General features: G+C 41.1%; 2 protein-coding genes across 7 annotated transcripts in view; both read right to left on the bottom strand.

Moving 5' to 3' along the window:
- LBR (lamin B receptor) overlaps window positions 1-7,971 on the bottom strand; it is an 18,692-nt gene extending 10,721 nt beyond the window's left edge. Inside the window, exons 1-3 of the mRNA XM_030945279.1 lie at window positions 7,848-7,971; window positions 3,437-3,617; window positions 1,133-1,327 (exon numbers count right to left, since the gene is read on the bottom strand). Coding sequence (XP_030801139.1) covers window positions 1,133-1,327; window positions 3,437-3,601 — 360 coding nt within the window. The 5' untranslated portion in view covers window positions 3,602-3,617; window positions 7,848-7,971. The remainder of the gene's footprint in view (window positions 1-1,132; window positions 1,328-3,436; window positions 3,618-7,847) is intronic.
- Window positions 7,972-36,197: 28,226 nt separating this feature from the next.
- On the bottom strand, window positions 36,198-127,552 carry ENAH (ENAH actin regulator). 6 transcript variants are annotated; one of them, XM_030946013.1, is made up of 15 exons: window positions 127,411-127,552; window positions 83,372-83,537; window positions 81,800-81,977; window positions 69,974-70,058; window positions 55,750-56,069; window positions 53,763-54,569; window positions 51,551-51,858; window positions 50,476-50,615; window positions 50,047-50,101; window positions 49,701-49,749; window positions 47,538-47,604; window positions 45,107-45,169; window positions 41,682-41,760; window positions 40,393-40,450; window positions 36,198-39,249 (listed from the first exon to the last, which is right to left on the bottom strand). In XM_030946013.1, exons 1-15 carry the CDS (start codon window positions 127,413-127,415, stop codon window positions 39,212-39,214), a joined length of 2,418 nt encoding a protein of 805 aa, XP_030801873.1. In that variant the 5' UTR covers window positions 127,416-127,552; the 3' UTR covers window positions 36,198-39,211. The 6 variants fall into 6 exon arrangements, with proteins under 6 accessions (XP_030801873.1, XP_030801876.1, XP_030801874.1 ...); XM_030946016.1 differs by having other exon boundaries at window positions 53,763-53,873; XM_030946014.1 differs by lacking the exon at window positions 45,107-45,169.
- Between the last annotated feature and the right edge of the window lie 16,627 nt (window positions 127,553-144,179).

The following is a 144,179-nucleotide window of genomic DNA, read 5'->3' as shown; positions in this document are numbered from 1 at the left end:
TTGAAGAGAACCTGGTCTTTTCAGTCTTACAAGAGCCAACAGATAAATCCTACTCCTCAGACAGAAGCCAGGACAAAACCACCAAAGACTTTTTGACTCTTTTATCCCAAAAGTTTAAAAGTACTAAAAGTAAACAGTAGCTGCTGGCTAAAAAACTACTTAAAACCACAGGCACAGGATCACACAGTTCAAAGGAGCTCACTGCAAAACAAACCCCACAACTATTTCAGTGCCTAAGAGTACTAATTTACTAAACCTATCTAGCTAGTTTATATTAATCTGGTTTAGTCCAGCTGAAACCTAACTAAAACCTGTTCATTTTCAATAGATCAGCAGAATGCATTTCCAGTTCCAGGGACTGTATCTCAGACAAGTGAGAAACCATCTCAAGGGCACAAGAGGCAGAAGAAATGCTGTTTTTCTCTTCACAGAGAAACACCATCTCTACTCCTCTTCACTTAAAGATCACCAGAACCATTTGTAGCACTCAATCTTCACAAAAATGCTAAGAAAAAACCTAATAAATTTCAACTAGACACCAGATATACTGGTAAACTTAGAAATCCTTACAGGTTAGTTTTTATAATGAAACCAGTTTTGCAATATTATCCATCACAAGGTCATATTTAAATATTCCACACTACCTGTTTTCCACTAGTGTTGCAAAAAATTGTATATGGTACAGAACTCATTTTATTTCAAATCCTAATATCTACCTGCTATGAACCAATTAACACACCTAAAAGTAAGCTAACTTCCATTGCCCCATTTCACAAGTGGAAGCACATGGCTAACAATTACTTCAATATTAAATATTTAAAAAATTTTGTTTGTTTGGATTCTGAGTTCTCAGTATCACCAAATTCAAGTGGAACTTTATAACCTTGGTTTACCTCTCAAGAATTTCCTCAAAATTTGCAAGCTAGAAACCCAATTTCTAAAGAAAAAAAAAAAGCAGTTCTGAGATGTACTTTTGCAGGTAATTATACTGTCTGGGGAACATGAACAGCAGCTGCCTTTTACAATGATAAACCCAGTCTGCAAAAAACCAATCTCTCACAAATAGCAAAAGTTTCTTTAAATAAAAATCCAGCAAACCAACACACAGAAAACCAACAAACAGAACTAATACCGGCAGAGCTATGCTGGTCTCCTGGATGGTTTTCTTTTTGTCCTCCTTGTGCTCCCTGCTTTGGGAAGCAGAACGACGCCTGCCCTTGGCCGGCCGGCCAGGAGACCGAGAGCGGGAGCGAGATCTACTGCTGCTTCTCCTGGAGGGAGAACTCGAAGAAGACTGGCTCTTCCTGTGCTTGAATGATGACTGGGACTAAAACAAAGATGCAAACCAAGAAAAATCTTAGCTATGTCCCAAAGAACAATTTTAGAAACGGGGGGTTTCGTGATGAGGACTCTGGCATGTAGTTATGTAGATCTGTCTCATATTTCCTCTACTGATGCTCTACAAAGGCTGTTAAGAAAGAGCAACTGCAGAATACTCATTTTGCTGGCAATTCCCAAAGAAGTCTGTTCCAAGTCCAACTGTTGAAGCTACAGAAATCAGGCTATGCATGTAAGCTACCAAAGTGAGCACCAAGCTGTTTAGCACACCACTCTCTCAATCCTGTGCACAGGGATAGGAATTCAGAGCTGTCTCTAAGGCCCTCAGTGGCTGCTCTCACTTCCACCACTCAGCTTTATTAAAGCATTTGACATAGCAAGGGTCATCATCTGTGTGAGGCAACACAGCCTCAACACTAAAAACCCAAGTCAGTCTAATAATTTAATTATATCTGGTAAGTAATTTCATAAACAAAAGCACTTTACTCCAAAAGCACTGTTTGATTTCTCTGGGAAGTCTACAATGCTGATTTCCCCATGTAAAATTTCCACAATGGAACTTTTATAATGTATAAATGCTTCATGACAAAGAAAGGTATTTTCCCAGCTTGAGTCTGCTAACCTGCATGCAGAAGTAACAAATCAGAAAGTCTTGAAACAGTGAAAACAGTTGCCTACCTCAAGGCAGAAACATTTTGGTCCCAAAAGGCCAGTGACTGGGCATGGAGACTGCCCCCCAGAAGTGACACTACAGCTCACATAAAGGCACACAAACTGGCTTTGAACCTATGCAGGTTTCAGAACAGGCCATAGAAATGAACTACAGTGAACACTCAAACACGGTTTTTTCCTCCTGCATGAATCATTTTAAGCTGGTTATGAAGTTTAAAGGCCTTTACTAGTAACAAAAAATAAAATAATGAGGAGTAAAGAGGAAGGAATATGTTTATATGACATGAACCTTTCTCAAGAGATTCCAATTGTCACAAACACAGCAAAATACCTCATGAAGCCTTTGAGGACCTGAACTAGTAGAAGGTATTTGCAGATGTTTTAAGTACGAGCTTGAAGGGCATCCACTGTTTATATTTAGTGACATTTAACTGCATCTTCACATTTGTTACCAAATTTTCTTATTGAGAGATGGAAAACCATCAAATTAATATCAACCCATTGATTACTACCTTTGTAAGGTACTCAAACTAGTTTTTTATGAAAAATCATGCTATAGAGTTCCTGAAGGATCAGACTTGGTTTTCCTCAAAAAGATGATACTTTTTTGACATAAATAAAACAACCACAATACTTTAAAGATGGGGTCATTCTGAACTTCTACTTGAGGTGTCACATAGGGAGAAACTTTTACTTAGCACCAATTCCTTGAAGACACAGTTAACAAAAACTTGCAAAATAACTACCCAGTCCTAAGTTGAAGTACTGAAAATTAAATACATGTGTACTCACTGTGAAAAATACCAATCACTCACTTGTTTTTAAGATTTTGAAAGTTTAATAGTAATAAAACGGTAATAAAATAGTAATATAATTAGAGGAATAAAAATTTGGACATTTAGGATTTAGGACAATATGAGACAATAGAAACAAAGAGTTAAGGACAGTCCAGGTACCTCCTTCTGGGCAAAATCAGCCCGAAAAAGGACCCACGTTAACAGAGGATTAACCCTTAAAAGCAACAGCCTGTTGCATATTCATACACCTCATACATGATACATAAATTCCATTCAAACAAAGGATTCTGTCTGGTCAGTGTCAGCTTCTTCCTCTGAATCCTGACTGCATCCTCAGAGCTGAGCAAGGTGGGAAGAAATTTGTTTCTTCTGATAATGGAGCAATAAATTCTTTCTCTGAAAGATTTAGATTCCTGTGGATGCTCTCTCAGTGAGAGTACCTAATTCCTCTCTTTAAAAAAATATCCCACATACTAGTTTCTATTTTAACATTATGTGATAACCTAAAACTATATTTAACACACTACTTAAAAAAATTAACGCAGCATAACTTTCTAACACAACACATACAATATTCATTTTAATATTTGCAAAAAGCCAACCATAAAATACCCATTTTTCACACTCACCCTTATATCACTTTCCTTCAGTGCAAGCTCAGTTCCATCTTTGTACTTGACAGTGTAAAGATGAGCCACATCATCGTAGCTGGTCACCTGCACCTCGTAGTACAGGACGCTGCCCGGCCAGCGGCCCATCACCACCTCGCCATCAGCAAACTTCCGGCTGGGCATTTTCCAAACACAGTCCCTGCAAAATAAATCACTCAGTGCACATGGCAGCCACACAGCAGGCTTCATTCTCCCCTTCTCTCTGTCTGTATCATGTAACTGAAAAGGGGACACTTCCACTTTAAATAGGGAAAAGGGTGTGTCATAAGAAGGCAGCATGGAACTCTTAAAATAGAGAGAAGATTGAAGGTGCACATTCTGGAAAAACATTCAGATGTATTAAACTAGTACTGAACTACAATATACCATCTCCATCATCAGGCAAAGCACATCTTTGACCAAAATTACGTAATGAAGTTCATCTTATCTAGAGAGAAATGCAAATTACATGGTACTGAAGTGTCCTCTAACCCTTGTTTCCTGTGGCTCTACAGAAATGACAGAAGCAATGATTTTTAAACATTAAACATCCCCAATCATTCAACACTTACAGCCACATAAAGTCTTTCTTCAATTTATTATGCCAAACACTCCAAAGTTAGGAAACTTCAGAATTTAAGCTCCTGTCTGGGTTGAATCTTTTTTTATTTTCCACCTCTTTAACAAAAGGGCATAATGCCTTTTCCAGGACTCCGTGGGAAAACAAAGCTCAGCATCAGAGCAATCCCACAGCAACCTGAAAAATGAAATTCTATCCTCCATTGCATCATCAGGTTTTTATTTGCTATTAACAAAACCTGGTGTGACTACTACCCTTGGGTCACCCCACCAGGTGCTGGGAAAAACCACAACTACAACTCAGACGAAGTTGTTTTTAAGCATAAAACACTGTAGAACTGCTTGTATAGTGCTTTGTGTTATGTCACTGCCTTCTGAAAACAGATATCCGAAGCAGAATATACTTTTGATCTCAATGTATCAAGTGAGACTACTTTAAAAGTCTAAGGTAAAATATACACTAAATAACTAAGGTAAAACAAATATACACTAACATAACTGAGGTGAAATATACACTAAATAACTAAGGTAAAATATACACTAACATAACTAAGGTAAAATAAATATACACTAACTAACCAAGGTGAAATACACACTAACATTTCTACTGGCACCCTGTGTACAAGCAACACAGGAATTCGGAGGGGCTGGCAGGGACAGGGAACAGACACAAACCACAAAATGTTGGGGTCAAAGCATTTAATTTTAACTTGTTTGCTTTATCAATTTGATAAGAAAATGAAACCACACAAACTAAGGTAAATACAAGTCTTTAACTAGTTAATCATTACATATTAACTAACCTGCAGTGAAAAGTTAAGATTCTTGGGGAAAAAAATACTGTTAATATTCAATCACAGACCTTCATCACACATTGGGGGATGGGGCTCAGTGAGGTTTTACAATCAACATTCATTCTGGCATTTTCTGACATTGCTGCTGCTGGTAAATTTTACATCTGTGTAGCTCTCCAAGTCAAAAACCAAAAAAATTCAGCAGAATTCCCTCATATGGATTTTATTACTAATACTCCAAACTGCTTCAGACCAGAAACATCTGGCCATCTCTCTCCTGTATAATATTTGAAGGAGAGAAAAAAAAGTTTTATAATTTGGTTTCACTGACACTTGCCAGTCACAAAAATGAGTTCTAGTCTGTGCTTGTTGGGCATGTGCTATTCCAGCTCTTCTGCCTTCTAACTTGTGTTTGCTGTCCCAGTTTCTTGCTTCTGTCTTATTCTTTCAGAATTCTCACTCCTCCAATTTTCTTTTATCCCAGTCAGCTGAACCCCTTCAAACTTGTATCTCTGCTTCTTACGACTTCCATATTTTCATTTCAAGTTCTCCCTTCTCTCCTTAGCCCCCATCTTGAGCCTTTGTGGATTTTCTGCCTTTTCTGCCCTTGCTCACCAAACCAGTTCTGGTTCCTCTTTGCCACCTCTGTCTAAATCTGATCTCCCTGTCCAGTTTCCTCACCCACAGGCAGTTCTTCAGGAGACCCAGGGCTACCACTGCTCTCTGGGAGCCTCCTGCAGCCACAGCTTCTTCTTCCTGCTCTTCCATAAACAGCCTGAACCCAGGAGCTCCTGAGTGCACTCAGAGCTGTCCCCAGATGTCACCATGACTTCATTTCCCCTCTGCTTGCTGCACTTCCTACACCCCAGCCAACTTTTCTTCTCCTGACCTGCAGCACCTCAGGCACAGCTGCAAACGTGGAGCCTGAGCAGGACAAAGCCGGCTGATCCCCACAGAGTTGTACAAAACAGATCTTTTTTCAAAAAGGGTAACATTTTTTCATGAAGTTGTTACTGAGGACATGTAACACTGTTTTTTTCCAATTTACAGTAACCACTTCAGAATTTAGATACAATTTCTGAATTTGAATTCATGAGGATAATAAAATGCAATTCTCTGCCAGATTTCAAAACCCAGCACTTCTGTATGCAAACAAGAAGTCCAAAGAAAAAGTAACTTAATTATTGTGAAAGGCAGAAAGACCTTCCCTTCCTCCAACCTTGTTCTCAAAAGGAGCTGGTTAGTTTTAAAAAATTGAGAAATGTGGTTGAAAGACCTGTAGCTAAATCTGTGTCATGTAATTCAGCCTGAGGTAGATACTGCCAATATGAGATTCCAAAATAATAAATAAGCAAGTGGAAGCAATGAACAATCTTATTAATGGGAAAAATTACGTATTTTTCAATTCTTTTCTTTAAATATTACAGCTTAATAATAAGCTCAAACATTAAAATAAGTAAATTTAACTTTTTACCCTATTCCTCATTCCTTACATCCCACTTCAAAAAGCTGCAGCTTTCATCTGTTCAGATGAACACACACAATTACTGGCATCCAGAAGAGAAAAGACAGGAAGTCTTCCCAAAAAAATTTGGTTTAGAGATTACATTTTTCATGTACTGCTCTTTCAAGCTCTACACACCCCTGATGATTTTCATGGTATCACCTGGCATCAGCCTAATATTCCCAGCAGCTCTGCACAAACTTTTGAATTCCCAGGGCTTTAAAACATAAATCCAAAGAAAATCATCTCATACAATGAACCCTGCACTGTACAGACACCTGACTGCAAGTTTAGCCACTTACTCAGGAGATGAAATTTCTGTTTTCTCAACCATTACGATTTTCCTTTAGGAATCTAGAGTCTAAGAGAAAGGCTCAAAAGGACTTTGTATCCTATACCAAGCCAAGCCAATTAATGCAAATCTCCCTGGAGCTTGAAAGTGGGTAAAGAACAAAAGTTTCTGCTGACTCAAACAAGAATGAAATAATTAAAAAGAAACTTGGCTGAGAAACATTATTGCCCCATGCATGCATTTCTGGTCTTCTTAATGACTCTCTCACAAGAGATGTGGGCAGATATTTCAGTGTGGAGAAAGTGATGACTGTTACCTTGTAGCCACAGGGAGATCACACCCCATCAGCAGAAGTTGGGCACACAGTTTTAATAATAAATAAACACTAAACAATTTTTCCCTCTTGGAAGAAAAAAGTTCACACACATTCAGTAATTCCATTTACTAATTCTAACATTTCACCGCTCTCAGGTAACGTTCTGGATGTCAGAGGAGGGAGCCAGCAGGAAAATAAAGAAAACGCTGACAGTCAAGGTTAACAACACACGGAAAGTTACAAATGAATTCACCACAGAGAGCTGTGCAGGACCTTTTCAGCAAAACCATTATTCTCTCCACATTCAGAACAGTAGAGGCACCTATCCCTGTCCAAACCAACTTCACTTCACCACTAAAAACAAGCACCGGTACGCCTCGAGGCAAAAACAACAACCCATCAACCCTCGGGCCGGGAACCGCGGATCTTCCCTTCAAAGAGCCTTTCTGCCGGAAACCCCGCTAGCGGAGGGGACGCGGCAGGACCCGGAGCTCGGCAGGGCGGGCCCGGGAGCGGCGGGGCGCTGTTGACAGGAAGGGCCCACGTGCCGGCCGAGGCCCGGCCCCTCAGCCCCGCCCCGCCCGCGGCCCGGGCCTGGCGCGGGGCCTCCGCCGCGGGGGAAGGGAGGGGCCGGGCCGCACCGCCCCTCGGCGGCCTACTCCCGCTCGGAGCCCGGCGCGGCGGAGCCGAACAAAGCGGGGCCGCTCAGCCCCGCCACCTCTAGTGCTCCGAGCGAGGGGCCCGCGCCGCTCGTCTGCCCGCCGGGAGCGAGGCCCGAGCGCGGGCCGCGGCGATCGGCCGGAGCGCTTTCCGCCGGGAAAGCCGCCAAGGAAAAGCTGCGGGGGAGGGAGGGGGGGGGTGGGAGGTGGGGGTATCCGGCCCGCCCGCGGCGCCGTTCCCGTTACCTGGAGCCCGCCCGCGCCGGGCCGGGCCGGAGGCGGTTCCGCGGAGCGGCGGGAGCGGGGCCCGAGCGCGCGCCGCTCTCCGCTGAGGGGAACAACCGCCCCGCCGAGCGACGGTTACGGCCTCGCGCACGGCCCCGCCCCCTCGCCCGCCCCGCCAAGCGCGCCCATTGGCCGGGACGCGCCGTTTGAATCGCGGGGTGGCCGCGCGCCATTGGCTGCGCCGGCGATGGCGCGGTCCGCCCTCCCGCCCCGCGGCGCGCGCCCGGCCCCGCCCCCGGCCCCGGCGTGAGGGGGGAGGGGGGAGGGGCGCGTTCGCTCTCCCCCCGCCGCCCCTCACGGCGGGTGATGGCGGGAGGGGAGGGAGAGCGGGGCGGAAAGGTCGCTGTCGTGGCGAAGGGGGCAGGCTCAGACCGCCTGCGCCACCCAGGCCCCGCCGCACGGGTAAACAAAACGGAGGGTTTTGTTTACGGAGCACTCGCGGTCTCGCCGCCTCCGCCGCCGCGAGTGCTCCTACACTGTCCGAACAACAGCCTCTGTTCCTTCCAGCCCTGCACCTCCAGCACTCAACAATGACAAAATGTGGTAAAAATGCAAAAAAACAGCATCTCTTCTCGCTCAAAAAGAAAAATTAGAAAGGGCTTAAAAGCGGAGGTGGCGAGGCAGCGAGTGCTGCTACACTGACCGAACAACAGGCTGTGCTCCCTCCGGCACTAAACAGAGCCAAAACGTGGTAAAAGTGCGGTGAAAACGCACTGAAACACCCATTTCTCTCCTAAAGAAAACTAAAAATAAAAGCAGAAGAGGCTTTTGAAGACGTGAGATGACAAGTGCGCCTGCACTGAGAGAACAACAGGCTGTGCTCCTTCCAGCCCTGCACCTCAAGCACTCGACAAAGCCAAAACGTGGTAAAAATACGGTAATAAAAGTGCAGTAAAAGCATACCCACACTCTCCAAAGGGAAAATAAAAAAGGGGCTACAAAATTGCAGCGTGCAGTGTGGTTACCCCTGTGCTTTTGGGGCAACTTTTCCAGAAAGGCCAGAGTTCCTGGCCAGATTTTGAAATCAGGAAGTCTAAGCAATACTTGAGCAGGCAGAAACAAAATGTGTTGTGAAAAAGTTAACAAATCGTCCTTAACATTGAGGTTTAGCATTCAAATGAGTTGTTTCCAGTGTTGAGATGTTAAAAGTGGTGTTAAGAAGTGTTAAGAGTGAAATACAGAGTGTTTTGTCCACACAATTTTTATGGACCTCCCAAATTTTCTAAATTTAGGTAACAAGTGATGCTCTGTGCTAATAAAGCTTCCTAAATGAAGGGAAATTCCCTAAAGACAAGACCACCATTGTCCTGTACAGAAAACTGCCCGTGTCGTGCAGACACAGCAAAAATCTCAGATGAAAAAAGAACCCTGAAACAACAGCAACATCATAAAATAAAAAATTGAAAAAAACCTCATACCAAAAACCCACAGCCAAAATGAACTGACATAAACAGGCCCCATGGTAGTCATGAGCTTAACTTGTCTGAGACATAATTGTTGTATTTGGGGGGTTGTTTTTGCTGTTGCTGGTTTGTTTGTTTGTTAATTTCTATCGGGGTTTAAGTTTCTAGCTATAATTTTTGAATTAAGAGTATGGCAAGCTTGTTTCTTCTAAGTGATTGCAGGAAATGGGACGTCCTGAGCGAATTATAAAAAATGGATATATTTTGTTATTTATTCTGCTTATCTTGTCCTTGAATTTTTAATTTTCACAAGCAATTCTTTTTAAATTGCGTTTGTGTGTCCCCTTATTTTTGTACCACGTAGACCCAGTTTAATTTGTCAAGGATTCATTGTATTTTTCACCATGTGATACAGTAAAAGATGTCTAAAGAAAGTTAAAAGTTACTCAGTCAAACCAGAGTCACGTGTAAGCATAGATTTTAATAAATGCAGTCAGAATAAATTTGGTTATTAATTGTGTTAAGGCAATCAGCTTTATCTGAGAGACATTTGATAATTTACTACACAAAAGATGCAAGTGAAGCTTGATTTCTGGCTTCAGATAATGAATATTTTGGTTCCAGCTAAGATTTCTGCTTTGCTTACTGTTGCAAAGTTTAGAACTGTACTGTTAAGAACTGTTTTCAGCAGTTCAGTCTAAATTACAGCAGGTATTGCTTGGAATGAGCCTGCTTTGTTTTGTGGGCAGCAGAGGCCTACAATTAATATGTTTAAATAATGAAGGGTTTCAGTTGAAATCTTGTTTAGAAAATAAATTTGCCTTCAGAGAAATGGTTTGGGTTTGGGATTGTTTACTCACCTTGGATTAGAAAGCTCTTGGGCCACTAAGAACTGTTTATTTCAATTCTGCCAGCGATAATTGAGATACATTTGAGAGATTATTTCAGAAATATTTATGGGACAACCAAAGAACGGGACAAATGTGAAATCCAATCAGCATCACCACCACCAAAACGATCTGCTGCAAGTTAGGTCTGAAATTTGCCAAGATCTAATAAAGCATCCCAATCCCACACTATAAAACTAAGAAAATAATTCCATTTTAATGAGAATCCCAGAATCATCAAGGTTGGAAGAGATCTTCAATGTCCCTTCGTCCAGCCACCACCCCAGCACCACCATAATCACCCATAACCCAAAAAAAGTTGCAAAAACCTAAAGCTGCCAACACAAGAAGGTTGAGAAACATTCTGATAAATGGCTTTAGCAGAGTCTGCTGAGGTGGGTGGGGTAATAAGCTTCTGTTTCCTCTCCTGATTAGGCCTTTGCTAAGAAAACACCCATAAGACTCAGTGGTGTGGTGGTTTTACAGTCTCTTAAACAACCCATGTATTCATATATATTCATACATATTTATATATGTGTGTGTACATTCTATGTGTACATATATAAAAATGTGTGTACATTTATAAATACATATATGTATATATGCTGTCTCTTTCTCCTTCTGTCATATTGGATCAAAGCATCCCAGCCTGTCTGTTGAAAATGTATCTGCTTTTTAGAGGGAAATTCTTGGCTGGCAGCTGTGCTCCTGACATGAAGCCAAGCTCTTACCTGCTGTGGCCAAGCTGGTGATGAAGAACACATGCACTGTGTCACATCACAGAACAACTGGAAGGAAAGGCAGGCTGAATTCTGCATGTGGACAAAACCCATCTCCTCTCTGCTTCTCAAATGTTGAAAAGCCAATGATCCACTTCTTAAAGGTGTTTGAGTGTGCTCAGGCATTTTGGGGATTTCCATTATTATATATAATTTGCTTCCTAGTTTTTTCAGTGGTTGAATTCTTCGTATTTAATGAGCGGGAGATTTGGGATTAACCTCTGAATGTTACCTAACTAAATCAATAAAGGTTTTGTTTGCACAGACCTCAATGAGGCAGGGATTCCACCCCTGACCATGGAAAAAGTTTCTCATTATATATTCATTTATGATGTAGAGAATTGGAGCTTCAGCCCGCCTATAAAGGAGCAGCCTGCTAACAAACACTGCTGCTCTGGGCAAATTAGGTTGAACACTTGCACTCTGGGAAGTTTTGCAAAATGTTTATCTTTGGAAACAGCTTTAAAAAAATACTCAAGGCTACCAACCATGTTGGGCTCAGCAATAAGAAGAGGGACACAGACACATGCAAACTGACTCCAGCTCTCTAAACAGGAGAAGGAGACAAAAAAAGCACATTGAAACTTTGATCTCCACAACAGTGCAACTAATTTCCTTTCTGTATTGTATGTGAATTTATGAGTAAGACTCATTATTGACTGAGGGAAGTTGATGCAATTCTCCAAGAAATGGCTCCTGAGATAAGAGTTTTGGCTGCTGTATCTTCTGCTAGGCTGCTTACCTTGCCATTTCTGCAGCATGGCTGGTAAATTACTCCAGCAGAAACCCTGGGGACAGTTGCGTTTCTGAGGCTTTATGGAAAACACAGACTACAGGATTTCCAAGCATTGGTAATCCAGACCCATTTCTATGTAGCCAAGTTATGTCCTTGAAAGAGTTGTAAATGTTTAAACAGAAAGTGGCTTTCATTCTAGAGAAAGAGAGAAAATTTCAAAGTTTAAACGGCTTATTCTGAATACAAAGAAAAGCCACACTCATCCCTTGGGTACTCCTGACTCACAAGCAGTTTTCCAGAAGTCTTCTGGCTTTTAAACCTGTGTTTTAGTCTTCAGAAAGAGGTTACAGAGCAGAGTGACTTCTGCAGGGATCTCCACAGGAAGGGGGGACAGAACCTACCTTTTCCTGGTTCCTGTGTGACAGCCTGCCCTGCATGAAGGGAGACACCGGGCCTCGATCCCCACTTTTGGCACATTAACAATGTTCCATCCCTAAACATGAAAGCAATCTGGTACCTAAGGAAAAAGAAACAAATGAAACACGTGGCAAATGCAAAACAGACAGAGCCCAAAGGCTTTGAAGTGTCAGCACAAACAAGTACACATGTCTATATGTGCATGTGTATGTGCATATAATACACATAAATATTTATGTATATAGATAAAGAATGAAAACAACATTCACTTTCCAGCCTTATTGTTGCAACCAGTGCATGATTTTTATGCCCATGGCTGGCACTGTATGCAACTCCCTGCAGTAAGACAAAAAACTAACATTTTTATTATTTATTTATTTATTTGCAAAACAGGCTGAAGAGGCTGCTGGTCTGGAATGAGCAGGCATTGGAGCATCCATGGGACACAGCCAGGAGGGATCAGCAGGGATCAGAGGCTGCTGACTGGGCCAATGGCAAACGAGGCCCTGCATCAAGGCACAGTGTTGCACCCACCTCCAGTTTTCTAAATTGTGTTTAAAATTCACTGCACTATGGGGGAATATTTAAGGAAAATAACCAGGGTAAATTTGGACACATTTGTAACAAATATTTATAACACTGGGATATGTGGAATAGATGATAATTCTTACCAGGGTAAAGACACCAAAGATATTATTTTATTTAACATGGCATTCATATTCTGTCTCTTGTATTTGGTGCTACTGCTATCCTCCCACCTCTCATCTTATTCTAGAAAAAAAATAAAATCTAATTACTCCAAACATGCAGGCCTAAACCAGAAGTGATAAATGAAGTAATCAGCTTGATGCATCTAGCAAAAGATGAGCTCACATGTTTTGACTTTAGAAGCTGGTATCACTGCATACCTACTCTTAATAAAATTTACTTCTTCTCTGATTAAACCTGCTCAACTAGTCCTGTTTATAATTTTTTAAAGCACAGTAATTTAAATATTAATTAACTCTTTGAACTTAAACATCTATATTTCTAATAACATGTTAAGATATATATTCATATATGTATCTTAGATATTAATGTATCTACTGTGGTTTATGAAAATGCAGGGTTTAAACTGATTCAGATGTGGTGTTTACTTTTTAGAAGAGATTTCTAAAAACCAAACCAGCATACATGCATCAAGTTCAGCATTTCCAGAAGTATTGGTAAGAAGTGTTAGAGAAGGGCTTCAATATATGTATGATCCTTGTTCATTGTTTAACATTTAAAATCCTTGTTTTAAAAAATGTTCACATGGATTTAGTTCTGTTAGAAGCAATTTCAGTAAATTAATCAAGATGCTTCAGGGCTGGATTTGCTTGTACAAGCCTACACCTCCCTCATCTCCACACATCTCTCTTACCTTCCTTCCCTACATTTTACAGTCTGTTTGCTCTGGCCATGGCTTTATATGTGGACCATTTATGGCAAAAATGCACAATGACAAATCTGTGTCCAGATTCTCGGTGAAGCTCTGAGCATCCAACAGCTGGATCAGGAACTGCTGAAAGACACTGTCAGTGTGAAAACTTCCCATGAGCCAGCACCTGGAGACAGATAAGCAGCAAAGGTTGATACTTCAGAGTCTTCTCTTTTTCTCTCTCCCCTGTTTCTCTCCAGTGTTCCCATTTACCAGGCAGCACAAGTTCATCCCAAAACATGAGTTATGGCATGCAGAGCTTAATGGCAAACCTCTCATTTAATTAAAGGAGAAATGAGAGTTAGGATGATTCCTTACCTAAACTATACTAAACACCGAATTCATAATGAATTCTGGTACTAGGCACACTGCCAGTTTTCAGACATTTCTATGCTTAATTTTAACTGCAGAACCATCCCTGATGTTATTGCAATAGTTGTCTGTTCCCACCATGGATACCTCTGTAGGTTTTGAGTTTCACAAACCAGTCACAGGCATTCCCAAGAGTCAGTGTTCTGGAAAAAAAAAAAAAAAGTGACTTGGATATTTAAAAAAAAATAAATTTCTGTTAGGACCAATTCCCACACAATGTTTGTTTGTTCAGCACACAAAAGGAAACTGCACTTTGTTCTCCAAGAAAGCTGGCTGTGCTGCAGACATCATTACACTGGCTGAGAGTCCCAGTAGGGCAATTCAGATGGCTCACAGGATATTTTTCCCAACCTGTGCAGAGCTGACCAGACCACCAGTCCCAGAGAGCTTTGATGAGGTTTTTGAGTCCAAAATGAGACTGCTGTGCACACACCACATCTGGCATTTTCATGAGCAGTAAGCAGCAGGATGCTGGTTTAAGAGTCAATGTTGTTAAATGCAGTGTTAAAAACAAAAAGCAAAATCTTGGGTACGTGATACTGAACTGCATGAAACTGTTTCCCCCTGCCAGGTAGGATGGTCATGATGCTGGAGCAAGCCCTTATTTTGCTAGGCAGAAATGCACCTCAGTGCTAACCTGCCCTGAGCACACTCCCCTGCACAAAAACAAAGACACTTCCTGCTCCTACGTGCTTTGCATTTATGCCAACACGCAACGTGACTCACTCCCTTCACTTTTAAATTTTGTTTTTCCCTTCAAAATGGCTCTGGCTGACCTGGTGTGGATGGATCCCTCCTGCTACAACAGGTGGTGCCCAAGTCCACCTGCTGGAATCCCCGTGGATCTTAACTGTGCATAACATGGTGCTGCACTGGAATTACTTATCCTTTTACTCACTTGTTTCATGAAGAAAAACCCACTGTGGTGTGGCTCAGGGGTGATTGCTGTAAAGCACTGCTGTTCCTTGCCTCACACAGTCCTGGTGGAGGCACATGGCAGGAGGGCCTCGTGGTGCAAAGGGGTTGGGCAAGCAGGGCTGAAAACCGCACTGCAATTGAAAAGCTTGGTTACTTCTCTGTTCCCTTCCTCCCTGCTATATATAATGGCATTTCTCAGAGCACGTTTCCCCCAGTTACAACCATTGCACCAGCCTTGGGTGAAGCTGTGGTGGCTGCAAAACCACTTCCTGGACTGGCTGAGTGCAGGCTCTGCAGAGGTGCTGCAGCCACCCCATCTTCACCTGCCACTTCAGCACTGCTTTGAGCTTTCACATGACAGAGGGAGAAAAAGATAAAATCCAGGCAGAATTACAGAGCAGCTTCTGATGGCCAAAAAGAGCCAGGGCTGCTTTTGCAGGCTGCAGCAGGCAAGGCTAAACAGAAATCAGGAGATCAACACTGAAGCTTTGTTCAAAGCGGGGTTTTACAGCATTTTTGAGTTTGAAGGAGAGGGTTTGGTTTTTTTTTTGGGGGAGGCAGTTCTGTGCATAAATCAATATCACTTGGCTTGAAAATATGTTTTTCAGAAACACTATAATATTCAGACCACTAAAGCCAGTTTGTAGACAGCTACTGATCCAGCATCTCTTGCAGTTCCCCCTTTCTCCTGCAGCTCTCACTTCAAAAAGGTCTATTTCATAAGTGCACAAAATCAGGGGAGGCTTCTCCAATTCCTTCAAAGGAAAACCTCAGGGAAAGGCCTTTCTGTATATTCTTTCTTGTCTACATATTTACATTTCAGTGAAGGAACTGTGCAGCTCACCCAAACTGCAAACTTTGCCAGTGACACTGCTGCTCTGCTGTTCACTTGAAACCTAGTTTTGCTTTCAAGTTCAAAATGAAATGCTTTTCTCTTCCTGCTCACAGCAGCCAAATGCTCCTTGAGCCTTCCGAGGCACAGCACGTTTCCTTCTCTGGGAGAGGGGAATTTCCTCTTTTCAAAGCATCAAATCCCTCTCCACACCACAGTCTATATCTGGTTACTGTATACAGCCTCTCAGAAAACTGAAAAAGACAGGAAATATAAATTGTTTGGCCACTTTGTACGTGTTCAGTAGCTTTGCTTGTTAGTCTAAACTTTCCTTTCCATGCAGATGTGGGGATAAGGACTTAAAATCATCACTTTTAAGACCAAAGGGAGCCCAGTTTCTGCTTTTGCTTCATGCTCCCCAGGTGTCCATAAGTCAGCACCAAAGATTTCCACTGACTTCCCTCTGCAAAATGAGAGCCCTGCTAGTCTTTAGTGACTTATTCCTACTCATTCTCTCTCTTCTGCCTTATTTTTATTAGCATGGTAGAGCTGTTATGGCTTTGCCATAGTTTTTCATGTGCAGGCAAACAAAGTGTCACAGCTCCCAAGGGGCATGGGAGGATTGGAGTCATACACTGGAGAGAAGTTTTCTATAAGTCAATAGTTAAAACAAATCAGAGCTTACAGGCTTATAAACACGCAAGAAACTTTTTATAAATACATAAGAAATCTGTAACTGCAAATTTATCTCATTACATAGGTTATATATTGCAGATACTCCACCATACATTCTGCTATAGAATTCATTACTATAGAGTTATGCAGAATGACATGATTTATAATATAAAACCCCCATGTGTTATATATATATATATATATATATATATGTGTGTGTGTGTGTGTGCAATATAAACACTTTTAAATTTTATAATACAAAACTTACATGGTAAAGACAGCTATGAGCCTTCTCTGAAATTTCTGAAAGTACTTTCTACTTGAAATCTGCTCAGCCCTCTTAACATCTAGTTTACAGTTTCAGCACATTCAGTGTGTAAGAAGTTTGCCTGTAAGTGTTTCCAGAAGCCATGCGTTTGAGCCTTGTTGTTTTGTTTCTCAGACAGGAAAAGTATTGTATCCCTGGCATCCTGAGCAGCTGCTCCAGGGAGGGCAATTCCAAGATACAGTCTTGAGCCATGCTGCCTGTCACAGCAATTTCTCCTAAGCTCCTGCAAATGACCCCGTTTGAGAACACAGTGCAAGTGTGAAACAAAACTCGAAAAGAAAGGGGGTAAAAAAAGAAAGCAAAAAAATAAGAAAGGCAAAAAGAAAGAAAAACGTGAGAAAAGAGAAAGAAAGAAAAAAAGAAAAAAGCACTTCAAGCTTCTGATTTTAATCTGTTTGGTTTCTTTCATTACTTGTTTGCATGTTTCTTCCCACCTCTCATTATCCCTTTACAAAGCAGCCAAACTTGCTGAACATCTACGCTGGTGGTACAGGAGCAGATCTGAGCTTTGATGTTCTGCTCTGGATATGTATAACTTCATGTGAGGAGCAAAACAAACCCTCAGCCATTCCTGCTCCCTAAATTTCATGCTCAGGGTGTGAGTTCTGGGCTGCATGGCACAGGGAGGGAAGAAGCAGCTCTGTGCCCTTCCCAGAGCAGCATTACTGCAGTGACACCAAAACCATACAGGGCAATTGCCACCCTGAGGCATTGAGGGGCTTAGATTTGGGACCATTCCCACAAATTAGAGATCATTTCTAATTTTTTTTTTAATGCAGGCTGTTACATCTCAGTAGAAATAGCTTTTAGAGGCATTATCAAAGAAACCACAGATACCAAGATCATGATGAGCTGCCTCTGGGTTTCACCTTGTGGTCTCGGGAGGTGGCTTCCTGCAGGACCATAGAGATGGGGAAAAATTGGACAAGGCAGAGAGGAGAAACTCTATAATGAATTTGTCATCTTTTGCACAAAACACAGCTACTTTAGTCACAGCTGTGGTACCCTTGCAGTCTAGTCTATGCAGTCCAATCTAGGCTGTATTTGCTCTCTGGTATACAGAACAAAATAATTTTAAAATAGCAGGGGTAAAATTAACAAATGCACAGGTCAATTAGGAAGAATCTGATTTTGGTATTGAGAATAAAACCTCCACCTGAACTGGTGAAAGCTGGAGAGCTATGCTGGTAGGAAACATGGGAGCATTATCCATATGCAGCAGGACATGGAGGCTGTGGGCTACCCCATGTCTCACTGGAATTGCTATAATTCCATAGTCCTTTGGAATACCTATTTCCACTGCTGCAGTTTGTGTGCGATTGTCACTGGGCAGATGCCAACAGCCCCCTCACCTGCCCACTTTATGTCCCTACCCCGAGGGCCTGCCTTGGTGACCTGGTGGCATTGGCTGCTGCAGGCTGGCAGCTTGTTTTGGGGATGAGCAACCCACACAATGCTCGCAGCATGGAAGGAAAAGGCACACACAATTATCCTGGTTCTTCCCTCTCCTTCATTCAACGTCTCACCTCTCGGCTGTCCCCTGCAGGACCAGGCTGTTGCAGGGGGTGTGGATCTGAGCTGGCACTCGCTGGGTTTAGGGGAGGATCCATCTTCCTGCCGCCACAGCCAGCTCTTCCTCTCCTGTGCTTTCTGAGGCTCCTTGGAAAAGCTTTCACAGAGACAGAAGAAAGAAGAGCAACTCTTACACCATAGTTTACTTGTCTTGATATCTGGACAACCCCAGGAATTGCTGAGACCTGGAAAAAAAAAAGGCTTTGTTTCACTAGCTTGATAATTTTTTTATTTTTTTTTACCGGAAACAAAGTTTCCTCTACATTTTATCTATTGAAATTGTAGCAGCAAATTCCATCTGTAACAGCTTCGGTGGCTGTTGCAGCTCTCCCTTCTAAGAGCTTTCATTACTAAAGCTTGCAGGGGATATTTATCACTGGATAAAACCACAAAATTCAGTGACTGCAGAACCAGAATTGGGTGACTTCGTGCCGTGATTTCTGAACGTGTGCCTACTGCCCTCTCAATCTATGTACTTCTTTTATCTCTTCTTTGAGGAAGATATCTGAAAGCCCCCTCAACTGCAACTTGAGGCAGAGGCAAACCTATTTTTCCACATTCTATCTGAAAAATAGGATTTACTGGTTGTGTACATCTAACAAGCTGACAATACAGCACTGGTACGAGCTGAGAAATGTTGCCCTGTGCTGGTGCTATTAATACGTTATTAACTGAAGAATACCTCTCAGTATTAAAATGGCCCCTTTTGAAAGGCCCACCTGGGGATCAGAGATATTCCCCGAGTGCTTTTGTGTCCAACACCAACACTCTGTAACAGCCCTCAGGTCTCACAAAGCAGCAGGTTGGCCAAGACTGTGCAAGTATGTTCCCTTCGCTCTTAGATTTACTGCCCTCATTAAAAATGCATCTGAATCAGCAGCTCACAGGTGTGTGCACGAAGCCAGCCTATAAAGACCAGGGCTGTGGGCAGGGTTTGCATCATCAGCAGCCCCCTCCTGATGGAGGATCACACGGTACTGAGAGAACTCAAAGTAAATTACACTTCTCTCAGCAAAGCCCACATCCACAGCGACCTCACTCACAAAACCAGAGAGGATAACACTCTCAGAGCACCAGAGACCATTCACCAGACCCTGCCTTGCACGCTGGAGCACGAACCATGAGCATGCAATTAGAGCAGTCTGTCAAGCCAAGCAATCAGCGCCTGCTGTGACCTCTCACGCTAGGTGTGTGTTAAACACATCGCAATTATCGTGCTAATTATCTGTGAGAAAAGCTGCTGCAAGGCTCCAGCCCTGCCTTCTCCTGGGAAGGCGAGAAAGTACTTGCTAGATACAGAATCACAGAATTCAACTTTTTTCCTATTTTCAGTGGGAGTCACTGCTTTGAAGAGGTAGAACTGGACAAAAGGCTTGAGTTTCTTCATTTTCCTGTGCTTTCCTCAGTCACTAGCAGATCATCGAGGGCTCTGCTGAGAATGGCAGCACTTCCTTGCAAAGCAGTTTGACCTGGCTGCCACCAAGGCATGGCCTGGGGTACCCTCCCTGCAGTGGTCCACGATGCACCCCTGGGCTCGATTCCAGAGCCAGGAGCCTGTGGGAGAATGTGTGTCCGTGTGTGGTGGGTTTGGGAGCCAGGGTTTGTGCTGCTTTCCCCAGCACACAGCTGTGACCTCGTCCTGCCCTACTTTAGATGTTGTTCTTGGGTTTATGCCCCGCTTAGCCAAGTAAAGCCAAGTCTGATTTATGAGGTGTTGGTCTTTAACAGGCTGTGCAAACAAAAAATACCAAGGCTGAGACACTTCTCATCCCTGCTCTTTCTCCCTTCCCACCTGTGTTTGTGGGAAATAACTTCCAGTATAAAATCTTGCCCTGATGCTTCTTCCATGGTCTGTTCCTTCCACACCTGTACTTGAGGCCTCCAAGAGCAAATCCTGCATTTGCTGTGCCACAGCATTGCTGTGTTATTTACTTTACCAGTATTATACTGTACTACACTGGCATAGTATTATACTACACAATATTGGTACTTTACTGTACTGGTATAGTAAATATCCAGTTTTTACTGGTGTGTTATTTACCATATTGTACTTCTGCAACATTGTTTTAATGACCCAAAATGCAGAAATCTTTCTCTACCACTTTACAAGAGCAATTTCAGTCTGTGCTGATAAAAGGTACCAGTTTTCAGCTGGGATTTCAGCATTGTGAGGTTCACAGTTTGCACGTAGGCTAATGCACACGTGAAGATGCAGGATTGGTCTTGTGCTGCCTGGATCCACCCTCAGCTTCCACACAGTGCAGAAAGCAGGGAAGGCTGCTTTGGCTGCCAAACTGGACAAATTTCTTGGGCACATTCTGATCAGTATTGCAATGCTGCGATGGCCCTGATGAGGGGAGAGAATGATGCATCTGACTCCATGGATATCAGAAGGCCAATTAATTACTTTATTATACTATATTCTGTACATCTAAAACTGAACCTGCCAAGCACTCAACTCTGCACACAACTGCTCACACTCTACACTGAATCTCGTGACTGTCACCCCACAGTCCTGACACACACACACACACACACACACACACACTCACTCTTGGCCCTGACAGGCCAAGGAAACAAAACCCCATCACTGTGGGTAAACAATCTCAATACTGCATTCTCCTTTTGCACACAGGCGCAGCAAATGATAAGAATTGTGTTTTCTTTCTCTGAGGTTCAGAGAATGCAAAACCCAGAAATATTCTTGGGAAGATGTGCCTTACATTTCTCTGTGAAGAGAAATGTGGGAACAGCATCAGATCAGGAAACAGCATCCAGCTCAGAACAGCATGCTTTGAACAAGCAGGTGGATTTTTATCTGGAGAGAGTGCATGAAAACACCAACCTTGAGGACCCGGAGGGAGCAGATCTCAGTAGAAGCTGCGGGTGCCGCACACGTCAAAAAGTACAACATAAACACACAAGAACCTGCTCCTTTTGAAAGCCCAGGAGACTCCAAGGGAATCAGTGGTTGTGAACCCGATGCAAACCCCCCCTGGCCCCATCGCTGCCCCCACAGGGAGATCCCGGCCCCGCTGTGACCTACATTGCTGTTCCCAGCGCGTTCTGCAGGGTGAGCACGCTGCCCTCGCCTCCCGCAGCACCCGCAGCCAGCGCAGCATCATTAGCGGCCCTGGCAGCCCACGGAGAGATAATTGCAGGCATTGTGAGGCAGCCACAGCCCTGACAGGCTCAGAGGGCAGCGCCCCAATCGAGGGAACCTATAGATAAGAACAATAATAGCATCCGGGAACTCGGAGGGAGAAAACAAGAGGGTTATTGAAATGTGCTTCGAGGAGGAGGAAGATCAACTCAGATAGGAGGGAATCAACCTGGCATTTCTTTTAATTCGAGTTTGATCTCAGCTGTAATATGTACATTCAGGGGTAGCTCCAACTCAGACCACCAACAAACACATACACATCCCACTGCTTCACGCATGGGATTGAGCTAGATCACTTCAGGCCTCAGCTGTCACAGACACATTTTATGAAAAATCCTTTCCTTAGGATTTTTTCTCCTGAGAAGCTGAGAGGCCTCAGGAACAAAATGTAAACAATGGTTATCTGCTGCTGCGGAATGCAACAGGTGGATCTGGGATTGGTCTCATGTGGTTGTTTCTAATTAATGGCCAATCACAGCCCAGCTGGCTCGGACTCTCTGTCCAAGGCACATCATTCTTTCTTTTTCTATTCTTAGCTGGCCTTCTGATGAAATCCTATTCTTTTAGTATAGTTTTAATATAATATATATAATAAAATAATAAATCAAGCCTTCTGAAACACGGAGTCAGGTCCTCATCTCTTCCCTCATCCTCGTACCCCTGTGAACACCGTCACACTCAGCTGCACTAGAAATATTTTTAAATGTGGAATTTATATAAAGTTCTGCAAATATTCGGGATTAGATTTTTGTCTAGAAGGTTTTATGTGTTGCTAGGCAAAAATGCAGGAATTATTCTGATTAAACCTTAGACTCAGGGGACAGAATGATGATTTAAATTTTGATTATTGAAATACATCTTTTGTAAGAGATTTTTAAAGCATTGACAATGTTCAGAAAATCTGAAGTTTTAACATACGGGAAGCTACACATGAAAAAGCAGTACCATCCCTTTAACATTACACCTGTGGCCTGATCAGCTGCACTTGGTAGCAACTTGTGCATGTTTTGATTTAGGGGTAAGATACAGCATTTTATGCCAAGCCTCAGAGCCTGCCAGGTTTTATTGTACCCCATTTACAGTGGGATACTTCTAGACAAGCATGCAGCAGAGCAGCATCAGTTCTAGAAGAACCTGCCTTAGAAAAAAGGAGCAGAGGCTAGTTCCTGGCATTTTTTGCTTGCAGATACACCTCCAGTATGGTCATTTAGTGCTTGCTTTCCTCCCCCCAAAATAAACAGCACACACTTCAATGTCACATATTTAAATTCCTAGAATTCAAATAACCAGGGCAGGGCCTTCCCAGAAACAGGACCCAAAGCGCAGCTAAGCTGAGGTGCTGGCACCAGCTGCACCTCCAGGGCTCCCCATCCATTTCCCCCCTGGGCTGTGGGAATTCAGAGCCCCTTCCCCAGGGTGAAAAATGCCAATCACTTGTTTTTAAAATTTTAAAAGTTTAATAGTAATAAAGTAGCTATAAAAATAGTAATATAATTAGAGTAATAAAAATTTGGACAATTGGGATTTAGGACAATATGAGACAATAGAAACAAAGAGTTATGGACAGTCCAGGTGCCTCTTTCTGGGCAAAATAAGCCAGAAAAAGGACACACGTATACAGAGGATTAACCCTTAAAAGCAACAGCCTGTTGCATATTCATACACCTCACACACAAGATGCATAAATTCCATTCAAACACAGGATTCTGTCTGGTCAGTGTCAGCTTCTTCCTCTGAATCCTGACTGCATCCTTAGGGCTGAGCAAGGTGGGAAGAAGTTCATTTCTTCTGATAATGGAGAAATAAATTCTTTCTGTCTGAAAGATTTAGTTGTCCTGTGCCTGCTATCTAGGTGCCAGTCCTCTCGTTAAAAAAAGTATCTTACATAGCCCAGTTTCTATTTTAACATTACGTTACAACCCAAAACTCTATTTAACACACTACTTAAGAAAATCAACACAGCATAACTCTCTAACACAACACATACGACATTCATTTCAACATTTGCGAAAAGCCGATCATAAAGTACGCATTTTCCACACGTAGCTCTGGGATTAGCGAGGAACCCTTTACTCCTGCGGAGCCCGAAGAGCGCGGAAGCTGCGGCGGAGGTTCAGAGGGAGTTCAGGGCTGCGCTTTGCAGCCGGGGCCGGGCCCGGAGCGCTCGGCAGGAAATGAACTCCGGGTTTGGCCGGGGCTGCTGCGCCCAGCGCCGCCCACGCCCGGCCAAGCTTCCCGCTCCATTCGGCATTTTCTGGCCCCAGGATAAGCTGGTGGCACCTGGGAGGCGTGGGGCAAGCGGCCGGAGGTGTTGCCGGGGTTTTTATTGGAGTTTTTTGGTGCTGTGGCCGATGGCAGCGCCGGTCCCCGCGCCGCCGATGGTTTCCCGTGCGCCGCTGTCGCTCCGGGGCTCGCCCTGCAGCGAGGGGCTTTCCGAACGAAAGCACGTTCTGTAATCTGTCGGGATCCAGCCCCCCAGATGGCAGGGCAAGAGTTTTTACAAAGGAATATATTGGGTTATTTAGGTCAGCGTTAAGCTGCTTTATGCCTTTTGTTATTCTGTTCCCGCACAGATCCCGTTGTAGTGTCCCCAAAGTGTGACACGCTGTATCAGAGCGTCGGTCCTGTTGTCTTAATGAAAACCTCTGACACTGCTCAGAAAAAAAATTGCTCCCTATTAAAATAATCTGAGTTGTGCTGGGTTTGTGTTGTTGCAGCTCTGAAACAACACCAAAACTTTCTTTTTTCCAGATCACAGTAGACTTCATAAAGGTCCAGCAGTGCTTGGCCGTGTCATTTCTCTCATTTCCTGCTGCAGAGGATAAGTTACATATAGAAATGGCTCTTGAAGCTCTGCAGGAAAAAGGTAAATGGTATTGTTATGCAGTACAGCAGTAGGCCCATCTAGCTAATTGTGAAAAATGCATGTATTTTATGATTGGCTTTTTGCAAATATTAAAATGAATATTATATGTGTTGTGTTAGAAAGTTATGCTGTATTAATTCTCTTAAGTAGTGTGTTAAATATAGTTTTAGGTTACAATATGTTAAAATAAAAACTATGCTATGTAAGATACTTTTTTTCTAAAGAAAGGACTCACACCAAGATAGCAGCCACAGGACACCTAAATCTTGCAGAGAAAGAGAATTTATTGCTCCACTATCAGAAGAAATGAACTTCTTCCCACCTTGCTCCGGCAGGATGACGCCGTTAGGATTATGAGGAAGAAGCTGACACTGACCACACAGATTGAATAGAATTTATGCATCATGTATGAGGTGTATGAATATGCAACAGGCTGTTGCTTTTAAGGGTTAATCCTCTGTTAACGTGGGTCCTTTTTCTGGCTTATTTTGCCCAGAAAGTGGTACCCAGACTGTCCTTAACTTTTGTTTCTAATGTCTCATATTGTCCTAATTGAACTTGTCCAAATTATTATTACTGTAATTGTATTACTATTTTCATAACCATTTTATTACTATTAAATTTAAAAATTTTAAAAACAAGTGATTGGCGTTTTTCCCACTAATTTTGTGTTTCACTATATAATTATAGAACATAGGTAGATCTCTTCTACAGAGATCTGAAACACTGAACCCAAAGAGCATCTGTGCAGGTCTACTATGCCAAGTTAAAATTTTCCCAGGGGAAAACCATGTATTTCAGATGATTGCTTTTCCCCCCTCTTTTTGTAATTAAGTATTTACTACTATAATAATTACTTATTATTTAAAATACATTTAATGCCATTTTAGATAAAATATGCAGCTTGAAACCAAACATATAATTTGGGTCTTCAAAGAGAGCAGTACCAGACTGCTGCTATGAATTATACAATGAAATGAGCTACAAGGATTTAAAGCTTCTATTACAATTGTTTCTCATTTACCAGCGATTTTACATATGAGGAAGTGTGTTAACTGAACTGTGTGCATTTTTTATATCATCTGGAGATCACTGAGTCCCTTCTGCTTTAAAAGCAGACTCTGTGTTCATTCACACGATGTGTGAGATTCAGTTGACTCCGTGTCTTTTCTGGTCGGGAGCCTTGAGGGTGAATAAAGCAGAGTTCTTCTTGTTTAGTTCAAATCACTGAATATTTGTCTCCAGAGTGACTTCTTGCAGCATTTAAAACAAGGTCTGCCCCTGGTGGTGAAGGACAATTCCCTGAGCTTGCCCGGTGTTTGATGGGTTTTCACAGCAATCTTAATTCGAGGGTGATTTGTGTGACATCTGCTCTCTCTTCCACACTCAACTCAGGGTGACCTCAGAGTGGCTGCACACATCTGGATGAGTGCCAGGGAAACTCTCACACAGCTGGAGAAATGATCAGGACCCTTCAGTCCCTCCTCCTCCTTGCATTGCTCCTGTCCTGGGACATATTCCTTCCTTGGACAGAATCCCAGTGAAGAACATTGAAATTACCCAGCCTGACTAGGGAAACACATCTGCCATTTTTGATTAGTGACAGACATCAAAGAAAAGTGACTTCAGCTGGGCTGAGATGTTCTAGGACTGACATTGACTCAAGGAAAGCAAATCCTTAAAGGAAATAAGAATCAGTGGGTTTTGTTCCGTGATACTTAAAGCAAAGAATCAAATTCATAAAGTGGATTACAGGGAAATTCCAGCTGGAACAAACCCGGGCCTCATCTAACCTTCATCTCAAAACAAGGTCAGCTGTAAGGCCAGGCCTGCTCACTCAGAGCTTTCACTGTCCTTGATATGGCATTTTAAATAGGTCAGCAGAACGTTCCCTAGTGCCTGTACTGACACCCAGCAGTCCCACCCTGCATCACATCACTGCAAACTCTGCAGCTGGCAACCTTGCCAGCAGATGCCACTGCAGGAAATTTGTCATGAAATACATAAAACAGTCAAGATTAGGACATTTTGTTACTTGGTACATCATGGTGCCTGCCCAGCAGCTTTCCAGAATTGCTTAAATCAAAAGATGATGATTGGGAAAAAACTCCTAAGTCCTGCATCACTGTCCCCCCTCTCAGGGGACTGAGTTCTCTTGGGGTTGGTGCAGAAACCTCAGCATGGCAAAGAGAGGCTGGGCAGCACAGATGCTGCTCACTGCCTTTAACCCCCTCTGGAAGCTGCCAGATGGACAATGAGGGACACAACACAAACCTCAAGGAACAGCCACACTGCCCACAGTTTGTGCTGCCCAAATCCTCAGAGACCTGCTGGTGCTCAGCAGCGTGAAACATCACAGAACCATGGATATAAGGTGAGTTGGAAGGGATCCATCAGGATCACTGAGTCCAGCTCCTGGTCCTGCACAGGACATCCCAATAATCCTACCCTGTCTCTCAGCTCCTTCCATAAGGAGTGGGCTAGGAAAAGGTTTGGGGTTTTATTAGCTTCTTTCTGAAGTTTCAATGTGAACTGTTGGTTCTTGATACAAGGAACCTGGCCAGGCACACGCATGGAAATCCAGCAATCAGCAGGCACCAGCAGCCACCTCAGGGGAAGCTGAGGCTCCAACTCTGCTGGAGCATTTTCCTGCTGAGGCTCTCATTCCCTGTGCATCCTGACACTGCTCAGAGCAGGAAAGAGCAGCACTGTTGCCAGTGAACTCTCCAGACAATGCATGTCTGTCCCTGGAGAGGTTGTGGGAGAACCATCTGCTTTTCTTGGCCAGCATTCTCTGGAGACAGACACTGACAGGAGCAGCCCAGCTGCTGGAGCACTCCTGCCTGCTGCCAGCTCAGCAGCCTGAGAAGCCTTGATAAGGCTCAAAATGCTGTATGGGGCTTGGCAGTGCTGGCCTGTGACTTATCCAGGCAGCAGCACTCCAGCAGCCAGGCAGGAATCACCACACCCCAGCGTCCCCCCGCTCCTTGGCTTTGTTTTCAAATGAAACTCTTGGGTGCAGGGGCTGTGGTGGGAGATCAGGTGTGGTGGGTCCTGTGCTCTGATAAAGGCTGGGGGATGTGGAGGTGGACCTGCAAATTGCAGAGCAATAATCAAGGGGTGACTGCTTCTGAGGGGAGTGGTGGTGAGAACGGGAAGGTGAGAAAACTTAGAAAAAAACTTAGAAAAAACCTTAGAAAACCCTCTTAGAAAAAACCTTAGAAAACCCACTTAGAAAACCCCTTAGAAAGGGGAATAGGAGCAAGATGGATCCTTAAACAACAAGGTGTCTGCACAGTTCCTGGACATCCTCTGAACTGAGGGAACCTACCAGTTTCTGGAGGAGGTGGAGAGAGACACAGGAGAGATACACTCACCTCCCAGCAGAAGATTCTACCCCAGGCTCCTGGATTTTTCAGAAGAGAATTTCTCTGCAGGTGCATCCACAGGAGTCCACTCCTTGTGCAATGAGCCTCTTTTCCTTCTTAATCTCCCGGATCTCAAGTTAAAGGATGAAAACTTCCTTACGAGAGCACCCAGAGCACCCACCAGCAGCACAGCAGTCAGGGAACTGGAACAAACCCCTTGGCACGAAGAGCCCAAAGGCTCTTCTTGAGCAAATGAGGTCCCCTATTGTCAAGCCACAGTCTGAGGGGGATGGATGAAGCCTCCATCCTGTGGAGATGCTGGTTCTCTCCAGAGCTTTGTCTAGGCTGGGCAGTTTGGAGCTGGAGACCTAAGCAAGATGGGGAAGCTGAGGTGGCGCCAGTCCCTCCTGGAGCTGTAGGTTCCCTTTAGAGCTCCCAGCATGAGCCTTGGCACCCATAGCTCAGGGCTTTTTCCTGTTCCCAAGATGCTTTCTGCCAGCCACAGGAAAAGAGGATGTCCCCTCTCCCTCAGCCCCACTCCTGGGTTACTGCTCCACCTCTCCATGGTCAGAGCAGACTGTGAGGCAGGTGAAGGTCTTTGGCATGTGTCCTGCAGCAGGGTGTAACCCCCAGCACACCCCACTGGGTACCAGCACCAACATTCACCTAACAAATAATATTTCCTGTCAGCAACAACAATTCTCACTTTACCAACTCTCCAGAGCATTTTTGGCCTTCCAGCCTCAAACCCCACTGGCCATGGGATGGTACCACCCACACATCTCTAGTCTGGATACAGGGGCAGGGGCAGGAGCTCCCAGGACAATTTTCTGCTAACTTTTTTGATTAACTGTGTGCTTGTGGCACACAAAGCTGTTGCCTCATGGAAGGAAATAACTCAAACCACAGAAACATTTCCTTTCCTTTCTTTTTCTCATGAAATTTTAGCAGCATGTTTTGGGGTCAGCCCCTCAGAAATGTAGAAACGTCACTCAGGTTTGTGCTAGAAGGTAAAATGAATTTTTTTTTTTTACTGGGTGATTATTTGAAAGATTGTTATTTTTGCCCTTCAGAAAATTCTACCTGAATGTAACATCAACAGCTGAGCTCAAGGGCCACTCAGTCACTGGAGAAAAACAAAAGAAATAGAGGAAATATTTAATAAAATCCCTTAGAAGAATGAATGCACTTGAGCAAAACCATCACCAACGAGCACCAACTGCATACTTGGCAGAACTGAAGCAGCAGATGCAAATTTTTCTTTTTCCTCCAGCAACTATTGCTGTTCAGTGGTGCCCTGCCATCTCCACTTTCTGTTTTAACAGATCTTTTGGAACATGACACAGTATCTGTGCATGCTCAGTATAAATTTTGGTCCACAGGCGAAGCAGACTAAACACACAGAGTCCATCTGGCTGTCCACAGACAGAGTTCTCTCATCTGCAACTTTTTTGCACCTCAAAAAAGCGGAAATTGTTAATCATGGGCTTAAGCAGGAGTTCAGATTTATGGATGAAAAGCCTATCAAGAATTAAATTGCTTTGCTAAACTAAGAAAATAACAGATGCTGATGCAAGGACTGGAAATATCACATGTTTCCTGTGATATCCCCTATGTAGTTTGCTAGGAATATTTAACCTGAGTATGGAAATTTCCTTTTGAATTGTAGTCCTCAAACAAGCAAAGCTTTAGTTTTGAATGAGACCAAAAGAATCAGATCCTCTAATCAAAATCTCTCTATTGCCACATTCTACTTTGATGGTGTGCTTTTCATAGGAAATAGTGGAAATGAAAGGAGTTTCCCTGCATGACCCATCCACAGCCACATTTCTGTTACATTTTTCCCAAGAAAAACCATCCATCTACTTTGTGTTCTTGCATGGATTTTCTCTGGAAAAATGTAACAGAAATGTGGGCTATGGATGGGTCATGCGGGGAAACTCCTCTCATTTCCACTATTTCCTGTAAAAAGCACACCATAAGACAGAGAGGCTGGGAAGTTACAATGATATTAATAATTTCTTGTAAGAAAAAAAAAAAAGAAATTTTCCTTATTCCTGTCTTGGTCCAACACTGTCAGTGATCCTTTTGTCTCTGTGTCCCACACAGACTGCCATCTCGTCAACCCCATTTTATCCTGAGACCTTGGAAAGATCTTTGATCATTTTTTCATTTTAAACAGCATCTCACGTGTTTGGGAACAGAGATCATGAACAGAACAATTTCTCCTAATGGACCCACTGTGTTTTTCCTGAGGCTGGTAGGGTGTAACCACACACACATTACAATTTATTCCTTGGTTCCCACAGACCTTATTTTCCTTCTTCCTCAGCTCCAGCTACTTTACACCTTTAGCATGACACAGCACAATTCTGGGCATTGTATCTGGAGGGGAACCACCCTGCCATTTGCAGAGGGATTTCCCAGCAATAATTTACTTCTCAATACACAGTCATCTGCACAACCCTCCAGCCTGAGCATTCCTGAAGGGTATTCCATAGGATTTTAATTTTAAGTTGTATCCTGGGTGCCGAAGTACTTGGGAGTTTGTACTGCTGTGCCCTGAGGCTTGCCAGGTATTTTTCCTGCTTATCCAATGGCAAAGAGCATGGTGCCAAGCAGCACAGTCCACATCACCTGCCCCCTCCCCTCCATAGCTCCAGACAGACTATTTTGCCATTTATTACCATTTATTTATTTATTGCCATTTATTTATTTTGCCGTCGCTGTTTTTGGATAACAGCTAAGGAAGATCCTGTTGTGGTGGGAAGAGAATGAGCACACCACCAACACAGGATTGCTTGTAAAGCCCCACTAAACTCCCAGGGAGAAACAGATCTCCTGGAGCCTAAACCTAATTACTGACAGCCAATAACCCAAATCACCTGGGCCAAGTGTCATGGTTTAACCTCAGCAGCCAACCAAGCACCACACAGCTGCTTGCTCATTCCTCCCCCAGTGGAATCAGGGAAAAAAATTTAAAAAACCCCTGAACTCATGGGCTGAGATAAGAGCAGGTTAATAATTGATAGCACTACTACTACTAATGGAGAGAGAAATAAACCCCAAGGAAAACAAGGGAGGCATAAGACAGCTCAGGCTCTGCCATGAGCTGACAAAAACCTCAACAGGCAAGTGAGAGGATGCTAAGGGAGAAGATTTAGGAAGCCTGGAGGAAAAACATGGATCCATATCCATGTGCCTACCTTTCAAGATGAATTTAAGGTTTAAAAGACCATGAACAGTCTGAACAGTCACCCCCTGCCTCTTCTGAAGCTGTTTTAGGACTAAAATCACCTTGGAAATTGTTCTCCAGATGGGGAAGGAAGCAGTTCCATCAACAGCTCAGTGATGCTTTCAGCTGCTCCAAAGGGTATCTTCAAGAGGAAGAACTGGAATTAACTGGAACATGAAATCTCTATGAAGTTCACAGAATACAAAAGGACTGTTTCTAAGTCAGTTTGCAATACAGAATTTCACTCTGCGATTCATCGGTGCAGCCCTTCAGTGAAGTTTTCCTCTGGCAGCATTAGCCTGGGAAATGATATTAAAAATCCCCTCTGAGAGAACTTTGTAATGGAAACATCTTTATTTTCATTCCCTTTAAATCAGACCTGTAGCCATTTCTGAGATTCTAATGAGGAACCTCTCCCTAAATGGAGTTTCCTTTACCTGTTGAAAATTTAGTTCTACTGAAACTCAGTAGCAGAGCTCCAAATTCCAAGGCTTGCAGTGGCTGCATCCCCCTGCAATGCCAGCTCCAAAATGCATGAGCTGGAGATGCCCTGCAGCTCCTTGCTCAAAAAGGAGCCCTGACTTGTCAGTAATTGCTGTTTATTTATCCAATATCTCTACCTCAGCTATTCCAGCTATTCAGCAGGAAAAAAAAACAAAGGTGCCATTTCCTGCAATTCACATTTACTTTATTGCTTAAAATATTTTTCACAGATGCATAAAAAACGCTGGGCAATTACTAGATTTACTAGTTGCTACAATTACTGGATTGCAGTAACTACAAGACAATTACATCTGATGGCTGGGAGGAACATTTCAGACTAAAAAAAACCCCAAACTAGTATTGACTTCAGAGAGAATACTCAGGGCTTGAACATGTGCAATGTTTTTTGCCCTGATAGGTGAGAGTTATACAGGGAAACCGTCATGATTTGGGTCCAGTAAACAAATCACAAACCCTTTTGCCTTTAGAGTAACATGGAAGGTAAACTTGGTCTTTTTATTGATTTATTTGCTTTAAAGGTTGCAGGCTGACACTGGGGAAGAGCAATGACTTCATGGCCATGAAGCTGTCCTTCAGCAGATACATAAAATGCAATTATTGCACAATGACAAAGATTTCCTGGTGGTGCTCAGGGCTTCAGGGCCAGGCTGTGCTGGACCCTGCAGGGCTCACCCACTCCTGAACTCATCTCCCTTGTGCTAATCAGATATGCAAAAGGCATTATTTTGGTTATGTAGTTCACCTCTAATGAAAAAATAAAGGCATAAAAGTGAAAAGGAATGCAGCAAGAAATTGCAGTAATTTTAAAGTGCTCATTCCCCTTTTCTTATTCTCCTCTGGCTTTCCTCACACACAAAACCCAGATGCTCCAAACAACATTAATTGTTTTGACCATGCTAAGTCTGCCACCATCTTGGAAGCCTTTTGCAAGTCTACTCCTTCATTTTCAAGGAAGGAATTTGCATTTTTGGCTGCCAAAACCCCTCTCTTCTGGAGTCCTCTCATTGCCCACCACTGTTGAGGACTTGTGACTTCTCCACCTATTTACCCCGAGGCTCCAGTACCCCAATTCCAGCCCTAAGCCAACCAATAAATTGCACAACCGCCACGTTTTCAGCTTGCAAGTCATTTTGTAGAAGCCCTCAAAGAGTGCTTTTGTTTGTCTTTTTATAAAGAAATGAATTTAAAGAGTACTTGAAAGCTGCCACTGGTATGCAGTGTGTTCCCCTCTCCTTGCACTCTGAGATCTGTGTGGGCATGTGACCTTGTGAAGATTCAGGGCAGGTTTGCCACCACAGCTCCACAAAAGTACCTGAGAAGAGCATTTAAATCTTTTAAATCTGTTCCCTCATGGAACAGAACAACCAAGGCAAATTTTAAGGCCTCACTCAGCACTGCTGCCTCCAAAAATGTCTCGTGCACCCCCTGAGCTGCCAGGGTTAGGGAGATCCCACAATCTCCAGCTTTGCTGAGTATCACTGACTCATCTCTTTAAGGTGAGAACAAAGGAAAAAAGGTGACAAACAGTGGATTCCCTTTCTCTGCTGGACCATCAGACAAAGCCTGAAGCTGCATCCATGGCTGACTGCACTCCTCTCCCTCTGGGGACACAGAATTCATCAGGCACCGCCCCTCCCATGTCCCTGAACTTCCAGTGCCCAACAGGACTGAGCTCCCCACTGCTCCTGGGCGTTGTGGTCATCTCCTCCTCCTCACTCCATGAAGCACAGAACAACAATTGTGAGTTTTCTGAGTGCCCAGCTCCTGCTTCAAGTCACTGTGGGGAGGTGGAACACATGAACTGGCTCTGTGACTGAGACACTCACTCCCATAACAAGAAGGAAGGTAAGAATGGGCTATAAAAAGGTTCTCACCTCAGAGAATCCAAACCCTGGCTGCATTTCTGTCTTCACTCACTCTGAACACAAGGAATTTTCACTTACCCCATAAACTCCTTGATGAACCAGCTCCATCAGCACTGGACTCCTGGGACCCCTCTCAGCTTCCAACACTGCAGAGTGCCCCTGTGGGACTGAGAGCCAGGCAGGGCTTTTCTCATCACTGGAGCAAACATCACTGGGCTCCTTCTTGATGCTCACCTTTGAGGCAGAATTGGCCTGGCACTGGCAGAAAGAAAGATTTCAGCCTAAAAGCCATGGAAAATTCTGTTTCTCTACTTCTCCAGCCACAAGGCTTCCAGGCAGTGACAGGTAGCCCTAGATCCAGTCAGGAGGGAGTTATGAGTGTGTCTGCACCCCCTTTTCCTCAGGAGGGCTTCTGGGGCTGGTTCTGCAGCATCACAGGGCTCACTGAGCTATGTGGGGTCTAAGGGGTTTCACAAGAACAGGACTGGGGAAAAAAATGCCAAGTAGCAGAAAATTTACCTTCAACACAGAGGTAATTTTTTTTTTTAACTTCCTAGCCCTAGAGTGATGGACAAGCAGCCTTCAGACTGCCCAGAAAGCCTGACTATCTCAATTTAGGGATTCCATCAGCATCCAGAGTAGGTTTAAAAGCTGTTTGTGTTTTCCAGCCTCCTGCAGCCTCATTCATTCCAGCAGCAGCCTTCCCTGCAGGTAGCCTGAACGCTTCCAGACTGCCCTACACTTTCTCCTCCTGTACCCACTTCCTCACCTCTATTTTTGTTTCCTCTGCCTGTGTCAGCAGGACAGTTCCCAGAGACTCTGCAAGGAAAAGCAGTTCAGCACACTGACAGCACTTTATTGCTGAGCTGATGTTGTTCAGGGAACAGCTGGGGACTTGGTGATAAAAAGTTACATTAAAGATGGTAAACATCAGATGATGATGGGAGATCCCTCCCAACTCTACTGTGCTTGAGCAGCTGAGGCAGAGAGAGAGACCTGCAGTCACAAAGAGAAGTGAACTTGTCACACAGGTGACAGCTCTAAAACAGGCTGAGAAGGGAAGAGAAAGTGGTGCCCAGCACTGAGTAACAATGATGGCAAAATGAAGCATCTCAGAGAAGATGTCAGCTTGCAGCTGCCACACCCAGCTGCAGCAGCTGCTCCGCATCTCCTCCACCGAGCATTTATCAGCAGGACATGAGAGTAACACTCACTGAGATCCAGGACACCGAGTTCTACAATGTAAATGTTAGAAAACAGTTACATAATGACAGAGTTCAACTGGGATCCAGTTATAAAAGGGAGGCAGTTTCCAAAGCTCCTTGACTTTCAGCATCACTGTGACAACCAACTATCCAAGGAATGCCCTGTGCAATGAGGATGCTGATCACCAGGTGTCCTGCAGATTGTTGGGTTTGCCTGAGCTTTTCCAACATCCAGAACCACCCCTCCTCTGCCATAACTTGGAAAATTACATCCGTTTCTACTGTACACGGTTTTTAATGAAGATTATAAACCTAGACTGACTTGAATGTATCTCCTGATGTATCAATTTCAACAGTCTCAGGTGACCATTTCCACAGTGTTCAAATAAATATTAAGTCCTGGTAGGCCCTCAAAGAGGCTGACTTCAAAACAAGCTCCTCTGACCGTGCCAATGCATGCTGTGACAGCACTGATTTCATACACAACTCCTCTCTACCTTAAGGCTCCCAGGCAGCAAGCAAAAGAAGCCTCATTTCCCAAAACCATCCCTTTTTAACAGTTTAAGTGATCTTTAGCCTATTCTTCAAGAACTTTGAAGTGGCCCCAGTTTCTCCAAAATCACTGGCTTTTCCCTTTGCACCTTCTCTCCATCACCTCCTGCCCAGCAACAGCCTACAGAATCAAGACAATTTTACAGCTTCAAGAGGAATTGTTAAGTCTTTGGTAAAAAAACAGTTTGGGAAAAAATTTTCTTGCTTCCCATCTTGTTCACCTACTGAAAACTGAGGGAATCTTCTTGATTTTGCATTTTCTTCTCATGACTAGATGTAAAAGACATTGGCAAGTAATATTCAGCACTGGAACTGAGCCAAACTGAACATTTTGAGAAGAGCCCAGGGCAATTCCCCCTTTGATCAACCACAGACCATCTCCCTACCTTTTAATACACAACTTTAAAAAGCAGCTACCATCCATCTCTTGACACCAATGGACTGAGCTGGTAACACTCTTAGGACACTTAAATCAGAAATGTTTACACATGGTGTCTACACTGCCCCAAGAACAGCAGACCATTTCAGAATCTAGTGATAATTTTATTTTAAAAACCCCAAACCTTTATAACTCACTAAGGTTGGTGCCAAACTCGGCACTGGGACCAAGGTTTGCCAAACAACAGCAGCAGTGAAGTACAGCCTCAGGATGTCAAGTTAAGGACATTTGAACAGCTCTGCTCAGGATTCTGCTGTAAGATAAATTGAGGAAACTGTCCTTAGTGCACAGAAACCTCTAATGATCTGCCAGGGTAGATCACTGCTTTATTGCCAGTACTGAAAATAAGTCCTGAACATAAAAGCAGCAAGAGAAAAAGTCAGACTGGCTGCAATTATTTCCCTCCCAGTCTTTCCTTCTCCCTCCATGTTCTCCATGGATACAGAGACCAAAGTGTGTATATGCCATGTGAGAATGTAAATCACATCATACATTGGAAATTAATTTTAATGTATGCACAGCAGTCACCGTTCATGAATGTACACAGTCCCTGCAGTTACATTCTTTATAAGGTTAAAGTCTTCACTGTTCTCTACTGGATCTTCTGATGGAGAAACAGAAAGGAGAGGTGGAATCAAGGAGTAAGGAATGATCACAGTCATTAAAAATGTGGGGACTTTGAGTAGTAAATGTCAGAGAGTCTTCTATGAGGTTCCAGAAATAAAAGGTGGCACCGTGTATATATTGCAATTTTATTTCATTCGCTCAAACAAAACGTTAGCATGTAAGAAATTTAAAATGACACAATATGATAAAAATAGCAGAGAATGAACTGAGAAACTAAAAAGAAGGTAAACCTAAATGCATGAAAAGTCAACATTCATTAGTGAACAGCTTCAGTCTTTGATTGACACTTGGTAACTTTAAAACAAGGAACTGGAAATCATTGTGACTGTCTGAAGAGATTTCAGCACCAGCACTAAGGGTTTTACATTCAGTTGGTTTGCGGTTGACTCGGGAGCCACTCGTCTCTAGTGCAGGTTTATCACAGGTCAGATCACAGTGTTGAGGAAAGCAACGCCCTCCTGGCATTAGGAAGGATCCCTTAAACTGCCCTCAGCTTAAGACATCCATTGTACAAAAGCACAGAACCACCACAATATGGTTTTTAAAGGACTTAAGTCACCGGTAAGCAAAGTAATCGTAGCTTCTGCAGTTCATTTTCAATACTGAAATCTCTGGAAACGGTGCAACTGTCAGTAGGTCAGGAAATGTCTACAGTAATCTTTAATTCAATCCAATTTCCTGGAAAGAACCAGTTCTGCAAGTTGGGATTACAGAAAGTATGTAGAAGCAGCACAAAAAGACAACATCTGTTCCTTTTTCTTTTAAACAGAAATCATGTTAATTGTAGACCAAGGCACAAAACGTTTAGTGCATAAGCCAGTTCCTTGCACAATCTAGAAGTTCAGCCTTTAATTTTGGACCACTTATAGCCATCCATGCTATTCCACTGTGTAACTCCTGAACCCTCCTACAAACGAATCAAACGTGATTTCTGACAAGGGTAAACATCCTTACTGCTCAAAAAGTCTGTGTAAAACAAAAAGCTACATCAACAAAGATGAAAATGCCTCCTCTTGTTTCGAGAAAAACTGTACTTGACAAGCTTACTATGGATTTTTTCTTTTTAATGCCTTCAATAAATGCATGCAGAAAAGTGATGTTGTTTCTCCTCTTTATTAAAAAAATAAAAAAATTAATAAATGGAGTTAGGCAATATTTCCACTGTCATCTTCCCTTAGAATCTGAACCTAAAGGATCAGACAATGTTTAAATGGGAAAAAGATTTCCTAGTGAAGCCTTTCTGAAGCTGTTGAGTGCTGTTTTGCTTTGGTGTTCAGCACTCTAGATGCTCTGTTATTGAAAGCACCTGTGCCACGAATGGAGCTGCCTGTACTTTGCAAGCAAATCTCTCCACAAGTTGTAAGTAAACTTTTCTTCTGGATCAGCACAGATTCCAAAGCAAACAGGGCTTGGAAAAATGGACAGTGCAACGAAAAGGGAAGATTTTGATCCATATTTTTTGTTCAAAGCACTACAAAGCCAATTTGCAGAATTTCTATTCCACTGAACTTTACCACATTAAAAAAGAAAAAAAAAAACCAAAAAAAAATTTACACTTGTAAGATTGAAAACTCTGGGAAAGAGAGAGGTATCACCTCACCTCCCTTAAAAATGACTCTCAAATTGTTGAGCAAAACCAATAGCATTTCATTGCTATTTTTCAGGGTTTGTCTTGTGTGGAGCTGTGGGGGTTTATTGTTGGCTTTGAGTTTTTTTGGAAAGGAGTGTGGCAGATAAATTAGGAGGAGAAGGGGCCATTTACTGTGACCTGATGGTTCTCAGGTAACTCCTGCTGCTCTGTTTCATTGAACAACCAAAAAAAAAAGGAGTCTCAGAAAAGAGTGAAGCAGAGGGTCATGGTGAAAAGGTGAAGGACAATGCACTTACACAGGGGCATCCTCAGCAAGTCAGATGCCTACAACGTTTTTTCTCTCACCGAGAAACGAGTTTGGTTCACCTGGGAGTTTCAGAACCATTACTGGAAGTTATTACTGAATTTCAAATAGAAAACTGAAAAAAGATACAAAAGGATCAAGTACCTGGTTCCATTAACATGGTTACTGATAAAAGTCATGTTTTCCTCATTATTACACATGCATGTAAGATGAAGAAAAAGTGTAGAAAGTAATAAAAATGTGTCACCTTCCCCCTCCCTCTTCCCACATCTTCCTGGGCATAAATTAAGCCTTACAAATGAAAAGGCTACTCTGTGACATGCAATTTTTCTTTTAATTAAAAAGCTGGCTGTGTTGTGTTACATTACAAAATGTCCACATGCATAAATCTAAAAAAAGCCCCAAAATCTACTGTAAATCTACAACATACTAATGATTTACATTTGACTGCTGATTCGCTTTATGTCGAAGTCCTAGATTTGGTAAAGCATCGTAACAATGTAGGAAGGCATCTACATCTTTAAACTCTGGACTGTGTTTGCTTTTTTTCTTTTTTTAAATTTTCCTACAAAATTGCATGAAGGCTAACTAGAGAGGCTTCCTATCATAAAATTCCAAAATCTTGATATGTCATCACCGTCTAGGTCACCCTCACTTGCAAATATTGCCCTTTCAAAGCACGTGTCTCCAATTGCTCCTTGTCTCGTGAACTGAATTTCTACACATCTGATCTTTTAAATTACTCCTGGAAATATCAGATATGATAGGAAGACAAACCTGAGATACATTTGAAGTACAACAGTATAACTTGCTAACTCCTTCATTAATAAAGAAAACCTCTCTGAAAAGCCTTCCCAAGCTTTTCCCTGTTGTTTGTTTTTTTTTTTTTTGTCTCAACAACAAATTCTGAAACGTGTGCAATTTTATCTTGACATGAGTAGACTTCAAAGCACTGTGATCTTGTCTGATAGATGTAGGAATTTCTGCATAATCATTACAGTAACTTTAAGAGTCTTTTCCACCCTGCTGTAAAGGTCAGAAAAAAGCTGCAAACTAGGAGGGGAATAGCATTATCACCAGAGTGATGTGTCTGAAGCTTTTCAGAATACGTTGTTTCTCCCTCCTTCCAAGTGTCCGTCTGTCTGTCTCCGTTTTCTTCTAACAGCTCACAAAACGTAGTCAGTTTTATATCAAGGTAAAGAGTCACATCGGCTTAGTACGAGTCTTTCTATGCAGTATTGGACTTGCTGAGTTCCTGCCTGATAGCTGCAGAGAGACAGAGACAGGGTTAGCAAACCAAATAAAATATTCTTTATTTAAGGGCAGCAAGCTGGACACACAACTGACCCCTCCCAAAGCAGGCTCACCCTGCTCTCACAATGTGAAGAACCAACACCTAAAGCAGCCCCATGTGGCTTCAGACAAGTGGCATTATCAACCAGGCACTGCCTTTTTTTCTTCCTGTAAAATTTATGCTGAAATCTTAATTTTTAGTTCCCACCTCCAGCAAGCCTGTGGGAAACACCACCATTGGGATTTTCAATGAGTGTTAAGTATGGACTCATTTATTTTATTTATTTAAGAGCAGCCTCAGGGCCCTGTTTGCACTCTACTGGTCTAAAAGGCCGTGGTACAACACAGCACAAACAAAATATGGGGAAAAGCACTACATTCTCCTTAGTCCCAAACCAGCCAGTTCTTTCTACATCAGTTGATGACATTCAATATTTTATCAGCAGTGGTATTAGATTAATACGACTTTTTTTCCTCCCCACACTTCGTTTTGGTACATTCCACAAAGCCAAAAAGAACGGAAAGGCCCACCAAGGTAGTAAATCATATACAGAGTTTTGCTTAATTCCTGACAGGTGAACCTTTAGGATTATGTTTTCTCAATGATTTCCCTTAAGTACAGAAGACTACATAGGAAAATAGCTTCTGTTAAAATAGAAATGAAAACCGTGAGACTTCTTTTCTGTGAATCATATGTTACAGACCAAAGAGGTAACTGAAAGCTGGAAGCTTTCATTAAAATTCTTTCAAATTCTCTTCTAAATATTTCTAGTTTTGAAATACATACCTCAGCAGCTCTGGATTATTTAAAAATAACCCACCTACCACCACATGATATTAAGGATAACTTCAAATCACTCAAATACAGCATCACTTCAACCACTCTTGAAAGACACATTGGTGTCAATATTCTACTAAAACAAAACCCCCAGGAGGGAAATCCCTGAAACACATCAACTGGAACAGGTCTGGCAGCACTGCTTTGCCACCAGACAAAGAACAAAGCCACTTTTACCAATAAATCACACTCAGGCTACCAATACATTGCATTTACATTTTAAAGCACCTGCAGCTACTCTAAAACTGAGCAGCAGCAGTGAACAGAGCAACACTTACCATCAATGAGTTCTTCCTTTAATTTCGTTAACTCCTTCCTCATTTCATCTAAAATATCCTAAAATGTGTCAGAGCATAAATAACAGATTAGCAAACAGATTAGTTTTAGCAAACTGTAAATTTCTGTGGGGAGAAATCCAGAATTATCCCACTACAATTCTTCCCATTAATCCTTAACCCTTCTGAGAAGCATAGCCCACCCCTCAGCTTCCAAGTTAATCCTCAAAACCTAAGGCATCCCTAGAACATTATTAGTGCAGGTACAACGCAGAAAAAACAGTCCCTAGAAGTGCCACAAATTGATTCCTGTAGAATTTATGAGAGGAGAAGGGATAAGAATGAGAAAGCTTTGCTACAGGTGAAATGTGATGTGGAATGCAAAGAAAGGAGCTCACTGAACACCACAAGCCAAGGAAGTATTCCAAGGGGGGGAAAAAAAAAGGTAACCAAGGTATCAAGATCCCAGTCCCAGTGGAATGTGATGGAATGAAGAGAACAGAGTGAAGTGCTGTCCCTGCTTGCTGGTTTTTCCATCCTTTCCTCCAAGCTCCTCCAGAACCACTCCCCAGGCCAGAAGCCACTCTAGAACTGCTGAACCAGGACCCAATCCAGAACCAACCAAAACTGATCCATAAACCAACCTAAAGCCAACTACCACTATGTGGGGACATGGTCTAGAAGCAACTAGAAGTTGCTACCAAAGTAAAAGTGGATCTAGAATTACCCACTGAGCTGCAGCCTGCACCAGAATCTCTCTCCCCACTTGGGGATGATTGATCCAAACATGACCTGGAGATCCTTCACCTCCAACTCCACAACTCCCACAGGATTCCTCTGCTCTTGAACTGGAGAGCTGCACAAAATGCAGCATCCCTGGGTGCTCTTCCACCCCCAAACTTGCGACCACAGGTGCTGACATCTGATATTGAAACATGGTGGTACTGCTAGAGCTGCCCCAAGAGCTTGGTGTTTGTTTGGAAACAGAGAAGGAAAGGTTTTCCAGGCAAACTGATTTCCCAGTTCCATTTATAATGTCAACACCATCCTGTGAGTGCTGCCTAATGCAAAAGCAGGAACTTTGGGAGAAACTAACAGGGCTGTCTAAGCCTCCATCCTACAGCTCCAGCTCCTAAGAACACTGACACATGCCTGGGCAAAAATAAAGACTAGTAATTACTAAATCATTAAAACTTTGCAAATAACAAAACATCTAAAAGTTGGTATTAGGCAGCTGCAAGTTCTTATATCCAACTTCCACAGCAACCTTTTATAAAGCATTATCCACATACCTGCTTCAATCTGTCATAATCTAGACCTTCTGACTGTACTCCGTTGGCACTGGGCTGTCCTGTTGGTGTAGATTTTGGTCTGCAGCACAAAAACACATCCAGGAGTTACTGGTTGCTTATTATTACAGGATACATAAGAGATTCCCCCATCAAAATTGCTGATATTTGTCTAACAAAAACATAGTAAAAAATCAGAACGGAAAACAAAAACTGTTGGGAGTGGGAGGATGGGAAAAACTCAAGCAGACCCAAAATACCACACAGAATAGAAAGCAACACCCAAGAATGTTTTCCACACGCTGGAAATATTAATTACCATAAGAGTTATTAGTTCAACACAAGAACTTTCAAAGCAGCAGACAGATTTCACTGTCAGTGGTTCCTGATTTCTTCACAATGGGCATGAAAAGCTGAATGCCTTCAAATGTCAAGCACTTTCCTCTTGTAACTGCCTGCTCGTTCAAAAGAGGGCCTGTCTCCCAAGGAAGCACTCCCACTAACTAATGACTGCATGCTGATGATGAATGCTGAGCAATCACCCTGGGGCATTTTCAACCCTTGACAGACCCAAGCAATGTTATCCAACTCCTCTGCAACCTCAATTATTCCATCAGTTGCTTTCTAAAGCTACTGAAAGCAAACACTGTAACAGCACCAAGATTTCTCTTTATTTATGATACTTGAGAGGAAGTTCTAATGTTTTGGACTATGTCATATTTCATGTTTGCTTATGAAATACTCTTCTTTTAGACATCAAAATCTTGCTTACCCAGATCACCTTGCATTTTAAACACAGATTCCAAAAGAAGGGGGTTTTCCTGCCTTTGCACTTCTCTTTCCTGATCCCCTCTTTCATTCAAGGGGTAATTCAGGCTCGTGGACTTACAGAGCTGTGAGCAGAGAAGAGCCTGGATGTTCACAGCAGGAGTACCAAAAGAGTTCTCCCAAGAGGGAGGAATGTTCTGCTGTTCTTAAATACATTTTACACCTTAGCTAACATCCTCCCTCCCTTACCTATAAAACTTCAAGCCAAAAAGAAGCTGTGGATAAAATTCTTGAGAATTCATCTCAAGGGGTTTGGAATTACCACAGTCTGCTAATTTTAAAGGAAGGGCAGAGTGTAAAGTAGACTAAGCTGGGCCCTATTTCATTGCCCTTGTATGTGGCATCTCTGGCCTACACTCAGTGTGTCCCTTCAAAATTCCTACATAGAAGAAATTCATCCAGCACTGCATTTTTCTGCATTTGTTACATGAGGCTGCAGACAGATTTACTGCCACAAAGGTGGATAAGAATGAAAAAAAGACTTTATTTCTTCGTTTGTTTTACAAAATCACTACCTTGAGCTTTCATGCATCTTCCCTTACAAGACAGGAGTTTATCCATAAGGGAATTATCCTATTCTGCTGGTTTTGTTCAGTAAGAGCTGAATGAACCTCACACTGGGTTGTCTGGTTGGCTTTTACAACCTGACAGGAATATGTTCTGACTTGCTAACTAAAGAACACTCCAAGTGTGACTCCAACAGAAAAGGGTGCACACATCAAAATGTTGGTTTGATACTTGTTCTTCCCTGGGGATCACAGACCTCAACTGCCACAGCTGTAAAGACTTAAGTCCACACAATTTAAATGTAAGTTCCCAGAGAGAAATTGCTAATTACTATTCTTGAAACACACCAAAATGAAACACACAATCCACTGAGTAAGACAGAAGATTAAATATTGAGTAACTTGATAGTGAAAGCAGCTGGAAAATAGAATTCACCTTGCAACCACCAGAGAAAACTACAGTGTGCACTAATGCTATGAAGGCAAACCACAGTTTAGGATCTTTTACAGAACGTTTTACATGTTACAGTGCTTAGTTCACTATGGAAGAATTCCTTGCTCAAACACATTCATTGGCCATTGCTGTTTCAGCAGGTACCTGGTATTTAAAGAGTTACTTGCAGTTTACACCTGAAATTGTGAGCCCTGACCTGCTCCAGGCAGAACACTGATTTTTTCAGATAGTTCATAGATGGTTTCTGATCATTTCCATTGACTGTAGCTCTGTTCCCATACACTGTGGCATGACAGCATTTATCCAACATGACTGAAAAAAATCCTCTTAAATTCAGCTCCTGGCAATTGGTAACAGTCACCTAGTGCTGCCTTAATGGAAAAACCCAATCAATAGTATACTTTAATATTTTTTTGAAAATTACTTATGAGTTCAATGTATTAATAAGATGACTTCAAAGAAAAGCTCTACACAAACTGACTGCTTCCTTTTCTTCACATCTTTAGAACAAAAGGTCAGTTTTACCCACCATAACTATCTACTGCTTCTATCTGTTAAAAATCTCCCCAGGAAAGCTTCTTTATGAACACTGCCCCTCAATCTTGACAATGTGCTCACTTTTTGCTTTCCAAAATGCAAGACATTCTTAATTCAAACCCTGAAATACCATAATTAGCAAAACAGATAATTTCTAATCTCAGGAAAATCTAGCTGTGTTCCTCCCCAAGTTATGCTAATTTTTTTTTCCCCTTTTTCAGCCTGAATGCAGCTGTCATTTAGGCAAACATTAACTATTGAAATGGAGTGAATAAAAACATCCCAATGTGGCTGAAGAGCTCTCCCGTGTGGTTTTTCATAGCATTGCCTGACAGGACAGGGAGGCAAACCTGACAGTCCCTAACACACCTTCAACCAAGCATGCAAAGGAAAGTTCTTATCCATGCCAACATGCAGAATACACCAGCCAAGATAAGTAGCTAGAAGGGGAACTTTTCATACAAAAAGATTAAGTAATCACCACAACGAGTGCCTTCATGAGAAACAAAGCTGGAATTTGACTCAGTAATTCTGAGACGGCTCTGGAACACATTTACCTCTGGAAAGCTCTCAAAGCCTGAAGGGTTTCAATGTCAGTACTTTATGACCACTAGAGAGTGAAACTTAAGATCTCCAGCAAAAAATACACATGATGTTAACCAACTTGTGAATATGTTCCAAGTAGAAATATTAATTAATGTTTTTAAAGTCTTTAATCAAAAAGCAGATGTAAAAACACACCTAGAAAATTAATTCCTGTTCCTCTGTATCTAAACTTACAGTTTTGAAAACCTGCTTCTTAAAACACTGCAAATGGTCCACTAAATCCTGGCATATTCAACAGGAATTTTGTACCTTTGCAGGTTGAGACTGCCAGAAAACCTGGATTTTATATGAATTCATACCTGGTTCTTAAGGCATCTCAATTTGCCTTTGACATTATCTGCTTTTAACCAGTCCAAAAATGGGCTCAACTGGACCAACAAAATGTGGGGGAGGAACCTGGTGGTGCATGTGGTGATTACCAACCCATGTAGAAAAAGTCCAACCCTGAACTGGTCAAAGGGGTTGTTAGGAAGTCTCAAATCCCAACAGGATGATACCTGTTTAATGAATCATAGAACCTGTTTTCAGAAGCAAGCAGATTTTTCCATGGAGATTCCCGTCTATTAGGGGGAGAAACACTACCTTTAAAAGCTATTATAGGTCTTCATTTTGTTCACTTTTAGCACCTTAACCACCATGGGGTTTCAGAAGATTCAAGAGTTCTACTTGCATGTTTCAGGAAATATTAAAAACCCACAGCTTAAGTCTTTTCTGTTTGCTCCAAAAAGCAAAGGCCTGATTTTAGACAGGACACTAACTTGTTTTAAAATACTTCTGACATTCTCTCTGGGTAACAACAACTTCATCCTCTACCTCTGGGGAAGCTCTGAAGAGAAAATTTTGCTGACTTGCCATTTTCTTAAGTGTGCTTTGCTTAATCCTTGCGTGTGACTCACATCCTCCCTGCAGAGGTCAGGTGAAAGAAATCCTCACATCCTACCAGGTGAAAAAAAAAAATCCCCTCCTGGCAAACACAGTGTTAGTGTTTCAAACTGCAGCTCCCCTTGACTAAACAAAGCTAGTTTAACCAGCTGCTTGCTGAGAGAGACTTGGCAAATGTAGAGAATTTAGAGAAATACAAGGATATTCAAGAGAGACTTCTTCTAACAGCTTCTCCTTGTATGAAATTTTCCTCATCCTGGCAGAGCAAGCTGTCAACACTGACTAGAAAATTGTATCAGCAGGCCTGAAGTATGTGCTATGGCACCTTCCAGCAGGTTATGACAGCACTGGGAAAAAAAATTGACATTAAATAAACACAGAATTCTTATTTTGGATTAGAGTATACACCCAGGGAAGTTCACGTCAAGTTAAATTCTATCTGCATTTTCCACTGGATGAATGAAGACAAAAGCTCGATGGAGAGAGTGCCCCAATAAATCTAAGAGAGATCTTAAAAATCCTCTGTACTCCTCTAGGTCAGAAAATATTTTTCAACAGACCTCAGCAACCTCTGAATTTCACCAGCTGGAAAAAGATCAGAGGAACTGGAAGCATGAAACAGTTTACAAAAACCTACTGTAGAATCAAGACTTCAGAACATCCCAGACTCCCCAAAAGAGTCAGATATTGAGAGTTGACCTACTTATTAATCCCTTTACCCTATGGATAAGCAATTTGAGCAAAGTATCTACAGCCAAAGGGCTAGGTCAGCACCTGTCTCACACAACATGAACACTAAAATGTTCTTTAGGACTCCTTACCCCAATTATTTCTGTGACAAGCTCCCCCTCAATGCCACCTTTTGAAGCAGATTAAAATATCAGCACAAGGGACCTTGGTCAAAGCAGGTCAGAGCTACTGGGGAGGAGGGGGAGAGGGCAGGGAAAGCCAAGGCCAAAGGTGATGCAGGATTCTGTTACGCTGACAGGGTGGCAGAGGGAACACCACCACCAATGGCACCTGCTTCTGGACAAAAAACACAGCAAGCAACCAGAACCAAGGCTGCAGACACCTCAAACTCCTGGATTTATTCTAAAATAGAGATACTTTCTTCACAAGTGTTGCATTTTAGAACTGAAGACCCCAAGGGCATCCTCAACTACAAGTGAGGTCACTCACAGAACAATTGTTTTTAATACTCTGATCATCAAATCTTTTATAGCTGTGTCCAACAGCCAGATTTTAATGGGAATTCAAGTAATTTCAAACACAGCATTCCCAAGTTGAACATGTTTCTCTTGCTTTCTCTCAGGAAATTCAGGTAACTTCCTCAGATTATCAGGGGTCAGAACACTTTAATCTCTGTGTACACAATACACAGGAATTCTAAATGAACAAGCCTTCTGCCTAAAGTAAATTACAATCAAAATATATATCCAAAAACTCACTAAAGTAGCCATTTCACTTGCTGAAAATGCCTTTCAAAATAATCCCTACCAGAGTTCCAGCTGACAAGTTATCAAAGATTGGTTGATGCATTGAAGGATGTAAAACATTTCTATACTTCTTCAGGATGGACTTTCTTAGATTGGTATGAGAGCTACTGAAAATTGTCACAGAATCAAAATCTTACCAAGATAACTGAAATATCCACAGAGGCATTCTGTGAGTGGCAGAGAAATAGAAAGAACACCTATTCTCTAGATTTACTACTGAACATGTGAACTGCAGCACTGATTCAGACTTCAAATAAAAAATTAAACATTGCTGTAGGCAAATATAGACCTGATTAATTCAGGTTATACACCAGCAATTGTTAAAAGAAACTTTTTTGGGTAAAACTTTTGATTTTACTGTCAAAAATTTCTCTGATCAGCATTCTCCAAAAGTAACTTTTCATTCCTACTTAAAACTACTAAAAGCAGTTTCACAACAGCAATTTTAGACTCATAAAGATGATCTTTACTATTCTAGTCCAGTATCTTTAGCAGCATGTGCAACAATAACAAATGTAAGGAAAACCAGCTGGTACAAAAAGGGGAGTACCTGGAAATAACAGGTGACTTGCTTCCATTCACTGTATTTGTCCTTTCCCAAGGCTTCCTTGTTAGTTCTGAAAAACAGAGTGAAGAGATGAAAAACTGTTTTTTTCTATCCACTGTGTAATTTATAGGAGGAAACTTCAAGCATCTGGTAACTCAAGAGCTGCTTGGTGTTTTGCTCTTTTTATTGCATTGCTTTAGCTCCTTCACATTCAGCTACCTCTTGTTGTAGTCATCTGTGAATTCAAGTGAGAGCATCTTGGAAGTATCACTGGTCTCCCAGACACTGTAAATGCCATTTGATTCTCAATCTAGCTGGGAGAAGGTCTGCCTATATTTTACAGGCATTGGATTTATTTATAGGTATTGGATGGCTTCAGTTGTGAAACATGGAATTATGTAACCAGTCAGCTGCAAACACTTGAGGAATAGGTTTCTAAGCTAAAGGAGTTTTCTTAAACTCTTAATGATAGAAAATTAATTCAGAGCCAGTTTCAGTGAAATGCCAGCAGATACAACCTGACACAACTAGAGTATCTTTCAGCAACAAGAAAGAAGGAGGTTCATTCCTTACAACCTGCACAAGTTAAAACAGCCTTTCTGTAGTGTGGATTGTTATTAATTGCTATCATTACTTACTCAGGACTTCAGTGTGCCAGTGATCTTATTAATCTTCACTTCAGATTTGGGGTTTGTTTGGTGTGCTCCCTTTCTTTCATATTGCTTAGCTCTGCTAAGCTGGGCAAGCAGAGAGGCAGAAAGGCCCTTGCAGAGTTTCTTATTGACCAGAAAATTCCCTGGGATGCAGCTGGATACTGAGAACATTTAAATTGCAGAAGTCTGCCAGCACAGTCTGTAACCCAGCCAAGTGCAGGCTACTTATGCTAGTAATAAGCCTTAAACTTAATTTTATACACCAGTTTTCAGGACTTGTCCTGCCATAGGAGTTATTTTAGTAGGATTTTAGCTATATCTCCAAAACTGAGAAACTTATGCTGTGGCTGCAGTTTGCTCAAGGATGCCAAGCATTCCTCTTAAAACACTTTAAAGACCTGTTCCAGTGATGAGGCTCAGCATTACCAGAGCATCTCACAGCAAGAAACAAAGAAAACTTTCTCAACTGGAAGGGAATGGTCAAATTCTGAATGCATTTGACATTTTTAACAGGTTTGGTGAGGCTTCTTATCATCACCAATTAAAGAAACCAGTTCCAGAGGTTTTAATTTCCCTCTTTTTGGGCCTATATTACTAGAAGTGTTCCAAAAGCAGTAATTTTCCTAAGGCTAATGTCCTTTCTGTTTAACAGAATGTGTTTAACAAAATGAAGCAGACTCTTGTAAAAGAAGAGGAAAAAAAAGGGGGGTGTGTGAAAACCTTGATTTGTGTGATGTCATTTATTTCCTTGCAGTCTGAGTTCTCTAGATGAGTGCCTGTATCTCAGTACTAAGTTTGCCAGTTATTTCCATCTGGACACACAACTCCTAGCACTCCTTTTTATTCCCCAGCCAGGTTTTGTTCACACTACAGCAGTGGTTTTCAATATTAAGGTCTGCACATCATCAAGTGGTTGAATCATCTGGAGGAGAAGTGCACACATGGGCAAGCAATCAGCAGAGGAAGCTGGAACAGACTGAAAGTTGGTGTATTCATTATCCAGTTATTTCCTTTCTGCTTCCAGTGCCTTTTGGGGTGACAGACTGCAGGGTTAGATGGCACAGCCCCCCCCTTTTTGCAGGTATGTACTGAGAGGTGCCCAGGGAAACTGAGGGTACAACAAGGGACGACTAAAGGACAGGAAAAGAAAGTCTTGAGGGTCTCTTGAGAGACAATAATTTACAATATTTTACATCTGCATGCTGACAATACCTCTTGGCCAACTGCAGAATGCTTAAGTTTTCCTCACTGACTGTGTTGGCTACACAGCTCCAAACACTGCCTCTTCAGCAGAGGGATCATGGGCAAAGAATTTCAACACTCTGCATTTATACTCTATTCACTTATGTTCTTTTCATCTATAATCTTCTGAACCAGGATGCATTCTACAGCAAAATCCTAGCTGTAATCATGGGAGAAGAGGCAGGTTCCAAAATTCAGCAGAGCTAACCAGGATTTGTCACTAGATTTTAGCATTACAGAGTCCCAGAGTTCACAAACCTGAGCTACTTACCAGGTGTGCTTGTTGAAGAAACCTTAGAAGATGAAGACTCTGATTCTTCCTGATTAAAATGGAGAAGAGAGGGAATAGGGAGAGAGGAGGGAAGGAGAAAAATAATCTTTTTAATCTGTTAGATTCACAAGAACCAATCTCAACTGTTTCAATATTTCAGTTTTTATATATATATTTAAAATGGCTCTGCACAACTGTATATAGAAAATGAGCAAGCACTTCACAGAGGAGTGGTTATATGTATATTTTATACAGTGAAGTATAAATAATCCCTTGTACACCACTGGAATCTCTCTGCTAATCCTTGTATTGAGTAATGTGAATCAGATAAAATTTCTCAACTCACAGCTTTATCTTCTTTCTGCTCTGGTTCTGTTGATCCCTTTTCAGCAATTCTTCTCCTGTAAGCAGAGACAAAATTCAGCAAGCTCATTGTGGCTTTAAGATGGAAGAATGCTGTTTACTGCAATTAAAGACTTATACAGCCTCATGAAAATTAGTGTTTTAAGAAGTACTTTCAAAACACCTTCAAAGGCAAAGCCCTCCTGCCAAAGCAACTGGGCAATTTGAAGTCTGCATGCCCCCCTTGCTGCTGCACAAAGGCTTACACAGAAGTACTGGATTACACTCACATAAAAATGGCTATTCATGAAACATGATCAGCTTGCCAAAGCAACCCCGAGCTGCTCTCCATCTGATCCTCAGCCAGCTGCAAGCCCAAATCCCACCTGTGTGATGACTAAGCAGCTGGAGCAGAGCAGAAACAGCTCCTCACCTCCTGGCCAGCAGGGCACTCATTTCTTCCATCAACCCACTGCCTCCCAAGGGAAGGGGTCCATTTCCACGGCCACCGTCTGTTTTGGATGAAGCAGAGCCTCCTCCTCCTCCTCCACTCGAACTGGAGGAGTCTTCACCCTTCAGAGCACACAAAAAGACAGCAGATGTGCCAACAGAATGAGAGCTGACTTCATGGAACCAGCAAAGTTCACGTGCAAGAAAGGCATTTGCTGGGAATGTCCCGACAAAGGCAGGAATAATGAATCTGACTCCATGTTCTCAGAAGGTTAATTTATTACTATATTATATTATATTATATTATATTATATTATATTATATTATATTATATTATATTATATTATATTATATTATATTATATTATATTATATTATATTATATTATATTATATTATATTAAAGAATACTATACTATACTAAAGAGTACAGAAATGATATTAACTCAATGCTAAAAAGATGATAATGAAACTCATGACTCTTTCTAGAGTCCTGACACAGCTTGGCCTCAATTGGCCAAAGAGTCAAAACAACTCACACCAGAATCTAATGACTCCAAACACATTCTACATGTGATCACAACACAGGAGAAGTAAACGAGATAAAATTGTTTTCCTTTTATCTGAGGCTCCTCAGCTTTCCAGGAGAAAAATCCTGGGTGAAGGGATTTTTTCAGAGAATGTGAATGAAACAAAGGTCTTACTTCCATTGAAATGGTGGCTCTTTTGCTCAGTGTATGAGACATCAAACTGGTAAGATACTGGGCAAGAAAACACTGAATTTCAGCAGGAGAGAAGCATTCTTATCCATTCTTATCCTTTTCTCTGAGGCTTCTCAGCTTCCCAGGAGAAAAATCCTGGGTGAAGGGATTTTTTCAGTGAATGTGAATGCTACAGGCACAAGTGCATAAAGGATGGCACGGGCTGGCAGCACATCCTGTAATGCTTTTTTCTTCATGATTTAAGCCTACCCCAAATGCCTTGATACTGCTGTTGACCTTGACCAAAGCTTAGAAGCGGGGGGACAGGAAGGTGAAAAAGAAACCAGGGTTCTATTTACCCGTGAGACTTTCCTAAGTTTGGCTCCGGCGAGTGCAGCTGCTAGTCCAGTTAGAGGGCGATTATCCTCGGCCACGAATCCCGCAGAAAAGCCCGAGGCTGGCAGGGGGGGAGCCGGAGGGGGCAGGGGAACGGGAGGGGCTTGGCTGGGCAGCGGAGGAGGTGGCGGTGGCGGCGGGGGTGGCCCCGAAGGTGGCAGGGGAGGAGGTGGTGGAGGGCCAGGAGGAGCTGGGGCTGCTACTGAAGACTGAGCTGGGCCAGGGGGCAGGGGAGGTGGAGGAGGAGGTGCAGGTGGTCCTTGGACAACACCTAGTGTCAGAGAGAAAACAAACGGAAGACATTAAGGATTTAGAAAACAAAAGGTCTTGCTTCCATTGAAATGGTGGCTCTTTTGCTCAGTGTACAAGACATTAAAACCGGTAAGATAATGGGCAAGGAAACGCTGAATTTCAGCAGGAGAGAAACATTCTTATATAATGTACTAAAAAAATTACACAGTATCCTGTGAGAGATCAGACAGTTCCAGAGACATTTACATGAAACCCTTCCAGTCAGGTTCTGGGCTGCAACCAAGAACAGCTTTACACCAGGAAACAGGCAGAGAGTAAAGTCAGGCATGAGCATCGTAGCAGGAGAACAACAGGGTGTGCTCACGTGGTGCTGAACAGTACCTCACTGCATTAACAAGCACTGATACACCACCCAAACATCTGAACCCCTGGACTGTTCCACTGCCAATGCTGATTTCTAAGCTGTATGTAAATCTTTCCTTTAAAATAATTTCAGCAATCAGCTTTTACAATTTAATACAAACAGTAATTAGTGAGTTAGAAGACTGACATGTATCAAGCTAATGGGAAAAAGCTCTTCTATTTTTTATCTCTCATTCTTCTACTTATTTAAATTCACATTGTTATCCAAATACAAAGTGTACTTTGAAAAAAGAATATTCTGATGATCACTGCAGTACTATTATTATTATTTTTATTATTATTGGAAGAGTTTAAGAAATCTTGACATAGACAACAGCTCCACACCTCCAGAGATCCTACCTCTGTCTCACCAAAAGCACCAAAAGGCAGGAAAAATACTGCACAACTACCTCAATCTCTAAAGGCAGGAATTTCACATGTGAGTCTTCCTGGTTTCCTACTCTGCTACCCACTGCAGAAATTCCAAAGCCTGTTAAACCCTCTTGGCATCACTCACTGTCCAAGTGCACACTTTTATTCCACAGTAGAAGTGAGGCCATTTATTCTATTTCCACTCCATCCCAAAGCAGCTCAGACCTTCATTTCAGACAGGAGGATACAAACATGGTCCATTCTGCATGGCTTGTACCAGGCTGCTTATCCCCCAGGAACCCCTCTGCCCACACCTTTGGAGCTACTGCAGAGTTCTGTACAAAGACCTGCATCTACTAAATCCACCTAAATCTGTTAAATCAGTGTAAAAGCAGGTTAACAAAGACATGTATTACCATGTAAAATGCATTTCTAGCATATTGGTGGAGTGTTCATTGAGGCTGTCACCTGCTTAATCAAACTTTTTGTCCAAAGTCTTCTTAGCTACACTGGCAAAATACTGCAGAAAGACCTGTCTCTCTGTATCTAAATACACATGTATATATGTATGTGCACACAGCAATGTATCAAAATACAACCACTGCCCAGAAAGAAATGCTGTAGGCGTCACACATGCCTTTCTAAATTTGAATTGTTCCTCACTGAAGGCCATTTACATGTCCACAGCCCACACATGTGCTCCTGTATGTTGGCTGCCATTAGAAAATGGATGATCTATGAACTAATGAAGTGGTAACACCACTTCCCAAATAAACCATGGTCTTACTGAAGGTCATTTACAGGTCCAAAGCCACACATGTGCTCCTGTATGTTGGCTGCCATTAGGAAATGGATGATCTATGAACTATGAAGTGGTGACACCACTTCCCAAATAAACCAACAGTGCAGGGTTTACCAAGCAAGAACGTGACCAACTGTGTTCTCAAAAGGCGAATTCTTAAGAAATTCGGATTTCACTCATGACAGGCCACAGAACATCAGCTCCTAGGCACAGAGCTCTTCCATTTCCCTTACCCCAGCAGTGTTTGGCATTAGGATCAGTGCAGCCTGGGGAGCACCGTGCTCATGCCTGGGGGCAGTCAGGGCTCTGCCCCTTAGCGCATTAGTAGCAATAACAGAAAGCCTTACCCTGCTGGCTCGGAGCTTCAACCGGCTGAGAGGCTGCCTGCAAGACTGGCTCAGAAGCAGAGGAGTCTCCCAGCACAGAGTTTAGAGAGTTCTCAACAGAGGCAGGGGTAGCTGCAGAGGGAGAAGGGAGAACACTAGGCTTGGATGAGGGAGTCGAGGCATTCGGGGAGTTGGGAGAAGGAGAAGCTTGAGGCCCAGAGAGTGACAGAGGCGGAAAGGAAGGCAGCGGGGGGGGAGGAGGTGGCGGAGGCGGCGTTGGACCTGAGGTAGAAGGTGAAGGAACCGGATAAGCCAGGTTTTCGGGAAGCCCGTTGGGAGCCGTGGGAGAAGACGTGGACGCTTGGGCCGCCGCGCTGGAAGCCGCCACGGGCAGGACGGGTCTGGGGCCGGCGGCTTTGCCCGGCGGGCTGCTGATCATGACCGGAGGAGACGGGGGCAGGGGCGCGAAGCTGGGCGCGGCCCAGGCCGCAGGCCTGCTGCTGCTGGGAGGCAACGTGGCCGCGGCGCCCACGGGAGAAGGGGGCCGGGAGCTTTTGTTCACGGGCCGAGGAACCGTGGCGTAATGGGGGAGAACGGGGTGGAAAGCCGAGCCTAGGGATGTAGCAAAACGCGATGCAGAGTGCCTTAGAGGCGGTGTAGGGGGAGTGGAGGTCGGTGGTGCAGAAGTCACTACAGCGTACTCCGGTGTGGCCTCGGCCATTGGCGCTGAGACTGCTTTTGCATATGATGGAGGAGGTGCTGAAGGAGGCTGGCAACTGGAGTATTCAGGAAGTGGAGTGCTATACGGGGAGTTGTCGAAAGATGGAGCTGGACAGAAGATGGAAAGCAGCAGCAAAGGCAGGATAAAAAAAGGAGAAAGAGAAAAAGGGAGCTAATGAAGCAACAAAACCAGCATTCGAACAAAATGTAAAAATGTAGACTACAGTTAGTACCAGAGGATTAGGCACAAGTGAAAATACTGTTAGGAAAGTTTTACATATTATCAACAGCTGCTCTTAAATTTTACCAACTCTTTTTGTGCCAACATTTGAATTTACAAGTACGTTCTAGAGAAAGTTTTCTCAAATCCCATCTGTGAGATGGGTTAGATATGGGGTTGAGCAATCAGTCTTTTACCCACTTTTATCTTCTTGTTTGGTTGCAAACTGCAAGCAAATGTAGTGATCTTAACATTTGTTTCAACTCCACTAATAAAACACTTACCATAGGCAGCAAGTGTCATCTCTCTATTCCCCAGAAAAAGCTGCATAGCAAATATTGAAAGTACTGGGAATAAAACTACCAATAAAATCCTCTGCTCTAAAATGACTTACATAGTATTCCTTGACTTTCACCATGAGCTGACTTATGTAAATTGAGTTTGAGATTGAAGAACAACCAAGCACTTGACTAATGTTCCATTATATTACCAAAATGAGAAAGCTTTCAGTTATCACTGGATACATTTCCACAGGCAGTGCATTATCTTATCTACAAATACAACACATTTCACTGAAATGTTACTTCAATGATAGATTAAGCAAGGCTTCAGACTGAAAAGCATTTCTCACACTATTAGTTTGCCTTATATAGCAACATACCTTCTAGGGGTTTTTTCTCAACTTAAGTAATGACAACACATTTGTTGAATAGAGCACACAATGATAAGGTATTTAGAAAGTTTAACTCATCACACTTCAACCAACGTTGGAGGTGCCCAAAATGATTCAAGTTCTTCCACGCAATCAGAGAGTGTGGCAGTGGAGTGAGCAAAGAACGCAAAAAAATTTATTTCAGAATTAATGGAAAATTATGACAGGAAAGCCAAATATCTTAGACTTCTTGCCATAAAAATAGGGAAGGAATTCCAGCAAAATGAAGCCTGAAATACTGACTGTTGCTACACAGCTGTACACCCTTGCCATTTGTTGATTCTCTCCCGCTCCATCACTCAAACACATCAAGAGCGGTCTGGTGGTAGAACACGCTCGGATTTTGAAATTCTTACCAGCATTTGAAATTCTTCTCTCTCTTTCCCATTCCAACTGTTCCCTTTCCAACTGTTCTTGCCGTTCTCTCTCTTGCCTCTCCCGTTCGAGTCGTTCCAGTCTCTCGCGGTCCTGCCTCTCCTTCTCCTGTCTCTCCCTCTCCAGGCGCTCCTGCCGTTCCCTCTCCTGCCGTTCCCTCTCCAGCTGCTCCTGCTCCAGGCGCTCTCTTTCCAGCCTTTCCCTTTCCAGCCTCTCTCTCTCCAGCCTCTCCCGTTCCATCCGTTCGCGATCCAGCCTCTCCCGTTCCAGCTCCTTCTGCCTCTGCTGCTCTTGCAACTGTCTGCAGTGGTGAGAGAAGGAAAGAGACTAAGCTGCAAAGTGAAAACCAAAAACATCAGGCAGCTCTTCAAAGGACAAGGAGATAAACTAATCGACAGTCCTGGAAGCAGCCAGAACAAAAACACAGCATCTGTACCTACCTGGAAGTCTTAATCCTAACATGCCACTTTTCTGAGCTGGATAATAGTTTTATTATGTTTACAGTAAAAAGAATCAGATATCTGATTTCCTCTTAACTAACTGAACATTCTGAGAGACAGACTTCAAGAGGTAATTTACTGCTAATTTACTAACTGATACAATCTTCCCAGTTTGGGATATGGAGTTACATTTGTTCTTTGCACGGTATTTTATACTCACAGCAGTGAACAGAAGTGCAGTGAAATAGCACTAACACAAATACTCATTAAAAAAAAGAAACACCTCAAATAAATTATGGTTTTTGGATTAACTAGTCAGATCGAATTCATCCATATTTTATTTTATTCCATATCCATCAAAATGCACATGTGTCCATCCTCACTTGCATCTTAACAGACACACACACAGATGAACTGGCAACAACATGAGAACACCCTGAAGGCACAGGAAAAATGGACATGGTCAAAAAAAATCCAGGGTGCAGCAGCCAAGGAAACATTGCAGGGAGCTGGCAGGGCTTCCAGCTCATGGGAGGCTTTGCAAAGCAAAGCAGAGAGGGGGAAGATGTGAAGAGGAGGAGAACAAGTAAAAGCCAGGCAGTGGAAATACCCTAAGGGTAAGAAAAACCTTGCAGAATCCTCTGCCAAAGCACTGGGTTGGCTGAAAGGACTTTCCTGAAAAAAGAAATGCAGTGGGGAAAGCTATATACCACCTGTCTGATCCTTTCTTCTCAACTTGTTCTGTATTTTCTTTAGGATTTTTTTAGGGCTTTTTAAAAGATATATCTTCCTAGTTGGTTAAAATACAGCCTCTTGATTTTCAAAGCTTTTTCATCTCTTGGGGATAACTCAGTGATGAAACAAAATTAGGCTGATCCTCCTCCCAGCTGTGGCCAGTATGTTCCTGTCAGTACATAACACTGAAAATGCTGCTAGTTGTTGTTCTCTATTTACTTCTTGTTTCCAAAAAAAAAAATAAATCCTAGCAATTAGAAAGAAAATCTGATCTACAAAGCACAGAGCCATTTTTTCTGCCATGTTTCAGAAGCAAACTGATGACAGCTTCTCAACAAACAAAAAGCACATCCAGGTCTTAACTATAAAGCAGAGAGGAGATCTGAATTTTGACACCTCAAGTTAACAGATGTGTGTTTTCTGTACTATGCCACTGGGCAATTTAATTTGGACAGTCACTGGCAATACTATGCTGTATATGTAGAGTCATAAGGACAGAATTCTGAAAAGGAAGGGAATTTCAGCTGTTTCACTCCTTTTCATGCCCAGAATTACCAGCAAAACTGCAAACTCCAGCCCATGAACTATTGTTATTGAAATCCATTCCATTTTCAGACCATTGTTTCTCCTTTACAAACAAAACAAAATTACAAATTTTGAAATTTTATTATTTCTATAACCAAGTAAGTTCCTGTTATGCACAACAAAAGGACTTTTTCACTACTTAATTAATTATCCATCAGAAGCAAAAATCCAGTTCTGCTCCTTGACCATTTCCTCCCTCAGCCACAAACCAAAGCTGTAAAAGCAGTCACTGTGAAACCAGAGCTGCAACCCAGCTTTTGTTAAACGACTGATTTTTACTATCTGAAGTCCACTAAAAAGTCTGGTGATTGACCCATACATATTTGGAGCCAGTAGAGGAGTCCTAGAAATGTTAATATAATACAATATAATATAATGAATATAATACGAACCACAGAAATATTAATTTAGTATCTCCAAGAGGTATTAAAAATATTTTTGATGTTACACTTATGCTTGTTCTGTACAAAACTAATTTGACTATGTGCTCTTTCCTCTCCTCAGATAAAACCTATTATTAGAGGAAAACAGGGTTTTCATCAAGGCTAACTTCAGCTTGGTCATGTTGAAATTCTTTTTTTTTCCCCATAAAGGAGAGGTGGATGCACATGTTTGTATCTAAAAGACTGTTCAGAGCAGAAGACAACACTGACAGACTCCAAAGCAGCTTTGTTTATTTCCATCATTCTTTTGCATCCATTTGCCAGAAATGAGCATATTCTACCTAGAAATGTACACTCTGTTCATCCTAAACCTAAAATGTAGATATGACATTTGAGATGATAAACATTTCACGTTATATTTAGTTTATAATACTGGAAGGTATCAATTCCCTGGGTTTAACAACAACACATCAAGCAACTGCCAGAAAATTTCTTTTGCTTAAGTTCTTAATTTCTTTACATGAATAGAAGCTCAATATAGGTCACTCCTCACACAAGGGCAGCTGTTTTGCAATAAGCCATACCAAGGGCTCTGCCACAATTTCCTATTTCCATAAACAACCTGGAAAAGGAACAGTGAAGTGCTTGTCATAAAGCTCCTTAATAATATTTACTTATTTAGGACAGCAAGGATGATGGCTGATTATAAAGAATTACTGATGGATCTTCTAATTCCAACTAACCTGGGAATAAAACTGGCAAATAAAACTCAACTGAAGTGAAGCAGGGCAGAGAGAGAGAAATATCTGCTAAATGAATTTACAAAGTGCTGGACTTTGGGTTGCCTATGGACCCAGGAGTGAGATATAAGGGTTACAACAACATCCATTCATTAATGTGTCCTGTTCAAAAACCTCAAGCAGATGCTATTCATGAAGAAAGGATTATGGACAGTACAGAAATAGCACCACCCTGCCTCACAATCCCTGCATCCCTGCTCCCACCTCAAAACAGGGAGAAAATCAGAACTGAAAAGATTTTAAGAGCAGCAGAAAACTGTTATCAAAAGTACCCAACACCTTCCATCTAAAAATAATTTAGAAAGCTGTAATTCTGTATTCTGGGGACAACTGGAGCTCTGAGTGACGGGGACACCCCTTCACAACAGCTGGGAGAAAAGAGCCAATGAAAATAATGAGAGCAAAGCTCAAAAGAAAAGAGCAGCTCTGCACATCAGGCAGATGAGCTATGGAACTCCTTGCCAGAGTGATTCAAAGGAAGAGCAGGAAAAAGCCTACAGGGGAAAAAAACAAACCAAACCAAAACAAAACAACCATGGGAAATCATTTAGAAAAGAGAAACTCCATCTTGCAGAAGCTGTTGAACCAAGGGATGCCCAGAGGATGGAGAGCAGCAGAGGGAAGCATTCCAGGTGTTTGGCCTGGCACAGAAGGTTTTGTGTCATAACAAAATGCATCTAAGTGTTTAAATTTATTCTGAACCAAAAAATATTTCAACTGGCAATGAACACTATCAAATGATATTGGCCAAATAAGATAAAAGACAGTGAAATAATCACTTTTATCCACACAGCACCTGAATAACAAGTACTCATGAGTAAGGCAGTATTTAACATTTCTTTTCTTTTCTTTTTTTTTTTGGGTAAAAGAATCCCCATTTCCCATTTCTTCAGGAAATAAAAGGAATAAACCCAGAACTTTTTGCCAGGAACAAAGTTAAGCACTTTGCTTACAATACAAATGCTCTACCAAGAGAGGGCAGCAAAATACCTTGCAAGCATATCTTATAAATATGAGATTAAATACACCATTGTTGAGAATAATTCCTCATTATATGTCACTGAAGCATTCCTTTGTCAACAAAGAAAAAAAAGAAGCCAAAACAACAAGCAAACAAAAAAAAAAAACTCCAACCAAAAAACCACACCTCATAACTCACTACACTTCTGCTGTCATTTTAACAATTTTAATAAACCTTTTGAATAGCAAACCAAAAGGTGCACAGGTCAGATGCCAGTAATGAAATCAAGTTGCTTTAACACAACTTAATAAGCAAGGAAAAATTCCATAAGCTACACACTAGATCTTAGCAAGTGTTACAGTTGTAGCTAAAAAAGATTAAAAGCACATTTGATTATTCAAAAAAAAAGGCATTAAATCCCTCTGGCTTTGTTTAGTCAGCATTAGATAGTATAATGATATTGTTAAATTTTGTCAGAGATCAAAATTATATTAGACAAAAGCATTAGCAGATTAAGGGGAATCATCACACCTCAATTAAAGTACATCTGAATGTCAAGACTGGTAGTTCAAGAACCCTGTGAAAGCAATACCTGAAATCCTTCAGTCTTAAAAGCACATCTGGCCACCAGGACAACTTTTGAAAAAGTTAAAGAGATACTCAAAATGCCCCAGAGAGCTGTCTTGTACTGAAATGCTTGTTATGCAAAGACAATGTGATTATTCCAACTATTTTAGAAATGTGACTTATTAAATGTAAGAGGTAATTTCCATGGAATAGCTGAGCCTGCTGTAGAACTGCACATGTCAGTCACACACAAGGTGCTGTTACTCATGTTTAGATTCAGAGTCAACTTCAGAATCTCAGAATAGCTGGGAGCTTTATCACAGTGACTGTTCATGACACTTTCTTTGTGGATTTTAATTAGCTTCATGCCAAAAGCATTTTGGGAAACTTCACTTAGGGGTGTTTTGGGAGAGGTTCTTGGTTATTTTTTTTTTGTGGTGCTGTTTTTAAATTAGCTTACTTTAATACTGCACCAGCTTTTAAAATTATTTCCCCTCTTGCCCTTATACTTTTGTCCAGTTAAGGAGATACTGGCAGATACTGTCTGAGGATAAAGAAAGCATCATATTTACAATACTACCTTGTGACTTAATATGAGCATTAATCCTGCAGTTCTTTGGGCAGCCAAGCAGCAGGAGCATGACTACATTCTTGAAATAACACATGGGGGAAAAAAAGATGCAATGAGCAGAATTAAGCACACACTGTTGCATCCCCGCTGGAAAAAATCCCCCCACATTCTGTGATGGTGACAATGTTTAGAATTTCTCCTACATGACAACTGCAAAAACAGAATTGCAGTGAATTTACTTACCCAGGTACACACAAAGCCTTCCTGGCTTGCTCTTGATCATAAAAAGGAATAACAATTAAGCAGCCCTGCTGTCTCAGCTCCTGTTATTCTATGAAATGAGCCAGCACCACATGCACACTGAGATCACTTTGCATTTAGCAAGTAGCACCACTTCATTCAAAGGCCAGTGTGTGTGATGGGTGACTAGGAAGCTGTCTCAAATTAATACTATTTATTATTTTTGATCTGTACTGGGGAGGGGGAAGGGAACAGATGGGGTTTTTTTAACTTCTGCTCCTGAAGGTGAATGACTGTGAGATCTTCTGGGCCTTCTGCTGAAGATCTCAACACAGTCAATCAAAAGAATGGAGCCCTCAGTTAATTGCCTTAAAATATGGCCATTACCACACAGCTTGAAGAGAAGACAAAGATCTCAACCAGACTGAGAAACTTCAGTGTTTACTGGTAAAACAATATTCTGGTTCAGAGCAGACTTAAGAGCCAGAGGGAATCTGTCCTTCCCTGGGACACTTTCCACATCTAAGCCTCCGTAACTTTGTCACCTGCAGCAGTCACTGGATTTGTGCAAAGACTCCATCCACCAGAGCAAGGATGCCTTGAAACATGAAGAAACTCCAGCTGTGTCAAAACCCAGAGCTTCTGTCACAAGGGCACCAAGAGGAAAAAAAACCTATGAGTAACAAATGCAGAGCTGAAGCAGTCTGCAAAGGCTCTGGCAGGTCACCTTGCTTCCTCAAGTGGAAGTTGTGCTGCACATTCACATAAATCTTCAGGACTCTAACACTAGCTTGCTTTGCTCTTGGCTGTGAGATCAAGCCATTACAGTTCTTCCTAAAAAGATGATAGGAAACTGCACTGAGGAGCCCATATATCAACCTGAATAACAGAGTTCAGCCACGAACCTGGAAGGCTTCTTGTCACACAGCCAGATACATTAAAAACAGAGGTATTTCCATGAACAGAACAAAGGCATCTCTGTATCACATCCAAATTCAGGAGGCACTGAGCTGACAGACACTCCAAGATGAACAGAAACTTGTTTGAAGTATTTAATTTTAAAACTCATTGTAGAAAACAAAGATCCAAAACAAAGCCTGCAGAAAACAAAATATCTTGAGGAACAGACCTGACTGAAGTAATTGCTGCATTGAATGAAGAGGTCAGCTGCAGGCAGATAATTCATAATATTTGACAGCTGTTAGTTGTCATTTATGAACACACCAATTTCACATTTCATTCTTTCTTGGCAGAAAAACTGTGTGTCAAAGCAGGCCATCAAATCACTCAAAGATCAATATGAACACTATCCCTGTTTTGTCTGCTTAAAGATACAAAAACAAGGCAAATGAGGGGGGAAAGATTTTTCAATATGTGTATTAAAAGAAGACACCAAAAACCATCACCTGAGTTACTAAAAAACAACGTGGACTTAAAAACATACAATTGAGGGGAGATTTTCTGTGTCACTCATGGTGGGTTTTTTGCTTTTTTTGAAAAATATTTTCTTGCTTGTGCTGTTACTTTTTCTAAAATGACAAAGTGTGTAAGAAGAGAGACATAAGGATGACACTAAGAAGGCAACATGAAGGTTGCCAGACTATTGCTGGTTGCAAGTATTGCAGTAATATTCTCCACTTATTGTTCTGAAAGTTACCATTCAGGCACTCAGTATAAGAAAGGAAATGTGGTCCTAAGAAAGTACTCAACAGCTGATGCATCTCACTTTCTGTGTTTCACTAGGGGTTTTTTTAAGTTTTAAAGGCAAGAAATCTAGGAGTAACTACTATGCTAAATTCTAAAAGGTCTAAAAGTGAATGTATCACATCAGCTATGATTAAAGCCAGGCTCATCGATCCAAACCAACTGAGCTGCTCAACCTGGAGCCCCAGTGTACCCAGGCTTTTGGGGCTGCCCTGAGCTCCTCTAACCCTGCCTCCAACTGCAGAGCAACAACCAAGCCAGCAATGTCTGGAGTTTTATTCTCAAATGCTGTTAGCCCCAGCATGTGGGCACAGATAGCATTATCTAATCCAACAGTCACTACTCACTAGAATACATCTCACATGATGGTTTCTCCTCCTCCCAGCACTGAGTCACTGCAGCAAACACAGCAGCTGGCTGCAGACAGGCTACACAATGTCTGCCTGGGCCACAGGCACCAGCACAGATGCAGGCTGACCTCAGCTCCATCTGCAGCACCTTGTCCTCTACCTTGTGATCACCAGGAACACTCTCTGGACATCCACAGAAGTAGATACAGACACAGCCAAGCTACTTTAGCCTTGTTGAAACTATTACAGGGAAAAAAAAGTGCTTTGACATGTTATTTTGAACTTAGCTCCTAGCTTGATTTTTAATAGTTTAATCCTCTGATCATCTTCTGTACAAGTTCAGGAAAGTGTGTCTGTTATGGCCCTTCAAATTTGCAGGAATTTATTTGAGTAATCAAAATGGAGTACAAGCATTAAACTTGCTCTTCCATCTTTAATATTAAATATTTATTCACCACTCCAAAATTCAGCATTTGCCACAGAGCTCACTCTCCTGTATGGTCACGCAAACCTACTGAATATTTACAATATCTCAGTGCCTACACATTATGTACTATGGAATGAACACACACCACCCCCCAAATTTCATAATTCATGTCCAAAGAGAAAATACATCCACATCTTGGAAATTTGCAAGCTGTATTGACATCAAACACAGGCAGCCTCCACAAAGACTGAGAATCTTCATAAATAAGAAGTACAGGATGCACCAATAACATAAGCTTAGCAGAAGTGATCAATATTTAATCCCTTTGCATCTTCCTAAGCAATCTCAGCTGCATAAACTTCACTTGGCATGATCTAACTAAACTCCTGCTCTAAAACTCTTACCAAGTCAGCTTTATTTTCTGTCAAGTGCTTGACAGTCAGGACAGTTTCTACCTGAGCATAATCCACATGGTGTCAGAGGAACCCAGACCAGACTTAGTCAGCTTGGTACAATGAGCAAGACACAGGACTCAGAAGATCTGCCAAGTCTGACTGTTAAAGGCCAGAGGTTTGTGAAGTGAGTTTATGTATTTGCTCTGGAACTGACAATTTCTGCCACTCTGAACTGTGCTCTGCACCTTTGGTTCTTTCAGCAGCACTGAGAGGTGAGACTGGTTCAAATGATGGTTTGTATCAAACACTTTACATGGGGTGAAATGATGAAGGCATGTTAATAACTGCATTTATCATGATTTTGAAACACTGGAAATAGCTGTAAGGACCTGGGTTTGTGCAATGTTCAGGCAGCTTTCTCTTGATCGGTCACCATTGCATGTAACACTTCCAATGTCCATTTGATTTTCCCTGTACATCAATGTGGTCCACATTTTGGTGGTTTTCCCCTCTAAAAACAGGACACCTACTAGGAACTCTCATTCTATTCTGATCATCAAAATCTGCAATATCATATATTATATCATATCATATCATATCATATATCATCCAACCCCTCCTGTTCTCCTTCATTCTCACGTATCTCAACTCACATCAGCAGCAAGGACTTGCTTTGTTCAGCAAGACACCAAAAGAAATTTGATTGCTACAGGTCCCATTGGTGCACTGATGCCTGTTCTTGTGCTCCTCACACTTCCACAGCAATCCTCCTCTCTTCCACATGAATTGAAAATTCCCTCTTGGTATCTGTCAAATGCTTTACTAAAGCCTTTCTGCTTTTGTGAAGAAAATACTGTCTGGGTCCAGTTTACTGTCCAATGTTTTATCTGTTACCAAAGTCAAATTAACAGGCTTTCATCTCCTTGATCAAAAGGGATTTAAGGTTTAAGAAGAAGCTTTTATGTTATAAGCTAAAAATGCATTAGCTGCAAGTAGCAAGAACTAGGTTTTATCAGTCAAGCAAAAATTAGTAGCCAGCCACTATGATAAAGACATGAAGAGACAACTACAAACTTGAAATTCATTAGATAGAGGAATTCTAACAGACTAAGGGATCTATTAATGCTCTTGCATCAAACCTCATTAAGCCTAATTTTCCTCATCTCCATATTTTCAATAATATTACCTCAAACTAAGAGAACATGAGCTTTCCTGGCAGAAGCTAGAGCACAGAAAGACACCTGTACTCGTGGAATTTTAGAAAAAAGAAGAATCTCAGCAGTAGAAAAACCTACTTTCATTGGCAACTCCCTCTCAGTAGTGAATTCCAGTGAGTACAACTGGAACACAATTTCTCAAAAGGGAACCACAATAACCAAAAATCTGTGAAAATGTAGAACAACTTTCAACTCCAATTTTGTGTTCTGCATTAAACAGAAAAATGCTCACAGAACTGAAAGATTTGAAAGCAATTCTACTGATGTCATCAGAATACTGCCTAATGGAAGAGTGGTCTTCTCAACAGATTAATGTTACCAGCATCTACAATTATGCTGTAGCCACACAACACCCATTACATCTACCCATAAAGCCAGGTTAGTCTCTGAAAACTTTACTACAAATGGAAAGGAAATTAGACAGGCCAAAAAAGAAAAGAAAAAAAGAAAAAAAAAAAAAAAAAAAGCCCTTTTTGATTCCATCTAAACCATGTCTATGCCCAGCTACAAACGATACAATCATATGAGTGGATACTACTGACCTCTCAAATCCTAAACCAAAAAGCCAACAACTCCATCATATTCATGTGTATCTCAGATTAGAGCTGTGTGCTCAGTTATAATCTAATCAACCCATTTGCTTTTTAAAGAAATCCTATTTCCTTGAAAGAAGCTTTTGGATAAATGGCACCATTTCAGAAGCAAAGGAAAGCTGGAAGTTGTACATCTGGCCACTAAGTAGGGAAAAGTTACAGGCTGTGGGAAATCAGTAGAAACAAGGCTTCCAGGGACACACAGCCATGGGCAAACTTTTATTCCTTTAAACTACAATACCTACATTGACACTAAATTGCAAGATTTTTTTCTCTTAGCATGTGTTTTCAAAACAGCTCAGGAGTATGTAATAATTACTAGGTTACAAGGGGGAAAACATTTTACTGTAGTTGAAGAATAAGATTAGCAAAATTCAGAAAAAGTTTAATCTGTAAAATAAAAATACTTGCCTTCAAGTCTCTTATTTACTAAGAAACTGCTACATTTGACAGCCTCTGAACTTGTACTAAAACTAAGAATCTTTCCATAAGATGTTACAAAATCCACATCATATCAATACTAAATTCTAGCACAGGCATACCCCTGTGTTTTCTTTAACAGTAACACCACAAATCAAACTAAACATACAAGGAAATAAAGTATTTAATAATTAGAACCCCTCCTAATATTCTGCTGTTGCATTTTATAAACTTGTAATGTTTTTGAGTACTTACGAAAGAATTCGGTCGAGTTTTGGTCCATGACGCCCCTGAAGGGCACTGGGGGGCTTGTACACCCTCATCATTCCTTACTATCTGTACAGTTCCTGTCTTCCTGGAGCTCTTTATTTATGAAGCAGTGACCATTTTGAAGTTATTTATAAACATTAACTCATTAAATTCCCAAGTGTCATATTAGATACCAACTCAGTGACTCATATTCCTGACAATGTATTTACCATGGCTGGGAGAGAAGGTAAATTTACATGCACCAGTAGCACACACAGGCATGCCATGAACTAATCTTGTATTTTAAAATGGTCTTTGGCATGAGGTAACTCTGCAGTTATTAACAAATATGTATGTCAGCTGAAGCTGGCTCATTATCAATCAGTGGAATTTATAAACACTGCCTGGCCACCACTCTGACAAAATGAAAAACAACCCACAGAACAAAATATCCCTTCAGTTTGGAGGATCAAAAATGGAAGCTGGAGTGTTTTAAAGCCTGCTATTACTGTACTGAAGTGAGTGCAAATTAAGGAAAATTACAGCTAGCATCAAGTACTCCCTGAGAGGGAAAGCATCCACCATGTGTTAAGGTTTCTTAAAAGACAGTAACAAAATTATCAATTCACCAGAAAAAATTACTTCATTACACCTTATGTGTAATCTCGGCCTTATAAAAACCTCAGTGTTTCAGATGGCACATCTGGTCCTAGCAGCCTTAGGAACTGTACCACTGCCCAGTAAGCAATACAAATATTCAAGTAGGAAGCTCTGCAGCAAAATAAACAAAGCAGTTTTACCCAAAATGTAAGGGCATCTAAATCCTTTCTAAAATAGAGAAAAATCTCTGAACCAAAATAATGTACTTCTGCTGGCAATGAACTAATTTCACTCTTCAATTCCCAATTTTCCCAAGATTCCTGAACACTGGTTATGAAAGCAAAGGAAAACATCAGACCCTGATGGTTGAAGAGCTCTCTTTATTATGCCACTCTTCACTGGTCAGTCCTTTGGCAAAATACTTCTGAAGAAATGTTTCTATTTCTGCCTAGGAAAACCTTGAAGCTCCAAGCCACATAATTTAACTTTGAAATTAGTCCTTCTCTGAGCAGAGGGTTAGACTAGACCTCCACAGGGTCCCTTTAATTTTCATGCAAGCAGATATTTTTCTCCAGCTTAGAATAATTTGAAAACCATTTTCCTGCACTTAACAGGGGAGTCAGTTACACACTACTAAATCCAGGCACACCTAAGAGGAGGGATGGGAGAACAGAACTCAAAGACAACTATTATCAAGCCACACTTTAAAGAAAACCCCCACCCAACAGACACACATTCCACAAGCCATAGACTTGGCACAGCCTTTCTCCTGATCCATCACAAACCCCATGTTCCTTCCCACGCAGTAACATTTATTCCCATTTCTTGCATTCCCTGTAGTCTTACTGCTCCCCACAGGATTCAAGCCTGCCCACACTGCTTTTACCCTTTACTGAGATTGGAAATGTCACTTGGAGATATGTTAAAAGTAATATATACTTAAACCTTTTCTTCCCAACTATTTACTACTCCCTACATGATGGTAGTAACTCTTGCTCTTAGAGTCTGAAAGCTGCAAGACAGTTACTACAGAAGAGAAGTTCCAGCTTAGAGTTAATTGAACTTTATTATCACCATGTAGTAATGAGACTGAAGAAGCATTTGTGAAATGTTTTAACAAAATTACGTGTTCTTCTTAAGCTTAATGACACAACAGCAATAGTCCTTCCACGGGCAATCTGTCTAGCAGCATGAGTAAACATTCATTCCAGTTTCAGGGAAAAACAAAACAAACCCAGAAGCAGACTTCAAAGAGGACATTGCATTAAATGGAAACAAGTTGAGCACACTGATGAAAAAAGCCAAGCCATAAGAATGCCATCTGATAGGATGTCCTTCACATACCAAAAATTTCAAGAGACTTTCAGAGCTCTTAATATAGGGCAGCACTTTGAGGAGATGCCACTCACAATGCTTCTCTCAAAAGTATTTCAGTATTATAAATTTCAGATAATGCAGCTTTCTAAAGGAACAGACAGCAAATAAAAATACTAAAAAACACTAATGTAGGACAGAAAAAAATATTGAAAGAAAAAAAGGCTTTTTAAAAGTCTGTCAAAAGAAGTGACATAAAAGACTTTTATCATGACAGCAAACTTGCACATAAACACATCAAACAGACAGATTTGTAATGAGGTTCTTGCTATTTGTTCTTAAACAAGGTAACTTTCAGATAAAGTGATTCCTGCTCAGATTTAGGAAGACACAGAAGAAAAGAGACAGACAAGTATGATGCCAATTTTGATGGCAACCCTTTGTTCAACATTTATAGCTTCTTTATCAAATGAATTATTCCTAAATTGGCAATTAGGTTCTGCTGACCTTTAAATGCTGAATAGCAAAATAGAAAAAGCTTCAGTGCTAATTAGACCCAACATGTTTAAGCATTCTTCCAGTCAGCACAAAAAGCTATTAGGTGCATTTACACCATCAGTCTGGACCACCTCCCATTTATCCAAGGCTCCTGTTCCCTGGATCTGTCCTGCATGTGAATCATTCCCAACATCCCTTCAGGAAGGGGACAGCTAATCTCCTGGGAGTGTTTTGATGGTAAAATAATCCAGGATTGCAGCACAGGCAGTGTGCTTGGGACAGCCCAAGGTCTTGCTGTTTTCCCTTAGCCCAGTGTGGCAGCGCTGTCCTACAAGGCTTTGCCATGTCACACACCCATAACCCCCACACTCACCCCACATTGCCACACAACAAAACTGGGAATATGGCAACCACAGAGTTTGTAGAAATTGGGCACTTCATCAATACATAATGATTATTAAAAAGAAGGGGAAAAAACTCTGTATGTTCAAAATGCTACAGGTCTGAAGAAATATCCCACAGGGATAGCAATTGAATGGAACAGCTAAACGTGGAGGAAGCCCCAGATGGCCCAGGGAACACAGACCAGTCACTGAGGGCAGCACAGATATAACCAGCAGTGCTCCAGCTGAAAATTAAACTGCTAAAGGCTCCATCAATTTATACACTAAAAGCAGAAAATTAAGGGGTTTTGCTAAAGAATACAGTGTAAAGGCAAACAAGATTTCCAACAGAATGTTCTGATCTAGCACATCCACACTCAGGACAAAAGCCCTGTCATTCCTGATGACTCAGTTCTCTGCTTCTAAAACTTCCTTCCTCACTTGCTGCTTTTTTCAGCGTCAACAACTGAACACACAACAGTCACTGGAAAATTAATTAGCCTGGTTGAAAATGACAACAGTGAAATCTCCCAAGGCTTCCCCTCTGATCTTCAACTCTTTCCTGGCATGCCAATTCCAACTGCATTGTTTGAATGGGTGGAGAGCAGGAACAAGGGATCCAGCAATAAAGTTTTTACAGTGGCACTGAGAACTGCACAGACAAATGCTGCCCTCATTCAGGAGAGCAATCCTAAGTCCTTGACATTTATTTTCTCCTCATTAGCAGTTATCACTTCCTTGAACTGAACAGCTGCTCACTTTTAATACCATACCTTCTCTGGATTTCCATTTCTTCTTGTGATGGACCATTTTGTATTTGAGAGGGAAGCTGTGAATTCTGTCGAGGCAATGTAGGACCTAAGAGCAAAGACAGATCATAAATTAATGGTTTGAATTTTTACCATGCAAAAAAAAAAAAAGCACAAAATCAAAAAAAAAAGGCCAGCCATCACACAACATTTTAAGAACTGCTCACTTTTGCTTTTTAAGCCAAACAAGCTCAACAGCATAATGCAGCAAATAAAAACTGCAACCTCACACAGGTACAATGTTACCTCACACATCTGCAGAATGAATTTATTTCACATGGATGGAAAGGTCTCACAAAAATGCAAAACAAACTTTCTGCATGATGGAATTTGACAAAAGCTTTGAAAAGCACTCCAAGTCTGATTGTTTTTCTTAAAACAATGAACAAATACTCTTGGAGGAGCAGGAAAGGCTCAGAAAATTAAACCACTCACCTAAATAGAACACTGGAAAGGGGGGAGAAAACAGAAAAAGGGAAAAAACAAAAGAACAGGAGAAAAACCATCAGAACCATACCACCACACTGAGAGAAGGAAGATAAAGCATGTTTCTACAGGTCACACCAAAATTTACTCAGATTTCAGGTCATCAACTTGGATCCAAGACCTTTTTTGCATAGCTAAGTATTGTGTCCAAAGGAATGGGGCATATAACAAATGTGCAAACTGTGAATTCTGCTAAGCACAAGAGATGCAAAAGGGAAGGTCATGCAAAATCATCTTCAGCCTTTACTGATGGGAAATTCTGAACCACCCAACTTTCAAGTAATTGTCTATGTGAGATCTGTATTCTAGAAACAAAAAAAGCTTTAGCATTTTAATCACAAACGTATTTACAGCACAAAACTGTGTAAAAAGAGGTGAAGAACAAAGTGTGGAATGGAATACAGGAGACCATGGATGCATTGCTGTTGTCAGGCAGTAATCTAGGAAATTATTTAGACTACAGCTATGCTCAAGATTTTGGAATTTATAAGAAACAAGAATTGAAATCAATTAAAACATCAAGTTTTGAAAATGTCCAAGAGCAAAGCAGTGATTTCCCACTGATACTCCACCAAACCAGTTAAAGTTATGGAGTTGTAATGATATCTTCCCCATCTCAAATGTCAAAATGCAAAATCTTTTCCTATCTGAATTTGTGAAAGTCACCTAAACCCATAAAAAGACCATGTGTGATACACTGACACATCAAGGACAGGCAATTTGCTTGAGGCACAGCAAACAAGTGCCTTGTTTAAAAGCCCTGCAAAAAGGCAAATTTCCTCAGAATGCCACAGTTTTGTGTCCACTGTGATCTTTAATCATGAAAATTATAAAAGTGTACACTATCTATGTACCCTACAAATACAAAAATAATGGGACTTGATTGTGGAGGATGAAAGCAGGCAGTGTACTACAGATGTGGTGATTTCCTTAGTTATTCTTTCAGCAAGCATCAGGCCCTTATACCTCATGCCTTGATGTTGCTTGGGATGCACTAGTTTTGCAATAAGTATCTCCAAGAGACACCTCCAGGTATAAAACCTGTATTTTAATGCAATATTAAAAAAACTGTATATTTATAGTCCAATATTTAAAAACTATATATTTTTAACCTGTATTTTAAATGCAAAAAAATTAATTATTAATTTATCATTGCAGTTAAATGACCATTAAACAGAAACATCTGCCACATGGCTCATCTGGAAAACTTTTTCGCTTTAAAACTTCCATAAGACACACATCCTCCTCTCCTCTGCCCTGTGAGACAGGTGGAAAGCTTTATGCCCATGACAGCAGCTCCCAGGCAGCTGGGCTATTTGCTGCCTGCAGCTTTTCATGGCCTTTCACAAGCAGACACAATCCAGCAGCAGTGAAAGGTGCTGTAAACACCAGCTCTGCTGCTTGCCATGCCCAGCAGAACACTTGGAGTAAGTCAAGGCTCACAGCTTGAGCTGCAAACTGCAAGCAGCACTTTGAGTATCAGATATGGGATGAAATTCCTGTCTTATTCCTCAGAACAGGAACATGCTGACCTGAAAATTAATAATGAAAAACAGAAATGAAAAGAAATGGTCACAATGCGTCCACATTGTAGAAATTGAGAACCAGAACTATTTTGTGCTGAAAATGCAGTAGAAATGAAAAGTTCAATTCAGCCAATTTAATCTTTAAGAGCATTTAAAAGTTTTTTTTGAAAAGGTATTATCGTGCTGCAGTAGCTGGGTGCAGACCTCCACTCTCCAACCTTTAAAATCCTTCTTTAGCCAACACCTCCAGAAAAGTAAACACCAAACTTCATCTGCTCTGGCCATTCCAACACACCTTAGCTGTGAGAAAAACCTGTTCTTGTAGCCTCCAACTTTGTTCCAGAGCACCGTCCTTCAGAAAACCACCAATTTATCCACCAATTCTACACATGGCAAACATGAGCCAGCCAAGGCAGCTTTAGCTAGGCCAGCCTACTCCAGTGATGGGCTTCTTTCACAGCTATGCACATAGGAGAGGAAAAAAAATCCCCTGCTGGCAATTAACCTGGTGGTTCCAGTACTTCTTACACGTTTTTTTGCCTCAAGGAAATGCAAGTTGAGTATACCAAAGGCTTTCAAGAAAAGGGATGTTCAGCTCCCAAGTCATTTGTCCTGTTTTCTCGTGAAATTTCCCTCTGCAACCACCCTGCTAATGAACATTAGGAAGTTAAAGGTACATGCCAGGTGGAAAAATATGTTTTATCCTAGAAGGTTTATTACAGCAAGCCAAGACTACCACTTTATTGCTAAAATACAACTGCCTGGGTAGCAGGACAGGTGGTGTATTAAATAAACAGGAACTAGGCAGTGAAAACCTCTCTCAGAGGCTTCTGAACATTTTAAGATACCTCAGAAACATCAACCCCCATGAGAAATATTCAGATACTGCCTGGAAAAGAACTCTGATCCTTTTACAGGATCAATTTATCTTTAGAAGCCAATATAAGCCAAGCGAGAGATGAGGCTGAATGGTCTATTCATTCTGAGTTTTAAAGAAAACCTAACATCTCTCTTTTTCTAAAAAAGCACAGATGGTGCACTCTGCAGCACATTCTGACAGACAGAGGATATAATTTTATACTAATTTGTTCAGCAGCCATTCCAGTTTCAGTGCTTTCTGTTTTTCAGCTTATTTTCACCTTTGCATCACCCTTCCTCTATGACAGTTCAGGCAAGTGTGCGGTGAGAGGTGGACTGGCAATCTAACACATTAAAAATCTCAGGGGAAAAAGCCTGCATGAAGCATTTCCACCAGCTAGATGACAGCCAGACCTGGTGCTTCATGCAGTCACACAGACAATTATGGTGGCATCAACATCAGAACATCAACATCAGACTGCTGGGGACTGCCTGAACCAAATCAAGCATCCCCAACATCACCCTTTTAAACCACAACCAGAGTTTGAGTTTATGAAACTCCTTAATTTTTTTTAGCCCCAACTGACTGGTTACTTTGTATCTCTGTTCAAAAGCCAAACCAATTTCAGTTGTACAACCCTATGAAAGCATAGGAAGGAAACACAGGGTTTGTCCTCCCTCAATGCCTTTTGTTCCTCTTTTGTGACCGTGGTTACAGGGGTGTGAGGATGAGGGAAGAGACGAGGATCTGACTCCATGTTTCAGAAGGCTTGATTTATTATTTTATGATATATATTATATTAAAACTATACTAAAAGAATAGAAAAAATATTTCCTCAGAAGGCTAGCTAAGAATAGAATAGGAAAGAATGAATAACAAAGGTTTGTGGCTCAGATTCTGTCTGAGCCAGCTGGGCTGTGATTGGCCATTAATTAGAAACATCCAACATGGGCCAATCACAGATGCACCTGTTGCATTCCACAGCAGCAGATAATCAACGTTTACATTTTATTCCTGAGGCCTCTCAGCTTCTCAGAAGGAAAAATCCTAAGGAAATGATCTCTCATAATAGATGTCTGTGACACTCTTTCAGTTACCTCCTCTCTTTTGGAGTGTCACACCACACCCTACCCCACTTCTTTTCATGCCAGCTGCATTGGATGTTATCAGTGTTGACACTGGCTGATATTGAAAATATCACATTCCTGGAGCTCTAAAAAACCCCCAAGCATCAGCTGTTCAAGATTGGCACAACACATGTCCTGCAAGTTCTGCACTGAGTGTTTTCCTTTGGCTGGACAGGCTCACTTGGGAGCTGGTAACACAAGGATGGATGAAAAGGGGTTTGGGGGAACCAGGGGCAGCCAGATCATGTGAAATCTTCCTCAGAACCTCACATGCCCTAAATGAAGAGGGCAAAACCACACAGCAAACCTCCCACCTGCAATTACTGTACTTCAGAGTACAGCTTATTCTCACCCTAATTTTTGAATAAATTTACTAAAGCTGGTCAACTATCACACATAAGAATTTTAGTTTGAGGTAAAGATCTCCATTTTCTCCCCAGAGAAAAAGTTTATACAAACAACTCAGTGACTAAGAAATCCCGCTCCTTCACTTCTCAGTATGTTAGTGCCAAAAGTAAGCAGTGTTCCAATTATACAGTCTGATATCCAAATCAAAGTGTGGCTTGTCTTTTAGAAGTCTTTTCCAAGACTGAAAGTGGACAGCAAATTTATTTACACATTTATATGATATAAACATAAGTGACCTGGCTAATTATAATCTTTAGAAAATATTTTCTTTAAGGACAGTTTGAATACTCCTATTAAACAAAGCCCACACCCCAGGCAAGAGTTCAAAGCTACAGCCAAGAAAGAAGATGTGTTTTTGTTAGGGAATATAAGAACTTACCAAAAAAAAAAAGTGTGTTTAAATGGTTAAAGGTTTTCTGAATGAATGGAAAGCAGGCTTTTCAGAGATCTGTGCAGGAAGCAATAAGAACAACAACTGTGGTATCCCTCTTTGATGTGTCTCCAGCTCCATTCAGAGCCTGTCCTGCTCCAGGCCATGCCAGAACAAAGGCTGGGTTGATTTTCTAACCAGCCTTGAGCAGAACCACAACCAAGTCACTGCTCGAGCCACAGCAATTTATTTAAACTAATAGAGACAAGTTGTCATCTTCAAGTACAGATTTTTGATGCAGTATCATCAAAATACCAACGAGGACAGCATGGGTTAGAAATTTTTAAAACCCAAGCAGACACACTGAAAGAAACAAAACGAACCATATATAATGTATTGTTCATCATATATCAGTGTAAAAGTTCATTTTATGACACATATCCTCCCAACAGGTGTTATGGGTTTATATGCAAGACCATGATGGCCAAAAACTAGGGCATTAACTAATGACAAAATTTTCTCTAGTACTTCTGTTTGGGTGAATCACCTCCCAGCCAAGGCTTCCCCTCCCTTCAAACCCCTACTTCCTCACTCCCAGCTCCCTTCAGCTCAGTTAATTCACTCATCACTCCAAATTTGAAACGAAACACTTTCCACTTCAATCCACAAGCTCGTTTAACTTGATCAAGGCAATAAAAGGCACCAAGAACAACAAAACTATTCATTAAAGCACACATGAATTTAAGTAGAGGTAAGCCTCCTATCAGTGCCAGCAGAAGCCCCTATCAGAGCCAGCAGTGCCTTGGAAACCAGGCTCTGATAACCTGGGAGCCAGGCTTGGCTCAAACCCAATTTTCTGGGGGACATCAGCAGCTCCCAGTGTCCCTCTGCCACCCTCTCATGCCCAGGGACAAAGCTTCACCAGCAGGGAACTGCAGCTGCTGGATGAAACTACAATACCACAAACATCTAGGAGCAAATATTGAAGTTAAATCTATCAATAGCATCCACTGTGGGGTATTTAGAGCTCCCCCTCCACCCTCAGCTGTGCCAAAATTCGATTAAATAGCAATGTTATAGGTGATGGCTGTCACTGCTGGGGGATAATACTACAGAAATGAGCCTAACCAAGGTGTGTTTCACAGCTATCTTCATGACTTTTATGAAAACACCCTGCTCCCAAAAGGCAGATTAAATCTATCTCCAATTTCTACTGATAATATTTTTAAAGACAACACTATAAGCCCCCAACTGTAAAACAGACTGACATTCCTCTGTGTTTATTCAACAAAACTTTATCCATAAATTAATGTACTTCTATTAATATTTGCCATGCAGTTTAGACCAGCTACCAGATTTTAATTAAATTCTTCAGATTGTTCACCTAAAATTGAATGCTTTCACATGATACACCACTAATTCTGAAGAACCAAAAAAAAAAATTAGAAACACCATACAGGCAACTCTTAAAAGTTTGTATAACTCTGAAAACTTAGCAAATCTCCCTTCACTTCCAAACACCACAACTAACACTGATGATGCTTTCAATAATTTTATCTGCAATTACAGTGAAGAGGAAATACTCTGCCCAATAAACAGGTAGAATTTCCTGCAGGGTCAGCATTTTGGCACATAAATCAGGATTACCTAATCAGTATCAGCTATTATAAACACCTAGTAACGACCTAAAAAATTTATGTAATCAATCCCACATTTAAAAGGAAGGGAAAAATCTTGTTAGCAAGACCAGAGATATTATCCAACTTTTGACAACACAGGTAATAAAAATACCATCATGTTACTCCTGTTCTGACAGGGAGTGCTGACAGCCTGTTCCAGAGGCTTGCTAAGAGTACAGGTACATCATTACTTCACTGCTGTGGAATTTCTGTTCTCCCAAAACAAGTTTTAGCATGACATGAACCAAAGCAGTAGAAAGAAAAGCACCCCCCAAGCTCCACATACACTTCTCTCATTTCAGTCTTCTGCAGTCTCTCTATATATTCCAATTAGGCAACCCCAATTTTTGTTTCAGTTTGCATTTCCCAAAGATACAAAATTATTCAATCCATTATTTGAGTGCATTCCTCTATCAGCAAGGATTTAATTACCTATCTCTGCTGGAAGAGAAAGGACTGCACATTAATGTACAGCTGTGAATAAAGATTTGTTTATTTAATAACTGGACAACCTAACTTCTAGAGTTACTCATTCAAGAGGAATTCAAAAAACTTGAACCACAGGGGCTTTTTCCCCTCCAAGGTCAGAAGGATAAAATAATGAGACCTTGGAAACAAAAAAACCCCTCTGGTTCTTTTTCTTCCTCCCCATTTTCCTATGAATTAAACTGATCTAAGGCAACACTAGAACAGATGCACTGAAGCCCTTCATGACCTTGCCTTTATATCCAGAACATTCCAAAATATTTTCAAGAACCAATATATGTAACTGCTACAGATTAGCATCAACTGCTACAAAAAGCATCACAAATCTTACATCTATGTAATCCTATGAGAAAGAATGAAAATAGACTTATTTACTGTTGTGACATCCTTGCTTCAGTTCTTCTGCCGCTTTCATCTTCTGCAACAAACAACTCCCAGGACGTCCCCAGGTGCAAATCACACATCCAGAAACCCCACACTTAGTTTCCTATTCTCTTAGCAAGGCTTTCCTGAGGTTCAAGACAGATGCCACACAAAGCAACAGTGATTCCAGCTGAACTAGAAGGTGCTTTTTGCAGCACAACTGAGTATGATGCTCCTTTGTTCCTCCCAACACAAGCTTCCCTTACGTGACCTTATTCCTTCAAAGAAATAATCCATTGTCTCACACATCAGAGAATTCTCAGCTGTCTGATTTCCCTTCATTGAAGCTCTTCTCTCATTCCAGAGCCACTTTGATTGCAACAATGAGCCCTACTTAATGCAGATATGAAAATTTCCTTTGTAATGCAATGCAAAACCTTTGCAGCAAGCTGTCATCTCCAGACAAGACAATTACTGAATATCTGAACACACTGCACACTGCCTCAGAGCCAGAAATCCTCTTCATGTGACCTCTTAAACTCGATGACATGCACTTGGCATTTGATGAAGGTGTCACTTTTGACCATGTCAAACAGTTATTTAATGTAATGAGTAGTAAGTCTTTCAAAATTTTCCCAAATGAGGGCCAGGAATAAAACCTTGGTTCACTTTTAATGCATTTCTGAAACAGTGTGGGGCAGGAATCTGCAATATTTAATTTTATTTATTTAATTATTTTTATTTAAATTTCTTTAAAATTCCAGGACAAAATGCAGTCCTGTGTTGTCCTGCTCTTCTGGATTTGCTGGTTGCCTACAATCTGCCCAATTAGCCTGCAGAAAAATAGAGTTTGCTAATGCAATCATTCAAACCAGAACAGAGCTAAAATAAAATAAATTCATTTAAATAAGCAGAGTTCAACCATTTGAGAAGTTGACACGTCCATTTGATCAGTCCTATAACACAGGGAGAGGATAAAATCCTACATCAGCAGAGCATTTGCAGCAGTTTCTCTGATAAGGCTGCCATTGCTTCTGAGCCCTCTGAGACAAACCTGCACTGTTTTTTTTGGCAGAAAGCTGCCACTTGCAGTAAAGCCTTTGCTCTTAACTTCAGAGATTTTCACTCTGCACTCTGAACTCATCAGAAGGACAAAAGCCTGTCCCTGAGAGCTCAGCAGTGCCTCGACTCCAGCAGATCCACTAGAGGGAGATCCTAAATTAAACAACCTCCAATTTTGCCAGCAGCCAGCAGAACAGCTGAGGATGCCAACTAAAAGATCAATGACATTTTTCAAATATATGCAAGAGAAGGAGACCATGATTTAATTTTATTTTAAAAAGAGAGAGCCATACTCAACAGCTGACTTGCAAAGCAAAAGGATGTACACAACTTAATCTTTAATATCCCTCAGAAGTCGTTTAGATTTCTGTAAACCCTTGCATAAAATTTAAAATTCATCTGCAGCTTTATGAATTTCTGAATAGTACGCTCAGCTAACATTAAAACTGCTTTCCTTTTATGAATAAAATACAACATAAAATAAGCAAGCTAATAAAAGAAATTGCCAAAATGAGAAAGCACAGCAGAAAATAAGGATACTGCAAGAATCTAACTTTAACTGGATGCAATTCTATAATAAAAGGGAAGCTATCTATGTAGGATCTCTTTCTTTTTATTTCAGTTGGAGGTTCTATATGCCATTTTGGACACACTAGGAAACACAGCAATTTATTTAAACCAATAGAGACAAGTTGTCATCTTCAAGTACAGATTTTTGAAGCAGTATCACCCAAACACCAACAAGGACAGCATGGGTTAGAAATTTTTAAAACCCAAGCAGATACATTGAAAGAAACAAAACTAATCATATATAATGTATTGATCATCATATGTCAGTGTAAGTTTATTTTATGACACATACCCTCTCAACACCTTTTCAGAAAGAGTAATTTGTTTATAAAAGACAGGCAGCTGCAATCCATTTCCTAAAATGAAGAGCTAATATTAGAGCCTCAGAGCCAGTGACCTGTCTAAATAAATATTCATCTATTTCAGAGATCCTGGGGGGGGGGGAACCTAACACCAAGGATTCATTTCTAGCTGCACTTTTAGGAAATTATACCAGCTACAGAGAAACAAAATTCACTGAGCTTTGAGCAAGGAGCACAATTAATTGGTTTCTGAACTGCAAGCCACTTGGCAACCTATCTCCATTATTTAAGCAGCATGTTCAGAAAGATACTTCTTCCACTGATACAGTCAGAAAAACTAAGTAATATCTAGATCAGACAGTGACAAACTTCCCAGCTGATAAAACTTGTTGACAGTAGCCTAACACAGAAACATTATGAACATTTATCTTTAAACATTGTCTGGAAGTGAGATGAGGCCGAGAGAGCAATTCCCTGCGCCTTATTAGGAATTTTTTTTAGAAGCAGCAGCGCAAAACTGCTCATCTGCTGAAACAATGCTGATAATGTGAAGCTTCGGTTTTATTTCAGCTTGACGGAAGCTAGAGCACCTCTCTGTCTGTGCCACAGGTGACAGCTCATCTGAAACCACCACAGCCCTTGGCTGACAGGAGCCAGGGAAGAACAATTATCTCCTGCGCTCACCATTAGCTTGTGATGCAGCTAATTAAGCATTTCGACTTGTGCCTGCTGCTACCACCACATTACATTCACAACAAGGAGAAACAAAGTGACAATGCTGTAATTCAGAAATATTTAAAGGTTAACCCAGTCACTTTCAAACATAGTTACAAACCTTAATTCGTGTCCTTCTCAGAATTGTTGAGAACAAACCACAGGACAACAGCACTGTAGTCAGCAACCAGGCTGTGATAAGTCATACACAGTTATGAAATTTTACAGTCATAGAATTTTAGTTTTATCCAAGTCTTTACAAAGTGAAGTGGCATCTCTGTTTATAATAAAATTTCTACTACTGAGCAATATAAAAATGCAGAAGCCTACAAATACCTTGAATAAAGTAGCAAGAGAACAAGTCATTAGACAAATTACAAGGCACAAAATTTAAAAAGGACACACTGTCTAACTAAAAAATGAGCAATGCCTGCCTATGTCATTTCAGCCTCTCTAGCAGCTCAGGTTCAGTGTTATGAGGAGTTAAACTGAACTACAAAGATATGTATATGCATATATACACACTGAAACACAAATTCTTCAAGTACAGGTAATGGGAAAGAACTTGAACCCCTCAAATCTGTGGTAATCACCATCAATCAGGCCTTTTCATCAAAAGAGCACAAAGCAACACTTCATATGTTCCCAAATACTGGCTGGGAGACAGGTGATGAACAGTCAGAATGCATGAAAAGTTTACAACTGAATAACCCTCAGGGAAAGCAGAACTGAGGGATGTAGAAGAGAAAACACCCAGCTGAGAGGTAGGAGACTGGGAATCACAACTGGCTTATTTTAGCAGGCAAAAAGGAACCTCCTAACTCTAGCTACCATTTCTATTTTGGCCTCCTGTGTTGTGTAACAATGCAAGCACGACAGAATTTATCATCCACAGCCTAGAGAGATTAGTTTCAAAAGGTAAGTCTTGAAAGAACTACCAGAAAAAACACCAACTTGATAAAACCAACTTGATAAAACCACCTTTTTAGCTGTAGCTGAGACAGCCCTGGTATAGTTATCTACAGCCTCTCCTCTACACAAGAGAAAGAAAACTGGCACACAAGTACTATCTCTTGTTACACAGGCAATCTTGAAACTTTAATGAGGACAAAAGAATTCTATTTGGTTACAAGAACACAAAAGACTCTTAGTCTTTTAAAAGAAACTCCCTCTGTGTGTGTCACAGTGTTACACTGATCAATTTGCTGTAGAGCCTACCTAGAATATGTTACAGATATCAGCAGAATACGGACAGCCAGGAATTTTCCACCACTATTTTAAAGCCTATGTCACCCTGAACTTCAAACAAATGAAATTATAGACCTGGTGTCTAAACTGTATGTGCTCATCTAAATGTTAACCCTGGATTCAAGGTCTCTGAACTGCAAATTCAGAGAATTGCAAAGTTTGGAGGTAAAAAACCTTCAAAATTTTATAATAAACCAGTAACCAATGTGAAGCAAAAATACCAACACACAACAGGAACAAGGATGTCTCTAGAAATCCTGAAAAGTATCTTCCTTATGCTTCTTGGGCAGGTCTTTTTGTTTTGCTTCCTTAAAAAAAAAAAAAAAAAAAAAAGCCAGCAGTTTCTGTATCTAATACAGAAATATGTAAATTTATTTACTTGCTAGGAAGTGCAATTACAGAGATGCCAGTTGAGTTGAGAAGCACTGTTAAGAAGCAGTAATTAGTCAGACAAAACATTCAAATAATTAAAACACCTAGAGGCTTATTTACGATTAAAAACAAGGCTCATAGACTTTTACACATAAACATTTGAATTTTTTTGTATTTGAGCAATCTTAGGGGAAGAAAATAAGTGAAGAGACTCTTACCAGCTTCCTGTGAATTTAATACTTCTAAGGCATGCATCATGGCACTTGCGAAGACGTTGGCATCTTCTTTGCTGCCAAAATTCAGACCATACACTTGCCTAGCATCACGCCACTGGTGGAAGGTCTGTGTAGCCTGATTGTACTTCAGCCCTTTTGGAATGGCACAATTTATTACCACCTAGAATCATTAAAAAAAAATAAATTTACTTATGTTTAAAATTGCTGTTCCAGCAGAACTTTCAGCTTTGTGTAGATTTTGTTCCTTCACCACACAGGTTAATTCACAACCCATAATCTGTGAAACACAAGGCTCAAAGCACAAAACATTTCAAGTTTAATTCCAACACTGTGTGTAATCAGTGGTGGGAATACACAAGGGGACTAAGGAGATATTTTGTATCAATTTTTGTAGTTCAAGTGTTCTCACTTCAAAAGATGCAGCCATGCTTCCTAACAGCAAAATGCAGTAACACCAACGTGTCTGACTTCCAGCAGGAGATTACTGAAACACACATCTGCAATGCAGAAACTCATTTTCCCATGAATTTCACAGGGTATTTGTTGGGTTTCTTTTTTAACCAAGTTATCACCTTCTCCCTGTGGCTGCTGCACCCCTTGGCTTGCTGGGCTTTCAGCAGCAGTTTGCTGGATTTGTACTACGGATCACAGGGTATCATTTTGCAAGATTGTTGTGGCTCACACAAAAGATGAAAATTTGAGCTATTAGGGCAACCATTTACTACAAGCCATCCACTAAGAAGATCCCATTGCACTTGGATAACTATATCCTCTCACCTTTTTCTGCTGAATAATGGGACAAAAAAACACCCCAGATTCACTCTCAGATGAATGCACAGAGACCATTTATTACTTGGAGTAAATATTTAGTAACAAATCACACAGGGGGTTACCAGTTTAGGCTTCAGGTGTGTAATAAATGACCAAAAACAGACTAAAAGAATTCCATTAAATGCTGGGAGGGAGGGAAACAAATATAAGCTTTTCTCAAACAAAAGATTAGGTCTTAACCCCATCCCAAGTATCACATGGCAGAGCACATTTACAGACAGAGTGCTAATTTGCTATTTAATCACAATCCAGTAAATTCATCATGGAAATAAAGATGTAATCCCTGTTACTCCCTTCTCACTCTCTTTAAGTGCTAGATAATCAGCATTACTAAACATCAGAAGGTTTTTTGAACAAAATGACCTGGGGATATGAGACATCATGCATGCAAGTTTCCATGAGGTAGGAAGAGCTAAAAGAACTGCTGGTGTCTACACAGGCTGCAGCTCACAGTGCAGAGTGGGGGAGAGAAGCTTTCAGGTTGCCACTTTGCCTTAAAAAGAACCAGATGACTTCTGTGTACACCACTAGCCTTTATAAATAGATATCTGTAGGAAGGAATGGCAAAAGGACTATTGCCTTGGGGGTATGCAAAGTGCTTAGTTCACAGGGAAAAAGCAATAGAAGTTCTGCTACTTCAGTTAAAAACCACGATTTTTTTAAATTGTGGTCCCATAATTTTGCTGAAGACTTAATACTCTAAATTTTCAGAGATTTCCTCACCTGATGATCCTGAATCTTCCTGCCCACTACTCTGAATGTGTTGTTGCCTGTGTGATGATATATGTGAACTCTGCTGAATCCAGTTGATCCTCCAGCTGGTACCCATTTCTTGTTGGCATCATCGTAGACCATGACAGCAGCTCGTGCTTGGCAGATACTCTGTTCACTGGTAATGTACAAAGTGGAGGAGAAAATAAAATTACTTGTGGCAAAGCATCATCTTTCTGGTTAAGTTGTTTTAATTTAAAATGTTAAAGCAATAGCCCTTGCAACTTGCTGAAATTCCACCTTTCTGAATACAAAACCACCAGGAGTTTGAGATTTTGCTTCTATGAGCTCATTCTGAAAAGCTGTGGTCCAGACAGACAGGCCTAAGAACTAATAAAAGAGATCAAGAAGGTATTCACTTCTTCTTTTTGCACTTTTTCCCCCTTACAGTTTTTTTCCCCCTCCTTTTCCTCACCACCAGCCACGAATTTTCATTAAATGCCATAACCATAGGCAAAGCTTTTTGCAAAGAGCAAAGAATCTGGAGTTGCACAGCTTCATACAATCTACACTTCCCAGTGGAAATTACTCCTACAAGAAATGAGAATTGGAAGGCCCTTGCACCTTTTAACAAATAGACAAGAAAGCAAACACAGGGAATAAAGTCCAGCACAAAAATTTCATCAGTTCATAAATGAAACACATTTTGGTTTTGACATGTTTTACAACAGTTGACACCCAGATGTAACATTTTCTCCCTGAGAAAAGGTTCTACTGATCACGAGGAAGTGCAAATTCATCAGGAGATTGCTATTGGTAGCTAATCCTGATTATGCCAGTCATCTGGAAGCTGAGCTACAGCCTGAAGTTAAAAAGGAGCACATCATGAATGTCATCATGTAAGAAACACATGAAATCAGACCATACCAGAAAGAGAGTATTTATTAGGAGAGGAAAGTGTGATACCATGCAGGTTGTCTTTGGGGGTAATGTCCAGATGCAGACAGGAAACCAAACTAGAAAGGAATGATTTCTTATCAGTAAGTCAGATTCTGTGGACACACCACTCCAGCACATCCAGCATTATAGAAAGCACATGATGCCTGGCTTGCAAGGAATGTGGCCTAACATTTGGAAAACTGAGAAGGCTGAGGAGACATAGGAAAGTAAAGGATTATTTCTTCATATTTGATGGAAGAGGGACAGGATGCCTCCCCCACCCATCTTGTTTTTTGTGATTTTTATTGGTTGGTTGGTTTGGGAAGAGGAGTGTGTGTTTGTTGGGTTTTTTTCCAAAGACCATGCTGGATTTTTCAGTATCTTATTCACATCTCCTAATACAAGAAAATTCTGAAGTACATCCAGCTGTTTTGTTAACTTTCAATCCCGACATTTTTGAGAAAACAGAATCAATTTCTATCACACTTTCCATTGTTCTAACAATTCTAAAAGTGCTCCATACTGGGATGCTCCTTAGGGTTCATGGAGAAGAGAGAATACTGAGATCATGCCTCTCATGCACATGGCAGATTCATGATCAAATGAGGAAACAGGTTCTTAATTTTAAATATGCAAGTGTTCTAACCCCATCACCTATTCAGCAACTAGATCAGACTGGGATTACAACCTTTAATTAGACCATCCTTTTCCTAGTTCAATTTAGGGATAATAAAGTAATAATATACATAACTGAAGTGCTTCTTTTCTAAGCATAGTTTATAGTTTAGACTTGAAGGAGCACATTCAAAACAGGAAGACTAAATGCAAAGAAAATAAATTTTGGTACAGCTTTTAGGCATTTTGCAGTCCCATTTGATATATACCACAGTGAAATACAGTTCACTCACTTGAGAAGAGGACAGTGCAAGAACCTACTGGATTTCCTTATTTTTAGATATTTTTGGCACACATCTCAAAGTTCAAACCTAGAAATATTCTGTACTGTTCACAAAGTACATGACAAACAGTAGTGGTTTTTCTAAAATGCCTGATAGTAAACTTGGAAAACCTCTGAACCCATAATAAATTTTTACTATATTTCACTTTGGATCAATCACAGGCATAATAAAACATAGGTGACAGGCCTAGATACTGATTTGGTTTGCAGAGTTCTTGCCAAAAAGTAACTTCTACTCAGTCATGTGCCAGACAGATTTAAAAAAAAAAAAAGATTCTATTAAAAATTGAGACTGTGATTCTAAGCTAATATGTTCCAATTACAACAAAGGTAGAAGCAGAGAGTGGCTGAGTAATGGTACAGTGAGCAGGGGACTTAACAGGACAGACCATCAAATTTCAGGTGCTCTTATTCAGCCTAAGTTTATACAACTTCTTACATTATTTTATTTAACATACCATACCAAAAAAAAATTAAAAATAAAGAAGAAGAACCTATTCATTTTAGAACTATTCAGCATTCAAGTGGCACTCTTCACAAGTGCAAATAAGATGACCTTGAATTGAATTTCTGGCTTTTCTTTAACAACTGCTAAACTATTTTTAGTTCCACTTCTCAGGCCATGTCTTATAACTGAAAGTATTAACCAAGTCTAGATCTCAACTGCTTCATGTTCCATTTAAAACAAAAATTTTCATAACAGGGAATTAGTCCTATTCATATAAAAATATGAGATGACTCACAAACTTTTTAAAATGACAACTACAAACCATTTCCAGCTGACCTTTTCAATCACTACATAATAAACCTACTGCCTTCACTTCATACAAATCCTGTAACTAAAATTTCAGTGCTCCAAGTCTGTAATTTTCATATCCAGGTATCAATCTGAAGGTGACATGCTCCCCCTCCGCCAACAGTTCCCACCACACAGCACTTTGTTTATCAGACTGCAAGAGTAAGATGGAAAAATGAAAGAAAGAAAAGATCCCCATCAGAAAGAAATTAAACCATCTCAGGATGCTAGCCTATTTCCAGGGTTCAATAATTATCAGGTGAAAGGGTGATTTATTCAATTACTCTCTCTTAGTAATAAGTTCTCTAAAATGAAGAAAAAAAGAAAAGCATGGAGGCATGAGCTTTAGTGAAAAGAATCTTTAGTTCTGCTCTTCAATGGCAATTTGATAGTTTAGCATCTGAATATTGTATATTGTACATTATAATTAGACACCATAAAGTATTTAAAAATGCAAAACAAGAAAAGCATACTAGAAATCCATTAACTTCAAAGGGTTACACCAAATCAAAAATCCACACTGTTAGCTCATGACTATCTTTGACAGGTCTAATGAAAAACACGGTTTAGGGTTTTTTCTGAAGATCCAACTTTTTCTAGGAAAATTCTGATTTTAACATACACACTGCTACTAGAACCTGAACCAGTCTCTTCATTCTACAAATATATATGAACTCCAGTGCAAAAGAACAAGAGCCAAGTGAGTAAGAATGGTATAATTTATTGTATTTCTTGCTTTTCCTGCTTATGACACTTCCCTGCTGTACTTGTATTAGTGAACAGATCTTCACCCCTCTCAGTATTTATAAATGAGCTCCTCACAGTCCCCAGGGCTTGCTAGGAAGGCTTCCTTCATTCACTGCACCACAGTCACTTTGGTCTGATCACAAATGCGGATTTTTTACGTATTACCTTACACTGGTGGCAAATAAACAAATTGTCCCAAGCTATGTTGCAAGAGAAAAATACCATGTCATTAGGCCTTCAAAAGCATCCTACTGGGTTTACTTGCCTATCTGCAAATTTTCCTCTTCCTGGTGGGGTGTAATGGTTCCAGAAACCATTAGACTTGGATTAGCCTGCACCTTTTCAATATGTGAGTTGATTAGGGGATGTGGGAGATTGAGCATCTCCAGCTTCACATGCTACTGCCAAAATGCACAGCTGCTCCAAGAACTGATTGATGGATTATTAGGGCAGTGTGCTGGGGAACTACAGTGAAATATTAACAAAGAAAAACTGAGAATTCAGTATGTTCCCAAGTCAACTTACTAAACTAGAGTATATGAAATTATTTGCAGAAAACAGAAAATTCATACGAGGGAACATTCATGCAAAAAAAGTGCTTACCAAACCTTAGGAGACAAAGTGTACAAAGCTTCTCTTCCCAAAATGTAAAGCTTGACAAATAGCTGGATAAATATATGTTAGGAGGAGTTATTCTCCAGACAAAGATGCAAGGCTCTGATTGTTAAAGGCAGCCATTATTCTGGGTAAGTCCACCTACAGCAATACCATATAAAGCCAACGGCAGGGTGGCTGGTTTTTATTTGGGGTGGAAGAGTGGGGGGAGGTCTGGCACTCAAAAGGCTCACACAAAAAACCACAGTAGTAATGAATCATAAGTATAAGATTATTCTTATGGGAGAATATACTTTCCTCCTCCAGTGATGAGATCATACAAAAAGCTCAAAAACCATAGCAAACTGAACCCTAGCAGACATCACTCTTTTGCCCAGATGGAATGTGTTCGTTCTTTCACATCCCAAGTTCTTAAGCTCAATGCACAGTGACACCAATCCACTCTGCTGACCTAAGCCTTATTTTTTTTTCCCTCTCCACAAGAAGTGGATGCTTGGTTTTCCTCCCTCAAGAAGTAAAAAGGATAAACATACTTCAAGGATCAAACTCATATGAAACACAGCACAACTGCAGCCAAAGAAAAGGTCACTTAAATATACTAATAAAAGCTGTGACAGCTCTGATGCTCAGCCTTTGCTATTTTTGTCAGTAATGTAACAATGAGGGTTTTGAAAAATTATATCCCATTACCACTGCCTCTGGTGATTCAGGTTGGTTTTTTTTCCTGCTATGTTCTCAATTTACAGAGACATAACAACATGTTCTTAAAATGTGCAGTCTTTGCAGGGCAGAAGGAATGGGAAGAGACACTGATTCATCAAACGCCTGTTTGGGATTTTCAAACCATGTGGCACAAAGCTAGAAAGAAACTCTAAACATTTCCAATTCTAACATCTTAAAAATACACATTTTTGAAAAGCAGCTAAATGCTGGTGGAGATATAAAGTTCTCTATCTTAGTGGTGGTGTTTTGCAAGGTAATTTTTCCTGCTTGTTCCTAAACCCCAACTGGCACATCACAGTGAAAATGTGTGTCCTCTGTTTTACTATTAAAAAGTTAAAACCCAAAACCTAAAAAAATCCCACATATACTGTACCACTACTTCCTATTAACTAAATCAGACACTCTAGACAAAGTTGCCATGTATTCTAAGTTGCTCATCTGGCTTAACAGTTAGGCTATTTTTTAGCATCTTGAAGTTAACACAGAAATATTTCCTATGCCCTCAAATATGCTCCAGATTGAACTCAATTACACAGCTTAATATTTATTTTTTGGGAGTAGGGGAAAGGGCTTGGCTTTGTTGATGGGGGTGGTGTGAGTGAGGAGAGGGGAAGAACTTTGGGTTACTTCAGGTTTTTAACTCATAATCAGCTGCTTTAGTTTTATTCATTTCTTGAATTTTAGCACTTCAGCCAGAAGGACATCTCAGAGGAGCCTGAGTATAACAATTCTTCTCCTCCTTCTGCCAACAAGACATCCACACCATCAACAGGTGTGGAAAAATAGAAACCTTTAGGGCTCTGCAGAGGGGAACACAGCAGTTCAATAAGTCAAGTTTCTGTAACTCATCCTCAGCTGGGAAGGAAGAATCTCGACTTTCCCTGCATTACTAAAAGCCAGTCAAACATGGTGCTGGCAAGGGAACATCACATGCTTGGTACAGCAGAGGGAACTAAGCTGTGCTCTGCACTGGTACCCAACTTCAAATGATGCAGCTTGCCCACTCCAGCCAGGACAGAATTTACCTGCTATTTAGGTTTTAAACAAAGATTCACTTAGGAGCAGCTGATTCATCTGACCTGCTTCCATGCAGATTCTTCTTCAGACACTACAACCCCCCACAGGACAAGAGTCCTTGCTGACTCCTTCCAGCAGATCCAACTCAAACAAGAGAGCCATGCAGAGGGAAAAATCCCAGATTGCTTCACTAGCAGCTCTCCTGTACTTGCCTGTGCCTGGGAAACTTTTGATTGATAACTGAGAGATTCATTCATCTCTCCCACTTTTCTGTCTCTGATAAGCGAGAGATTCATTCATCTCTCCCACTTTTTCTTCTCGTGAATTACTCAGAATACAGATTAGCTGCTGCAACATCAGAAACCAGCAGAAAATCCTGCATGGAAAGTCCCAACTAGAAATAACACTAGTACTGCTGAGAAGCAGGGGAAACTGAATCACTGATTGGGATTAATATTTGGCAAAGGAAAGGTGCTTTGCTCCTGGCACAGGGCTCTGTAACACTCCAGAGTTTTAGCTGGTACACAGTTTGCTGAGGACAAACTTTCTTTGCTCAATGAGCACCTTCCACTGAAAGAAAATTGGTTTTCATCTTGTGCATAAAAGCATTTAACATTAATTTAGGAAAAGTCTGCTGTCAGATCCAGAGAAGTCTCATAAATTTCTCTTGTTGCTATAAATCTGTTCCTTGATGATTTTGCATTTGTAGCTTGTTCCACAGCAGCAGGTGAATATCAAACAGCTGAAAGAAATCATTGCAGGACTTTCAGGCAGAAAGAGAAATATTATTTAGAACAGCAGGTTGATGTCAAGTGAAAGCCTACTTTTCACACAGAATTCCCAAATTAAAACCCAAAGAAATTTTCTTTACCTAAACATTTCACATATTCATGTATTTCATGTTTTTATGCAATGGACAAAGCAATTTTGTGTTGGCAATTCAATATTGTCTCCAGGTTTGTCATATGCTGGTTCACATAAAAATTCACCCATTCCCTCAAATGAAATCAGAAATATCTAGGAGAGAACACAACAAGTCAAACCAATAAACACTCACTCTACAGAGACAAACCCTAAAAAAACCCAGAAGTATTAATAGGAATTAAGAACAACAGACTGAAAAACGTGGATTTTGAGTAGCATGAAACTAGTTGTATTAACAATGGCTAGCTATATATAAAATAATGTAGTGTAGGATTAATAAAATGTACATGTGACTAATTTTAGCTACCCTTAAATTCAAAAATACTCTCTGAAGTCCAACCAAAGATGATATTAAGATATACTTCACTTCTCAACTCTCAATTTGACCAGACTGTGTAGTTACCCAAAACCAGATACCAGTTTTTTAAGAGAAACAGACACTAAAATCCTTTACTACACAAAGGTAAGGGTGTTTTTTAAACAATTCCTTCAGCAGACAGAAGGAATAACCATTTGCTGTCTTCCTTTAAAAAGTACAGAATTCTGAACTTTCATCATCCATCATTCCAAGCTTGAGACAGAGAAGAATATATGCTAGAATTCTATATATACTGGAATTTTATACACAGATTTGGTCTTTGCCTTGTATGCAAACTTAGTGGTAACCTCATGGAAATACTTTATTAGAAGCCTTTATTATTTTAGCTTGGAGGCAAGATTTTCAATGAAACAACCTGCAAGAGACAAGGGCAACATTTTCCCACTTTCTTCCACTATTTTCTATATCTTTTCATCCCACAGAGAATCATGAAGGTGTTTTTTTCCAATAAATATTTCCAACAGATGTTTTGAAAAAAATCAGGACTATACAGAGGCCAAGGATTTCATTATAACACATTTACACTGACAGGGGAAATCTTTCTAGCCATTATTTTTACACTGGTAAAATAAAGTCCTGCATTTAGACTCCACAGAACCATGAAATAAGATAATTCAGTTTATGCTTGCTCCATCCACTCATCCATATCCTTGTTTTCTTTTATCCTCTTACACAGGGGTGTTCCCTTAGACATGGCATTTTTGGTAATTTATCCTGATTTCTTCCTGAAAATATTACATTGTTATAATCAAATCCATTTTTCCACTGATTTTTCAAACATATTTCTTCAGGGCATTTACCACTTTGCTTACACTAAAAGGCTGTGCAGAATCCATGCAGAAACTGAAGCAGATTCAATACTGTGGCATCACAAGCCAAAGGTTTTGCCACAGAAAAGGCTAATTCTGTCTGGGTGCTGATTTGACTCAACACTACAACAGGAGCAGAAGATTCCTACCATGACCCTTCACCTATCTCAAGACAGATTTTTATCAAAAATCAATTTCTTGGTTTGTCTCTGCTGTCAAAGCTAATGGGAAAAAAAATCTCTAGAGCAAAATGTGGGAATGAAGCAACCTGCAAGGACCAGGGTACCCTGTAATTGAACAAAGCTATCAACCATAAAAATCAGTATCTTTACTGAATAGGACCGATCATGACGGATTGAAAAGTTCAAAGCTTTTAACCTGAAGCCCTTAAAAGGCCAGGACCAAAAGCTAGCCAGACATATTAGTTCTTCCCTACAAACAGTCTATTTTTCAAGGGTTTGTTGCCTTGTTTGCTGCAATTCCATGAATCTGAGCCCAGCATATTGTGGAAAACCTTTCTAAGCAGGCATGAAAAACAACATCTCCAAGAACCAGACTGACAGCTGATGACTTCCTGTGAAAAACCACTTAACATCCATACATTTCCTATGTTCTATACATATTTTAACAAAAAAGTGACCTTCTTCTGTTATTTCCTAAGCTTCTGACACATGGTACAAATCACAGCTTTCAGAGCCCAGATTTCCCAGGCAATCCCAACTCCTGAACGTGCTGCAACAGAATCCATCATTACATTACCAGCAGCACAGATCATGTAACTCATTTTACTTTCAGATAACCAATGCCCAGCTCCTCTTGAACAGCAAGAGAGCAGCATTTTTACATCACCTATTTAATATAAGGGCAGCCTCTGCTGTAGAGAGCTGTGTAAAGGGAAGGTGGCTGATCTCTGAGCCACACATTCTAGCCCCAGCGTTAACATATGAATATGCAATTCATGGTTCATTACAAGAAAGATTCATTACAAGAAGAAATTGTCTTCCTAAAATTTAATTTCACCTGGAAAGAAAAACAACCCACCAGCATATTTTGTTAATTTAACACTTGTTTTTTAAACACTAGGTTGACATTGACATGAGTGTAGGGCAGGTTGGATTGGGCCGAGTGGAAAGTGTCTGTGCCCATGGCACAGGGGTTGGAAATGGGTGACCTTTAAGGTCCCTTCCAACCCAAACCTTCTATGGTTTTATGGATTAATGATGAAAATGTGAGCAGCAAAGTACAAGAAAAGGCTACATATAATTGCTTTGGTCTCAAAACCAAGTTTGGTCTCAGAGTTTCCAGGTCTGCACGAGTATTGCATTAGAGGGAAATAAAGTTAGGGGCTCCACTGTGATAAACTGGATACAGAGAGTCCATCCAACTGAACAGCAAGCACCCAACACAGGTGAAGGTACCATGTGGTGACACCATGAGGCCACTCTAACAGCTCTACAGGGTAATTAAGAGATGCTTCTGACAGCCTGAAAAAGAAAAATGCCATGACCATGCTCCAGCAGAACAAGAACAAGGTTTGGGGAGCCAGAGGCTCAGATGGTTGCAGGGAACAGTGTGACATCTACCTGGTGAAGTGTCACTAGAGCATTTCTCAGGGGGATCAATACCACCACAATGCTGTTTAATGTGTTTATCACCAGGAAAATGGGATGTAATGGAACTTCAGCAAGTCTGTGCATGCATTTCTGTAAATTGGGATGGACTGGTACGCTGGACAGCAGAGCTGCTGCTCAGACGTTTCTCAGCAGGCTGGAAACCTCAAGAAATCAGGAGGCAAGGGCTTAAAACTTGCACCCAGGACAAAATAACCTCAATGATGTAAAAAGTGATTGTTCCCCTCTATTCAGACTACATCTGGCACATTGTGCCCAATTTTGGGCTCCCCAGTGGAAGGAACAACTTGGACAAATTGGAGCAAATCAAAGAGAAAACCATTTAATGGGGCTAGAGGAAAAGATGCACTGGGAGTGGCTTCACAGCTGGGCTAAGGCAGGAACATAATGGCCACTCTCAGCTACTCAACAGGGAATTACAGGGAACAAGAGTCACAATCTTCTCAGAAGTGCACTACAGAAAGGTGGGAGATAATCAAAAAGTGCAGAAAAGGAGCTTTGAGCCAGGCACAGAGAAGCTGCACCAAGAAATCAGTGAAATACCGGGAGAGGCTGCTCCAGAGGAGCTGTGGAATCTCCATCCCTTGAGACTTCAAAATTCAACCCAGCCAAGGTGATGGGAGCAGATGAACCCCAAGAACTCCCACCTTGACTAAGACAGTGTGTGGCTCAAGAAGAAATAAAATTCTCTGAAAACACCCCACTGAACTGCAGATATGTAAGTACTTTATTTATGACAATTTCTGCCTTAGCACCTCATTTTATTGGAATGCTCTTCCCAAAAATAACAACGTGCATTTCACACTTGAAGTTTCAAGCAGCCTCTCCTTCTCTAGCCTTTAAATCAAGATCTTAGAGACTGCTGGTGGTTCTAATATTCAAAGCCTAAAAGTAAGAGGTTTAAATAAACAACATAGTATTTATATCACTGATGTGTACTACCAAATAAATGTCAGGATATTTAATAATAAGCAATAATTTCTTTCACACTCTCCTCCCAACAAAACACCTAAGATTGATTCATGAATTTCTGACATCTCTTAACAAGTCTGTACTACAAAATACTTCAACTATAAACAGAGCTCTTGACAATCCTGTCCTCATTTCCGAGGGCACCAGGATAAGGCAAAGTTCTGAGCCTTATTCAAGCAGCTCAAAACAAAGGAATCCTTAAGCAACCCAAGACCTGTCACAGCGTAGTAAGCAAACACTAATGTGTAAAAATTACCCCAGTTACAACAGCTTCCTTGTACAGGAAATTCTAATGAGCATCCTTATGTTGTGCATTCAGTAGAGATGTTTATGATAATGTGTAAAACAAAGGAATACTAAATTTCCACTTAGATGCCTCTCTACTGTAGAGGTCTGCTCTCCTCTTTGAGCACAGGTTTCCACATACAAATTTCACAAATCAAGGAGAGCTTATCATCATCAAGTTGACACAGTCTGGAAGCATTCTGCTTTCACTTCAGTTATGGGTTATTTACATTTGCCATTGAATGCAGTCAAAGTTACCACCTATATCGAAATATGAATTCGATTTTCCTGCCAAACTACTGCATTTACTCATGGAACAGCACATTATTCTTGTGCTCTCCTCTTCTTTGATCCAAATTACTTTTTGGCAAGGCTAAGTCAGTCTTATTTGAATAAGGCTCTGATTTCTTTCTGACATCATTTTATCTCTCAATATCACTTTTAAACTACTATTTTTTCACTCCTCCTATACCCTACATATTAGTAATATCCGTCCTGAAGTGACTGCTCACACAGCTACTTCAGAAGCTCTTCTTCCAAGTCTGACTGCAAGTGAGTCAAGATTTTAACTTGAAGAAATTCCTGATTCCAAGTCATACACCCCCCCAAAACTTCCTCCCTTCTTCCAGCAAGGCTTGCTAATACACTTCCCTCAAGGTACTAAGGCTTGCCATTAAAACCTAGTCCCTGAGGTATAATCTCAATTGCATACATTCTTTTATTAAATGCAGCTTAAATTAACCTATACTCATTCAAAACTGTGATCAGTTTTTCCTCTGAATATCCTTCATATCCCAAAAAAATTCTGCAAAAAAATTCTGCACTCCCTGAAGTCTGAATCTTGATTTCATCAGTTAATGACTTTGACAACAACAAGGTGGTAAAGGTAATATGATCTAAAAATTCTACCAGTATTTATACATTTATTTATAAATTAAATGCTTTTTCTGGAGCTGGCAGAGGGATCCAGAGGAATCTGTCCTGTCATGTATGTGCTGCTGTAATTCTAACAGAAGGCACAGGTTACTTGTACACTAATTGTTACTTGCACAAGCAATAGGCTTGAAGTGCTCTACTCTTCCTCTCCAGACTAGCAGGCAAAGAACAGCACGAGAAGAAAGAGGAAAATCAATGTTAGAATTCATTGCAAAAGTATTTTGAGACTCAGTGACCCACTTTTAACTTTGAACACCAACAGACGACTGCAGTAACTAATTCAATCTAGTTAATAATTAACATTTACATTTGTGCATTCATTACATCCAACGTTCTGTCCTAGAAAACTGGATGATCTAGATGCACCATGAAACACTGAGTAGAAGCTGTTTGATTTTCCCACAATGTCAGCTATTTCAAGCATCTCTTGCAATAAAAATTAAGCAGAGAGAGTGCAGTGGCAGTAAGCACACAGCCCTTGAACAGAAGCGTATCAACACAGATGTGTGCTTCAAACACTTGTTTGGAGGGGTTTTACCCACACAGAGCAGCCAGCACAAATGGACATTTGCACCACTGCAAAAACAAAAACCATTTTTCAACATCTCTCACCTCTCTCAAATAGGTCTGTATCAAAATTCTAGCCAAATGGTTATACAGTAAATAAAAAAAAGGAAAGAAGGAGCAGTCTCACTCCAAAGCAGACAACACCCACATAGAAAAAAATTACTAAACCACTACGCAAGGTCATAAAAGAAGGTCATAAAAGTTACCATACTGATCAACATCTTTCTGCTTTTTCTTCTAGAGAGCAGCTCTTCTAGCATTTCAAACCTCTTGGCAAAGTAATTATTGCTTCAGACTGCAATACTTTGTTTCCCCCATTTTAGGATGCTTTGCTTGTTAGCTCCTTAAATGTTGTCACTGAGATCTGCCTTCACACCAGAAAAACAGTTCCCAAGTTAAACAGTGAGAAACTGTGTTTGCCTTGCTTTCCTGCTCCCAATTCCTCAGCAGTTCAGCTGTCTCTCCAGTTGTTCCCTTTGCTTTGCAAATGCTCATGTTTAGAGACAAAACCTCAATTTTAAGACTCGAAAGGCAACTCTCTTTCACATTTACTTTAATCTTAAATGTGTGTCCCAGCTGGGAACAGGACAATATGCTAATCTGTTAAACAGTAGGATCTGCAGTAACAGGCACATATCCATGTTCTGTTCCATTAAAATACCACCTACCTCTACCCCCAAGTTTTAGAACAAATTGCATCACATCTACTGGTGATAGCAAAAGGAGATTGTATTTCCCAAGAGTCCTTTCATTTTAAACTTTCCCAGACATGACAAATCACACTTTCAAGTATATCTGCATGAACAAATACAAATAATTATTCAACAAATCCAAAACTTCTGCATGTGTAGTTCTATCTGCACTTGGGTACAGATAAAAGTTGAGTCTTGACAATCAAGACTTGACTCCGGAACAGCCAAAATTTGATTAAAGACATCACTCAGAAGAAAAAAGCCTACAGATTTTTATGTTTTCATATATTATGTTGTACATATAGTGCACTATTTTACAAAAAATTCCATTGTCTAAGTCCTTTGTGCCCAATGGTATTACCAGGTCGGGAAGTCCCTTAAAGTTCTGATTTTTTTTTTCTTTAGGGCAAGGACAAAAGTGGTTACTGACTTCCTTTACTAGAAAAACAGGAAAATGAAGTTTTCAGAATAGCAATTAGATCCAAAAACCCCCTGATTTAGCAAGAGTACATTTATTACATTACTATCAAAACTGGGAGATATGTTTAGACATTTTCTTCTAATATTAGTTAGAATTGGATGTCAGCTACTCTATTTCCTCCTTTTCAAGGAGCATAACTGACTACACCTTATCTCACCCCGAGAGCCCAGTATTTAAACTGAAAATACTATTACTTTGTACTTAATTTTACTGCTTATCTTTTCTTACCCAAGTTTATTCAGTGAATCATTACATACAAGGAAGTAATTCTCATTAAACTGAAATTAGAAATTCAATCTAGAAAGTAGGAACACAAACAGCCCAAACAGAACAGCAGCTCTAGCCAGTTAAGGCTTTTATTCTGTGGTTTTAAGTATTAAAACACATCAGAAGAATAAAAAGGTAGAGGCCTATACTAACCACTATACATTCCAAATGAAAAAAAAAAGACTTGCAAACTGCAACTGGGAAAAGAGTATTTAAAAGCAAAGTTATATATTCATTGATTATTTGCACTGATAAATAATTTAGAGGAGAAACTACAACGCAAAGGTGAGCTGAAGAACAATTTTGCTCACACTAGAAAATCAAGACTCCTTATCAGCATATCCATTGTTTAGGGTTGTGCTAGCTGCAAGTGCCAGAAAGCTTTATCTGAGCAGGGATTTTCACTGGTTCAGCTAATCCAGCAGTAATTATCAGAAAATGCTCTTTTAACACATAAAGGCAGCACAATCCAGCTGGCATCCAGGGGCCTCTCCCATTGTACAAGACCAGGCTCCAAATGGAACGTGCCTTTCACTGCTCTAGATCAACACTCCAACCATTGTATTCTCTTCCCTCTCCAGCTTTTGGAAACCACCTTTTCCAGGCAACCCTGCCTCGTTTGAACCTGCATTTTGGGATGTTGCTGTCTCTCATACTTATTTCAGTGCTAAGATAACTTAAGATTTATGGCAGAGAACATTTGAGTGCTGTTTCCAGCCCTTGCTCCTAGGCTGGGTTTTTCCAGTGTCACGACACTCTTTCAACAGCTACACTCAGAGGTTTAATCTTTAAACCACACAGGGAGTGTTCTGCAGCTTCCCTCTTCATAGAAACTCTGGGAATCCTACTCTCCAACCAGGGCCCTCAGGTCTGCTTGCAAATAAGGACTTTTGAGGCAGTTTGGGTGGGGTTTTTATGTTTTATTTTTGTGGGGTTTTTTCTGTTTTGTTTTTTCTGGGTTTTTTTGTTTGTTTTGGGTTTTTCTTGTGTGTTGATGGGTGGGCGGTTTTTTGTTCTTTAACTCAAGAATATTTCCATGCTGTAGCACACACATCAGTTTGATAACATCAGCTACACACTTAACAAGATTTAGTTCTCTTCAGTTATTACCTGCCTCACAAAAGCCTTTTTTTAGGGAAATGATAGACAAGGGGATCAACACCAAACAGCATTTTCAGACTAGTTATGCATTTATATTCCAGAATACACTTTGTGATCAGCTGCTTACCTAAGGTAAGCAAACACTGCACTACCAACCCCCAAATAGATATTTTGCAAGGAGACAGAGGGAAAACAGAAGTTTTATTACCAGCTTTATGCCATATGTGGTTATATGTTAAAACCACAATTCAATTAGCTGGTCCCTGACATAGTCTAATTCAGTTTCCATTTCTGCATATCCAATTGTCCAAATTAATTTCTTAAAAAGCAGGCGATGAAATGTAACGATAAAATTTGGTTAATGCAATGTGACACAAAGTCAACAGAACTCAGTTGACACATCCCTGTGCATAAGATGAACAGGTAATGCTCCAGAAAACACTAACAACCTTTAAATAGGCTGCAAAAAATTACACACTTCCAACTTTTTTTCCACTGTGACCTTTTTCCTCCCCTACATCAGCATATTACTTGTGGGGGTTGTTTTGTTTATAGAGTTTATCTTTAAAGGCAAAAAGGTAAACTGCTTGTTCTCCCTCCTCCCATGCACAAAGAACAGCATTCACTGCCCTATGAAGGACCTAAGGGCTGTGAGTCATTTGTTTTGGAAAAAAGCTCCCAAAGGCTATCAAGCAAGACTGTTGAGATAAAGCCTTTCAAGACTTACATCAGGGTTTCCCAGACACTACGTGTACCAGTAAGTGCAGACTAATCACATTTTGTCAGACTGCACACTACTCCTGAACCCATCCAGCAGCATGCCAGTCAGGCCAATGCAACCATGAGCTATCAGAAGCACATGCTTCTCCATGGAACTGTTCTTCTGCCTCTGCATCCTTGTGCAAGTTGCTTCAGAAGCAAAAGCTCATCTCTGAGTGACACATTCCAGCCCCATGAATATGCAATTCATGGTTCATTACAAGAAAGATTCATTACAAGAAGGAATTTCTTCCTAAAACTTAATTTCACCTGGAAAGAAAAGCAACCCACCTGCGTATTTTGTTAATTTAACACTTGTTTTTAAACACCAGGTTTTTGTTAATTTAACACTTGTTTTTAAACACCAGGTTGACAATGACATGAGTGCAGGGCAGGTTGGATCGGGCTCTGAGCAATCTGGTCTAGTGGAAAGTGTCAGGGGTTGGAACTGGGTGATGTTTTTCACAAAACTGGGACAATAGGAAGCAAAACCAAGCAGGGGGGACTTGGGGTTCCTATTACCAGCAAGAGTGAGCAGAAAGCTCACAGAAAAAAAAAAAAAACAAAGCAGAAAGCTGCAGAAAGGCTGCTCCAGGTTGAAGGAGAAAAGAAACCCCAGCAAACTGGTTAGCCACCCCAGCAGCACAATGCTCTGAATCAACCAAAGTTCTGGTTTGGTTTAGGAACTTTTATTCCAGGCACCTAAGGCTGCCAGCAACCTAGGCAGCCTAATCAAAGCCAGGCCTTGTCAGAAGCAGTAGTTTGGATGTCAGTAGCTGCTTTCCTTATGGTTCTGTGTCAGACCTACAGCAGCATCTGCACTCAAAGCAGGACAGAGGTTATTTAAATGCAGCTATGGCAACACACCTCCCTCCACCAGCTGGGACATCAGGCAGTGTTTTTTAACAGCTAATATCTGCTAAATTAAGTGGACACAGAGAAGTCCACAGGAGCAAGACTTCTCAAAACAAATAACCCAAAACCAACACAAAAGCACAGGCATTTTGAAGAAAATATTCAAATGAAAAATACAATAACAAGCACCAGCATGCAGTCTTACCTCTTCCTGCCTAACAATGGCCAGAAAAGTAGCCAACACAATATAAGGGAGCATTCAAAGCAAATTGGAAAGTCTGGGAACAGAGCAAATACTATTCACAATTGCTCACAAAACACAGCATACAGTGGGACCAACTATGAGCACTTGTGTTTCCTTCACCTCCACAGCTAAAGAAACAATTAGAAAAGCCTTCAAAGAGGTAAAGCAGCACCCTGAAACACCTAAAAATACTGTTGCATCACATAAAGACATTCAGTTTATGGAACAGCCTCATGAAAAAACAGGCATGTCTTTTGTAGCGCAGTGTAAGCCCAAAGGGAACATTTTTCTACTGATTTTTTTAAAAGATAAATAATTGTACTAAGTACAGATGTATCAAACAATTTCTTCACCACCATTAAGTAAACAACACTCACACTGCAAGATCTAGTGATATTAATAATAGCTTGGCCAAAACAATCCAAATAGTATTATTACTGCCAAGAGCAGAGGCTTCCTGTTGAGAGGCAAATCCACCTCCAAGTATGAAAAACATGCTCATAAAAACTAAGATTCCCAGTTATCTGTGAATGTAAGATTTACCACATTATAACCTTTTCTGTGACAAATCCATTGATGAGTAGCTTGTCATGGAATAGTGTATGTGGGGGGGAAATAAAAGCTGTAGCTACTAGTGGTCATTTGGGAATTGTTTGTAACAATCTGGTTCAGGTAATGTGGGCACAAACAAGACTACAGGGGAAGTACCACCTTCCTGCCAAGAAGGATAAAAAATCACACAGAAGTGACAGGCACTGCCTTCCATCATTAGCCAACCTGTTTAGGGCAGGGGGCAAGCACTGCATGCTAAGTATATGGTATTGGCATCTATCCATGTAATGAAAAATCTGAAGCATAAAGAAAAAGTAACTTCAGTTTGCTTTCTACAAACGTGAGCACAAAGTAGCACACTCTGGACTAGAGCAGACACACAAACTGGGAAAACACTTGGCAAGGCAGAAGCGCATCAAAAAAAGACATGGGAGTCACAAGGTTACAAAATAAAAGAGTAAAGCATTCCACACAGAGGAAAAAAACCTGAGGATGTACTAATAACATCCTCTATAAACAAGAATAACAGGAAAATTCCTCTAGCAGTAACAGCAGTGAAATACTAGAACGGACTATGAAGAAATATTGTGAAATCTCACGGAAGAGTCTGAAAAGTTATACATGTCAAGATAGGTTTATTGGATTCTTTCTTTCCAAGCTGCTATTTTTGGAGCACCCCTGTGCACAGGCAGCCCTTAACCTCACAGAGCACACCTGCAGGCAGAAGGTGCCAGCACCCCTTTCTGACCCTGCTATGGGGAGGGACAGACCCCATCACACGAACCCCTCCAGGCAGTGATGCAATTCCACAGGTATCCACCCCGGGTGAACCCTGGCACAGGAGAGACCAGCCCTGGCAGAACAAGGTCAGGATCCAGCAGCAGAGTTACAAAATGTATTGCAGCACTTAGGTGCTGGTTTTACGGCTCCCAGAGCAGCGGGAGGCTGTCTCAGAAGGCACAGAGGAAGAATCAATCAGCCAAATGAATCTGGCTCAGATGTTCCCCGGCCATGGCTCTGCTCCCATGTCTGAGAAACACCCAAGGAGCATGCATAACTTCATTAGGATCCAAAGCTACAGCTCAACTAATTTGCAATTATGGCACCAGCTGGTGGCCCAAAGCACCGTGCTGTGTCATTTGAGCCTCCCAGTGTCTGTGGCAGTAAAAAAACCCCGATGCTTACAGTATCCCAACTTCCTTTAACATTCCAGAGACAAAGTTACATGTAGGAAATCAACTGAGCGAGGATCTAAACACTCACTTATCATAGTTTAGGAAATGAGAAGTCTTCCCTGAATTCAGAATGTCTCATCAACATAAGTGAGACACAGCTCAGCAGTGTTCTTACTGTTTTTTCTCACACTTCTCCAAGTGATTTTTATTTTGACTTATCTGCCCAGGATAAACAGTCCCTCAAATGCAGCACTGTCTAGAAATGATCCTGGTAAATTATGAGCAGGCATCTGATTAATTCAGAGTCCCAGGATAACAGATTACAGAACAAGCTCTTCATGGTTAGAGCAGAACGTTCTGCCTCCTTACCTGTGTGACTTCACAACACACAAAGACTCTCAGGTTGCTGACAAAGGAATAAACAACCTCTCCTCACCAAAAGAAGAGGGCAGTGCTTGTATAATAATGATTGTAACTCAGTGTTTCCCATCCACTGGCAGAGAAAACGAAATTATCTGTTTTCAAGCTCAAAAAGCACTATTTTTCCTAAATATTTCAGACAAGATGAAATATTTAGGAAATATTTCATATTTCCTATGAAAATGAAATAGGAAATTTGTCTCCATATAAGAGACAAATATTCCAAGTTTCAAATATTACACATGGTAGCACATGCAGAGAGACTTTTTTGGGTAGGGGGGAAGAAACAAAACAGAAGTTCTTCCTTTACCATCATAGGAGGCATTTACTATTCTGAGAACCAGCAACCTGATCCTCATAAACAATGAGGGACTGTGAAAAGTAAGGCTGCATAATCAACATCAAGTGTTATCTTTTTCTATCATTTCTGGAACCCATTAACCTTTAGCAATAATATTCCTTAAGATGAAACAAAATGAAACCAATGAATCCCTAAATGAAACCAAATTAATCCCTAAACAGTCTAGAAACAGACTCCTGGTTACAGCTCCCAACAATTTTTAATATAGTAAAACAATAATTTTGTTTTTAGTATTATTCTGTTTAAGTTTCAGTGGTTTCAATTATTAAGGTGCCTGGTGAAGCTCATTCCACTGTGGTTACTCAAATGGTATTTGTTCCAGCTGATAAGAATATGCAAATTTTTTGGTCAAACAGTCTGGATCTTTATCTGTTTCTTTTAAAAATTCTGGATTACAGATGGTTTTGACAAAGTCCTGAGCATGTACAGCTTCTCTTAATGTATTGCACATGAAGAGCTTTGTACAGCTCTGCTGTCTGGAGCATCTCCCTTCTGAGGAAAGGCAGAGGGAGCTGGGCCTGTTCAGCCCTGAGAAGAGACAACACAGAGGGGATGCCAATGTCACCAATGTCTCTCAGTATCCGAGGGAGGGTGCCAGGAGGAAGGATCCAGGCTCTTCTCAGTGATGCCAGGCAACAGGACAAGAGGCAGAAACTCACGCACAGAAGTTTCACTTGAATATGAGAAAACACTTCTCCTGTGAAGTGCCTGAGCACTGGAACGGGCTGTCCAGTGAGGTTGTGAAGTTGTCCCCTTCACTGGGGACATACAAGAGCCATGTTGACACAATCCTGTGCCATCATGTGTGCTCTGGGGTGACCCAGCTTGAGCAGGGAGGTTGGACCAGATGACCCAGGGTGGTTCCTTCCGACCTGACCCATGCTGTGAAAATATTCTGCGGCATCAAGGTTGTTCTAGAAACCCAGGGATGACACAAACATCTGCAAGTGCCTGGTCATTCCAACTATGGCAATTTGTGGCTCTTCACCACCTCCAGACATGCATTGGCTTCTCAGATGCTGCAGTCCACATTCAAGCCTAATTTAACTTCCATTATCAACCACTTCAGATGTTTATCCTCCAGCTGCTACTGCTTCTGCCAGAGCATTAAGTGACAACAAATGGCCAAGCTGTCCATCTTACCAACGTCCCTGAGAAACTTGGTATCAGTTCTCCTGTGTAATTCTAGAGTCTGGATAAATTCTAACACCTTGGGACAACTCTGATAATTAAATTCAAACAACTGACCACTGAAGGCTGAACAACTATCAAAACATTCTTCCTAAAAAAGAGAGTTTGAGAATTTTGGGCTTGTGGTATTTGGTGTTGGTTCTGAAAGCAGCTTTTGCTCTCTAAAGGCCCAGCCCCTATGAGTGGTCCTTCATGCCAGGTACATAAATACATATAAAGGATGAAGAGGAGATGTTGAACCTTCTCTCCTCCTTTTTGTAACGGATTGGTCTGAATCTGTCTGCAGAAAACCAGAGAAGAAAATAGTGCAGGAAAGTTTGCATGGATATTCTCTGTGCTAGAATCATGTCGGTGCTATCCATGCTCCCCTTTCATATACAAAGTGACATTTTTAGAAATACTGGCTAAAGGAAGCTTAGAATTAAAACTTGCACATATCAGCAAATTTGTATTTTTGAAAGTCTTGACTTCAGCATATATGGAGAGGTTATATTTTTAACAAACTGCATTAAAAAAAAACCTGTCAGACGGCACACAAGGTCTGTTTGCAGACTGACTGCACAAATTCCTGCTCTGTGCATGCCATTTGACTCAAAGTGCAATCCCAAAGACAACAGGTCTCTGTTTTTCACATACCAATTGTTGGCTTGAATCACTGAATTCATTGTCTGAGCCTGCATGACCACAGCCATAATGTAATTTAAATAAAGTTCTCGTTCCCCAAACTTTTACAAGTACTTTGAATACTTTTTTATATCATAACATCACTGATTACTCTAAAGCAGCGTCCAGACTTAAAACTATAAAACTTTGTGAGGAAACAAAAACCAGCCTACAAAGCCTCACACGCTTGATTCTAAGGCTGTTTAATAGAGCTTTCCATCAAGTCCTACACCTTAAGAGACTTGCACTTGGTTTCTGAAGGTCCTTTAGGACCAGAGGGCAAAGCACTGACTTCTCCCACTGTCCCACACCTCAGGTGCTGCCTGCAGAACCAGTGGCTCACTGCACAACCTGCAGGGCCTCTCCTGGCAGCCAGGTAACACCAGGGTGTGGCACAGCAGCCAGGACAAAAAGCTCCCTCCAGATCCTTCTCCAGCTGATAACAACCCTGCAGGATGCTCACAAAGGAGAGCTGCAATACACCAGCCCTTCCTCTGGAGAAAAGCCACAGCATTATTGAATTATTATTGAATTAATGCATCCTGTAGTATTAAGTGCTGTATTCCAAGTTGAATTTACTTGATGCAGTCTAGATTTAACTCACCCAAAATCTCTATGCTTACCTTCAGCTAACAATCCCATGGCATCATTTTCATTTTCATGGGAAAAAAATCTTTATTGCTGCTTAACACTTTCTGTTTAGTTCCTTTGCTGTACACACCGTGTAGAATCCCAACAGCCAAAAATGCTGTTCTCTGCAAAATTTATGCTGCAACAACAGCCAGAATCATGTCTAACCTTCATTAATATTCAGTTCTGGGTACTCCAGTGATAAAACTTAAACCAAGTGATTCAGTTATAATAGCAAGTACCTCTAGACAACATTTCATTATCAATTTGCTGTCACTGCAATTTGAGTAGGAATCCAAATTTATTGCAGTATTTTTGGATTTTAATCTAGGTTCTAGTATTATTCACCTATGAAAGCAATTAGCAGAAAAAATATTCTTTTATTAAATGGCCCCAAACAAACACTGAACACCTTTTCAGTCAAGAGTTCCATTTCCCAGGACAAAAAAAAGGGCATGTGAGAAAAAGCTATGTTTAAAACACCTAAGTACACTCTGATTTTTGCAGCTAGCCATCAGCAACAATACTGCAGAGAAACAAAACAGCTGAATACAAAGTTGGGCCTCTTAATGGGATCAGAGAGGTAAAGAATTAAGTTCACAATTGTTTTTAAAGGAAACACAAGGCAGAGGTTTTCTGTATCAAAAAGAGTTATCCACCTTAAAATGGGAGCTCAGTGTAAGTTATTTGTAAAGGCAAATCACTGTGGTCAGCAAATATCCTCGCTAGGTATTACCCCTCTGTGATTCTAAGAGAAAAGTAAGGCCTTTCCTGCACCATTCACTGTTCCATTTTACAATCCAAAAGAACCTAATTTGGCCTAAATTTAAATTACATAACCTCAGCTCCTTTCAATGGGAGCTTTACAACCGTAAATAAAGACAGCTTTTGGTCCTGACATGGAAATGTCATTGAATTTTGAACTAACTGGAACACAAGCACATTTCCTTATACACAGCTATGTTCTCTCTTTACAGCCAGCATCTAACAGACAAAAAAATAAGAATTCTGCTGTAGCTACCTGCACCTTCTGAGTGCTCACTACCTGTGAAGGTTTTAAACAGCATTTCAGATTCCCCACAACAAATCAGGAATTCATCAGTTTCTTACCTGTACTTCAACACTAGATTGTTAACCTCTTCTATATCTAAAGCCTACAAAATTTCCACTTTCCATCACTGAAAAATTATTCCTACTCCTGTTTATGACAACCAAGGATATGAGAGAAATCAAGCTCAAAGCCTTCATTAGGGTCAGATTAAGACGTAAAACATCCAGAAATGCTATGAGAAAATTCCTGGAGTAATCCTAACCTTCACAATACACAGACTATGCCCATCCACAAATATAAGCAGTATAAATGCAATGGCCAGCGTACAACCTAAAAGAGGATTAAATTCAAGCATTTCACTAGACTTTAACCATATCATAGTTGCTGGGGTTTTTTCCAGTCAATATTTCTCTTACACAGAAAGACTCCTATCAAAGTCACAGTATATAGAGTGATGCCACCATAACTATCCTCTGAGGTCACCATGCTTCAGTTTTACAACTCTCATGTCAAGGAGATAAAGGGAAGGCAGGTTAAAGAGCCAACCTCTACTATTACACCATAAAAATCTACTGACTTTTCTCCTGACATACAAGGGTCCTGTGAATTTGAAGTTTAAGGTCTTAAAACTCACATTCCTGCATTACAGGTTCTAAGCCTAAGATTTTAATATTCCTCTGTGTCACAGGATTTCTATTCAGTTTTCTGTGCTTTGCTCTAAACACAGCTACCTAGGGAGAGCTCAAAAAAGAAAAAGCAGGGGAAGGAAAAAGAAGAACAAGCAAAACTGACCTGTAATCTGAGTAATGAACCAGGTACAACAGCAGGACAGTGACCTGGTGCAAGGAATAGCTGCAGGAAAGCCCTGTTCTTGCTCAGTGTAAATCGCACACAGGAGCTGTGCAAGTCTCAGGCTCTTCCCTCCAGCCATAAAAATTACGCAACGTGCGCTGCCTCTGTGCTAGACACACAAAGAACACTTTTATAGAAACTGTGCCATAAAAATATTACAGACTGCTGGAGCAATCACCAAAGGAACCTGTCAAAAAATTGTCAAAATGTTTAGAAAGATCTTCCCTTACTACTGCAGACCTTTATTTGCTAAAAGGAATAAATTGGAAGGTGCTGTTTGGATACTCCAAACTCCTTCATCTGCATATCCACTTAATCCACAGTGAGGAAAATTAACAATGCCCTTTTGGTTTTAGGAGCAACATGATTGCTCCTCCTTTTCATTTTACTTGCAAAGAAATATATTCACTGTACTGTACACCATAAACCAGGCTGCTTGAAAGAAGCAGAACTCACAATGACAGGGCAAAAGGAAGGAGATGCAAATCTGAACTTTGATTTGGCTTCACCTAAATAAATCCCTACCACCCTAAAGGTTAAAAAGTTACATACAGAGATAGCGAATTTCTGGACTTTGTTGCTACAGGAAGTTATGGAGAGAGATAAGATCAGCAAGCTACAAAGGAATTTAGAGGAATTCATGGGTAACAGGTTCTTAAAAAATAATAATAAAAGGAATCCATAGGCATGTTCCAAAACACCTCAAAACAGACAATGGATTCTAGGGCGCTGGCAGAGGGAGAGGAAAAGAGATCCCCATGGGGCTGCTGGCAATTTCTGCCCAGCAGCTTCTCCTGTTGCTGCTCTCCAGGATGGTGTATGGGACTGCACTGAGCCGTGGTCTGCCCCAGCAGGGCACCTCTCCAATTTCAGTCCATTTCTAATATTAAAATCTCTGTAGTTCACATAAAGCCTAACTCCCTCCATAGGCAGGGAATCAACGCTGGTATCTGTCTTGTTTAAATTACACATCCTGTTTTCTTCGTCTTGTTATCAAGGCAGTTAAATCTAAGATAGGAAGCAAAGTCTTTTAGATAAAAAGTCATTTGCTATTGTTTTAAGTAGTCAGAAGGAAGTCCCAGTTTAAATAAACAGCCACTCTGCCCAGGGATCACCACTGGGGAAATGCTGGCAAGCTTTCTTTTTTAATCTGACATTAATTTTAGATGTAACAGCTTTCAAACCTATTTGCATTATTTCATAAGTAATCTACTGCTACACTACTTTTGATATATTTTTTATCTAATATTTCATAACAAACCAATCAACCTAAATCCAGTCCCTACAAGCCCTGCTCTCTGGTTATCAGGGAACTCCAGGAAAGCATTGCTCCATGGCCCTCTAAGAGCAGGCTGTCAGACGGAAGGAATTCAGAAAGCACAATGCAGAATAAGACTGAATTTGAGACAACTAGCAGATCTGTGAGCCCTGTGAAGAAACTGTGAGGAGGTCAACATCCAAATTTTATGCTGAAGAGAAAATAAAAGAAAAAAAGAGATGATCTCAGCAGCAAAGGAGCACGTGTTTGTGTGCTAGCAGGGCTGGTGTGTTTACAGGCAAGATGTGCCAATGTTGCCCTCATTACTATCACACACACAGTGTTTAATCTCTGTGGTAAGGAATTATCCAGGAAAAGAGCTTACACTTCCAAGAGACACTAAACCCAACAGGAAAGCTGAACCCAGTGAACTTCACAGGCCTGCAGTCCTCTGAAGAATTTTAAAGCAATCCCAACCACATAAGTTATGATCTCCCACATCTCAGCTACTAAAAGGATGGGAAGTTGGCCAATCCTATCACCTTTAACTACTCAAGACTGATACAGCAGCAGTGTCTGGCCAGACCTGCTGCAGTGTCAAAAGAGAAAAACAACTCCAGCTCCTGCTTCAGCTGGAGAGCTAACAATAGATGCAGTGCATTCCACGGATCAAATAGAGCTGCAAATAATCCCAGCATTTTTTGCCATGGTCACAGGGAGAAAGAACATAGGCTGTCAATGAAGTTCTCCCCAAACTGGGGAAATACTGGGAGAAGTCTTGGGGCTTCTGTGGCCACTTTTTTAAATGGCTTTTTATACTATTATCTCTGAAGATGAGCAAATAGATTCTAAATTGGTTTGAGCTGACCAAGCCTTGCCTAAACCATAGAGTAAGACATTCTAAAGCTAGGAAACAAAAATTCTCAATTTTAGACAATGACCTGTTTTGCAAACAAGGCACATAAAATATCTTCTTAAATGCAAACTAAATTTAAGATTGATATTTCAGTTGCAGTTTGTCCAGTTAGTCCAAATCACAGGAAAAAAAAAAACCAAAACTCTAGAGGAATAAAATGTTTTAAAAATAATTTTAATTAACATTAGAAAACTTGTTCCATTAACTTCAGAATTTTTAGGAAAAGAATGGCAAAAAAGCAGATAACTGTTTCAGACAAAAATTCTGCTTCTAATTTCTCCAAAGCTTGCAATGAAATACAATTTTAGCAAGTGCTAGGCATCACTCATCAGCACTTAGTGAAGCTCAGACAAAGCAGTGATCAGGTAAGCCTTCACAAGAACATTTCTTTTGACCAAGCATAATTAAATTCCAAAACCTTGAGCTAAGTTATTGGTAAAACACAGAAAACAAAAAGGATGGCTAAATGCCTTACACAAGCTTATAAAACACCACTACAAATCAAATCCCCTTCATCCTATTACATTTTTTGGTATCAGCTCCACAACTGCTGGGCTGTAAAGATGTGGATGCTCTCCTGCCCATCCCAACAACAGGTATCTGTAACCCTACAGGAATCACCTGGAAAGCATCCTTGGCACAAAGCTGACAGACAGACACTCACTGCCAAATGAACATTTGTTTCATTAAGAATACCACTGAGAGAGGTTTAAAATGCAAGCATCTAGTTCAGGTTTGCACTTGTGCCTTTGCTGGCCCCACTGGTTAAGGTGGGAGCAAAAGGCAGTGCTTAATTTTGGAAGGCATGTCATAATCCTGATAGGAAAAATGGCCACTTACCTCACACCTCTGGATTTTACTTAGAACAGTAATTTTAAATAAACAGTAATTAAAAAAAAAAAAAACAAAAAAAACAAAGAAACAGAAAAAAAACCACTTTTGTGCGTTTTTTTTACCACCAAACACCCAAAACAAAAAAAAAAAATCCCACAAACCAGTTAAGCTCTCTCTGTACATGGAATTTGCTGGATTAAAAAAATGGGCATTCTCCCCACTCCCACTCCTCTTCTGATCTCTTTTTCCATACTGTCTATGAAGCTTTTTAAACCTAACATCCAACAGGGAGACAACCAGTCTGAAGTTACTCACTTAAGCCTGAAGATACTCAGTGTACAGGAGATGAAAAGAATTCCATGGAAAGACCATAACTGCAAATAGCAGCTTGTTGCAACACAAAAGGAAAGTAAAATGCAAAGGTTTTCACATTTTCAAGCTGTTTTGCAGACATGAGTGGTGAAACTGTCTGTTTTTAATAAAAATTCAAATACTTTCAAATAGAAGTAAATAATCCCTGATTACCAGTTTAAAAGCTTATCCCCTAAGTGTACCAAGTAGCTACACAGAAAATTAGTATTTGATAACCCAGTCTAGCAGTATTTCCAACACTTCCAGACAATTATGAAACACAAATAAGCTGTGTACAAAGGAAACAAACCACCTGTCTCTTCAACTAGTATTTCTGTTAGGTGCAGAAGCCAGGAGCACTGCTAATTACATCGCAGCAAAATTACCTGTCATGGTACAAAGCTTCTTCAAGCACAGGTTTATTTTCAAGTAAAACATTTTGTTTAAAAAACTAATTATACTTATCAACTTTCTACTGTAGAAGAACATACTATAAATCACAAAACACTCTCTCATGCATTAGACTTCCTTAAAGGTTTCTAAACTATGCAGATTCATTTTATGACAATATACCTTGTTCTGATGAAAACATGGGATTTCTGCTCAAAGTCAGAGCAAATTTAAGATTCAGTAGAGAGCAAATTTAAGATTCTGCTACAATCTACTGCAGCAAACAACAGCCTGGGCCAGACTGAAAGGATTTTAATCAGGTGCCTGCAACAAAGTGGTAGCACAGTAAGGGAATGAAATCTGAAGCACAGTGCAGTTGTGTAACTACAGCAAGAAGAGTTTAAGGTAAAAAGAGGGTTATTCCAGCAAAACCAACCTCCTCCTCTCTTTCAGGCTATCATCAGCAGGTTGCAGCCCAGCATTTTACCCCAAAAACTGGTCCACCCTGCTTGGATCCCAAGAGGGGAATCCTTCACAAAGGAGCATTACAGGGGAGCTCACCTCACTAATTCTTTATGCTGCTTCTTAGTCTTTTTCCTGCAGTACTGTCAGAGATACCTGCAACAGATTGCTCCACACTGCTTTTTACAAAGCTCATCTTCTCAACCGTGCAAAAATTTGCAAGCTACAACCATGACTGATGACTTTTTTTTTTATATTTTGTGTCTGCATTTACAATGTACCTTCTCCCCATGAGAAAAACCTGAATGTCACAGCTACGAGCCTCAGTTTTCAGGAGACTGCAGTTGTTTGGCTTACACTGAACAGATACAGCTCCAAGCTGTGAAATTCAGCAACATTTTCCAGGAAACTACTACATTTCAGCTGGTGCTCACAAGCTCAGCCCATGGAGGGATGTCAATCATGTTTGCCCATGGCCCAGTGTTACATCCAGAGCAGATGAGAGGTTTGGAATGGGGAAGGAAGAGCCTATGTTGAACTTCAATCACAAGAAAAACACCAGCACAAACTATAAGTAAAAACCTGCTAAAAGGTAACAATTGCATCTTCAATGCCACTTATGAACTAATGATGTCAAATAAGTTGAATTTCCTCCACTTCTTCTGGAGCTCTACATGAATTACCACAGAGGGCAGATGCTGTCAAATGACTTTGTTCTTGACAGCATTCACAGGGCATTTTTGTAAGAGATGTATGCACAAAATTACTGTAAGGAGAGCAGAAAGGAGATCTGAAAAACTTACTCAGACACCAGATGCTACACTCAGAGAAAATATATCAAGTGCAGCTTAGCAATACCTGTGCTGCAGCAGAACCATGAAGAGATGGAAGAGAATTCTTGCTATCAGAGAGGACAGGAGCCCAGAAGAAGATGCAAGCAGGGTAAGAATTCTGCCTAATATTGGCATACTGGAAGAGTGACAGAAAAAACAAGTTGAGGTCTATGTTTAGATACATGCCAGTGAACAGATGCAAATCAGGATGTGACAGACTGGACAACATTCAGCCTTAGCTTCCAAATGAGGGGGACCAAATGGAGAGTAACAACTGGCAGGAGGTCTTAAGAACAGACCACAATGAGAAATTAATGAAATTGGTGAGCTCAAGCTTCAAAAGACTCAGGAGAAACACAAAGCCTCCCATACACTAGAATAGCTTCAAGGAGAACAAGCTGGTCTGTACTATCCATGGTTAGTGAGTATGGAAGCATTAATACACAGAAGGAAGATTTAAATAATGCAGTGACACAAAACCTCCAATCATAATTCAGAATGGGAAAAAGTTTCACAACAGAGGTAATACCATCTCAGATTAAAGATACATTTAAATAAGGTGCCCAAACTGCAACCTACAGACCAGAGCCTGCAGGAAAATCTGTCTGCCCTGATGGTCTCTGGCATCATTTTTCTCTGAAGCCTCCAAAGATTTAGGCAGAGAACGTGTCCAGTTATTTTGAAAAGCTGTTCCTTGCTGATCAGAGGGTACCACAACACCTCCTTCCTTAATAACCAGGCCAACATCTGACATGTAGCCAAAACTCACAAAAGTGACCCATCTCATCATTTACTGTAGCCCAAGTGCACTTCCAGTTGTCTAAAAGGAGTCACTGAAGTGGGCTGCCCCAGTCAGGCGAACATCACCCATCTTTTATCTGTATGGCAAAGGGGAGATCAATTTAGTCCAATGCAAAGCACCTTCAGAGAAAGCCACCACGTCCAACCTACACAAAGCACTAGGACAGCGAACAAAGTGTTCCAGTCCTGTCTTAAAAGCTGATGGATAACTATTGATGGATGCTAATTGGCTGAAGTTAGCAATTCTGATTAAGCAGAGTACAAGGAGAGCCCAGATCCCTGGAGTTTGGGTTCCTGGCAAGTACACCTTGCTGTGATCACGCTTTGTTTCCTTCATGTGCGTGCCCTGCTAACAGGACAAGAACTCCCAAGAGTTACAGTGATTTTAGGCAACACAATCTGTTCCAAATCTACGTGCTTTTCAAATATCATGGCACATTATATTTGCCCTATTATTTCAATTTTTAAAGAACATGAAAAATTACACTGGATTCTGGTTTAAAAATAAACTCCAAATTAAAAAAAAAAGTCCATGGGTTAAGAGCACTGCAAAGTTCTGGTTGCTTATATATGAAGGAAGGAGCGACTTGCAGTTGTAAAACCATTAAAAAGTCTTAGTTACATACTTACTCCTCTCACCCCTCCCACCTTTTTTCTCAGACTGCCTCTGACTTTGGATAGATGAACTGAGGAGTAAACGAACAGCTAGTAGGTTTCTTCATTATTCAATGTGTAGTGACGTTTTTTGCACATTAATCAAAACTTGTTCTGAATACCAAATTCAGAAGTTATTCACAGTTTAAGCACAGTGTCATAAAATATAGCATTTGAGAGCTTCAAACTTGAGCACAGCTTCTTTTTAAGAAATTAGCAAAAGTTGGGAATTAAAGGAGAAACAGACAAGAAGTTGTTTCCTCCATGGGAGGGCTGAAGCACAACAGCTGGTGCACCCAGTCCTCTGATATTGCTCATTTAATCCAAGATGATCTAGGAGCCTTTGTCTTCAGTGGCCATCTAAGATTCTCTCTGCTTTGAAGGACTAAGGTAGATGCTGAATAATTTAATGTTTTGACAGATCAGGCCCACAGTGTTAAGTTAGTCAGTAAGAAAACAAGCTGGGACACAGCTAATGAACACCCCTGACAACTCTCAAGCAGCACCAAAGGACAGGAATTCTTTGAAAAACAAGAAGCAGTCAGTGCTTGCAGAAAACACTGAGTCCATGAAATCATCTTACCTTCAAGCAATTCCCTATCTCATTCATTAGAGACTTTCCAACCTCTGCAACAGAGAAAGACAAACTAAAAAACAAACAAACAAAACAAAGCAGGCTTCAAACCCCCATCTATTCCTAGCTGCAAACCGGAATCTATTGTAGGGGAGGAAAAAATAGCATAAAACCATCCACATGCTCCAACATCCTTTTTGAGATAATTCTGCATACAGGTATTAATTAATGACCAAGAACTAGCAGGGTATCACTTACACACAAAGACTGTACTGATTTCTTTTCAACAGCCAGACAGAACTTTGGACCACTGGTATCAAACCTACAAGATTTCCCCCAACTTAATTTCAATTTGGGGGGGAAAGATGATGGACAGGAAAAGCTGACTGTGTTGTCATAGTCCTATTATAGCAGCATAGCACCTGAACCTAACTTTTAAATGCTCTTTGTTCTATAATCACTGTTTCCAGAATATCCACTTTCTACTCTGAGTTCCTTCAGGATTTACCTAAGCAGCCTGCCAGCATACCACTTAAAACTTACAGCTCAAATTTCCCACCTTCCTGGGTATATTCTACAACTTCTCCACCTACACACTAAAATAAGTTCATTTCATTAAAGTTACAGATGAAAATATTATTTTCACAATTAAATTTCATTCTGCCTCCCTTCTCAAGAAGTGGAGACATTTTTACTAATTCCTACAGTTTCATTTTTACAAATTCCTACTGTTTCCTGTGCCAAGAGATAGAACTAAAAGAAGCCATCACAGCATTGAAAGTCACAAGCAGTTTTTTTATTCTCATTAAACAGCTGTGCAACAGAAGCAGAGATCCCTCTTCCCAAAACAGAAAGCAAAAAGGCCCCAAGCATCCCCATCCATGTATTTAAATCATTTCTGTGACAGAGCTCAGGTTTGATCTCACCAAATGCCCTAACAATTTTTTAGGTTGCATCAAGTTCTCTTTGTGTACACAAATGTTTTTTATTGGGCCTTCTTGAGAACAGGCACACAACTCCCTGGCACTGAGGTCTGAATTAAGCATCAGACTACCAGAAAGGCATTTGTGTTACTAAAGGCTGCTTGCTCAATGATGCTTTATAGATTAGAGACACCCCCTTGGCAAAACAAGCAAGAGAACAGTACTGAGAGGTGTTTTGAATCTTTTCCTAGCTTTACTTCAACTCTTCCTTTTGGTTTCTTCTTTATTAAGAAGCTACATGTAAGTACATTTACTACAGTATTTTTTTAAAGAAAGGCAACTTTCAAATACGCTTCAGATTTAAAGAGATGTTAGACAGTTCTAAGAGCAAGAAAGAGACAGTATTTGACCTGCTAATTTGAATATCTACTTAATTTCAGCTTAGATTTTGTGAATTGTCCTTCAAAACCCACACGAAAATTCAGAAAACTGACTAAAATGAGATGGTTCCATAGTATAAACATCATGCCTGAGACACAATGCATATGTTACAAAACCACAGTATTACAAATCCTCAGCTTCCCAGTTTCTCTATTTCAGACATCCATACTGCTTGACAGATTTTGAAGCAAAGATCAAATTAACATCCTCCCAGATTTCAAATATTACTTTTGCCTTGTTTTCCACTACAGAAGACTAACTAGATTATAAAATAATGCCTTACCAGATGTTGTCATTTGTCCATTACTTAATTACTGCTTCCAGAGCCACAGAGGGTAATTTTCCCAAACACGCTCTAAACATTTATTCCAGAATCCACTGAAAGCAAATGTGCAGAATTCAGATGCTGACACTGGTTGGGTTTAGCACTGGAGGGAATGGGGAGGTAGGCAGAGGAGGTATGAACATATTCAAGTATTAGCATTAAATCTAATAATTAAAAATTAACCAGATATTTTGACTGAAAGATTCAGATGATGCCATCTGCATCACGTATAAAGGTTTTCACAATCCACAGCCCAATCATCTTTCTCCCATATAACGAATTTCTCCCTTTTGAAGTGTTAACATGTTGCCTGGCAATGCCATCCCACCTCGGGGAAGATAACCAGCAGCCCTTTTTTGTCTGCCTGGAAGCCTGATTGTGTTGCACAGGTGTCCCATCCATGCAAACAAAGAGAGGCTCTGCAAGTGCACTGACGTCACTGCAGCCCCAGAATAGCAGCTCCAATACACATTTCAATCTCCAGTGCTACAGGAAACCAGAACCATCCCCTCCTGCTAAAGTATAAAATGAACGGGCACAGATATGTGCTGGGAATACCAATTTAATATATCCTGTACTAAGTGACATTCTGTTTGTTGCATAGCAACAGGAATCTACTGCAGAAAAACAATATGGAACTTTTTTTTTTCCCCCCCACTTGCCAAGCTACAATTAACCCCAGGTCTTCCTGAGAAACAGAACATTCACAGCATAAACATTACCTTTGTCACCAGTTCACCAAAGATGCCATCTCCAGCATTTACTTTGCTCTATATTAAAATGATTTTGTGCATTTAAGTGGCTGGAGGGTAGGGTGCTGGCTGCCAAGAGAAAATTCCCTGCTGCAGTGCACATGGCCAGCAATATTTTAATTCTTTAATAATGACCAATAAAAAGTTCTTAGATGCACAAAACTTCCATTCTTAAGCATGAAATGCTTTTGTCATTTTACAATATTTCTGACATTGCTATGTAAAAAAAATTAAAGCACTCAGATTCTGAAAGAAAAGCCTGTGGCTTTATTTCCAAATGGTTTTGCTTTGTTTTGTTTGGGGGATTGGTTTTGTGTTACAAAATATAAAAAATGAGCACCTACCCAAACTACTTTGAAGTTAAAATTAGTTTATCTTCAGATTTCATAACAATGTATGCACACCTAAACTCTGTGCCTCTTCATGGGAAAGTTTTCTGTAAGACAGTAAGAATTGCACAAGATTTCCCCATGTTTCCAAAAGAACAAGAAAATCACAATCACTCAAGAGGCTGGGAAATTGATACATCGATACATCATAAATTATACAAAAATATGCAGCAGCAAATTGGAGAGAATCCTCTCTCAGGTTTTTGTTTGTTTGCTAGTTCTTTCTTAAACACCCTCCCCATCCCAAGAGAAGACCAGGATAAACTCACTTAGAGTTACAACCAAAATACCTGGTAAGTGGGCTGTGGGGTGAGCCTAGACCCTTACAGCCACCCCAAGCACAGACACACTCAAGGCCCAGGAGGTTAGCTCAATCCAAGATGAAAAAATGTGAGATTTCAAAGACATAGATTCAAAATCTGGGGAATGCTGAGACTGGTAACACATAAATACACCAAAGCTGCAAGCATTCCTCACATGAACAGTCTTCATATCAAGGTTTTCTTTTTATTGTTGGGGCAGGGAACACTAAAAGAGGAGAGGTCTCTTGCTTTGCATCCATCTGCCCTGAGAAAAGGAGGCATGGAAATTCAAGGCAAGATATCCAGGGTACTCAGAATTGGCTTAACAGTACACTCCTCTATCCTGTGGTAACTGGGGATTTCAACAGGGAAAGTAAAATCCTACTATTAAGTGTTATTAAGCATTAGTCATGTCTAAAGATGCAAGCCTTGCAATGCAATCCACTTCTATCTGCATCCTACAGATTTACTACACAAAAGTCACACCAGTGACCAAGACTGTGTCTTCACAAAAATAACAAACATGTGCTCTTTAAAGAAGGCATTCCAAGCATCCTTTTACCCCAATGGTTTCCAGTAGTCAGATGCTTCAAAGGAAAATATATCTTCATGCTTTAGATGGAAACAGTGACATTTGAAAAGTATTTTCACAGGTTTACTTTCTGACATTGCTCTCTGCAATGCAATCTCCACTTCCTTTATGCAGACATCATCCTTGTAGAGTAATACAAAAAACAAATTGCAGTTTAAATAGATCCTACAGCTGCTAACCTGTTTTCAAGCACCCAATTCCTTAATCTCTGAAATAAGAATTACACCAAATATTGCTATGAGGTCAGACATCAAAACTATGAGCTACCTATAAAAAAAATAAACCACACAGTAACATTTACCTGTATCTGCAACAAACCACACAGTACAAAATCTCCACATGATGTCTCCAAATAATTGAGCAACTTTCTGAGGAACTCAGCCTTTGGGTGTGTGAAATTGCCCGTGTCCTGTTCCCCACCACTGCAGCAGGAGCACAGACCTGTTCTATCAGTGACTAAGAAAGGTACACAAAATAAAAGGAATACCCTTTGCTTTCAAAGTCACCTTTATAGTATGCCAAAGAAAAAGCTTGAAGCCACCCTATTCCTCCAAACTTTACGAACAGACTACTCAAAGACACTGCCAGAAAACAAAATCAAACCCCTGAGTGCAGCAGTCCAGATTTCTTCACCTCACAACTGGATGCAAGGTCAGATGTGAAGTGCAGCAGAAATCATTCTGAGGATAATTCATGTATGATGCAGTTAACACAGCTGATCACCAAAGCAAAGGCTACTGGACTCATCCCACCACACTGTGAAACTAGAACAATGGTTCCACCACAATCCTTCAGATTGCAGCATGAGATCTTGAAGATGCAAAATCTATTTGACTGACTTCTTTTATGTGTTTACTGCTTTGGTCTTCTTGCTCAATCCCAAAGTAAACATTTTCATCCAAAAGCCACTACTGTGTTTCCACTCAGTAGCGAAAAACCCAAGGAAACCACTGAAATGGTACAAAACCTCATTGTCAATTACTCTCCAAAACACCTAACACTGAAGAAGCAGCTGAACAACTTGTGTTAAAGTTCAGACAATTACTACTCAAGTGCTCTAATCATTCATCTCCTCATCCTCCTACTCATGATTAGACACAGGTTCCGTGCTCATTTTCCAAAATGGACCTCTCTCCTCAGCCTCCTCTTCGTGAGAACAACACTGAGCTGGAAAGTTCAGTCTTCCCTCAGCCCTGGAACAGCAGGCTCTAACCAAGGGGGGAAAGCACTACCAGAGACTAGGGACAGAACTACTGACTCCAGACCAGATGGTTCATATCTGACTGGAAAAGTCCTGTGCTCCAAAAATGTTTATTTCATATACATACATCAGACACCTCCTGTACCATCCTCCTGTTCTACTCACACCAATGTGATTCAACTAAGTAGATCGGTGTATAACAAGAAATTGAAATATAAAATAATCTCTGACCATATTCAGAGATTTCTATCAAAGCAGAAGTATTCTCAAGTAGGAAAAAAAGTACCTCTAAACATAATTTTTTAAAAAACAAGTCAGTATTTCTGCTAGAGTAGTACATAACAAAAACCAAACCATACCTGTTCTTAAGCAGCACGTTCAGTGATGAAACTTACACATACAAATAGTAAACTTCAATACTGCTCCTTCTCCTAGTGCTGTCATTCACTATTTTGATTCATTACCTCTGCCAAAATTAGGCTCATTTGGATCAGGTTTCCCTGTTTGGTCAGTCTGGCCACACCATCTATTTCAAACAATAGGTAACTATGTTTATTCTGAAGTTGTGAAGTTCATTTACCATCATCCACAGTAGCCAATTGCAGATCTCTAAACACAGGCTTTGCAAATGCGCTCAAGAACACAATACAAGTTTTCTAGGAAATCTTCACTGTGTACAGTTTTAAATACAAATTCAACAATATTAAAGAAAAAAAAATCAGTTTTATTAAACTTAGGCTGGGTACTCTTAAAGAAGAGCCAGCATTGTTTAATGGACTAAGGCTTGCCAAATGGATCATACATTTTCCTCAAATACCAACAAGAGTTCAACACAGGAGATATAATAAAAGGTGCACACATCACTATGCACTGTTTATAGAAGACTCTTTTATAGAAGCTTTTAAAAGAAAGCAAAGGGCAATGAGATTTTTATAGAACAGGAAAATACAGGGAGAAAACAAGTTTTCAAAATGAGTAGCAGTGTCTAGTGTTCATTGTAATGCATTATTGACATGAAAAACATACACTAGCTAGAAAAGGAAAATTCTTGCTCATCTGGAGTTGGAAGCTTGGAGCCTGAAAAAAGCCACATATTCAACATAAGTTATTGGAAGAACTAGTGATTTTAGGCAGCAATACTGCCAGGTTCAATGCCCAGATTTACTCAGAGCATATGCTTAAGTCACATTTGCAAAGCCAACCAGAAAGCTGAAAGGAACCTAAAACTACCAACCACCTCTTCCCACCAGTGCCAGTAAAAATACCACTAATGCAGCAGTATTGAAAGTTTTGTTGGAAATACATGAACTACAACAGAGTCTTAAATCATCTTTCCATTTAGTACTTCCATTTTCAGTCCATACGACAGGAAAAAAAATGCAACTTAATGGAAATCTCCACAAAATATAAAGTTCTAGCAGACACAACCACTTACAAAGACATATTGGTCTACACAATTGAAATAGAAAAGTGTTCACCAGGAGCCAGATGGGACCACAAAAGAACTCTACCTAAACTACATGCCCTTCAAAGCATTTCAGTTTAAAAGCTGCTTTCACTGTATGGTAACCAGCAATAAACTGACAGAAATCAGCTAAACTACATTTTAGGAAACTGCTTTAAGGACATACATAGAACTTTATTTCCTCCAAAAAGAAAATTTAAATCTTTCTTTACTTGCTATAAAACTGCAACTAATGCATAATAAAGGCCTCAGCTATATCAAAGATTACTCTTGCTCTTTCACCATTCTGCTTAATTCCAGGTTTTAAAAGTTCTCTTCTGAACTAGATACCAAGTATACTTCAGCAAACAACAACCTTGCCTTACCTTCTGTGTGGAATTTGCAGTAAGCATAGATTATTTTGTAATCCAGTTCAGGAAACAGAAATTTCAAATTTGTGAAGAAAAGACAGTGAAGAACAATTTCAAAGAAAACCCTTCCAATTGCATTTGTGCTGCACACTAGAAGTTTAAGAGTTATTTCTGGCAGCACACCAGTCCAGCAAAGCAGCATTTCTGTATCACCCTCTTGAGTGCAATCAGTTTCCACTTCTTTCTCCCATACTTCACCTGGTGTCAGCACCTTTCTTTACCATAATAAAAAAAAAAAAAAAGTAAAAACACACAACACAAACTCACACACTTAGCAAAGAAGCAGACCAGTTCTGGATTAAACTGAAATCGTTTTTACTATTCTTCTTTTACATAAAACAGCTTTGCCTGGAGAATTTTCAATACGTGAAACTAAGAGCAGATGATTTCTTTTGCCTGAATATTGATGGTGTTTTCTTTTAATGAGCCTTGCCCGAAGATTACTCACAGAGACAAGAGAGTTGTACTTCAATTCCTCACATTAACTTGTGCATTGATTCCACAAACATGTGCTTGTTACCAGCAGTTCAGCTGGAAAGACTAATCCGAAATGGACTGACACATCATCTCACATCCCACTGAACAGCCCCCTGTTCTCCACCAGGCTGTCACCAGCATTTGGGCAGGAGCCCCAGAGAGACGGCACATCACCTCCCCAGCAGCAGTTCCTAAAGCTCCCATAAGTGCCCACAGAGCCCTAACATCAGGAGCAGCACATAACACCATCACAGGCTGGCAAGCACAACATCCCCATCCTCTTCTGAAGCCTTTTAACATTTATCATGAAACAGCTATGGTGAAGGAGACTTAAAATACATGATAGCAGCGAAAAAGTTTGGCAACTAGAAGGACAATTCATTAGGAGTATTTGAAGTAAAATTCAACATTTTCCTCTGTAACCAGTATTGCTATGGAGCATTTTCAAATCAGACTCAATTACTTAGACTCACGTTTTTATTTCTCATGTTAGAAAACTTCAAAGGTAAAATAAGGTGGTGCAGCTATTTCTAAAAGGGGAAAAAGTTTCTGTATATTATCCAAACAAAAAAGCTCCACATAAACTAAGCTCTTCTCCAGGTTAGTGAGAACCCATGGGAAGTTTCGGCAGGAGAGGCACAGCAGGGACACAACAGTGGCTCCTCACCTGCAGGTTTAAATACAGGCAGGTACAAAAGCAGCTGCACTCCCACATTAATCCCAAGGGAGATTCTAACAGCCCAGGAACACAAAGTAGTTGTATCGAATTCCCAAGGACTGGCAGGGCAAGGTGGGATGGGAGAGCAAGGTAGGCACCAACAAATAACACAGCTGACAGTTCAGTCTCTGCTACATTTCATTTGAGCTACGACTAGAAATCAATTTTTTATTAATTGAACACAAAAAGCACATATCTTCTGCTCTCTCTCACCACTACAGCACTCTTAAAACCTAAACATGCCGGGATGTTTAAAGAGCTGGCACATGGATTTCTCCACTGCTGAGTGGAAGCAGGCATGAACTGTCAGAAGCAATTCTAGATGAAAGGTCAAAGCAAAGAAGGGAATAATATCTGTTTCACAAAATACATTTGCTCTCTCTAGTAATGAAAGCAAATGACTCTATCCAGTGGTTCAATAACCTACTTCTAGAATAGTTCCACATGAGCTGCCCTGGCATGGCAAGGAGCAGCCCTCATTACAAAGTATTTCCAATCACATGCCTGAGGCACAGCCCAGAGACGTCACTTAGGGCAAAGCATCCACCGAAACAGGTGCTGGGAGAAAAATGTTTCTGCTTTTTATGGAAGTGGAGAAAAAAGCCTTTTAGGCTAGAGTGGCCTGAAGCAGGATGCCAACTAACCCGCTCTTGTTTTCTGACCTCCAACAGCACACATGAAACCCTGAACCAGAGTCAAGAAGAAACTTGTACATGCCCTTCCAGAGAGCATTCCTGAATTATACACACTCCCAGACTGTTTCTAATTTTTAGAGGCTGACAACATAATTGCTGAGATGGTCATAAATAGCTTGGTCTAAAAAAAATTGGATTCTCATTCCTGCACTCTCCATTCACAGGGCAAATTTTTAAAGATTTATACTTTTACTATCAAAATAATTCACTAAACTATCCCGAGGCCCTGGGGGCAAAACAGCTGTCAGATCCCATATCAGGTGGGCAGAAACAGCCTGTCCAAAAATTACTTGCAACTGTCACAAATAAAGTGCAAGCTAAAGACCACACTTCTATCAGACAGATGACTCAGTCCATCTGTTAGTACACTTAAGAACAAGGAAAGTAACCTGAATTTTTGTATCCACCTGAAAAAAAAAACCCTGCCCACACCACCAATTTTTCTCTTGAGATACAAGCAATTTTAGGAACTGTATTGCTTGCAGTTATGCATATCCAGTCTAATTTAACTGCCTGCTTGCACGTCCAACATTTTGTCAAATATTTCTCAACTAAATTAAGCCTCCTATTTCAAATACACCATTCGGGCAAGTATTAAAACCAAAGGCACAATTCCAAAGAGTTACCTTACGTATCCAAGAATAACTTAATGTCACCATCAAATTGATGGCCTTGCTGCTGTGCTGTTTCACCACCTTAAATAACTGCAGTTATTGCAGCAGACTGAACTGTACTATTGTCTCCAATCGTGCTCTTGTGTACCCACTTTCCTGGAAACCCCAGGAAATGTGTGTGGGTTCCTTCAAGCATTCCCAGCCCTAATGGAGGTACATGTTTTGTTGCTTGTGCTGTGGGCTTTCACTCAGTGAACACTGAGTATGGGATTAGTTTTCTTAACACAACACTTAAAATACAATGAAGGCTTACCAGCCCAGGCATAAAAAATGCTGACTTTTAAATAATAACGTGAAGTGCATTCCGTAGCAATATATTTGAGCAGAAAAGCTGCTGATTTTAAGTAAATGGAAATTTCAGCGTGGCTTAGAGTCCACAAATTTAGTTACCTTTTTGGCTTGAAAACACAAGTGAGAATATGACATGACTTTTCAGAAAAGGCAAAATCTATAGTGATTTAGCTGTTTGCCCTATCTAAACATGGAATGAAATTCACATAGATATGATATAGTATACAGTATATAGATGGGCATAGTAGTCCCTCATAAACACAAAGTATTATATTGGGCTCTGGAAAGACTCAAATTTAAAATTTCTTTGAGATACTGTTTCTTTCCCAGTTCTTGGGAACTTGGGTAATGAAACCCGACTAAGCAGCGTGCTTTCTGACCAGCACACTAATGAAAAACAATTCTTTCCCACACAAAGAAAGGGATGTAGTAATCCCAAGAGAAGGCTGTACAGTTTGATTTTTTAAAAGTCATAATCTTGTAAAGCTCATTTGTTTTTATTGGAGTTAACACTCAAAATGAGCCTGATATGCAAAAAAAAAAAAAAAAAAAATAAGGTAATTCAGTTAACCTTCACTGCAGAATCCCAGCTCTAGCAGCAGAGTTGTGTTTACCAGCTTCTGTAACACAGACTTCAACATATGCTACAATAAAAGTCTGTTCACACACGTTCTTCTTGTACAAATAGTCATGCTTTTACTAGAACAGGGGCACCAGACTCTGCTGTTACCTGCACCTCCACCGTGTTCCAGTCAGCTGGTGAATGGAAACTTCACTGAATATGCCCATTCCTGGATACCTATTATATTGTAAGTGCTCTCAGGAAACTGGATTAGGGGCAGCACTTCTGTCAGCTAAGCAGAGTACAAAGAGAGCAACAGGTGTCCGTGGGAATCAGCTGTTTACCTAGGGCAGGAGACACAGATACACACAGCCCTATTCAAGCTGGCTCCTCAACCAAGTAACTTCATACTTAGGCTAGGCCATTTCACTGGGATATTTAATATTCAGGGTTTCTCTGCAACCTAAAACCCCTAACAGATGTTATTCAAATAGCATATCATTTCAATTTGAATACAAAGCAGACTTCTGCAAGAATTAATTCCTGTGTAGTGTCGGTGTTTGTGTCTTACAGAACTGCTGATTATTTGAACATTCAAAGATGCTCTTCACAACGATGTTTAGCATTATCTGATAGAAGGGAAATCAGTTTCCTCTTTGGTAACTGACCAGCTAAACACCTAGACAAGACACAACATCTTAACACAAAATCATCAGAATTAGTTTAGGCTCATTATGGCTGAAAGAAAGCTAAAACATAGGAGAGAAAGTGAGGGTGCTTCCCCCCCACCCTGCCCCAGTTCATCTATTTGTTTTTTATTCTTTGGAGCACCAACTGCACACTTACCTGCCCAAGAGCAATGACAGAATGCAGTTTACTCATTCCACGAGACCATCAATACTGCACCAAGAGTATATTTTTAGTATGAACTGCTAAGATTTAACAGCATCTGCAAACACAGGAGCTGTATATGAAATGCTGGTTGCTCGTCCCATCTACCCTGTCACTCCTCACCCATCAGACCTTGCCTTGACCAGCAAATGCACATTAAAAGTCATTGCCTGAACAATGTACAGCATGAAGATATTGTTTAAACATGTTTCAGGAATATACCATCAACCATAGTCTAAACAAGCCCAAAGAGAGAGCAGTGCAGTGAAAGCTTGCCATTGTACTGGAGTCGGACCAATTAAACAAAACTGAGTGAGTTTAATAGTGCCTCTATAGAGAGAAAATACTTCTTTAACCACATCATTTTTTTTAGCCTGTGTAGTTTAATTGGTACAGCTTGTTTCTTTTTTTCCAGAGGGCTGGAACCGAGCGTTCTGGAAGTCAGTTTCCTTTGAAACACCCCACGACCACTCATCAGAGCAACCCTCCAAATCACAACTGCATCTCCCCCTTAGCAGCCCGATGCTCTCCAGGCAGGGCAGAAAGCTCCGAGGCCAGTAATATATTCATTTACCTACATTTACTCACTGCTGCGAGTCAGCTATTCAAACACCTAAATAAGCAACCTAAGGGTAGGTTCAACCTAGACACTTTCCTGTTGTGCTGGTTGAGAGGAATACTTGTGCTCCCTCCAAGCTGGCACAAGTCCTAGCACACATACAGCTACACAGTGAACAGCGAGCAGCCTTGCTGCTCTAGCTCTCTTCACTCAGCATCACCCTCACAATTAAAGAACCTTTTGCCAGCACGAAACCCAAACTTCCATGGGGCTTCCCAAGGTATTTATGCCAAGCCTTGCTCGATTAGCAGCATTCATTGTGCTGAAGGCTGTCAAGATAATTAAAAAGAACACCTCTGCTTAAAGGGTCTGGATACAAACTTGTAGGTTTTCCAAGCTGTAACTTTTCGTTTGCAGGATATCTGACTTCTACATGAGCAACACGAATAACTGAAAATAAATTATCACAAGACAAAACAAAGCTTAAAATAACGCGGGACACAAATACCAACAGTTAACAAAGAAAACTAGAGGGAAATACAGGAACACAATTCTAAACAAAACAGCAGGGAGATTGTTCCCATGCTTCCCGCTGCAACGCTACCCTTTCCACTGAAGGTGCACTGAAAGAGGGAATCCTCACAGCACAAAAAAATTTATTAGGATTTTCCTGTAATTGACAAGGAATTCTAATGGCTCGTCAGTTTTACGCAGCACAGGAATTTGCCGACTTGGATCACGCAAACCTTGCCGGACCTCTACTCCAAAGGACCTTACAGTCGTGTCTTTAAGACAAAGAACGTTCACATCCAACTGCAAGGCAGACAATAACTTCCAGGCGAAAAAAAAAAAAAAAAAAGAAGGGAAGGCATGAGTAACTCGTTTCCCCAGCTGTCTGAGAGAGGGGCAGGCCTACAGGGAGCACGGCGTCCCCGGGCAGCCGGACCAGCGCTCGCTCGGCCACCGAGCCGCATTTCTCACCGGGTCCTGCACCAATCCAGAAAGGAGATTATGGAAACAGAACAGGCGCTAAAAGCGAGCTGGGGGGAGGATGGCGAGGGGGAAGGGGGGAGGCAGAAAATCGCCTTCAAAATGAATGAGCCGGCGGGGAGCGGGAGTTCCCGGCGGGAAGGCGGCAGGCACCCACCTCCCTGCCGGCCGCCCCCAGCCGCGGCCACCTCTGTGTTTACATCGCGAACCTCCGAACGCGACACTTCCCCGGCTGCCGAGAGGGGGATCCCCCCTCCCCGCTTCCCCCCCGGCGCCTCTTTATTGATTACCGAGGGAAAAGCCCAGCTGCTGCTGCAATGCAACACGCGCCGGCTAAGGCGGAGGGAAAGGGGGAGAAAAAAAAATCACCACCGGCAGAGAAAGAAAGGAGCCGGGTGCCCGGGGCTCACGCCGTGCCCGGCCCGGGGGAGGCGCCGCAGCGGGGCCGCCCCCCGCCCCGGACTCGGGCCCCGCCGCCGCCCCCCGACCGCAACTTCGCCGCCGCCGCGGGGGACGGGGACGGCGGGCCGCCCTTCCCCCGCCGCCACTAACAATGGGCCCTTCCCCAACGCGGGGCTCCCCTCGGCCCGGCCCCCTCCCCGCCGCCGGCCGATCCCCCCGGCTCCCACTGCCGTTCCCGTTCCCGGCCGTGCGCCGTCCGAGCCGGGGGCGCGGGAGCATCGCCCCCCAACCCCGCGCCCGCCGCCCGCTCCGGAGCCGGCCGCTCACCTCATGGTGCTGCCCGCGGTCGGGGAGCCGCTCCCGCTGCCTCGCTCCCTGCTGCGCTGCCTCCCCCGCCCCGCTCCGCCGCTCGCCGCGTCCCCGCAGAGCGAGACCCCCGGAGAGCGAGACCCCCGCCCGGCAGCGCCGCCCGCCCGCCCGCTCCGCCGCTCCCTCCGCCGCCGGGCCGGGCCAGACCACCGCGGGGAGCCGGGGGTGGGAGGGGACGGGAGAGGTGGGGGAAAGGGGCGGGGAGGAGCGAACCACCGCGCGGGAAGGGCGGGGGGAAAGGAGGAGGAGGAGACCAAGAACGGGCGGGCGGGGGCGGCCGGAGACACCGGCGGGGCCGCGGGAGCGGCGGCGGCCGGGGGTGCGGGAGCGGCGGCGGGCGGGAGGAAAGAGAGAGGAGGGAGGAAGGGGCGGGCGGCGGAGGAGGCCGCGCCCACCGCCGCGCTGTGCCCGGGCGGCTCGCCGGGGCTCGGCGGCCCCGGCGCGGGGTGGCGGGGGTGGAGGGACGGGGCGGCCGCAGCAGCAGCGGCGGCTCCTCGGGAGAACCGCCCGCCCGCGGCAGCGTCGGGAGTCGCCCCGGAGCGGAGGGGCGGGATGGGCTCCCGGAGAGCCGCGTCCCGGCGTGTGAACAGCTCCACCCGCCCGCTGAGCCTGCCCCGCTCGGCCCCACGCTGCCCGCACCGGGCTCGGTCCGGCCCGCAATCCTCGCCCGGTGCGGCGGTGCCGGTGCGGGAGGGAGCACGGAGCCCCCGAGCCCCCCTGCCCGAGTTCGGCAGGTACTGCGGGCAGCGGCTCCTCGGTGCCCCGGGAAGCTGGTGGCCTAAGCCTTTCTCAGGAATTCTGCAGGAATGTTATTTCTGCATGTTTCGGTAGCCCCGCGCCTGCCCTAAGTGCGGATTTACGTTCTGCTGTCGGTACCCGCAGCGGACCCAGCGCACTGTGCAAGTAACTTTAACCCAGCTCCTTACTGTCAGCTAGTGAGTGCATGCCCGTTCTCTTTCGTCTCGGTTAAAAGTGATGAGCAAAGTGTCTTTGCAATTCCCAATGCCGTTAAGCCATCTTGGTGCTTTTGCAGCTCCAATTTCATTTTAGCCTAATGAATACCAGGGCTTTCTAGGGTCTAGTAGTAAAAATATACACAAGAAACAAACACCTTCTTTTATAAGTGTCTAGACTTCTAGATATAAAAAATGAAGAATTTAAAAATATATGTGTATTTTTGATGTAGGTTCCACACATGTAAGGGGATTTTACCATGAATCTCAGCTATTTGGCACCACCTCTTCCTTGATCAGTGAGGCAGAATCGCTCTCTGTCAATTAATGGTGTCAGTAGCACAGTAAGAGATGAACTAATCAATGAGAAAAAAAATGGCCAATTGTTAGAAAACACTAACTTGGGAACAAGGACAGGCTCTGAAACTGAAGCTAATGAAGAACAGTTTAGTAAGAAAACATGTTTTTACTGGCAAAGGGATGATGTCAATGAAAATGTTGCAGTAGAGGTGAATCACAAAATGCAGATGAGTAATCAGAAGAAAAGCGACATTGTGATCTCAAAAATTGTGTACCTTTGTCAACAATATAGACAGTCTGAAAAAGGGACACAATTGAATCTGATAAATAAAATTACCTTAATTGCTTTCAACAAATGCTGAGGACTCTAATGACTGACAGTGGACCTCAGTTCTTAAGGCATAATGAATTTTCTAAGATCTGGGCTTCCTACCACCAGAACATCCTCCAAATAAAAGGTTTGGAAAGAAAGCCATTCTGGCAGTGAAAAGTCTCTTGAAGGCAGCCAAGCAGAAATGTTAAAATCTGTATCTATACAGATACATCTAAGATGTATGTCTGATGGGCTTCAGCAGGTACATGAGAAGAAGGGATGGCAGACAGTCAGAAGAAGGAAGGATTTGTTCAAAGACACCAGTTGTTCTACAACAGAAAAAAATCAGCATCATAATGTGTCTGTCCTGATGCAACTGTCTGGTCTCATTAGTCAAACCTAAAAGAATTTTGACTGTGAGAGGTATATAAAAAACACTGAAAGTATGCCTGGGCTCCAGGTCTGCCTGAGAGGGAATGAAAATAGCCAGAAGCTTTTACTCCTGCAAAATAACTATTATCGCTATTTGTGTTATATTACTAGGTGTTCTTAGCCAAATCAGATATGGTCATAGCTGGATTTCTCAAGACCTACTCAGTGGTACAATAGAATTTGTAAAAATGCCAGAAGAATCATTTTGCATGCTGGCATCGCAGATGTCACCAAGTGCAAAGTCATTTTGGACGCTAGCTTAGTCAAAAATCCCATTGAATTAATCTGTAACAAAATACTAAATCTGCAGTAACTCATACTAGCAGCTACATGGGAAGGAGAGGAGCCAAAATTATATAGGGCAGAAATCAAATTATAAACGTTGAATGCCTCTTTCTTTCCAGGTCAATTTAGTGAGGTTATTGTCAAGAAATGCAAGTAGTCTGGCAGAAGAAGGAGTTAGTGTCATGTACATGTTTATGGTACTGAATTATGCATTGGGAAATCTGCCTGCTCTCGCAGCCGACCGCGTGCTCCCAAGCCATAATTGCTCGGTGTGTCCTGTGTCCAAGCCACTTGGTGTGACCCTGCTGTCACCTCTCTCACTGACAGGATCCTCCAGCAGCACAGCGTGGGTGTCAACGCCCTCTGCATCCCATCCCACTGCTCTCCCTTCTTCTGGCAGTGACCAAACCAATGTGGCACAAAGCCTTCTTAGCTGGTGGTGTCACGCTAATAACCCGAGGTCCGTGACAACACACGAGGCAGAGCCATGTAATAGTTCTCCTAATCAATGTCCAGTGTGTTCATGCCCTTCTTCCTCTGGATCCAAGCAGCTCAGAATACCCCAAAACCACTTTGCATTCCTCCCTCCTGCATTTTCTGCTGCTCAGCTGCAAGTTAGGACTGGAATTCTGGGGCTCTGAAAAGCTAAGCCAGCTCAGGTTGAGCAGTATGGTGTGCCTGCTCTCCAAACAACCTGACTAATGAAGGCTTTCTGATGGCTACAGAAATGGCTCACCCAGGCATAAAGCAGAAGAGGATGTGCTCCTGTTTCCTATCAGCCAAATGCAAAAGGCTTGGCAGGCTACTCCTGAGTGAACCCAGCAGATCCCATCACATCTCATCAGTATGGATCACCCTTGACACAGGGTCAGGAGGAGGATGCATGATGTTCTAATGTTCTGGAGACATTCAGGGAATCCAAAAGCTTCAAAAAGCAGAGTAATCCTTTCTCTTACAGTGAGATTTCCCCTGTCTTCTCTGAAACAAACTCCCACTTTCCAGTCTTTGTTTCTTCAGAAAGGAAAAAGTAGCTGAGATCTTCATATGTCTTACAAAAGTCAGTGTCCTAGGACAGCAGCTAATATGCAAAATTACTTTGGCCTTCTTCAATGACTGTAAATAACATCATGCAGGATACAGTCAAAGAAGTTTCTGGAACAGGGGAAAATGGCTTTTTTTCTGGTGGTTTTGGCTTTTTGAGGGTTATTGTTCTTTTCACTTAATACCTCCAGAGTATGGTTTTTGAATACATAAGAAAAGATACTTTATTTCACCTGTTTGGATTATTTTCTACAGAACTAGTATAGAAAGAAAACACAATTTGCTATACAATAGAAGTGAGACAGTTGCAACAACAAAGCATGAGATTTCTTTCCAGAGATAGTGAAGGGCTTTCCAAAAATGGTGAACTAAAAGAAAATAGCTCTGACAGTGTGCTTCTGGTAGCATTGAAGATTATCAAAACAAAAGTGAATTAAGTAATTGAATATATTTTTCTCATCAGTGATTATGTTAATCTAATTTATAAATACATCTTTTGCTCTGGACCAGACACAGAGCTGATGCCTGAACCAATTCTCTGAGGTCATGGTTAGTTGAACAAAATGAAGATCCAGCTATTATATAGATAGTTAAAGTATACTGGCCAGTATAATTCTTCCTGTCCTCTTCTTGCTTTCCCTCAACCCCAAGTCATTTTCAATTTCAGGTTGCCATGAGTCAGCCGACTGCTGAACTGTTACATAGCAGACCATTAAAGGAAATGCTTTCAACTAAAAACTCCTTAGTTTTATTTTATTTATGAAATTACACAGTTTTTCCTAATTGCCTTCTGGGGAAGGGGGAGTAAACTATCTCTAAAATTCTCTAGGAATGCTAAAATAAACAATTATTGGCATGACTCAGCAGATAACAACAACAATAGCCAAGAAGGTCTTTTCTTCAAGGAATAATATTTTTATTCTGTTGTAAAAAAAGGCAAAAACAACATCACCAGCAAAGGAAGCAAATCTTTTGCTATCAAACACAGTCCTTTGACTCCCAAAGGTGAAACTTGGTCTTCCTACCAGCATACCCTGCTCCTTGTTGTGCAAGTAAACAACTCCTAGATCTTCCATCAGGCACCTCCAAAGAGGAATGAAAACAGCAGCTGAAGCTTTCTGCTGTGCTTCTTTCCACCAAGGTTCCTAAAAGTGCCCCCCACACTATCAAATAGCATCAGCACATCAAACCACAAGCCTCTGGAGATGTGAGTGGGGAGTATGGCATGTGTCTTTCAGGCTGTTCCCAGTAGACTCAAATACTTAAGTGAAAATTCCTTGTATAAAAAGGGATTGTTTTTCCCCCCTAGGTTTACCATGAAAAGAATTTGTATTGTGCTGCAGGCTATTCAGGGAGGGTTGAAGTCTCTTTTTGTGTAAGTACTGTCTATCAAGTGTAAATCAATGTGTTGTGTATTTAGTGTAAAAATGCTTTTCTGACACTCAGATAAATTATGATTGTTGCTTTGACCCTAGTCTTTCATTCGCCTCCACTCAGCTGCTGACTTTTGTGGTTTCTGAGATGAAATGTTGATTTAGGACCAGTGGAATTGACCAATCTCATCTCTTCCTTTCCGTCTAATTTTATACTCTTGTTCCCTAATAGTCTTATTTGCCACCACTCTGCATTCTTCTTGTGCATTACCAATCAAATGTATTCATTATGTCCTTCTCTCTCCCTTGCTAATGTCTTAGAACAAATTGTACTCTGCTGCTTTATCTTTTGCTGGAGCAAAGTCAAGGCACAAAGCTGGCCCAGGATTTGGTTAAGATTGTTTTGAGCCATCTTTTCTTACAACTCCAGATGAGTTATTCTCTGAGGTCCTCAAGCACAGCCAAGCATTCGGACCATTATTAATTAGTTATTATTAATAATTGTTAAGCGCCTACAGTACTCTTGTAGCACAAAAAAGGGCAGGCTTCTTGCCCAGAAGAGCTTTGTATGGGATGTCTACACTGCAGTCTCCCATGTCCAAGCCAGCTTTAAAATACTCAGGTATTACTTATCTTACTTACCCTACCTTAAAGTGCACTGAGCTCTGCAAGCAGCTTCTGCAGCCCCAGTGAGCTTTGACTTCACCAGAGCACGTTCACTGTCTGAAATCAGGCAGGCAGATGCCAAAGGAAATGCTGTAGCCTTTCAGCTGTACTGAATTTCACCAACATAACATTACCTTGCAGTACCCTGGGGTTATTTTACTCAGTCTCATTTGCAAATACGTTGCTCTGCATTTTGTCCATCTTTCTTCTTTCTCCTCCCTTCTATTCTAGATGAATGACAACACACTTGCTATTGCTGGTAAGTTTTCATTCACTACAAAGTTGGAATAACTTACCATGGAAGTACTGTCCCAGTTATAGATGAATGACAACACTTTTACTATAGCTGGTTAGTTTCCATTGACTGCAAAGTCAGAATAACTTGCAGTAAAAATAATGTCCTGATTATAGATGAATTACAACACTTTTGCTATTGTGAGTGAGCACCTGTGGATTGCAAAGCCGTTAGTAACCTACAATACAAATATTGTTCCCAGAAAGGTTGCAGCTTAGTCAGATGATAACCTTTTTAGTCCTTTTCCAGCACTGCAGATTCTGCTTTCTGGCAATAGCTATAGCCAGTTCCATAATTTGGATTTCAAATTTAGTAAGTGATAAATCATGCATGAGACCCAAAATATACAAAGCAGCAGTTGCAAAAATATTCTTCCTCAGTATTTTAGAAAGAACATCACAAAATTTTTTTGCCAAAAGAATTAATGTTTCTATAAAAAGACATGTGAAGAAATGAGCTCTTAAGAGATTACAACATTAACACATGCCATTATTATTACTATAACTAGCTAGAAACTATTTCAGAATGTAGATATACTCTATAAAATCAATGAGAAGGAATTCCCTGCAACTGGCCCTAAGTCACGCTTACAGGACTAGGGATCTTAACCATGATCACTCTCTGCTGAGTATTTATTTATTCTCCACTTCCTCTGTTAGTTCAGCTCCCATGTGTCACAAATACAACCACATAAACAGTGATGGATTTTCTCCAGCTCCTTCCACCCTCAGACAGCACAGAACCACCTCGTAGCCTATTTCCTGTGTCACAGGTTTATTTCTAAACAACTCATCCTGAGTGTTTGACACTGCCTGGAGTGCTGCAGTCAGGAATTCAGCTACTACGGTCAACTGAGTGCTTTCCAAGAATACACTCATTAAACAGTGCTGCTGGAGACTCTACATTCAAATCCTTGCTGAATGCTGGCCTTTCTTACTGTTAATAAGAAAGGATTCATCTTCTGGAGAGTGTAAATAAGTAGAGGTAGGAAAAGACCAATAAAAATTCCCCACCAGGCTTTTTTCAGAGTTTTCAAAAAACAACCTTCTGCTATCTGGAATACATTTTACTGTCAGAAGTCCTTTGTAAAACTTCCCTTGTTTCTCTTAGGCTTACTGTGTCTCGATAAATTCTACCTTCCCTGATTTTTTTCTCTTTTAAATAGCTGTAAATTTTATCACAGATTTCTTCAGACATCAACTATCCCAAAAATATCAACTGCTCTCTGTCACCAAACAAAATTTTTCGTTGTTCCCATAGCTCACTTTCTCAAAAGCTTCCACTGACACTTTGTGGTTTTGTTCTAAGCTCCCTCCCATGTCTCTAGTCCTGGGGACAAGGGCACAAAATTATTCTTTATTCAAGGTACAAACAACTGCTCTTTGCTTCTGAACATGGAAAGGGAAATAATATTTCAAGAGACTGTTTCCACTAAAGTTGTTGTCAGTCTTAAAGATTCTGTGGATTTATAATAAAGCACAGGTAGCACCAACTGGAGACAGAATGATTTGTAACCCTAAGAGATGCTCAGACAATAATTTTATTTAATTGTCATGACTGATTGAACATTTCTAAACTTCCAGTTGTGAATAGAAGTTGCTTTGTGCAGGGAAATGGCTCTTCTAACAATGATCCATTCATTCTGCTGTGACTACACCAGTGGGTGAAGGGGAAATGCCAGCTTTGCAATGCTTTAAATTATTATTATTATTAAAACAACTGTACTAGGGTGTTGGCACATCTACAAAGAAATAAAACCCTTCCACTGCTTACCTGTTCATGGTTTAGAATCATCCTAAACTGGTAGCAGCCATAACCATTAGCATCTGATAGGGTTGGTATATTCATAAAATCATCAATAAAATCCTCCAAGAGCTCCTGGACAAAATCAAACAGAAAAAGGAAGTCTACAGAGGATGCAAGCAGGAACAGAGGAAGAGGTAGCCTGAGAGGAATATAGACAGAATTGTATCCAGGGATCAGATTATGAAAGCCAAAACCCTGATGGAATTAAACCTGGCCAGGGACATCAAAGAGAACAAAAAAGGTTTCTACAGGTACAATGATGATAAAAGAAAAACCTAGGAAAATGTAGGCCATCTTCAGAAGGAAATGGAAGAGCTGGTTACCCAGGTGGGACATGGAGAAGGGTGAGATCTCAATGATGTTTGTGCCTCCATTTTCACCAGCAGGGGCTCCAGCCACACCAGCCAAGTCACAGAAGGCAAAGGCAGTGACTGGGGGAATGAAGAACCACACAGTGTAAGGGAAGAACAGATACCAGAGCATCTAAGGAGTGTGAAGGTGTAAAATCCATGGAACCTGAGGAGATGCATGAGATGCATGGGATGCATGGGTCCTGAGGGCACCAGTGGATGAAGTGGCTGAGCCACTATCCATCCTATTTGAGAAACTGTGGCAGTTGGTGGATAAGGAATTGGCTGGATGGTCACTCTGCAAGAGCTGTGGTCAGCAGCTCAGTGTCCAGGAGGAAACCAGCGATGAGTGGTGCTCCTCAGGGGTCACTGTGGGACTGCTGCTGTCCAACACCCCCATCAGGGACAGGGACTGTGAGGGGAGTGCACCCTCAGTGTGTTTGCTGGGGACACGAGCTGAGTGGTGCTGGAGGGAAGGGACACCACAGAGACCTTGACAGGGTTGGGCCCACATGAACCTTGTGAAGCTCAGCAAGGCCAAGTGTAAGGTCCTGGATCTTGGCATCCATCCCTGGAAGTGTTCAAGGCCAGTTTAGGTGGGCCTTTGAGCAACCTGCTCTAGTGGAAGGTGTCCCTGCCTAAGGCAGAGGGTTGGAACTAGATGGCCTTCAAGGTCTCTTCCAACTCAAGCCATCCTAGGATTCTGTGATTCTACAAATATGAGCTGATGTGTTGGTAAAAACGTATTCAGATAAAAATGCTAGAAAGATAAGATGCCCATCTCTTTCCACAAGAAGTGATGGATAAGGTGGAAAATGCACAATTAAATGGGAATCTATGCAAGCTTGCCAGCCTGTTCCTAGAACCCAGCAGCAAGGGCAATCCTTGTGTGCTCCTTTGGAGCAAAGGCTGAGAACAAGAGCAGGAAATGAAATGGGGCTTCGGCAAGAAGGTGGGGAGGTTACAATGCTAAAAAAATTGATAAAATGCTGTATGAATTCATAAGCATTTGTCCTGAGAAAAGAACAAGTCATTGATCTACAAAGGCAGGGAATGAATTTTTTTTTTTTAGGAATTACCATATAATCATGTTTCATAGACATTAATCTAAACGTAACAACATTACACCAAATCCAGAGAAAATATAATACCAAAGTCAGTCTGCCATTGTAGAGGTGGGCTTTGCATTTATCAGTTTAATTTTGGCTTTAAAACCAAAGGAGGCCAGTTACTCTGATAAAGCTGCTCTGCATTGCCCTTCCATCTCTTAACTTCATCAGAAAAACTCAAAAGGAGTTTTAAAGCAGACACATTACGAGATTCATTTGACAATAACCATCATGAACTTCACATTCTTCTCCATAATCTGGAACAGATGGAGTGTCCAGAGGACAGCTGAAAGCAGATAAGTGCCTCCTGTCCCAGCAAAGCAGAGGGACTCCTGCCTCATAATGGTCCTTTCAGGCTGACCACACTTGTGGTAACTCAGAGCAGGCTGGAAGCTGCTGCAGGATTTGCTTGGGAAGGGAGAGGAGTTAGGTAAAGCTCAGAAGATGAACCAGCCCAGGGAATTCCAGGGGGATTTCATGCATGAATCAGATCAGGTTAGGTCAAAGCACACCACAAGAAGTGATGCCTTTGAACCTGAACAAAATGGGACTGAAAGCATTGCTTTGGAATCCTGGTCTGTGACTTCTACAGAGATGTAGGAAATTTCACCCTAGTAAATAAATTCTGGTTGCATTCATATTAAATTAAATAAGAAAGAAGTGCTCTTGCCTCCACTTACATTCAGATCCTTGAGGAAAGCCCAAAGCTGTTGATTTTTTTGGGAAGATCAGTCTGGCGCAGGCTGCAGGAAGGTCTTGGACACAGGAGTCCTTCTTGAGCACAGCTAAATCCACGAGCTTTCTCTATGAACCTCTTCATTTGTAGCATTTTCAGGCAATTTTTGGAATGGATCTTTCAAGTCACAGAAATAAGCAAGTTACCCTCATTATCAGTGCATTACAGCCTCAGCCAGGACAGCAATGCTGGTTCATGTGCTACACAAGTACCTGAGCATGTCCTCTCTGTGTCACTTAACCTTTAACATAAATCAGCTGAGACTCAGACCCACATAAACTGTGACCTTACAACAGGGCATTTCTTCTTCCCTCCAGTTTCAAACACAGCAGCTCATCTTTTCATTTACATGAAGATCTTTTACATCAATTACAGCTGGATTTTATGCTATAATTAAGATCCCTTTGCACCAAAAAAAAAGTGGTTCAAAATGCATTAACTAATTACATTAAATAAGCACACAAGAGACTGCCTTGCATTTTTTGTTCCTCATCTAAGAATTCTGTGAAGCCAGCTGCAATTCACAAAATTGCTCAGCTTCACAAGCATTTCTCCCTCAAATTCTTAGACCTTTTGGACATCTTACTCGTTTCTGTGAGGGCTCTCAAGCAGCCAAAAATGTGTTTCTCTTCCTACATCCTGCTGTGTGTACTTCTGCTAAATCCTTCACAACAGGTTTTCCTCAAAAGCTGAGAATTTTCCACAGCTGAGGTTTTACCTACAAAGTTCTGCAGACAGGATCTCCTGAGATGCTGACCTCACTTGTTTAATGATTCCTCTCCAGCTACTGCATTCTTACAGCAACTGAACCAAGGAGTTCTGGCTGGTTGTAAGAACCAGGGAAAGGCTTGTCCAAGTGTAGTCAGGGGACTTAAATGTAACAGCAGAGACAATCCTGTTAATCCACAAGGCAATTTAAAAAATTCATCCTAAGCACCCAAGATTTTATCTTCATTGTCTTTTCTCCTTTATTCTGTAAAGAAAAATTTTGTTTAATGTTAAATTCATTATTATGGCTGTGACAGATGGGTATAGAAACTATGGAGTAATTGCAGAAGGGTGGTCATTAGTAGGGAAAGACAGAAATGCTTAGTTGGAAACAGTGATCTTCCATAATCCATCAAAATGCCAAGATTGCTGAATGTTCACTTCAAAAGACAGATTCTTTACAGTGGGTTTGTCCAAATGGGAATATTGTGCAGAATTCTGGTTTCTGCTGTCTTTAGCACAGTGGAAATAAATGCTGAAGAATCCCCATGCATTTGCAAAGCTTACTGGGAATCTTTGTGCAAGAAAAGGGAAGGGTTGGAAGCTGTGACCACGCGAAACACAAATTATAGTCCACATTCAGAATACCTGGCTGGCAGCACCCAAAGGGCTGCATGATGGATCTGCTAATGCCATATTCACCCTCTGCACTGCCTGCTTAGCTCCTCTGGGATGGAAGGAAAGATAATGGCAGCCTTTGGCTTCGTGCCTGTCATTGCCATGACACTTCCATACGTTCCCTTCAGCAGTGTGTACGTCTCCCTTCACCTCTCAGCAGCAGCAGCAGTTACTCCACAGGAAACGTCTCGAAATAAGCCTTTCATTTGAGGAGTCTGCCAAAATGAAAACACTTTTAGAAAGAGAAAACTGATCTGCTAAACAGAAATAAATCTGAAATTAACTGAAACCAAAATCACATGTTTCCCCCCTACACCCCCACCCAGGTCTCTGGATGTTGGGAACCTTAAGCTCCACTCTGAAACTAAATTAGGCTTGAAGTCTGAAAACTGACCTCAGAGTCAAACTTTGGTGGCTTGAGATGATATGTTCTCTACTTAGATATAAATGCACAACTTTAGATCCCCTGTACTCGCAAGTTGTTTCCTAGAAACAAAATCTTATGATTTTCCGTTCAATTAGATTGTGTGTTTTAATTAATTCTCTAGTCTTTCTCTGGAAGCAAATCATCAAATAGAAGAGACATCTGCACTGTTCTAATTGACTTAAATAGAAATAATGAATGTACAACCTTTGGGTTGATTGGACACCTGGATTATTTCTCACTGAGAAAAATAATACATCTATCCACAAGCAAATTTTCAGAAGAAAGAGTGTGATAATTTCATCAAAAAAGTATTAAGATAAAAAAGTGGGCTAGAATTACACACATTTACTGAGTAGAGCCTCTACTTCATCCCCTGTTAGGGCTTCACTTTGAAGACTGAAGTGAAACAGCAACAGTTTATCTCTTTCTGAGATTTCCATAATAGAGGAGAAAGGAGGATCTGGTCCATGTATTTAGCTATAGACAATCTAGGAATTCTTCTGAGTAAAATACACCAGGATTTGCAGTTGCCACCTTTACTCCCTCTGACAGAAACAATGCCACTGAAATATTTTTTTTTTTCCAGAGACATTGGATTTACATTTTATTAAAAAGGATAAAGCTGTTGTTATATCTAGAAAGCAAGAAGCCTTTCCAAAAAAAAGAGTACCTTGGACCAATTTTTACAGAACACAGACCATTTACTTCACAAAATTCAACTTTTGTATTTGGAATTTCATGTACAAAACACAAACCTTGGGAACAATTCCCATAAGGATTCATTTAACAAGCTTCATTATGTGGAAAGGGCATAAAGCAACCAAAAACCTAAAATGGCTGCTCTGCATTATATTGTTCTGTGGCTGCAAGCATGATTTACAACAATGCATTTTCTGCCCTTGTTTCTTTAGCTTAGTGCTGAATTATAAATGAACAACTGGATCCTGGCATTCTTCTAGTTTGAGGGACACTTTTTTAACACTTTCGGTCAATGAATTCTTTACAAGGAAATGCTTTATTTGAAGAAAAAAGACCCCAACCTATCTCAGACCTTTCTGTTTTGCTCTTAAACAAAGAGTAAAGCTACATGTAAAATCAGGCCAAACAGTTCCATGTAAGTTCCATGTCAGCTGGTTTGATGTAATTTAACTGTAGATAACCAATTCACAGAAAAGGCAACTGGTTTGCTTTGGCTTGATTTGAATTTAGACCTGCAGTAAATCTGTCCACTGATGTAGGTATTTGACAACATGTGAAGTCTGCAAAATCACATTCAGTCTGCCTGACAACATGAATCTTTTTGTCTGCTCAACACTTGTGGTCTATATCTGTTATTAAATAATGTACACAAATGCTGCAACAAATGAATCATAAATAATTACTGAGCTTTTTTTTTAATAGATGACGCAAGTCCCCGCCTCAGGGGTTTGTTATCTACCTCAAAAATGGGCTAAAAAGATGGAAAATTATACACAACACCAGAAATTAGCAGGGGTCTGGCACTGCTCAGTACTAAAGGCTTGAGAGAAGACATTGGTATGAAGGAAGAGGAGGCAGAAGTGTGAAGTTCAAAGCCAAGAGCACAGGAACACCAAAACCCATCCAAGCTTTCCTTTCACACTGGGTGTGATCTCAAGACCTGCTGGAGGGAGAATCACCAGGTCCTTGCTGTATTTCAAGCTCTGTCCCAGCCAGACCTGAATATTTCTCATTAAACAGATGCATATCTAGGAAGGTGTGACCAATCTAAGAGATGCTCTTGTGATTGTGTTTGCAGGCCCCCAGCTGGGCATGGAGCTTGTCCTTGTGCCTTTCCAAAAGCCTCAGCATGGGGCTGTGAGTGGCTCAGTGGGGCATTCCCAGGGGTTAAGGCAGACTGGTGGAGAGGACTGTCCCAGCACTTTGCATCCTCTGACCACAGCCACCAAAATAGCTCTGGAGCTGTCAACCACAGCCCTGGGGAACAGGGAAGGTTCTTCAGCTCTCTCCTTGCATTACAGGCCTGGATTAGGCTGATTTAGCCTTTTTTTTTTTTGTAAATAAGGCATCAGGATCTGCCAACAACATTCCTCTCATTTTATCTGATCTCATAAGAATTATTTTTAGTAAGAACTGGTTTGCCCTGAAAGAAAGCTATTCTCTAAAAAAAGCTTTGTACACTTAAGACATATGGGACAGAAGGAAGCCTGCATCTACCATTGCTTTTTTCTTTCAGTCACCAGAAAAACCCTGAAATTGCCCTTTTTAGCAAAGAGAAAAGATAAATGGGTTCATTCTGAATCAAAAAGAATAGATATGTCTTGTGCCATTCTTGACAACCTTTTCTGAAGTCTCATTAGCTCACAGAACATGTGCACAACTCCTACCTCTAAGAAATCTACACAGGTGTAATTCCACTGAAATAACAGTTGAATAGCTGTAGTAGAACAAGAGCTATTTTTGTCACTTCTCTCACCAAAATTAATTGAAATAGATACTTTACAGAGGTGGCAGCAGCCAGTCCTCCTTTCTGACAAGCTTACAAGCACTGGAGACATTGCTGGGGGTCATCATACTCTGTATTTTGGTGCACAGACTTAGTGAATGGCATGCATGTTATGCTTACTAAGCTACTTTGGATAAACATGGAAAAAATCTAGTGGTGTAGTTGTCACCGACCAAAATGGTTTCATGTGCTCTGTGATTTGAAGGGAGATTCCTTTGCTGTGTGTCATTTACCTTTTATACATTGCTGCTGAGCAGTATTTCATAACCATTCATTCTCTGGATGCCCACACTGACATTGTCATATACATACAGGCAGGGAAAAATGAGAACTGTGTGTTCTTACTCCAGGTCACATTATAGTCCACAAACAGCTTTATTGCTCTTTACCATGTTTGGGAACAAAGGCAAAGGGATGACCTGTGTCTCACAGCAGAACAATTTCCTTCTCACACTTGGAAAACAGAGCTCCTCTCTTTTACATATGGTTTATGTACACATGCATAGCCTTGGGACATCAGGAGCTGAGGAGAAAAACCTCTCATGTTTCATATGTAAATCAGTGACAGCCCTGGTCATGTGCTAAATGATAAATAAGCTGGCATGGTGGAGTCAGCAAAAACTTTAATGCTTTAATTTTTAACATCATTTCTCAAGCCATGATCCTGCACATCATAAGGATTTTTTAGTAGGTTGGGCCCTGTCATGAATTAACTGTTGGCATAACCGATACAACAGCAAACAGCTTTGGGGAAAGAACTGCTTGTGTCTCTCTGGCATAGAGCACAAAGCCATCTCAGTGATTCCTTCCTTTCCTGGCACACCTGCAGTGCACTCACTGTGCCTCAGTCACTGGGAATTCCTTGAATCCATTGACACCATGGGGAGAGAATGATGATATTTAAGATTGAAGTTAATGTGGGATCTGGTTTTCCCTCCTGTCCCCTGTGGCACTCTGAAACCACCCTGTGATGCCTCTGTGTCTCCATCTCTGCCTTCATGGTGATTATTTCCCCATCCCAGGAAGTCTGAGGGCCTGTAAATGTGTTTAATGTGAACTGAGGTCGTTGGTTGCAATTTTCAAAGCAGATGTGGCTATTTCATCCAGGAGGCTGTGACATTATGGATAATAAAGATAAGGCTTCCCATAGCTGAGGTTTTTACACTCTCCATTTAATTCACTGTTTTCTTGCTGAATTACAGTGTTCCAACATTAGCAAGTACTAATGATGTCAGCTGAAAGTTACACTGCTGGGTATCCAACTCATCTCAATTCTTTGGAATAAATCTAACCCAAGCAACCCAAGCAAAAATGAAGGATACTGTATTGCCTTAAAAACATTCACATCCTTTCCTGTAGTGATCCTAGGCAATCCACACCCTGAAGGAGGGATGGATCACAAATGCTGATATCAAGGAGGCAGCTTTTACTGTTTCTTTCAGAGCAAACCTCTGCCAATTGCTTTTCAGTCATTCAGTGAAGAATGGGCAGGCTTGGATTAAACTTTTGTGCTGTGACAGAGAGCAGGGTGGAAATGCAGGAGGAGCAGTCCTGTGACAAGATTTTTGGGGTACCTGGAGTACCACAGAGCTTGGAAGCAAGGGAGCCTAGGATGAGGTCTAGAAGAAAACCTCTCTTCACTCTCTCTTCTGACAATTTGCTTGTGGATAGGTGTATTATTTTTCTCAGTGAGAAATAATCCAGTCAACCCAAAGGTTGTACATTCATTATTTCTATTTATGTCTAGAATTCCTGGCAGGTGGAATATGGCAATGGTGGGGACTAAAACTTGAAGCTGAAAGGAGACTGAGAAACAGGGATGGAGACAAGGAGATGTAAGGCTAAAAGGGCTAAACTGGGAGTGTAAGAAGGAAAGCTAGAGTAAGTAAGAGTTGAACACTTCAGAGTTGCGTTAAGAGCTGACACTGTGCTTAGATGGGTTCCTCCCAGAATCTGCAATAGAACCCAAAATTTCTGACTTGCATATTTTTCTATTTTTCCTACCGAGATCTACTAAAAAGAAAAAAAAAGAAAAAAAAAAAAAAGGATTCTTTTTCTCCTTGCAGCCTGCACAGGGATGATACACTACTGCATAGTGAGAGTTGTCCCTGAACCTCTGCTTCAATCTGTGCATCTGGAATTCCTTCCAATGAAACAAATGGAACTGAATGTAGTAACATGTGCAAGGAAACCAACTTTCCTTCCTTAAAAAGCTAAGAAATTCTTCAATATGTGTGTGTTTGTGTATATATATGCACACACACATAAAGTAGTGTGAAGGGAACTTGTGATGCCTTCAGAAAGCAGGAAGTACAGGAACACAACAACTGGAGCTCAACCATTGCTCATCTGCTCTGAGCACTTCCATTTTTATCCAGTCTATTTCTTCCACCTCGGGCAGAGGTTCCTCCAAGTCCTCCTGTGCTCCACAGTTACTTCAGCCTTTTATTCTTGGGCAGTGTTTGGGCAGTGGTAGTCCCTAAGTCAGAGATGCAGTCTGTTCATGGGCTGCTTCACCATCTAAAGAATCTGGACTGTAATTCCATAGCTGGAACTTTTCACTGCAGTGCTCAAATAGAATTCAACCACCCCCCAGCTTATCTCGCTGTTCTTCCTACTCTTCTTCCTTTTATTTTTTCTTTGCTTCTTGGGGTTTTATATTTTTTTTTCACACTTTTTCAACAAAAAATGAAAGCATTCTGTATTTCTTCATCGTTCTTTTCCTTTCCACCTCTTCTGTTTCTGTGCTTCTTTTCCACAATTAGCTCTT

The sequence above is a fragment of the Camarhynchus parvulus genome, chromosome 3 (genome assembly GCF_901933205.1).
Source record: "Camarhynchus parvulus chromosome 3, STF_HiC, whole genome shotgun sequence".
Taxonomy (NCBI): Eukaryota; Metazoa; Chordata; class Aves; order Passeriformes; family Thraupidae; genus Camarhynchus; species Camarhynchus parvulus.
Note: the sequence above shows the minus strand (reverse complement) of the source record. Positions and strands in the feature narration are given on the sequence as shown.

Excerpts from the sequence above, each read along its gene's own strand:
- ENAH (XM_030946013.1), bottom strand. Across the intron at positions 81,978-83,371 it reads GGAAGATTCAGGATCATCAG|GTGGTAATAAATTGTGCCAT; the intron begins GTGAGGAAATCT and ends TAATGATTCTAG. Across the intron at positions 47,605-49,700 it reads TTCTTCAACAAGCACACCTG|AACTAACAAGGAAGCCTTGG; the intron begins GTAAGTAGCTCA and ends TCTGTTTTTCAG.